This window comes from Manihot esculenta, chromosome 3 (genome assembly GCF_001659605.2).
Source record: "Manihot esculenta cultivar AM560-2 chromosome 3, M.esculenta_v8, whole genome shotgun sequence".
Lineage (NCBI taxonomy): Eukaryota > Viridiplantae > Streptophyta > Magnoliopsida > Malpighiales > Euphorbiaceae > Manihot > Manihot esculenta.
Genome location: NC_035163.2, coordinates 21,814,933 through 21,956,053, shown reverse-complemented (window position 1 = coordinate 21,956,053; position 141,121 = coordinate 21,814,933). Strand labels below are relative to the sequence as shown.

General features: G+C 36.9%; 8 protein-coding genes and 1 pseudogene across 9 annotated transcripts; 6 read left to right on the top strand and 3 right to left on the bottom strand.

Moving 5' to 3' along the window:
- Positions 1 to 36,059: 36,059 nt before the first annotated feature.
- Positions 36,060 to 39,128, top strand: LOC110611550 (receptor like protein 22). The gene has a single exon (XM_021751939.1). It carries the CDS (start codon positions 36,060 to 36,062, stop codon positions 39,126 to 39,128), a length of 3,069 nt encoding a protein of 1,022 aa, XP_021607631.1.
- Positions 39,129 to 40,474: 1,346 nt separating this feature from the next.
- On the top strand, positions 40,475 to 42,900 carry LOC110611551 (F-box protein At3g62230). Its single transcript, XM_021751940.1, has 3 exons — positions 40,475 to 41,395; positions 42,000 to 42,173; positions 42,601 to 42,900. The coding sequence occupies exons 1-3, from the start codon at positions 40,475 to 40,477 to the stop codon at positions 42,898 to 42,900; spliced, it is 1,395 nt and encodes a 464-aa protein (XP_021607632.1).
- A 7,281-nt stretch (positions 42,901 to 50,181) lies between these two features.
- LOC110611361 lies at positions 50,182 to 50,689 on the bottom strand (annotated as a pseudogene).
- A 2,250-nt stretch (positions 50,690 to 52,939) lies between these two features.
- LOC110611554 (F-box protein At3g62230) lies at positions 52,940 to 55,267 on the top strand. Its single transcript, XM_021751941.2, has 3 exons — positions 52,940 to 53,860; positions 54,456 to 54,629; positions 54,900 to 55,267. Exons 1-3 carry the CDS (start codon positions 52,940 to 52,942, stop codon positions 55,197 to 55,199), a joined length of 1,395 nt encoding a protein of 464 aa, XP_021607633.1. The 3' UTR covers positions 55,200 to 55,267.
- A 1,184-nt stretch (positions 55,268 to 56,451) lies between these two features.
- Positions 56,452 to 59,089, top strand: LOC110611360 (BES1/BZR1 homolog protein 4). Of its 2 annotated transcripts, none has more exons than XM_021751637.2 (2): positions 56,452 to 57,062; positions 58,084 to 59,089. In XM_021751637.2, exons 1-2 carry the CDS (start codon positions 56,847 to 56,849, stop codon positions 58,867 to 58,869), a joined length of 1,002 nt encoding a protein of 333 aa, XP_021607329.1. In that variant the 5' UTR covers positions 56,452 to 56,846; the 3' UTR covers positions 58,870 to 59,089. The 2 variants fall into 2 exon arrangements, with proteins under 2 accessions (XP_021607329.1, XP_021607330.1); XM_021751638.2 differs by lacking the exon at positions 56,452 to 57,062 and adding an exon at positions 57,085 to 57,730.
- A 20,975-nt stretch (positions 59,090 to 80,064) lies between these two features.
- On the top strand, positions 80,065 to 90,291 carry LOC110611357. The gene is made up of 7 exons (XM_021751635.2): positions 80,065 to 81,257; positions 83,452 to 83,691; positions 86,182 to 86,271; positions 86,732 to 86,881; positions 87,857 to 87,981; positions 89,184 to 89,313; positions 89,953 to 90,291. Exons 1-7 carry the CDS (start codon positions 80,700 to 80,702, stop codon positions 90,076 to 90,078), a joined length of 1,419 nt encoding a protein of 472 aa, XP_021607327.1. The 5' UTR covers positions 80,065 to 80,699; the 3' UTR covers positions 90,079 to 90,291.
- Positions 90,292 to 91,420: 1,129 nt separating this feature from the next.
- Positions 91,421 to 94,931, bottom strand: LOC110611358 (seipin-2). Its single transcript, XM_021751636.2, has 2 exons — positions 93,412 to 94,931; positions 91,421 to 92,622 (listed from the first exon to the last, which is right to left on the bottom strand). Exons 1-2 carry the CDS (start codon positions 94,378 to 94,380, stop codon positions 92,131 to 92,133), a joined length of 1,461 nt encoding a protein of 486 aa, XP_021607328.2. The 5' UTR covers positions 94,381 to 94,931; the 3' UTR covers positions 91,421 to 92,130.
- A 4,098-nt stretch (positions 94,932 to 99,029) lies between these two features.
- On the bottom strand, positions 99,030 to 106,826 carry LOC110611354 (probable LRR receptor-like serine/threonine-protein kinase At1g53430). Its single transcript, XM_021751630.2, has 24 exons — positions 106,422 to 106,826; positions 104,305 to 104,479; positions 104,151 to 104,222; positions 103,967 to 104,038; positions 103,800 to 103,871; positions 103,644 to 103,715; positions 103,479 to 103,550; positions 103,325 to 103,396; positions 103,170 to 103,241; positions 103,004 to 103,075; positions 102,830 to 102,901; positions 102,625 to 102,696; positions 102,469 to 102,534; positions 102,233 to 102,292; positions 102,107 to 102,145; positions 101,977 to 102,026; positions 101,508 to 101,875; positions 101,206 to 101,404; positions 100,991 to 101,131; positions 100,754 to 100,872; positions 100,427 to 100,637; positions 100,112 to 100,349; positions 99,870 to 100,020; positions 99,030 to 99,572 (listed from the first exon to the last, which is right to left on the bottom strand). Exons 1-24 carry the CDS (start codon positions 106,543 to 106,545, stop codon positions 99,147 to 99,149), a joined length of 3,087 nt encoding a protein of 1,028 aa, XP_021607322.1. The 5' UTR covers positions 106,546 to 106,826; the 3' UTR covers positions 99,030 to 99,146.
- Positions 106,827 to 112,001: 5,175 nt separating this feature from the next.
- On the top strand, positions 112,002 to 126,515 carry LOC110611355 (probable leucine-rich repeat receptor-like serine/threonine-protein kinase At3g14840). The gene is made up of 24 exons (XM_021751631.2): positions 112,002 to 112,352; positions 112,438 to 112,603; positions 114,344 to 114,415; positions 114,508 to 114,576; positions 114,659 to 114,730; positions 114,808 to 114,879; positions 118,929 to 119,000; positions 119,094 to 119,165; positions 119,254 to 119,325; positions 119,417 to 119,491; positions 119,574 to 119,645; positions 119,889 to 119,960; positions 120,537 to 120,602; positions 121,790 to 121,843; positions 121,947 to 121,982; positions 122,169 to 122,209; positions 122,844 to 123,220; positions 123,321 to 123,516; positions 124,104 to 124,250; positions 124,505 to 124,623; positions 124,695 to 124,905; positions 125,034 to 125,271; positions 125,523 to 125,679; positions 125,892 to 126,515. Exons 1-24 carry the CDS (start codon positions 112,244 to 112,246, stop codon positions 126,288 to 126,290), a joined length of 3,036 nt encoding a protein of 1,011 aa, XP_021607323.1. The 5' UTR covers positions 112,002 to 112,243; the 3' UTR covers positions 126,291 to 126,515.
- The last annotated feature ends 14,606 nt before the right edge of the window (positions 126,516 to 141,121 follow it).

The following is a 141,121-nucleotide window of genomic DNA, read 5'->3' as shown; positions in this document are numbered from 1 at the left end:
GGCAACCTGAGGAGAAATCCAATAGGCATGAGCAGATGACCCCAGCTTCAGCTCTTGTCAGAACAGAACTAAAAACAAGGAAGCCAATCCTGCTCATCACTTTTAAAGGTACATGATCTGACTTATTGTTATTAAGCAAAGGCTATGTGCCCGAGCTCATAGTAGCGAAGTAATAAAAGGAAATGAGAATGTCCTTACATGAATCATAAAAACTCATAAGTCAAGAGTTCAACCCACTGTTGAAAACAGAGCTCACATGTAATACCCGGCTAGACTCCGGTATCGGAATTCCTACCGTTCGGTGGAATCTCGGATATCGGTGACCTCTAGAAGGGTAGAATCATGTTTTATAAAAATGTTTTCATGTTTTAATGGTTTTAAGTATGAAATTAAATGAGTTTTTGCATGAAAAGTCCTTGGAGGAAAACCCAGGTTCGGCCGCCGAAAGACAAGTGCGGCCGCCGAACATGCATGCGTTTTGGAGGCACGTTAGGCCCCCGAAAGCATGAGTGAGGGAAGTCCAGGTTCGGCCGCCGAAAGTCAAGTTCGGCCGCCGAACATGGCATGCATGCGGAGGCACATTCGGCCCCCGAACGTGGTCTGGCCAGCCACTATAAAAGGGTCCCTTAGCCGAAAATGGGCGAGCTTTTTCCCCATTTTCGGCCAAGGTGAGTCTTCGCCGTCCCTCACCCATTTTCGATGTTCTTCCTCTAAATCTTTCAAGATTTTCACTTGTTTTCACTTGGTTTTGAAGATTCAAGCTTTTGAAACAAGTTTTGGAGCTTTGGGAACTCAGGAGCTCATTTTCGTGGATCTCCAAGTTTAGGTCGTCTCCCTCTCGATCTTCAAGAGGTAAGAGCCGATCTTAAGCTCCTTATGTGTTTTAAATAAGTTTTATGCAAGATCTATGGGTAGAAATGCATGTTAGGTTATATGTTGAGTTTATGGGTTATTTTGATGATTTGAACAATGTATGTTGATTTTTGTGTGTTTGAAGTGTTGTAGTTGGGGTATATGCTAGTTTGAGACCCCTAGGTGTAATGTATGATATGAATGCATGTTTTAGAACTAGTTTATGCTTGATTTGAGATTTTGGGAGGCAAGGGGTTCATGTGAACCAAGTTTCTGCCCTTCTGGCAGAAACCAGGTTCGGCCGCCGAAGGGAGTTTCGGCCGCCGAACCCCCTTTGTGGAGGCAGCATTCGGCTGCCGAAGTTGCCCCCGAAAAGAGACTTTCGTCTCTGTCTAGGACTTTCGGCCGCCGAAGGTGCCGCCGAAAGTGCCTGACTTTCGGATCTGTCCAGGACTTTCGGCCGCCGAAGGTGCCGCCGAAAGTGCCCTGTTCAGCCATTTCATGCATATCTCTATGTGATATTTTCAGGATGTTTTAGGGGGTTTTTGGGGAATATTTTAGAGTTATGTTCAAGTATGTTTGGTCCCTCATTTGAGTCCACCTGTGTAGGTTCGGACCCGAGGAACCGAGGACCCCAGCAGTGAGTTCAGCTGCTTTGGTGTTGTCAGAGTCAGCCAGAGGTGAGTGGAACTAAACTTAATCTTTTAAATTAAATGTTTTATCATGTTTCATGCATCATGATTATGCAATAGGGTGATTGCATTAGTTTCACGAATATGCCGCATTGCATCGATGGTTGTTGATGTGGGTGAAGGTTGGATGACCCAATTAGTCCATGACAGGAAGACCAGGACCCCATTCTACGGCCTGGCACGGAAATGAAAGACCAGGACCCCATTCTACGGCCTGGCACGATTGTGGACTCGAAGACCAAGAGCCCAGAGGAGGCCCTGGGATAATGGTAAGCAATGTATGTATGACAGGAAGACCAAGACCCCATGCTACGGCCTGGCACTATGTTAGCTTGGACTAATTGGTGACAAGTTCACCCAACCCTTATTTGAATTGTCTGTGTTATGATGCATTTCATAGAGCATAGTGTTAATGTGTTTTAATAGCTCTACTCACTGGGCTTTTAGCTCACCCCTCTCCCTTTACCCCCAGGCTTGCAGGTACAAGATATAGCAGGAGTCCGGATAGAGTAAAGAAGTCATGTTTATGTAATAGCTAGCAATGGACATGATCAAATTTCAATGTAATAGTGCAGTATAGTTATGTAATGAGTTTTATGGATGTTAGTGTGTGCTTGACCATAGATTGTTGTATCCCTTTTATACATGATCTTAGAGATTTATATGATGTTTATGTATACCAACTCAACAGATGTTATGTTGCCCATTGGGGGCACAGATGAGATCCCACGGAGGGATCAATGTTATGTTAATGTTATGCACAGGTTGAGTTTGGTTGATGTTCATAGAAAGAAAAGTTTTAATTATTATGCATGTTGTTGATCATGTATGGGATTATACAGGTTCACAGGTTTTATGTCAGGCTTGCTACGGGTCCCGGCGGCCTTAAGTCGACCAGGATCCTAGCGCCGGTAGCGGTCCGATTTTCGGGTCGTTACAGAATGGTATCAGAGCCCTAGGTTCATATGGTCGGACCTAGAGTGTCGGGCTCATAGAGGTTATAGAAGGTCAAGCACAATAGGAAAGATCATGTCCACTAGGATAGGATGTGGAGTCCTGTCTTGCATGATGATGTGAAATGCCATGACTTTATGCATGCGCATTAATGATATGTGATGTATGTGATGCGGGTTCATGTGTGCCCACATGAACCATATGTTGCTAATGTTTATGTGTTGTGCACCGTTTTTCAGAAAGCAGGATGAGAGGAACTCGTCGATCAGCCAGATTGACTGGAGTACCACCTGAGGATGAGGGCATGAGCGCCCGTCCTCCAGCATTGCCTAGGGCAATGTCTAGTAGGTCTAATCGAGAAAGAGCAGCAAGAGACCCTAGAAGGTCTTTGGATCTGGGTAGAAGCAGGTCAGTCAGAGGAACAGTTCAGGGAGGAGCGTCAGAAGATATGGGGGATGATATGGACGTAGAACAGAGGAGGGATGGCAGTTTGGGTGTAACAGCCCGCTTACCGGACCATCACCGGCACTAGGATCCAGATCGGCTTAAGGCCGCCGGGACCCGTAGTAAGCCTACTGTCAACTCTGTGTACCTGATAAATCCCATACATGATCATACTTAAGCTTAAAACTGTTACTTACTTTTTTTTTTGTTTTTTTCTTTGCTTGACTATCTTTTCTTTTCTTGAAACTTTTCTCATCAACTAAGCCTGGACTATGCATGCTCTGTCTGTATACACTCGAAGAGTGATACCTGCTATGGTACCATACAGTAACTACAGAGATAGAAAGACTACCATGCACCAAGCCTAGCGCATCATAACAACATTATCTCAATCATACAATGATCATGTGCAAAGGGATAAACATACACTAGGGCCAAGCACAATTCTATAACTCAATACATAACTTGCTATTACATCATTTCTATACATTACATAAACTCTGTACTGTACATCATGATCATGTCCACTATTCTATACTATTTTATATGCCTTTACCCTTGCTTTCTCTTTCTCTTTCTCTTCTCTGAGGCCCTGAAAAATGGGGTTAGGGAGAGGGATGAGCTGCTAAAGCCCAGTGAGCGGAATCTATAAACAAAAATCACATTTAAAACATGCTATCATATGATGCATCACTGCACAAACATTTCACATCTCGGATTGGACATGATCCCAAAACTCCCTCTGTCAGTGCCCGGCCCCCAAAGGAGCTCACACAGGTCTTTCACTAACTACTCATGGTGCCCGACCCTATAAGGGGTCTCACAGGACTCATCCAAGGTAAATGCCCGGCCCCAAAGGAGCTCACACAGGACATACAATAATGACAGACTTATGGGCTATTGAGATCGCCTCGGTCCAATCCACATATACAAGTAATAATGCAATGCATCAACTTGGTGAATACTAATGCAAAGCATCCTACATAAACATGGCATTAATGATGCATGAATCATGCTAAAACAGTTCTTAACTTTTAAAATAAAGTTCTGTTCCACTCACCTCTGTCAACTGCTGAGCAGTCTCTGTAACTCTAACTCTGTGGGCCTCCTTGGTCTCTCGGGTCCGCACCTACACAGGTGGACTCAAATGAGGACCAAACTTACTTAAACATAACTCCTACTATCTCCCCAAAACCCCTCTAAAACATCAGAGGCATGCATGGAAAAATGGGCAAAAGAAGGCTGGACTGGGCACTTTCGGCGGCACTTTCGGCGGTCGAAACCCCTCTCCAGAGACGAAACTCATGCACTTTCGGCGGCACCTTCGGCGGCCGAAAGTCTCGTCCAGAGACGAAACTCATGCACTTTCGGCGGCCGAACTCCCTCTTTCGGCGGCCGAAAGCCCCTTTCTCACCCAAAAGCCTAGCTTTCGGGGGCAAGGTTTGGCAGCCGAAACTGCCTCCACAAGGGGTTCGGCGGCCGAACCTTACTTCGGCGGCCGAACCTGGATTCTCCAGAAAGGCAGAATCCGAGCACAACTCATGCTCTCAGCCTCCAAATCCTATCAAACACCCATAACATGCATACCAACACTTCTCAACTAACATATAACATAACTCATGCATATAGAGGCCTAAAAACTAGTTCAAGCCCCAAAAACAACAACAAAACGCATATGATCAACATATGCTCAAACTCATGCTTATACCCCAAAACATGCCATAAACCTCTCCAAAACTTCTAAAACTTGCTTTAAACATAAGGGGAGGTGAGGATCCATGCTTACCTCTTGAAGAACTAGAGGATTGATGATCCAAGCTTGGAGATAGGAGAAAACTCAATCAAACTCTCCAAGTGCTCAACTTTGCTTCCTTTTGCTCAAATCTCTAAAACAAAGCTCAAATCAAGTTAAAACATGCAAGATTTGAGGAAAACATGAGAAATCACACCAAGGAGAGCTTGAACCTACCTTTGACCCAAAAACAGAGTGTTTAACACTCAATTCTTGGGCAAAGGGGCTTTTGTAGTGGCCAACCGACTCTTCCTTCGGCGGCTTAACGTGCATGCGAAACCATGCAACTTTCGGCGGCCGAACTTCACCTTCGGCGGCCGAACCTGGCTTTTGTCCCCTTGGCCTTTTCATGTCAAAACTCAATTTTCTTAACTCAAAACAGGCAAACATGATAAAAACACTTAAAAACATCTTAAACACCTTTCTTATACCCTTAGGGCAAGCTCCGACATCCTCGAATCCCGACTTCCAACGGAAAATCCGCCGGAACGTAGGAATTCCGATACCGGGGTCTAGCCGAGTATTACATTCTCCCCCCCTTAAGAACATTCGTCCCCGAATGTTCCTCTCTAACTCAAAACAGAGTAAAAACATAACATACAGCACATAAAGAACAAAAGAAGCTAACACTAACCTTAAAAGAGATGGGGGTACTGTTGGAGCATAGACTCCCGTGTCTCCCAGGTGCACTCTTCTATGTTATGGTGGTTCCAGAGGACTTTCACCATCGGGATCTCCTTGTTCCTTAGCTTTCTGATCTGGGTGTCAATGATCCGCACTGGTTGTTCTACATACGTGAGATCACCTAGGATCTCCACATCTGGTTCGCTGAGAACCTTATTCGGATCTGACACAAATTTTCTTAGCATCGAAACATGGAAGACTGGATGGATTCTTTCCATAGACATAGGCAAATCAAGCTTATACGACACATTTCCGACCTTCTGCACAATCTCAAAAGGTCCAATGTACCGCGGAGCCAGCTTACCTTTCCTCCCAAAACGAACCACCCCTTTCATTGGAGACACCTTCAACAAGACCAGATCCCCCTCCTCAAACTCTATGTGCTTTCTGCGAACGTCTGCATAGCTCTTCTGCCGACTAACAGCAGTCTTGAGCCTCTCTCTGATGATGGGCACCACCCTGTTCGTGATCTCTACTAACTCAGGCCCTGCTAGGGACCTTTCTCCAACCTCTTCCCAACAAACTGGTGACCTGCACTTCCTCCCATACAGAGCTTCATATGGGGCCATCCCTATGCTAGCATGATGGCTATTGTTGTAGGCAAACTCCACTAAGGGTAGATGCTGCCTCCAAGATCCGCCAAAATCTAGCACACACATTCGAAGCATATCTTCTATGGTCTGGATGGTCCTCTCTGACTGTCCGTCAGTCTGTGGATGGAAAGCAGTGCTGAAGTCTAATCTTGTGCCCATAGCCTCTTGCAGACTTCGCCAAAACCTGGAGGTAAACTGGGGTCCTCTGTCAGACACTATAGAAACAGGAGCCCCATGTAACCTCACAACTTCCTCAACATATACCTGCGCTAGCTTGTCCACAGAGTAGCCACTCCTGACAGGAATGAAGTGAGCAGATTTAGTCAGTCTATCCACAATCACCCATATGGAGTCTAGTCTGTTGGACGTCGCCGGTAACCCCACTACAAAATCCATGGCTATGTTCTCCCATTTCCATTCTGGAATCGGCAGTGGGTTAAGCATTCCAGCCGGCTTCTGATGCTCTAGCTTCACCCTTTGACATATCTCGCAGGCTGACACAAACTGTGCCACTTCTCTCTTCATTGCTGGCCACCAATACACTCTCTTCAGATCTTGATACATCTTGGTGGCTCCAGGGTGAATGCTATATCTCGCATTATGAGCTTCTCTCATAATGTCTCCTTTCAAACTGATGTCGTCTGGTACACATAGTCTATGCCCGTAGCGGAGAATCCCTTGGTTGTCGAATCTGAACTCTTCGCTCTTGCCTGACTGAACAGTCCTGGCAATCTTGACCAACTCTGGATCCTCGTATTGTTTCTGAGCCACCTGCTCCAGAAACACGGGTGTAACTTTCATCTGTGCTGTAATACCCGGCTAGACTCCGGTATCGGAATCCCTACCGTCCGGTGGGACCTCGGACGTCGGAAACCTCTAGAAGGGTAAAACTATGATTTTATGAAATGTTTTCATGTATTTCATGTTTTTAAGTAAGAAATTAAATGAGTTTTTGCATGAAAAGTCCTTGGAGGAAAACCCAGGTTCGGCCGCCGAAAGTCAAGTTCGGCCGCCGAACATGCATGCGTTTTTGGAGGCACGTTAGGCCCCCGAAAGCGTGAGTGAGGGAAGTCAAGGTTCGGCCGCCGAACCTCATGTTCGGCCGCCGAACATTTGCATGGATGCGGAGGCACATTCGGCCCCCGAACGTGGTCTGGCCAGCCACTATAAAAGGGTCCCTTAGCCGAAAATGGGCGAGCTTTTTCTCCCCATTTCGGCCAAGGTGAGCATTTCCGCCATCCTTCCCCAATCTTGAGTTTTTCCTTCCTTTTTCCCTGATCTTTACAAGTTTATAACTTTGTTTTTGAAGATCTTGGAGCTTAGAACGAGTTTTGGAGCTTGGAGACCAAAAGTTGGAACTTCCCCCATCTCCAAGTTTAGATCTCCTCAACCCTCGATCTTCAAGAGGTAAGAGCCGATCTTAAGCTCAATGTATGATTTAACCAAGTTTTATGAAGTTTTAAGGGGTAGAATGCATGTTAGGGTATATGTTAAACCTATGGGTTTTTTGATGACTTTTTGAACAATGTAGCTTGATTGTGTGTGATTGAAGTGTTGTAGATGGGGTATATGCATGTTTGAGGCCCCTAGGAACTTGTATGCATGCTTTGGTTGAACAATATGCATGTTTGGAAGGTTTGGAGGCGAAATGTGCTAAGGGAGCCAAGTTTCTGCCCTTTGGCAGAAACCAGGTTCGGCAGCCGAAGGTACTTTCGGCCGCCGAACATGGCTGGGGAGGCAGGCCTTTCGGCTGCCGAAGTTGCCCCCGAAAAGAGACTTTCGTCTCTGTCTGGCACTTTCGGCCGCCGAAGGTGCCGCCGAACCTACCTGAGTTTCGTCTCTGTCCAGGACTTTCGGCCGCCGAAGGTGCCGCCGAAAGTGCCCTGTTCAGCCATTTCTTGCATGTTTCATGTAATGTTTTCAGGATGTTTTAGGGGGTTTTTGGGGAGTATTTTAGAGTCACGTTCACGTATGTTTAGTGCCTCATTTGAGTCCACCTGTGTAGGTTCGGACCCGAGGAACCGAGACCCCCGGTTGTGAGTTAGTCGTTCAGAGTTCGTTGTTAAAGCTACAGTTACCATGTGAGTGGAACAACCTCTTAAGCTTTAAAATAAATGAATAAATGAATATTTATGAACATGATGTAATGAATGATTTGATGATGTATTGAGGATTATAGTAGTGCTTGACCTAGAGGTGTGTGAATCCCCATTTTGTACAGAGTGCTTAATGAGTACTGATGTTAATGACCATGATTATCCAAGCTGTTATGTATGATGATGATACCCCATTGGAGTATTTGATGAGGACTCCAGTGTGGGGTTTAAGTATGATTTTGTGCATGCACAGGTTTTGCTTGGATAAGAGAAAAGAAAATGTTTACAGATCATGTATATGTTGCTATGTATGGGATTCCACAGGTTTACAGGAGGTATGTAGGCTTGCTACGGGTCCCGGCGGCCTTAAGCCGATCTGGATCCTAGCGCCGGTAACGGGTCGGATTTCCGGGTCGTTACAGAGTGGTATCAGAGCCCTAGGTTCATATGGTCGGACCTAGAGTGTCGGGCTCATAGATGTTCTAGAAGGTCAAGCACACTAGGAAAATCATGTCCACTAAGATAGGATGTAGAGTCCTGTCTATATGATGATATGATATGCCATGATGATATGCATGTGCATAAATGCTATGATGTGATGCTATGTATGTGATGAGGGTTCATGTGTTTCCACATGAACCATATGATGCTAATGATTGCTTATACTATGTGCTGTTTTTCAGAAAATAGAATGAGAGGAACTCGTCGATCTGCACGATTGACTGGAGTGCCACCTCAGGACGAGGGCGCTGATGCCCGTCCTTCAGCTTTGCCTAGGGCAATGTCCAGTAGGTCCAACAGAGACAGAGTAGCTAGAGACCCTAGAAGGTCTTTGGATCTGGGTAGAAGCAGATCAGTAAGGGGAACAGTGCAGGGAGGAATGTCTGAGGATATGGAAGTAGATCAGAGGAGGGATGGCAGTCTCGGTGTGAGCATGCCGGAAGAGGGCATGGGAGAATCAGAAGGAGGCACTCAGGCCTCGAGTTATGTCCAGCCACATCACTACCCACCCTATTCACACCATCCAGGGTATTCGATGGGAGGTACATCGGATTACCCCAGTTTTAGCCCTTATCCTCCACATATGCCATACCCACCTTACTACCCACCATACTCTCAGTACCCCATGTACCCACCTCCACCTCCCTATACCAGTACAGCAAACCCTACCCCAGGGGATGTTGTACCTCCACCACCACCAGTATCTACTGTCCCGGAAACACAAGTACCCAAACCTACCTCATCTGGAGGGAGCAAGGTCAAGATGACCGATTATATGAAGCTGGGTGCTCCCCAGTTTGAAACCGGTGATGATCCGTTCGTGTATTTGGAGCGGGTCAAGGCAATTACAGATGAGATAGGGGCTGATGACAGTAGAGCCATTCAGATGGCCGGGTTCACGCTTAAGTGCAAGAAGGCACGGGAGTGGTTCAAGAATTATGTGAACCCGAGAGTGGACAGCATGAATTGGGAAGAGTTTTCAAACGAGTTTGCAGGATGGGCTTTCCCTGATAGTTCAAGGGAATTGAAGATGATAGAATTCGAGCAGTTGAGGCAAACTGATGACATGAGTATAGACGAGTACACAGACAGGTTCCTGGAGTTGTTGCCATATGCTGGGCTGAATTTGGACACAGATCAAAAGAAGTCAAGGAGATATATTATGAGGCTGCACTCCAGGTATTCCTCTTTGGTACAGTCAGCAGAGAGAGAGAGTTTCCATGCCATAGTGGATATGGCTAGGAGAATGGAGGCTAGTGCTATCGTTGAGGGGAAGGTAAAACAGTCAGTGGCACAGTCTTCTGGTTCCAAGACCCCAGGTGGGGAAAGGGTAGACTCTTCTTCTCTAAGTGCAGCAGTTGCAGGCAGTAAGAAGTGGGACAGAGGTCACAGAAAATCTAAGAAGAATAAGTTCTGGAACAAGATCAAGTCAGGTCTGGGTTTAGGCAGTGGCTCAAGCTCTGGCGCAGAGGTTCCAGCATGTATGAGATGTGGGAGACCACACAAGGGAGTATGTCTGGCAGGGACAAACACATGTTTCAGATGCGGACAGGCGGGTCATTTGGCTCGAGACTGTCCTAGAGGAGCCTTTACAGCACCGTCTCAGCAGACAACCTCCGGCAGTGTGGTGCAGCCAGTAGCTCCAGCCGCAACACAGGCCAGTGGCAGAGGCAGAGAGAGAGGGTCAGCCTCTTCATCAGTAGGATACAGAGGTGAAGGTCCATCAGCTCCGGCACGGATCTTCACTATGACTCAGCAGGAGGCCAACACATCCAACACCGTGGTGGCAGGTAATCTCATCATTGGTTGTTCTGATGTGTATGCCTTAATGGACCCGGGTGCATCTCATTCTTTTATTGCTCCGAGAGTCGTGGAGAGGGTAGGATTGATGGTCTCTGGGTTAGAGTGTCCCCTATGGGTCAGTGGACCCAAGTGTGACCCGTCAGTGGCAGAGGCAGTCTGCCAATGTAGTCCAGTTTTCATAGAGGGAAGATGCCTTTCCGCCGACCTTGTGGTTCTAGATTTGACAGATTTTGACGTCATTCTAGGGATGGATTGGTTATCGACCCATGGTGCTACCTTGGACTGTAGAGACAAGGTAGTCAGATTCAGAGATCAGGATGGGTCAGAGGTCGTCTTCAGAGGAGACAAGAGGGGTACACCTAGAGGTCTGATCTCAGCTCTTCAGGCTCATAAGTTGCTTAGGAGGGGATGTCAGGGGTTTCTAGCTCATGTGAGGGAGTTAGATAGTCATGTCAGAGAGCCCGCCTCAGTGCCTGTGGTAAGTGAGTTCTTAGATGTTTTCCCAGACGAGCTGCCAGGGTTACCACCTGCTAGGGAGATAGAGTTCGAGATTGAGTTAATGCCTGGTACCAGACCGATCTCTATCCCTCCCTACAGGATGGCACCAGCTGAATTGAAAGAACTGAAGGAACAGTTGCAAGAGCTGGTAGATAAGGGTTTCATCCGACCGAGTACTTCACCTTGGGGTGCTCCGGTTTTGTTTGTGAGGAAGAAGGATGGATCCCTCAGACTTTGTATCGACTACAGACAGTTGAACAAGGTCACTACCAAGAACAAGTACCCTTTGCCGAGGATCGACGATCTATTCGACCAGCTAGCAGGAGCAGGTTGTTTCTCCAAAATAGATCTGAGATCAGGGTACCATCAGTTGAGGATAAGGAATGAAGATGTACCGAAGACAGCTTTCAGGACCAGGTATGGGCACTATGAGTTCCTTGTGATGCCGTTTGGGCTGACCAACGCCCCTGCAGCATTCATGGACCTCATGAACAGAGTATTCAGTCAGTATCTGGATCACTTCGTTATTGTCTTCATAGATGATATCCTAGTGTATTCCAGGAATGCAGAGGAGCATGCCCATCACCTGAGGACAGTTTTGCAGACCTTGAGAGAGCATGGCTTGTATGCCAAGTTCTCCAAGTGTGAGTTTTGGCTTAGGAGCATTTCATTCTTCGGGCACGTTGTGTCAGAACAGGGTATTGAAGTAGACCCCAAGAAGGTAGAGGCTGTAGCTAACTGGCCTAGACCCACCACAGTGACCGAGATCAAAAGTTTTCTGGGTTTAGCAGGTTACTACAGGAGGTTCGTTCAGGACTTCTCAAAGATTGCTGCTCCTATGACCAAATTGACAAAGAAGAATCAGAAGTTCATATGGACCGATCAGTGTGAAGAAAGCTTTGAGGAGCTTAAGAGGAGGTTGACTTCAGCACCGGTGTTAGCTCTGCCAAAAAGTGATGATGACTTCTCGGTATATTGTGATGCGTCCCGTGTGGGACTGGGTTGTGTGCTAATGCAAAGTGAGAGGGTGATCGCTTATGCTTCTAGGCAGTTGAAGAAGCATGAGCTGAATTACCCCACACATGACCTAGAGATGGCAGCAGTGATCTTTGCACTCAAGATGTGGAGGCATTACCTTTATGGGGTAAAGTGTGAGATCTTCACAGATCATAAGAGCCTGCAATACATCCTGAGTCAGAGAGAACTGAACATGAGGCAGAGGAGATGGGTAGAGCTGTTGAGTGACTATGATTGCAAGATTCAGTACCATCCGGGTAAGGCGAATGTTGTGGCAGACGCCCTAAGCCGGAAATCACTCGGCAGTCTATCCCACATTTCAGCAGAGAGGAGGCCGGTGGTGAAGGAGTTCCACAGACTTATGAATGAGGGATTACAGTTGGAGTTGTCTGGCACAGGTGCCTTAGTGGCTCAGATGAGAGTGACACCCGTGTTTCTGGAGCAGGTAGCTCAGAAACAGCATGAGGATCCAGAGTTGGTCAGGATAGCCAGAACGGTCCAGTCAGGCCAGAGTAATGAGTTCAAGTTTGATGATAAGGGGATCCTCCGCTACGGGAACAGATTATGTGTGCCAGATGACATTGGTCTGAAGGGAGATATTATGGGGGAAGCCCATAATACCAGGTATAGTGTTCACCCTGGAGCCACCAAGATGTATCAGGATCTGAAGAGAGTGTATTGGTGGCCAGCTATGAAGAAGGACGTGGCACTGTTCGTGTCAGCCTGCGATGTGTGTCAGAGGGTGAAACTAGAGCATCAGAAGCCGACTGGAATGTTGAATCCACTACCGATTCCAGAGTGGAAATGGGAGAATATAGCTATGGACTTCGTAGTGGGGTTACCGGCGACGTCCAACAGATTGGACTCCATATGGGTGATTGTGGATAGACTCACCAAATCTGCTCACTTCATCCCTGTCAGGAGTGGTTACTCTGTGGACAAGTTGGCGCAGGTGTACGTAGATGAGATTGTCAGACTGCATGGGGTCCCGGTATCTATAGTGTCAGATAGAGGGCCCCAGTTCACCTCCAGGTTTTGGCGGAGTCTGCAGAACGCTATGGGTACCAGATTAGACTTCAGTACTGCCTTCCACCCACAGACAGACGGACAGTCAGAGAGGACCATCCAGACAATAGAGGATATGCTCAGAATGTGTGTGCTAGATTTTGGCGGTTCTTGGAGGCAGCATCTACCTTTGGTGGAGTTTGCCTACAATAACAGCTATCATGCTAGCATAGGGATGGCTCCATATGAAGCTTTGTATGGGAGGAAGTGCAGATCACCTATCTGCTGGGATGAGGTAGGAGAGAGGACCCTTGCGGGTCCGGAGTTAGTCGAGCTTACCAGCAGGGTAGTACCCATAATCAGAGAGAGGATCAAGACTGCTGCTAGTCGGCAGAAGAGTTATGCAGATATCCGCAGAAGACAGCTAGAGTTTCAGGAGGGGGATTTGGTTTTGCTCAAGGTGTCTCCTATGAAAGGAGTGGTTCGGTTCGGGAAGAAGGGTAAGTTAGCTCCACGGTACATCGGTCCTGTCGAGGTGCTTCAGAGGGTCGGTAATGTGTCGTACAAGCTAGACTTGCCTGCTTCGATGGAGAGAATCCATCCGGTTTTCCATGTTTCTCTGTTACGGAAGTACGTGTCAGATCCGAGCAAGGTTCTTAGTGAGCCTGATGTAGAGATCCAAGAGGATCTCACCTATGTAGAGCAGCCAGTACGGATTCTTGACACCCAGATCAGAAAGCTGAGGAACAAGGAAATCCCGATGGTAAAGGTCCTTTGGAACCACCACAACTTAGAGGAATGCACCTGGGAGACACGGGAGTCCATGCTCCAGCAATACCCCCATCTGTTTTGAGGTGAGTGTTAGTTGTTCTATGTGTTGCGTGTATGAGACATTGTATGCCATGTTGTATGCTATGATTGATGCCATGCTTTTTATGTTAGTTGAGGAACATTCGAGGACGAATGTTCTTAAGGGGGGGAGAATGTAATACCCGGCTAGACTCCGGTATCGGAATCCCTACCGTCCGGTGGGACCTCGGACGTCGGAAACCTCTAGAAGGGTAAAACTATGATTTTATGAAATGTTTTCATGTATTTCATGTTTTTAAGTAAGAAATTAAATGAGTTTTTGCATGAAAAGTCCTTGGAGGAAAACCCAGGTTCGGCCGCCGAAAGTCAAGTTCGGCCGCCGAACATGCATGCGTTTTTGGAGGCACGTTAGGCCCCCGAAAGCGTGAGTGAGGGAAGTCAAGGTTCGGCCGCCGAACCTCATGTTCGGCCGCCGAACATTTGCATGGATGCGGAGGCACATTCGGCCCCCGAACGTGGTCTGGCCAGCCACTATAAAAGGGTCCCTTAGCCGAAAATGGGCGAGCTTTTTCTCCCCATTTCGGCCAAGGTGAGCATTTCCGCCATCCTTCCCCAATCTTGAGTTTTTCCTTCCTTTTTCCCTGATCTTTACAAGTTTATAACTTTGTTTTTGAAGATCTTGGAGCTTAGAACGAGTTTTGGAGCTTGGAGACCAAAAGTTGGAACTTCCCCCATCTCCAAGTTTAGATCTCCTCAACCCTCGATCTTCAAGAGGTAAGAGCCGATCTTAAGCTCAATGTATGATTTAACCAAGTTTTATGAAGTTTTAAGGGGTAGAATGCATGTTAGGGTATATGTTAAACCTATGGGTTTTTTGATGACTTTTTGAACAATGTAGCTTGATTGTGTGTGATTGAAGTGTTGTAGATGGGGTATATGCATGTTTGAGGCCCCTAGGAACTTGTATGCATGCTTTGGTTGAACAATATGCATGTTTGGAAGGTTTGGAGGCGAAATGTGCTAAGGGAGCCAAGTTTCTGCCCTTTGGCAGAAACCAGGTTCGGCAGCCGAAGGTACTTTCGGCCGCCGAACATGGCTGGGGAGGCAGGCCTTTCGGCTGCCGAAGTTGCCCCCGAAAAGAGACTTTCGTCTCTGTCTGGCACTTTCGGCCGCCGAAGGTGCCGCCGAACCTACCTGAGTTTCGTCTCTGTCCAGGACTTTCGGCCGCCGAAGGTGCCGCCGAAAGTGCCCTGTTCAGCCATTTCTTGCATGTTTCATGTAATGTTTTCAGGATGTTTTAGGGGGTTTTTGGGGAGTATTTTAGAGTCACGTTCACGTATGTTTAGTGCCTCATTTGAGTCCACCTGTGTAGGTTCGGACCCGAGGAACCGAGACCCCCGGTTGTGAGTTAGTCGTTCAGAGTTCGTTGTTAAAGCTACAGTTACCATGTGAGTGGAACAACCTCTTAAGCTTTAAAATAAATGAATAAATGAATATTTATGAACATGATGTAATGAATGATTTGATGATGTATTGAGGATTATAGTAGTGCTTGACCTAGAGGTGTGTGAATCCCCATTTTGTACAGAGTGCTTAATGAGTACTGATGTTAATGACCATGATTATCCAAGCTGTTATGTATGATGATGATACCCCATTGGAGTATTTGATGAGGACTCCAGTGTGGGGTTTAAGTATGATTTTGTGCATGCACAGGTTTTGCTTGGATAAGAGAAAAGAAAATGTTTACAGATCATGTATATGTTGCTATGTATGGGATTCCACAGGTTTACAGGAGGTATGTAGGCTTGCTACGGGTCCCGGCGGCCTTAAGCCGATCTGGATCCTAGCGCCGGTAACGGGTCGGATTTCCGGGTCGTTACATGTGCAATCAAAGCACCTGTACCAGTTAACTCTAACTGTAGCCCTTCCTCAACTAACCTGTAGAAGTCCTTCACCACCGGCCTCCTTTCTGCTGTAATGTGAGATAAACTGCCTAGTGATTTCCGGCTTAAGGCATCGGCTACAACATTTGCCTTTCCCGGATGATACTGGATCTTGCAATCATAATCACTAAGCAATTCCACCCACCGTCTCTGCCTCAAGTTTAACTCTCTCTGACTCAGGATGTGCTGTAGGCTCTTATGATCTGTAAAGATCTCACATTTCACCCCATAGAGGTAATGCCTCCACATCTTGAGTGCAAAGATAACAGCTGCCATCTCAAGATCGTGTGTTGGATAGTTCAGCTCGTGCTTCTTCAGCTGTCTAGAAGCATAAGCTATTACTCTGTCATTCTGCATTAACACACAACCTAATCCCACTCGGGACGCATCACAGAATACTGTGAAGTCTTCATCACTAGTAGGCAGAGCTAACACCGGTGCTGAAGTTAATCTTCTCTTTAACTCTTCAAAGCTCTCTTCACATTGGTCCGACCATGTGAATCTCTGGTTCTTTCTGGTTAATCTGGTCATAGGAGCCGCTATCTTAGAGAAGTCCTGAACGAACCTCCTGTAGTAGCCTGCCAAACCCAAGAAACTCTTGACCTCTATCACTGTGGTGGGTCTAGGCCAATTGGCTACAGCTTCTATCTTCTTGGGGTCCACTGCTATACCTTGATCTGACACTACATGCCCCAAGAATGAAATGCTCCTTAGCCAGAACTCACACTTGGAGAACTTGGCATATAAACCATGCTCTCTCAAGGTCTGCAGGACTATCCTCAGATGATGGGCATGCTCCTCTGCATTCCTGGAATACACCAAGATATCATCTATGAAGACAATAACAAAGTGATCCAGGTACTCTCTGAAAACTCGATTCATGAGATCCATGAATGCTGCAGGGGCGTTAGTCAACCCGAACGGCATCACTAAGAACTCATAATGCCCATATCTGGTCCTGAAAGCTGTCTTAGGTACATCCTCTTCCCTGATTCTCAGCTGATGATAGCCCGATCTCAGATCTATCTTAGAAAAACAACCTGCTCCTGCTAGCTGGTCGAATAGATCATCGATCCTGGGGAGAGGATACTTATTCTTGGTAGTGACTTTGTTCAATTGTCTGTAGTCGATACAAAGTCTAAGGGATCCATCCTTTTTCTTGACAAACAACACTGGAGCACCCCAGGGTGAGGTACTTGGACGGATGAAACCCTTATCTACCAACTCCTGTAGCTGCTCTTTCAACTCTTTCAGCTCTACTGGTGCCATCTTGTAGGGAGGAATAGAGATCGGTCTGGTACCAGGCACTAACTCTATCTCGAACTCTATTTCCCTATCAGGTGGTAGTCCTGGAAGCTCATCTGGAAACACATCTGGGAACTCTCTGACTACGGGCACTGAACTGGGGTCCCTAACCTGACTGTCTAGCTCTCTCACATGAGCTAGATACCCCTGACATCCCCTCCTGAGCAACCTACGAGCCTGTAGGGCTGATATCAGACCTCTAGGCGTGCCCCTCCTGTCTCCTCTGAAGACAAACTCAGATCCATCCTCATCTCTGAACTTAACTACCTTGTCTCTACAGTCCAAGGCAGCACCATATGCAGATAGCCAATCCATCCCTAGAATGACGTCAAAATCTGTCAACTCTAGAACCACAAGGTCAGCTGGAAGGCATCTACCATCTATAAACACTGGACTATGTCGACAGACTGTCTCTGCCAACGATGGATCACACTTAGGGCCACTAACCCATAGGGGACACTCTAACCCAGACGTCATCAAATCCACTCTCTCTATGGCTCTGGGAGCAACAAAGGAATGTGAAGCACCAGGGTCTAACAAAGCATACACCTCAGAACACCCAATGAGAAGGTTACCTGACACCACGGTGTTAGAAGTGTTTGCCTCCTGCTGTGTCATCGTGAAAATCCGCGCCGGAGCTGACGGACCTCCACCTCGGGGACCCGCAGATGAAGAGGCTGACCCTCTCCCTCTGCCTCTGCCCTGTGTCATAACTGAAACTGGTGGCTGTGGCATGCTAGCTGGAGCTGTCTGCTGGGATGGTGCCGTGAAAGATGCCTGAGGGCACTCACGAGCCATGTGTCCCTCCTGGCTGCACCTGTAACATCCTGTCATCCCCAAACGACAAACTCCTCTGTGCGCCTTACCGCACCGACCACACACTGGAACCTCTGAGCCTGAACTCATGCCACTGCCTAATCCCAGACCTGCTTTAATCTTATTCCAGAACTTATTCTTCCTCGACTTCTGCGTGGAACCACTCCACTTCTTACCACTGGAAGTTGCTGCACCTTGTGAAGAGGGATCTGACTTACCCCTACCTGGGGTCTTAGAACCTGAAGACTGTGCCGGCTGCTGTTTCACTATACCCTGTATAATGGCACTAGCCTCCATCCTCCGTGCTAAATCCACCACAGTGTGGAAACTCTCCCTCTCGGCTGCATGGATCAAAGAGGAATACCTGGAATGCAGTTTCATAGCATACCTCCTAGCCTTTTTCTGTTCCGTGTCATAGGCCTATCCTGCATACCGCAGCAACTCCAGAAACCTGTCAGTAAACTCATCAATACTCATATCCTCTGTCTGCTTGAGCTGCTCAAACTCTATCATCTTTAGCTCTTTTGAACTATCTGGGAATGCCCATCCGGCAAACTCATTAGCAAACTCCTCCCAAGACATGTTATCCAACCTAGAGTCCACATAGACGCCAAACCATTCCTTCGCCTTCTTACATTTTAAAGTGAACCCTGCCATCTGAATGGCTCTGGTATCATCTGCCCCTAGCTCATCTGCTATCATCTTGACTGCTTTGATGTACTCAAACGGATCATCTCCTGATTGGTACTTAGGAGCATCTAACTTTAGGTAATCAGTCATCTTTACCTTGCTCCTCACAGATGGGCCAGGTTGAGGTGTTTGGATAACTGGGGCTTCTGGTTGTACCACTGGTGGTGGTGGAGGAGGTGCAGAACTTTCTGGTGTAGAGTATGCTGGACTGGGGTAAAAAGGTGAGGGTGGATACATGGGATATGGTGGATATGGGGGGTAATACGGTGGATAAGGCATATATGTGGGATATGGGTGAAAACTAGGATAATCCGATGTACCTCCCATCGAATATCCTGGGCCCTGTGGGTAGGGCTGATAGTGGGGTGGATAACCATACCCCGAGGCCTGACCGCCTCCCTGTGATGATCCCACATCCTCCTCTGTAGTGCCAACACCTAACCCTCCATCCCTTCTTGGATCCACATCCATCTCTTCCCTTGTATCACTAGATCTTCTTCTCTGTTCTGTCTCCCTCCTGCTTTCATCAAAAGACCGTCTAGGGTCCCTTGATGATCTTTCTCTGCCTGCCCTTTGGGACATAGCTCTTGGCAAAGCAGGGGGACGCCCTTCCATACCCTCATTCTCGGGCGGAGCTCCAGTCAATCTAGCTGATCGACGGGTTCCTCTCATCTTAGCTTCTGAAAACATAACATGAACGTTAGCATCATAGGATCCATGTAACAACATGAACCCTCAACTCATAGCATAACATATCATAGCATATCATTAAATGCACATGCATAAAATCATGGCATTACACATCAAGACAGGACTCAACATCCTATCCTAGTGGACATGATCTTCCTATTGTGCTTGCCCTCTAAAACAACCTCTTTCCGATGTGAGATATCTCTAATCCCTGAGCATCTTAGCTCAGCACACCGTACTCGAGAGGCCCTATGCTCTGATACCAATCTGTAACAGCCCGCTTACCGGACCATCACTGGCACTAGGATCCAGATCGGCTTAAGGCCGCCGGGACCCGTAGTAAGCCTACTGTCAACTCTGTGTACCTGATAAATCCCATACATGATCATACTTAAGCTTAAAACTGTTACTTACTTTTTTTTTTGTTTTTTTCTTTGCTTGACTATCTTTTCTTTTCTTGAAACTTTTCTCATCAACTAAGCCTGGACTATGCATGCTCTGTCTGTATGCACTCGAAGAGTGATACCTGCTATGGTACCATACAGTAACTACAGAGATAGAAAGACTACCATGCACCAAGCCTAGCGCATCATAACAACATTATCTCAATCATACAATGATCATGTGCAAAGGGATAAACATACACTAGGGCCAAGCACAATTCTATAACTCAATACATAACTTGCTATTACATCATTTCTATACATTACATAAACTCTGTACTGTACATCATGATCATGTCCACTATTCTATACTATTTTATATGCCTTTACCCTTGCTTTCTCTTTCTCTTTCTCTTCTCTGAGGCCCTGAAAAATGGGGTTAGGGAGAGGGATGAGCTGCTAAAGCCCAGTGAGCGGAATCTATAAACAAAAATCACATTTAAAACATGCTATCATATGATGCATCACTGCACAAACATTTCACATCTCGGATTGGACATGATCCCAAAACTCCCTCTGTCAGTGCCCGGCCCCCAAAGGAGCTCACACAGGTCTTTCACTAACTACTCATGGTGCCCGACCCTATAAGGGCTCTCACAGGACTCATCCAAGGTAAATGCCCGGCCCCAAAGGAGCTCACACAGGACATACAATAATGACAGACTTATGGGCTATTGAGATCGCCTCGGTCCAATCCATATATACAAGTAATAATGCAATGCATCAACTTGGTGAATACTAATGCAAAGCATCCTACATAAACATGGCATTAATGATGCATGAATCATGCTAAAACAGTTCTTAACTTTTAAAATAAAGTTCTGTTCCACTCACCTCTGTCAACTGCTGAGCAGTCTCTGTAACTCTAACTCTGTGGGCCTCCTTGGTCTCTCGGGTCCGCACCTACACAGGTGGACTCAAATGAGGACCAAACTTACTTAAACATAACTCCTACTATCTCCCCAAAACCCCTCTAAAACATCAGAGGCATGCATGGAAAAATGGGCAAAAGAAGGCTGGACTGGGCACTTTCGGCGGCCGAAACCCCTCTCCAGAGACGAAACTCATGCACTTTCGGCGGCCGAAAGTCTCGTCCAGAGACGAAACTCATGCACTTTCGGCGGCTGAACTCCCTCTTTCGGCGGCCGAACTCCCTCTTTCGGCGGCCGAAAGCCCCTTTCTCACCCAAAAGCCTAGCTTTCGGGGGCAAGGTTTGGCAGCCGAAACTGCCTCCACAAGGGGTTCGGCGGCCGAACCTTACTTCGGCGGCCGAACCTGGATTCTCCAGAAAGGCAGAATCCGAGCACAACTCATGCTCTCAGCCTCCAAATCCTATCAAACACCCATAACATGCATACCAACACTTCTCAACTAACATATAACATAACTCATGCATATAGAGGCCTAAAAACTAGTTCAAGCCCCAAAAACAACAACAAAACGCATATGATCAACATATGCTCAAACTCATGCTTATACCCCAAAACATGCCATAAACCTCTCCAAAACTTCTAAAACTTGCTTTAAACATAAGGGGAGGTGAGGATCCATGCTTACCTCTTGAAGAACTAGAGGATTGATGATCCAAGCTTGGAGATAGGAGAAAACTCAATCAAACTCTCCAAGTGCTCAACTTTGCTTCCTTTTGCTCAAATCTCTAAAACAAAGCTCAAATCAAGTTAAAACATGCAAGATTTGAGGAAAACATGAGAAATCACACCAAGGAGAGCTTGAACCTACCTTTGACCCAAAAACAGAGTGTTTAACACTCAATTCTCGGGCAAAGGGGCTTTTGTAGTGGCCAACCGACTCTTCCTTCGGCGGCCTAACGTGCATGCGAAACCATGCAACTTTCGGCGGCCGAACTTCACCTTCGGCGGCCGAACCTGGCTTTTGTCCCCTTGGCCTTTTCATGTCAAAACTCAATTTTCTTAACTCAAAACAGGCAAACATGATAAAAACACTTAAAAACATCTTAAACACCTTTCTTATACCCTTAGGGCAAGCTCCGACATCCTCGAATCCCGACTTCCAACGGAAAATCCGCCGGAACGTAGGAATTCCGATACCGGGGTCTAGCCGGGTATTACATTGGGAGTCAGTATGTCAGAAGAAGGAATGGGAGAGTCCCAAGGAGGCACTCAGGCCTCGGGATTTGTACAGCCACCTCACTACCCACACTTCTCACAACATCCCGGGTATTCGATGGGAGGTACATCGGATTACCCTAGTTTCACCCCTTATCCCACGCAGATGCCATACCCACCATACTACCCACCGTACTCTCAGTACCCAATGTATCCACCTCCACCCTACTATCCAAATCCAGTAAACCTTACCTCAGAAAATGTTGCACCACCTCCACCACCTGCAGAACCAGCAGCCCCAGTTGCTCAACCACCTAGACCTAGCTCAGCCAGTGGGAGCAAGGTTAAGATGACAGACTATATGAAGCTGGGTGCTCCCCAGTTTGAAACCGGTAATGATCCGTTCGTGTACTTGGAGCGGGTCAAGGCAATTACAGACGAGATAGGGGCGGATGACAGTAGAGCCATTCAAATGGCTGGGTTCACACTAAAGTGCAAGAAGGCACGGGAGTGGTTCAAGAATTATGTGAACCCGAGAGTGGACAGCATGACTTGGGAAGAGTTTGCAAACGAGTTTGCAGGATGGGCTTTCCCTGATAGTTCAAGGGAATTGAAGATGATAGAATTCGAGCAGTTGAGGCAAACTGATGACATGAGTGTAGACGAATATACTGACAGGTTTATGGAGTTGCTGCCATTTGCTGGGTAGGACCTTAGCACAGACCAGAAGAAGTCAAGGAGGTATATCATGAAGCTCCATCCCAGGTATTCCTCCTTGGTACAGTCAGCAGATAGAGAGAGTTTTCATGCCATAGTAGACATGGCTAGGAGAATGGAGGCTAGTGCCATCATTCAGGGGACAGTTAAGCAAACAGTGGCACAAGCTTCTGGTTCTAAAACTCCGGGTGGGGGAAGGTTAGATCCCTCTACCTTGAGTGCAGCAGCTTCAGGCAGTAAGAGATGGGTTAAGCCCAAGGGTAAGAAGAATAAGTTCTGGAACAAGGTCAAGTCCAGTCTGGGATTTGGAAGTGGCTCAAGCTCTGGTGCGGATAATGCAGTTTGTGCAAGGTGTGGCAGGCCACACAAGGGAGTATGTCGTTTTGGGACGAACGCTTGTTTCAAATGTGGTCAGGAGGGGCATATGGCTCGAGATTGTCCAAGAGCGGCCCCGATGGCTCAGTCCCAGCAGACAGCTTCAGGCAGTGTAGCGCAGCCAGCAGCTCCAGCCATGACTCAGGCCAGTGGCAGAGGCAGAGGGAGAAGGGCAGCCTCTTCTTCAGCGGGTTTCAGAGGTGAAGGTCCGTCAGCCCCAGCACGGATCTTCACAATGACACAGCAGGAGGCAGATGCATCCAACACCGTGGTGGCAGGTAATCTCGTCATTGGATGTTCGGATGTATATGCATTGATGGACCCTGGTGCATCTCATTCTTTTATTGCTCCGAGGGCCATAGAGAGGTTGGGATTGATGATCTCTGGGTTAGAGTGTCCTCTCTGGGTCAGTGGACCCAAGTGTGATCCATCAGTGGCAGAGTCAGTCTGTCAGTGTAGTCCAGTTTTTGTTGAGGGGAGATGCATGTCCGCCGACCTAGTGGTTCTAGATTTGACAGACTTTGACGTCATTCTAGGGATGGACTGGTTATCTACCCATGGTGCTACCTTGGACTGCAGGGACAAGGTAGTCAGGTTCAGAGGTCAGGATGGATCAGAAGTTGTCTTCAGAGGAGACAGGAGGGGTACACCTAGAGGTATGATCTCAGCTCTTCAGGCTCGTAGGTTGCTTAGGAGGGGATGTCAGGGGTATTTGGCTCATGTGAGAGAGCTTAATAGTCAGGTTAGAGAGCCCGCCTCGGTGCCAGTGGTTAGAGAGTTCTTAGATGTGTTCCCAGACGAACTGCCAGGTTTACCACCTGCTAGGGAGATAGAGTTTGAAATAGAACTGATGCCTGGAACTCGACCGATCTCTATCCCTCCCTACAGCATGGCGCCAGCAGAATTGAAAGAGTTGAAGGAGCAGTTGCAGGAGCTGGTAGACAAGGGCTTCATCCGACCGAGTACCTCACCCTGGGGTGCTCCAGTCTTGTTTGTGAGAAAGAAGGATGGATCCCTTAGACTTTGTATCGACTACAGGCAGTTGAACAAAGTCACTACAAAGAACAAATACCCATTGCCAAGGATCGACGATCTATTCGACCAGCTAGCAAGAGCGGGTTGTTTCTCCAAAATAGATCTGAGGTCCGGGTATCATCAGTTGAGGATCAGGGAAGAGGATGTACCAAAGACAGCTTTCAGGACTAGATATGGGCATTTTGAGTTCCTTGTGATGCCGTTCGGGTTAACTAACGCCCCTGCAGCATTCATGGATCTCATGAACAGAGTGTTTAGCCAGTACCTGGATCACTTCGTTATTGTCTTCATAGATGATATCCTAGTGTATTCCAGGAATGCAGAGGAGCATGCCCATCATCTGAGGTTGGTCCTACAGACCTTGAGGGAACATGACTTGTATGCCAAGTTCTCTAAGTGTGAGTTCTGGCTAAGGAGCATTTCGTTCTTGGGACATGTAGTGTCAGAGAATGGGATTGAGGTAGACCCCAAAAAGACAGAGACTGTGGCTAACTGGCCTAGACCCACTTCAGTAACAGAGATCAGGAGTTTCTTGGGTTTGGCAGGTTATTACAGGAGGTTCGTTCAGGACTTCTCAAAGATTGCAGCTCCTCTGACCAGACTAACCAGGAAGAATCAGAAGTTTCTGTGGATCGACCAGTGCGAGGAGAGTTTTGAAGAGCTCAAGAAGAGGTCGACTTCAGCACCAGTTTTAGCTCTGCCATCTAGTGGAGAGGACTTTACAGTCTTTTGCGATGCGTCCCGTGTGGGACTGGGTTGTGTGCTTATGCAGAATGAGAGAGTGATTGCTTATGCTTCTAGGTAGCTAAAGAAGCATGAGTTGAATTACCCCACACATGACCTTGAGATGGCAGCAGTAATCTTTGCACTCAAGATGTGGAGGCACTACATCTATGGGGTTAAATGCGAGATCTTTACAGATCATAAGAGCCTGCAATACATCCTGAGTCAAAGAGATTTGAACTTGAGACAGAGGAGATGGGTAGAGCTGCTGAGTGACTATGATTGCAAGATTCAGTATCATCCGGGTAAGGTGAATGTTGTGGCAGACGCCCTAAGCCGAAAGTCACTAGGCAGTCTATCCCACATCACGGCAGAGAGGAGACCAGTGGTGAAGGAGTTTTACAAGCTCATTAATGGAGGTCTACAGTTGGAGTTGTCTGGTACAGGTGCCTTGGTTGCTCAGATGAAAGTGACACCCGTGTTTCTGGAGCAGGTGGCTCAGAAACAGCATGAGGACCCAGAGTTAGTAAAGATTGCCAGGACTGTTCAGTCGGGCAAAGACAGCGAGTTCAGATTCGACAATAAGGGGATCCTCCGCTATGGGAGTCGACTTTGTGTACTAGATGACATAGGGCTAAAAGGAGACATTATGAGAGAGGCTCATAATGCAAGATACAGCGTTCACCCCGGAGCCACCAAGATGTATCAGGATCTAAAGAAAGTTTATTGGTGGCCAGCTATGAAGAAAGAAGTGGCACAGTTTGTGTCAGCCTGCGAAGTGTGTCAGAGGGTGAAGCTGGAACATCAGAAGCCGGCTGGAATGCTTAACCCGCTACCTATTCCAGAGTGGAAATGGGAGAACGTAGCTATGGATTTCGTAGTGGGGTTACCGGCGACGTCCAACAGATTGGACTCCATATGGGTGATTGTGGACAGACTCACCAAATCTGCTCACTTCATCCCTGTCAGGAGTGGCTATTCTGTGGACAAGTTGGCGCAGGTGTACGTTGATGAGATAGTCAGACTGCATGGGGTTCCTGTTTCTATAGTGTCGGATAGAGGACCCCAGTTCACCTCCAGGTTTTGGCAGAGTCTGCAGGATGCCATGGGTACTAGATTGGATTTCAGCACTGCCTTCCATCCACAGTCAGAGAGGACCATCCAGACCATAGAAGATATGCTCAGAATGTGTGCGCTGGACTTTGGCGGTTCTTGGAGGCATCATCTACCTTTGGTGGAGTTTGCCTACAATAACAGCCATCATGCTAGCATCGGGATGGCTCCATATGAAGCATTATATGGGAGGAAGTGCAGGTCACCTGTTTGCTGGGAAGAAGTTGGAGAAAAGGCCTTAGCAGGGCCTGAACTAGTAGAGATCACCAGCAGGGTGGTACCCTTAATTAGAGAAAGAATCAAGACTGCTGCAAGCAGACAGAAGAGTTATGCAGACATCCGCAGAAGACTAGTAGAGTTTCAGGAGGGGGATATGGTATTGCTAAAGGTGTCTCCAATGAAAGGAGTGGTTCGGTTCGGGAAGAAAGGTAAGCTGTCTCCGCGATACATCGGACCCTTCGAAGTCCTGCAAAGGATTGGGAATGTATCGTACAAGCTGGATTTACCTGCTTCTATGGCAAGAATCCATCCGGTTTTCCATGTTTCTATGTTGAGGAAATTCGTGTCAGATCCGGGCAAGGTTCTTAGTGAGCTTGATGTGGAGATCCAAGAGGATCTCACCTATGTTGAGCAGCCAGTACGGATCCTAGACACCCAGATCAGGAAGCTGAGAAACAAGGAAATCCCGATGGTGAAAGTCCTGTGGAACCACCACAATATGGAAGAATGCACTTGGGAGACACGGGAGTCTATGCTCCGGCAGTATCCCCATCTCTTTTAGAGGTTAGTATCTATGTGTTCTATGTGTTTAGTATGTATGTTACGTTTCATGATATGCATGTACTAGTTGAGGAACATTCGGGGACGAATGTTCTTAAGGGGGGGAGAATGTAATACCCGGCTAGACTCCGGTATCGGAATTCCTACCGTTCGGTGGAATCTCGGATATCGGTGACCTCTAGAAGGGTAGAATCATGTTTTATAAAAATGTTTTCATGTTTTAATGGTTTTAAGTATGAAATTAAATGAGTTTTTGCATGAAAAGTCCTTGGAGGAAAACCCAGGTTCGGCCGCCGAAAGACAAGTTCGGCCGCCGAACATGCATGCGTTTTGGAGGCACGTTAGGCCCCCGAAAGCATGAGTGAGGGAAGTCCAGGTTCGGCCGCCGAAAGTCAAGTTCGGCCGCCGAACATGGCATGCATGCGGAGGCACATTCGGCCCCCGAACGTGGTCTGGCCAGCCACTATAAAAGGGTCCCTTAGCCGAAAATGGGCGAGCTTTTTCCCCATTTTCGGCCAAGGTGAGTCTTCGCCGTCCCTCACCCATTTTCGATGTTCTTCCTCTAAATCTTTCAAGATTTTCACTTGTTTTCACTTGGTTTTGAAGATTCAAGCTTTTGAAACAAGTTTTGGAGCTTTGGGAACTCAGGAGCTCATTTTCGTGGATCTCCAAGTTTAGGTCGTCTCCCTCTCGATCTTCAAGAGGTAAGAGCCGATCTTAAGCTCCTTATGTGTTTTAAATAAGTTTTATGCAAGATCTATGGGTAGAAATGCATGTTAGGTTATATGTTGAGTTTATGGGTTATTTTGATGATTTGAACAATGTATGTTGATTTTTGTGTGTTTGAAGTGTTGTAGTTGGGGTATATGCTAGTTTGAGACCCCTAGGTGTAATGTATGATATGAATGCATGTTTTAGAACTAGTTTATGCTTGATTTGAGATTTTGGGAGGCAAGGGGTTCATGTGAACCAAGTTTCTGCCCTTCTGGCAGAAACCAGGTTCGGCCGCCGAAGGGAGTTTCGGCCGCCGAACCCCCTTTGTGGAGGCAGCATTCGGCTGCCGAAGTTGCCCCCGAAAAGAGACTTTCGTCTCTGTCTGGGACTTTCGGCCGCCGAAGGTGCCGCCGAAAGTGCCTGACTTTCGGATCTGTCCAGGACTTTCGGCCGCCGAAGGTGCCGCCGAAAGTGCCCTGTTCAGCCATTTCATGCATATCTCTATGTGATATTTTCAGGATGTTTTAGGGGGTTTTTGGGGAATATTTTAGAGTTATGTTCAAGTATGTTTGGTCCCTCATTTGAGTCCACCTGTGTAGGTTCGGACCCGAGGAACCGAGGACCCCAGCAGTGAGTTCAGCTGCTTTGGTGTTGTCAGAGTCAGCCAGAGGTGAGTGGAACTAAACTTAATCTTTTAAATTAAATGTTTTATCATGTTTCATGCATCATGATTATGCAATAGGGTGATTGCATTAGTTTCACGAATATGCCGCATTGCATCGATGGTTGTTGATGTGGGTGAAGGTTGGATGACCCAATTAGTCCATGACAGGAAGACCAGGACCCCATTCTACGGCCTGGCACGGAAATGAAAGACCAGGACCCCATTCTACGGCCTGGCACGATTGTGGACTCGAAGACCAAGAGCCCAGAGGAGGCCCTGGGATAATGGTAAGCAATGTATGTATGACAGGAAGACCAAGACCCCATGCTACGGCCTGGCACTATGTTAGCTTGGACTAATTGGTGACAAGTTCACCCAACCCTTATTTGAATTGTCTGTGTTATGATGCATTTCATAGAGCATAGTGTTAATGTGTTTTAATAGCTCTACTCACTGGGCTTTTAGCTCACCCCTCTCCCTTTACCCCCAGGCTTGCAGGTACAAGATATAGCAGGAGTCCGGATAGAGTAAAGAAGTCATGTTTATGTAATAGCTAGCAATGGACATGATCAAATTTCAATGTAATAGTGCAGTATAGTTATGTAATGAGTTTTATGGATGTTAGTGTGTGCTTGACCATAGATTGTTGTATCCCTTTTATACATGATCTTAGAGATTTATATGATGTTTATGTATACCAACTCAACAGATGTTATGTTGCCCATTGGGGGCACAGATGAGATCCCACAGAGGGATCAATGTTATGTTAATGTTATGCACAGGTTGAGTTTGGTTGATGTTCATAGAAAGAAAAGTTTTAATTATTATGCATGTTGTTGATCATGTATGGGATTATACAGGTTCACAGGTTTTATGTCAGGCTTGCTACGGGTCCCGGCGGCCTTAAGTCGACCCGGATCCTAGCACCGGTAGCGGTCCGATTTTCGGGTCGTTACATCACAGGTACGGCTGGTCCAGCTCGGAAAGAGCTTACAAACGAATGCCTTGGTAAAATAGATAAATTTATAAGTCAGAGACTAAGTCTCTTGCTAAGTTTTCAGCCCCGATTAACTGAGGAGCAAGAAATGAAAGGTAGTGTAGTTAATTCCTTATAAGATTCATTAAACACCTCCTAAGTGTTTTATTCGCCAATCTTTCAAATTAAACAAATTAGACTGTTTAGACAGAATAAGTAGCCCAATGAGGAGATAAAAACAGCTCAAGTATGAATAAAGCCAGAGAAATAGATAACAATTAAAATAATTCAAAATACCAAACACAAAAATCAAATATCATTAAAAGAAAAGTAAGTACAACCTACTTTGCAGTCTACTCTACTAAAGGAAAAACAGTCCTTAAAGGACTTACATGTCTAGGGGCATTAACATCTACATTACTTTCTGTACTATCTACATTTATATTATTTACATTACTATCTGTGGGAGGCCCAGCACCTTCTGGCTCGGACCCCCCAATGCCCACAAAGGCAAGACCTCCAGCCCCCGAGACCCAGCATCTCCATCTCCCAGCTCGGCGCCTGCCTCAGAAGGCCCAGTTGCAGTACGAGGACCCCCTTTGGGCAAAGGTCTGTCATCCTCCCCATAAAGCACCGCCTCGCCATCAGAGTCTTCCTCTGCAGCAGTTCAGCCAATGGGGTAGAGGGAGCGTATCTGGCTGTCCTTAGGCCCCGATTATACCCAGAGACGAACATGCGGAAGCCCTTATTCCATACGGCAGTCTTCATTTCCTTAGAGCCTTGAAATTCCACAAGTCGCCTCTCACAGGCCTCAACTATCTTGGCTTTAAATTCAGAAGAACTTTTATAGTCCTGGAGGTGAGCTTCACAAGCCTGCTGGATCTCCTTCTTCAGCTCGGGGGACTCCTTATACTCCCTTAAACACTTCTCGACCTCCAGCTGGACCCTGTCCTCAGCCAATTTAACCTCTTCAAGCAGAGTTGAGCACCTCGTCTCAAAGGATTCGACTTGTTGGCAGAGTTGCTAATTCTGAAGTTTGGACTCCTCTGCCACCAAAGTCAAGCCCTTAACACTATCAGCTTGCTTGCTCAGCTCCTGCTTCAGGACCACAACCCGAGCTACGGCTTCATTCTTTTGAGCCAGAACGACATCAAATTTTACCTTCAGCTGCTCGTACTGGCGCTGGACCTCCTCCTTCTGGCTCACAGCCTCGTCCCTCTCACGTAGAGCATCCACTGCGGAAGACAGCTGCTTTAGAACTTCCTCACAACGAACCTCTGCTGCAGCTGCCCTCTCGTCAGACTCTTTAAGAACCCTTCGGGCGTGAGATAACTCCGCCTCTAGGGACTTGGCGTGCTCATGGGCTGCGGTCAGATTACCCCGGGCGTCACTAGTGGCGGACAAATTTTCCTCTAAACGGGCCTCCTCAACCCGGCGATCCACAGACTTCCGGAGAGAGTGGTCGCGAGCGTCCACCTTCATGAAGAGGCCCATCATCTAGCGTAAAAAGAAAAAGTTGTCATAACAAAGAAACAAAGAAAATTAGAATACGAGCAGAAACCAGAACGAACGACTTACCATCAGGAGCATCTCCCTAATCGTATCTCCTAACTCCCCCCGAGGTCGAGACCGAAACGCTGCCTGCTCCCTGGTAGAACTAGCTAGAAGACCAGTGAGAGCAAGCAAGCGTGGATCTGAAGCCTCTGTGACGCCACCAAACATTCACTCCTTGATGATTTCAGCAACTACGCTCGCAGGAGACTGATGAGTGATGTCCTCCACGTTTAAAATGTCGTTGTCGGAAGCAGACATCAGGAGCACCGTGGGAACATCCTTTTTCTTCTCAAGAGGAGGGAGAGCTGGAGCCGACCCCTTGGAAGCCCTAGATTTCTTCCGAGCAGGAGCTGGGGCAGACATTTCGGGGGAGGCGAGGCGCTTGTCCCCAGCCTTCTCTATAACACCTCCATCACTAGCAAGGCCAGATCCAACCTCATCAGGAACAGGGGCATCTCAGGTAGGAGCCTCCTGAGCATCTTCGTCTATAAGAATAACCTCATTTCTTTGTCCTGGAGCCTCCTCTTCAGTAATGGAGACCTCAAGTCCTACAGTAGAAGCATCCACAGGAGGAAGAATGGGATCCGCCCTCGCCAGCCTGGTTTCCTCAGCCACTTCAGAAATAACCCCTGGAGCCTCTTCCATCCTCTCAGTAGAAGAGCGTCGAGGCCGGGGGGCTTCAGAAGATTGGTGGGTCGAGCTCGATCTGCTGCGGCTAGAGGGCCGAGACGACTTGCTACGTCGGGAACTCGGTCTGGGAGCCTGAGAAGATGCTAGGGGAGGAGGAGGTCGAGTAACCGACCTGGAAAAAATAACCTCGGCTACCCTTTGAGTAGCCTCCTTCACAGATTGCCCAGCCAAGAGAGCATCCAGAGCAGCGTCCATGCTCTCTCGGGACAGTATAAGGTTCTTCGGGGGCTTGATTTGGTCCATCTTCACTTCGGAAGCTGCAAAAGTCCACAATCAACACAAAGTAAGGTAACAAGCCACGCAGATTACAAAGGCAAAACGATACAGCTAAGTGGAGTAAAGTACCCGCGTCTCTAATATCACGAAGACTAGACACAAACATACAATTCTCGACATCATACTTCTTCTTAATAGAAGTCAGTTGAATATACCCGACCTGTTCAGTAAGGCTCAGCTGGGGCAGGTCATTGCAGTTCAGTGAAACATCCTCCCAGGATAGTTCTAGGACCTAGATGAGCCTGGACTCCTTCTTGAGCTCCACTACTGCAAAGCCCTCCATCTAGCCCTTTATTGAGTCTTTATGACCCGAAAAGATTGAAAGCCCCCCCAAGGGAAAAAAATAATAAAAACCCTGGTTTTCCCTAACTAATCGGAAGAAACAAACAAACAAATGCACCGTGGGTTTGAACCCCCAGCTCAGACATACGGATTCAAAGGAGGACATAAACAGAATGGAATTGGGAACTAGCATCCGAGGAGTTATCCTGAAGTACGGGAAGACCTCGGTAAAGAAAGGAGAAAAAGGGAAGGTTAGGCCAAACTTCCTCTGCTTAGCGAAAAAGACCAGGCTAAGATCCTTTTGGGGATCGATTAGGTCGGAGGGAGGAGGATCAGGAAGAACAATCCTCTCGTTCGGGTAGGGGGCTCGAATACGAAAGAGAGGGGTATCTAAATACTCCTTAGAGAAGAAATTTTTTAAGGAAGACGGAGTGACATTAGATTCTACTCTAAGAACGTTGGGAAGTCTCGGGCTATCTATGGAAGGACAAAGAGAAGAAGCATACCTTGAAAGTGGCTGGGGCAGAAGGGCGATGTAGGCAAATCGAGCAGAGGACGGAAGAGGGCAAAGGTTTCAAGAAGACAGAAAGAATTCGAAATTTGAAACAGTGATGAGACGAGGAGATGTTTTGAGTAGACTTGTCCTTTAGGCGGCGCGATCATTACTACTCTCGGTATTTACCCCCTCATCAGCCAGACAATAACTGACGAGAAGGTAAAGGGGAGGAAGACGGAGTGACATTAGATTCTACTCTAAGAACGTTGGGAAGTCTCGGGCTATCTATGGAAGGACAAAGAGAAGAAGCATACCTTGAAAGTGGCTGGGGCAGAAGGGCGATGTAGGCAAATCGAGCAGAGGACGGAAGAGGGCAAAGGTTTCAAGAAGACAGAAAGAATTCGAAATTTGAAACAGTGATGAGACGAGGAGATGTTTTGAGTAGACTTGTCCTTTAGGCGGCGCGATCATTACTACTCTCGGTATTTACCCCCTCATCAGCCAGACAATAACTGACGAGAAGGTAAAGGGGCAATTGATGACCGCTGAATTTCTCCACCCCGGTCTGGGGCCAGGCCCACGACACCAGCTCCTCTTCTAGGGGCCTTCAAGTCTCATCACATGCATCAAGTCCGGCCCACTCAGCCTGAAGGTCGGACTTCCATCAATCTCCTCAATCAGGTCGGCCTAGCCCTTTGGGCCCGATGAATAAAATCCTCTCCGAGTTCGGCCCATATCATATCATTCGGTCCGGCCCAGAATCAGGAAGAAGACCTACCCATCCTTCACTTGGGACCACCCGTACGCGCGTCCGGGAGAATCAGGGGCCGTTACGCATAGGGCAGCGATCTGATTTCCTCATACGTCCATATCAAAATAACAGGGACAGGTGGCGCAATAACACACATTCTATTGCACGTCACTGGCAGACAAAAGGAAACATATAAAAGGAGAAATACTCTCCTCTAGGTTTAAGTTTTTTCAGTTTTACAGAATTCTTATAAAACCCTATTTTCCGGATATTAGATCATCAATAGTTAATAATAAATTTTATTTATTTGTTTTTCTTAATATACTCATATTCATAATAAAACTTTTTCTTTCTTAGTCTTGTTGTAGCCATTTACTTCTAGTATGCATTTGCGTGACGTATAAATAGTTTTATTTTGAAAAAATTATTATTTAATTTTTATAATATAAAGAATTTACTAATTAATTTTTTAATTTTAAAAATACATTAATTAATCCTTTTATTAATTTTACTTTTAAATATTTTATTATTTAATTTTAAAATATTTATTAGTTAATTTTTTAAAAAATTTATTAATTAATTTTAAATTTTTTTATAATATTTAATAATTAAAATTAACGAAAACGCTTGTTAATATAATTTTTAAAATAGGAGAGCGGACTAAAGAGTATTTATCAAAACGACGACGTATATGTATATATTAGTTTTACCTTTTTCTCGCATTTGCTTCCCACTGTGTTATCTGTAGGTTTTGTTTCATAGCTTTGATATATATATATATATACGTAAAGGACTATTTTTGTTTTATTTCAGTAAAGAACATTCAATATCTCAATCTCTTTTTATTTTAAATTATTTCTTATTAATATTCAAACACAAAAACTCATTATTTTGAAGACGACTCTAACTAAAGTAAAATGTTGATGTTAATAAATTATATATAATGACTTAATTAGAAAGAATGTAAATATATTCTATTAGTTATACATAAATTTTTATTTATAATAAATATAAAATAAATAATGTGAACAAACGATTACAAGATTTTAACAATTACGAGATTTAAATGTATAATTAAGATTGTATTAGTATGATTATTTTCAGCCCAAAACAAATAATAAAATAAACATTTTAAATTTTCATTTACCATATGAAATTCAATTTTAATAAATATTTTACGCATGTAGAAAAAAATAATATAAATATTAAAAGGTGATAGAAATTAATATAAAAAAATAATAATATAAAAATTAATATTTTAAAAAATTGATAATTTTTTTTATATTAGAGTATAATATTCTATATAGTTATAAATTTTTATATATCTATAAATTATAAGTATCGTAATAATATTAAATTTATTAAATTAAAAAATACTATTTTCTTATTTAAAAATTAGTTATATTTTAGAGAGAGAGTCAAGTCATTCCATTTCCACCGTTTGTATATTCTAGATTTTGATATTTGATGTTAAAGCACTTTGAAGTCAACCGAAGTGGCCTTTGGGCGATGTTGAAACTTGGACTTCAAGTCAACCGAAGTGGTCTTTTAATGGACTTCATGATGATAAATTGAGCAACGGATTCCGAAATTTAAGTGGAGTGGTTAATTTTATTTTTTTAATAATATTTTTAATTTTATTTCATTTTTAATTTTTTTTTATTTAGACGTATATTAAAAGCAAAATGTTCAAATTTCAATTTAAGCTCAAGTAGAACAATCAAAATATTTATATAAATAAAAATTTACAAATTTAATTAAATTTACCCATATAAAAGGTTGAATATATAAAAATAACTTGAATAATTAGTCAATAGTTTATCATAAAAATATTTTGAAAAAAATTAGTAAAATAATTTAGAGTTGAAATCTTGAAAATTAAAAATAAATTTTATGGATTCCAAAAAAATTAATAGAGAGACATATAAATGATTGTTGAAAAAATAATATAGTAGTTAGATATTTTATTTATAAGAGAATTATTATTAAACTCTAAATTTTTATATTAAAATTATTTTATTAAATCATCTTTATATTTTTTTAAAATTGAATTATTTAATATATTTTAAAAAAATTAATTAACTTGTTTTAATTTTAATTATATAAATAAAACAGTATAAATATTTAAAATTATATAAACTAAATAATATAAATATTTAAAATAAATTAATAATTTTTTTAAATAGATAGAAAATTTAATTTTATAAAATAAAAAATCTCTTTAATTAGCTAATTTTCAAGCACGATGAACTAATAAATTTTTTAAAAAATTAAATAATAATTTTTTTAAATAAAGTTACATAAATGCCCCTAAAAAAGTTGAAAATTTTCAAGGACCTATGACTCCCGGCTCTTGAATAAATCTATCAGTGATAATAGGATTTATATAATATAAATTAAACTTATATAATTATAATTTAGAGTTATATATAACAATATTAATTAGATTCTTAAAGAGTAAAAATTTATTTTTTTAAAGTTATTTTTTACAATAATTGAATTTATTTTTTAATAGAAAAAATACATTAATCAGTTTTTTTTAATGTTTCAAATATTAAAAAATTTTAAAATATTTTTCATAAAATTAGTGGAACTTTAATAGGATAAAAAAAGTAATTTTGTGTAGTCTTTTTATCCAACCGAATAAAAGAATTTTAAAAACAACTAATTGAATTAGTTTTATAATGTTTTATAAAATTATTCCTTTTTTATCAAATTATTTATGTCAATTTTATATTATACAAAATAGTACTTTTAAATTTTAAATCTTAATAAAATCTTGAATAATTCTGTTTAATAATTAATTTTTCAAAGAATTTAATGAATATTGAGAATTTACAGGACACAACAATCATCCAATTTTTTTTTTTTTAAAAAAGAATAATCATATTTATATACATGTTGATTTATTATTAATTTATCATAAGATATCATGCATTGAATATCACCGCTTCGTTGCACCATTGATCGTAGATGAGAGTGGGAAAGACTTTACGAAGACTTGCTGTTGATTTTGTGCTCCATAAATAGTCATCTTCACTTCTCTCATTTCATATTCAATCTTTAGTTGGATATGAAACTTCCATGGCTTACCATCTTCAATCCCTCTCTTTCTTCTTCTTCTTCTTCTTTTTGCTGCATTTTCAGCTCCACTGTTCATCATCTTTAGCAAAAAGTTGTCATCCAAATGAAAGAATGGCCTTGCTTAGATTCAAGGATTCACTGTTCACTTATGATGATGATGCTGGTTATTCCTATTCCTCTTGTGGCGAGCTGCCCACTCTGAATGACGCTTGGGACGTGGAGGATACGGACTGCTGCTCTTGGGGTGGTGTCACCTGTGATCGGTTGACTGGTCATGTTATTGGCCTCGACCTTAGCTGCCATGATCTTTATGGCACCGTTGCTCCCAACAGCACCCTCTTCCTCCTTCCTCACCTACAGAAACTCAACCTAGCTCATCTTCGTTCTGATGGTTCTATCCCTTCTGGGTTTGGTTTATTTCCAAATTTGACGCACCTTAATCTCTCCAGCTGTTTGTTCTCAGGCTATATTCCACCTGAAATTTCTCGTTTGTCCAAATTGGTTTCACTTGATTTGTCTTTCAATTCTGACTCTGATGAAGTCTTGAAATTCCATAGTCATGTATTTGAAAATTTATCACGAAACCTCTCAAAATTGACCTTTCTGGATCTAAGTGAAGTGGACATGTCTTTGGTTTCACCTAAATCTTTGTTGAACCTTTCTTCTTCTCTGAAATCTCTTCATCTCTCAAGCTGTTTCTTGCAGGGGAATTTACCAGGAAACTTTTCGGGCTTTCAATCCCTGGAGGCGCTTGATATTGCATCCAACTTTGGTTTGATAATTAAAAGTTCAGAAGCTAAGTGGCCTGCTTCACTAAGGATCTTAGATATCCACGAGACAAGTTCATCAGGAGAGCTATCAGATTCGATGATCAATCTCATGTCGTTGGAGTACTTAGATCTCTCATTCAACAGTTTCTTTGGTTCAATTCCAGCATCTCTTGGCAATCTTGAGTTCTTGAAGCACTTGGATATTTCAAACAACAATTTCTTTAGCTCAATTCCAGTAGAACTGGGCAATCTCAGGTCCTTGGAGTACTTAGATCTTTCATTCAACAATTTCTTCAGCTTCATACCAACAACGCTTGGAAATCTCAAGTCCTTGAAGTACTTAGATTTCTCATTCACCAATTTTTCTGGGTCGATACCATCAGCACTTTGCAATCTCAAGTCCTTGAATTACCTAGACGTTTCATTCGCCAATTTTTCTGGGTCGATTCCAGCAGCACTTGGCAATCTCAAGTCTATGGAGTACTTGGATCTCTCCTTCAACAAATTCTCTGGCTGGATACCGCCATCACTTGGTAACATTGAGCAGCTCAAATACTTAGCTTTGAAGTCTAACCATTTTTCAGGGCAGATTCCTGATATTTTTGCTAAATCTAGCAAATCAGACTCGGTAAACCCATCTCCCTACAATTTCAGCAGTCAGTTGCAATTTTCGCTTGAGGATGTTGATTTTAGTGATAATGAGTTGCACGGGCCAATTCCAAGTTCCATTTTTGAACTTGTGAATCTTAAGAGTCTTTTTCTTTCTTCTAACAACCTTAGCGGCACGTTTGAGTGGAACTTGCTTAGAAAGCTCAAAAATCTTGTGCAACTTGATCTTTCATGGAACAGTGAGCTATCCTTGAGAAGTAGCAGCCATGTCAACTTTACTTTGCCCGATCTTCAATCATTAGCTCTTGCTTCTTGCAACATAACAAAATTCCCATATTTCTTGAAAACGTTGGAGAATTTGAGCTTTTTAGATCTCTCCCATAATAGAATTCATGGCAAGATCACCAAGCAGAAGTCATTCGGTTGGACAAGCTTAAGTACTTTAAGTCTCTCTCATAACTTTTTGACTGGAATCGAGCAATATCCATGGATCAACATTCGAACTCTGGACTTAAGTTTCAACTTGCTCCAAGGATCACTTCCAGTACCACCAAATTCCACCGAGATTTTCTTGATTTCCAACAATAGATTGGGTGGAGAGATCCCTTCATCAGTTTGCAATTTGACTTCTCTTGCGGCGCTTGATTTGTCTAACAATGATTTAGCAGGATTGCTTCCAAAATGTTTAGGAGACATTGTTGAATCTCTCTTTACCTTGAATTTGCAGGGCAACAACTTCCATGGTGGAATCCCAGAAATATTTGCACATGGTAGCTTGGTGTATCTGAATGCTAATGGCAACAAATTCAACGGTCCATTGCCAAGATCTCTAGCAAATTGCACGAGTCTGCAAGTTCTAGATTTGGGGAACAACAAGTTAAATGACACGTTCCCCCATTGGCTGGAACATCTCCTAGACCTGCAAATTCTTATCTTGAGATCCAATAGCTTCCATGGAATCATTGGAAATCCCATTACCACATCTCCTTTCCCCAAGTTGCAAATTCTTGATATCTCTCACAATGAATTCACTGGACTTCTACCTTCAAAATATCTACAGCATCTGAAATTTTTGATGAAGGTGGGTGAAGTTAAAGTTGAAGCAAAGTATGCAGGAGATAGTGCATACTATTTTCAAGATTCTTTGGCTGTGGATCTAATAATGAAGGGGGTGGAGCTTGAAATGAAGGAAATTCTAACCATTTTCACAGCCATTGATTTTTCAAGCAATATATTTCAAGGAGACATTCCTGAAGAAGTTAGTCTGTTGAAGTCTCTAGTGGTGCTCAACTTTTCTCACAATTATCTAACAGGTCACATCCCATCATGGCTTGGAAATTTGACAGAGCTTGAATCACTAGACCTCTCAGTTAACAGATTTGTTGGAGAAATTCCTCAGCAGTTAACAGTTCTAACATTTCTTGCTGTGTTGAATCTTTCATATAACCACCTCAATGGAATCATACCTCAAGGTAACCAATTCAATACATTTTCAAATGATTCTTACATAGGGAACATGGGTTTGTGTGGATTTCCACTGTCAAAGAATTGCAACAATGGTGAGGCATCCCAGTTACCTCCTCCAAGATTTGATGAAGGAGGAGATTCTGCAGAGTGCTGGTTTGATTGGAAAATTGCATTGATGGGCTATGGATGTGGACTAGTGTTTGGTTTGTCCATGGGATATATCATATTTGCAACAGGAAAACCAGAATGGTTTGTGAGAATCGTTGAAGCAAAACAATACAAATGGACGAGAAGATCAAAAAATTTTAGGGGCAAAGGGAGAAGAACTAAGTAAATGCAGATGCAAAGATCCATATTAGAATAATTGCGCTATGTTTCATACTCATCCGCAAGCTTTTGCAAAGTCTTTTTCTTTTTTTTTTTTTTAAGCAAGGAATTGGAGGAGTGAGAACTCAAACCTGTATCTACCAGCTGAATTATATATATTTTCACTAATGGATCAAATCAGGAAAGAAATACATATGCTTTTGGATCATTTTCAAATTTTAAGTGGAAAACACATTCAAATAAATTATTTTTGAAATGTGTAATGTTATATTGAGAATAATGTATGTCTAAGTCACATAGAAAATATATAAAAAAGAAAAAGAAAACTTAATATAAGAAATCCTACAGACCAACCTAAGATTTCTTGTGGAAATGAAGACTTTACGAAAAGACTCAAATTAATTACTCTTTCTATATCTATTTAACAGTTCTCATAAGCTTCGGTGACAACTCGGTTTATATTTCCAGTCATCTCTCATCATTACTCCCCTTTACAAGCTTTTAACTATTTTGGATTAAACATTTTATAAGAGTTTATTTTATTTTATTTTATTTTTATTAAATTTTTTATTTAAAATAAAAAAATTATTTCTTTTTAATGGGCTATGGGCTTCAGACAATGAGCTATGGTTTTTTTTATACATTAATTTATGAAATATTTTATATAAATACGAACATAATGAACATTTTATTGAAATTTTGCTTTCTTTAAACATTTGATCAGGTGATAAATTGAAACTATTATTCAATTTTTATTTCTCAATGCTTGATGTTAGAAATTAAAGAGAGTAAAAAAAGCTCTTTCTGAATATTGTAAATTTATAGATAAATGATTTAAAGGATTTGATGTGTTTTGCATAAGTTGGGTAAAGAAAATTTAATAAAATTGTATTAAAATAAAAGGAGAACTTTGCAAGGGCTTGTATTTAATATATATCCATAGTTTTTTTTAATATATATTTTATAGAAATAAATGCTAATATATATATATATATATATAATCAGAAAAAGAAAATAACAAAATCCAACTAGGCATCGAGGATAGCTTTCTTATCTTTCTTCTTTTTTATGGTAATAGCATTTATTGTCAAGGATTTTCTATACGAAAGCAATTGAATTTTACTCCAAAAATCTACACCAGGATAAATTAAATCTTGGTTATATGATTTTTTTTTTTTTTTGTTAAAAAACGTCTAGTCCAAATAATAATAATAAAAATAATAAAAGAGAGAATCTTTCTGGTCTGAACGAATTAGGTCCACCACCACAAATCAGCTCCAAACAAGAGTGTTTTCCTATATAAAGAGCCACTGCATGCACCTTCCTCTTCACCACCAACAAAGCCTTAAAACCATGGACGGTAGCCACCAAGACATGTTCACAACTCTCACAAATGATCTCCTCGTCCTTATCGTCGGTAATTTACCATTCAAAGAAGCAGCAAGAACAAGCATCCTCTCTAAGCAATGGTGCAATATTTGGCGAGAGACCGCCATCCTAGAGTTCAATGAGGACTTCTTTGTAAAATTTCAAGAAAATGAAGAAACCCAAATCATTCAAAGGATTGCTTTCTTTGATTTCGTCAGGGGTTTCATTGCAAACTACCCCCAAAGGGAAATTCAGAGTTTTGCATTGGCTTGTTCAAAGCCACAAGATTTCCTTGCAGACATTCAAGACTTCGTTATTTTCGCCGTCTCGCGAAATGTGAAGGAGCTGGAGCTAGATTTATCTGATCCTAGATGGAGTGAAGACGATCTTGATAATCATCTAGCAGTAGCTGAATTGCCTTTCCAGGCTTATCATCTTGTGGGTCTTGAATCACTGAAGTTGTTCTCATGCAGCATTGATGTGTCTAGGGTTTCCAATTTCACTACCCTCAAGGATGTCTCTTTAGGGTGGATAAAGATAAGTATAACTTTCATTAAATCCTTATTGGTGACTTGTCCATTGATAGAGAGTTTGAGTTTAAAGAAGTGTTGGAATGTGATTGAACAATTTGAGATTTCTTTACCAAACTTGAAGCTAAAGAATCTGATTCTTGAAAAGTGCAATTTTATTCATGACATGTTCTGGATTGACGGTCCAAATATAAAGTTCTTGAAATACTCAGGAAAAATTGGTCATTTTCACTTGTTGGATCAACGTAATCTGGCAGAGGTTGATCTTGACTTTGGAATGGAGAACGAATTTAAAGAAGTTGGTGCCTTTCTTTATGACTTCCTGCAAGAGCTTTATTCTGCTCGAGTTATGACTGTGTGCAGTGTCTTTCTTCAGGTACTAGCTAGTTTTCTCTCCCTATCAAATTGCTCATATATATAAATCTTTGTTTTCTCTGATTTTTAGGCAGATTTTATTATTTTTATTATGCTTTTTAACTTCAAACTCGTGGATCTTATTTAATCTTACTTCATGATTTAATTCTTCATTTAAGAGTAACAATTACTCATTTATAATTATATTTGACATGTGCATCACGGGTATAATTTAAATTTAAATTTAAAATATATAATATTCTATATATTCATAATTATTTTTTTAATTATCACGTGTTTATATTATTTTTTTTAAATTTAAAAAAATATGTACAATCATTTGTCGTTTTATAAAAAATTTAATAGAATACGATCTTTTTGTTATTTTATAAAATATTTTAATACTTCAATTAACGGTCTTTAATTACAATTATCCTACTCTTAAATTACTCAATTGAGCATCAATGCATATAGCAATACCAGAAATGACATTTTATTCACTTGTCATGCTCATTTTGATTAAAATTTCATAATATTTATATCAATCCACCTGTAATTAATCAGTGTTTTTGCAGTCACTACACATAGTTTGGAACTCAAACACTTGGTGGTTTTGGTACTTGCAGACTATAGCACAAGAAGCAGAACCATTAGGTTTACATGCTCCCATCAATGTCCGCCATCTGATCTTGAAAACTGCAATGCACTTCAATGAATTTCATGGGATCAGATTCATGTTAAGAAGCTGCCCACGTCTAGAGGTCCTTACTTTTGACATAGGCCCTCGAAAAATTTTCCCTGTGAGTACTTACTTTCCCTTCTATGAGGTGATTGATTCTTGCGGAAATTGAGTATATTTACTGGTTAGGTATCAAAGAGTATTGGTATTAGGCATTAAGTTTTAAGACAAAGATCACATCAGACACGGATGTAGTCTGGTCTGTGAGCACTGCAAGATGAGGAGACTGATAAATATTGTTAGAATAAGCACCCAAATCTAAGTTAAATACACAATCCCGTGGAATACAGTATTTTCGCAAAATATCTTACTTGGGTAACAATGAATTTCCAGGTCAAGTAAGAAATCAAACCCATGAAATCATATCCAAAATTTCAATCCACATCATGATATGCATATACATAATGATGAATCATTCTATTGTATATTGATATATAGGTTTGGAGTGTTGCATCAACTTAACTTGTGTTTTGGGTTGTTACTCTCAGGATTATGTCCCTCCCTTTGAATTAGATCCTCATGAATTCTGGTCAAAGGACATAAGGATTCACAGGTGTATCCGCCGCTCCCTTCTAGTGGTAAATGTCAAGGCTTTTAAAGGGACATTGAGTGAACTTTATGTCTTGAAATACATAATCTGCTATGGTCGCCAACTAGAACAGCTTAATCTCTACATCTCCAACGAAGAAGGCGAAAATGGCGAAAACAGGGACACATATATGGCAAGAGTTCAACAAATTAGGGAGTTCGAGAACTCCTCTCTTGACCTGCAAATATCTGTCTTCTAAATCTGTGTTTTCGTCTGATATATGTGAGTTTGTTCATGTTTAATTTGTATGCATGTTTGGCTTTATATATGAAACTTTCAATAAGCTATATGTATGTTGTGTCGAATGAAACTTGATTTTAAGGATGTTTTGAGTCTTTCTTTTTTTCGTGGAGCATTTTTCACCCGAATTTTATTGTAGTTATAACAAATTGATGTCGTTTAAATATTTTTTAAACTATGTGATTGTAATTTCCGTTATATCTTTAACCTTGATCGACCAATATGATATTAATCATGAACCCATAAAATTTAATTAACGAATTTTTATTAAATTTTAATTTTTAATTTAGTTTGGAATTAAAATACTTTTATTTGTTTTTTAAAAGCTATGTTTTTGGTACAATAGATTTTGAATTCAATACTTTTTAATCGGCACTAATATTAATAAATAAAAGCCCGCTAATAATAAAAAGTTAATTATTAAATAGAGTTGAATATTAAATAAAAAAATTATATCTCTGCTGAATATATGGATTTCAAATAATATATAAATTTTTTATATTTATTTTTAATTGTATCGGAATTTAAATTCCTACGTACTTCTTTAGTTTTTCTAAACAGAATACGTATGTCAAATCCAAATCTATGAATTCGACTTTATCAATTTGAAAAGAACACTGTGGTTTCTGGATTTGTTATATTAAAATTTGTATAGTGAGAAGCAACAAAATTTTAATTTTATATTGTAAGATTAAAATTGACTTAATAACACATCGATTTAATAGTAAAAAATTTCACAAACAAAAATACACATTATTATTATGTTATCATTTATAATATATACTTAAGAAAATTAGAATTGGAGAACATTAAAATGGTCTTAATTCTTGGTTGTATGATCTATTTTTTAGTTTCTTTCTTTTGTTAAAAAATGTTTGGTCTAAATAATAATTTAATAAAAAAAAGGTTTTTTTTATTTGGTTTTATGTCATTATTGTACTTTTTAAAATTATTATTTGTTTAATTAATATAATTTAATTAATCGTCGAATTAAATAAATGGTATATTATTATTTAAATTTATAATTATTTATAGATTTAATATTCGTGATAAATAATATTTTATTGTGTCTAATTTCATTAGTTATACTAGAGTGTTTGCTAAAGCTAAATCTTCATAATTTTTAATATTATTAGCAAATTAAATTTTATAAAGTTGATAATGTGATTTAATTAATTAGAAGCTAGTCAATGAATTGATTCTTGCAAGTCTAGCATTTAAAAAAAAATTGATCGTTAGACTATATCATTCATAAATTACATTATGATTCATTCTAAAAATTAATATCGAGATATTTTTAAAATTAGATATTTTTTAATTTAATAGTTATTTTAATTAGTTGCTATTAGCTTATTCCTTTATTCAATTAAATCTCTTTAATTCAAAACCTCTCATTTTTATATTTTATTTTAATATACTTTTATCAAAAAATAAAATTAATTATTATTTATGGATTTAACCTGGCACAATATTTATAATTTATATATATTAAAAAATATAATTTATTTTTAATAGATTTCACACTCATCATATTTTAAAATAAATATAATAATATTATAATTTTATTTGTAAAAATCAGAATTTAAATTTATATTAAAACTAAAATTAAAATTAAAATCGGAACGACAATCAAGCCATACCAAAATTGTTTATATCATACTAAAAATTATCAAAATTTAATTTCAAATATATATAGTTTCTAAAAATCAAAGAATCAGAGATTTATTTTCATTTCTAATTTTTAATAAGAACCATATTAAAATTAAAATCAAACATTCCTAATTTTTATTATTTAATTAAAAGGCTAAAACATGAATGCTCTAAAATAAATTTATGTATAAAAAATTTAATAATGTTAATAAAATCATTTAAATTTAGGAAAATAAACACAAATATATATTATAATTATATATATAAAAAAAAAAAACTGAAATGGCTGTCAATGAAAAGGAAAACTTTTCAAGGGGCTTATATTTAATGTTTACCCATAGTTTCTCCATAGTTTCTTAAAAAAATTCACACAATATATATATATATACATAGATATCACCAGAAAAAGGAAAATAACAAAATCCAACCAGGCTTCCTTTTCAGGTAATAGCATTTCTTGTCAAGGATTTTCTAAATGAAAGCAATTGAATTTTACTACAAAAATCTATACATTTGAGTACTTAAAAGTTGTGTATTTTGAATATTAATTTTGTATTGCTTTTATAACGTAGAGATATAAGATTGGCTGAAATCCGGGGTTATTGACCAGTAGATTCATAATTGTCTATTGATTTTATTAGTCACGAGCTTATTCGTAAGTTTATTCGCAAGTCTGCTCACGAGTTTGTTCGCGAGTCTACTCACGAGTCAGTTTTCGAGACTGTTCACAAGTCAGCTCGCGAGTTTGTTCATAAATTTAAAAATGAGCTGAGCTCGCAAGGCTAAACAAATTGAATACTACTAAGTTCAAACTCGACTCATTTATCTCCCTCATCTCATACTATGCAATAGCCTTTCACTCAAAATTTCTCTATGTCATTTTTAATCTATAAAACTTACTTCTGATCTTTAAAATTTGAACTTCAACTCTCCTACTCAAAATTTTCTAAATTCAAGATGAGTTATTCTCATTATTTAATTTATTTTTATATATTTTTTACTATTAACAATTAATATTTTTATTTATTTCACTTAACTGTTAATACACTTTTTTATAATTTTAAAAAGAAGAGAACTAATGGATTGTCGATTTTATCCTTATATTATTTAACAATTTACAATTAGTTTTAAATTTTAAAATAGATTATTATTTTATTATTTTATTATTTAAATAATTTTAGATATTTATCATTTAAAATTAATATATGTTTAAATTTTTTATTTATGAGTTTAATTAATTTTATTCGATAATTATATAGGATAATTATTAAAAATTAATAATTTTGATAATATTTAAATTAATTTTCTTAGATAAGATTATTAAAATAATAATTTTAAATATTAATTAAAAATATTAAAATAATTATATTAGATTTACATTTAAATATTAAATAATTATGCAAAATAATATAAAAGAAAAATTTTATTAATATTAAATTATTCAATAATAAATGGTTGTTCTAATTAGTAATAATTATTTCAAAATTGAAATTAAATACTAATTAATTATGAAAAATATAAAAATAATAATTTTGCTAATATAAAATTATTAGATAATGAGTTGATCTTTTAATTATAATAATTATATTTTATTTTTTAAGTAAAAATAATTGTTATTTTTAAAATTAGTAAATAAGTATCTAAATTTTAGAATATACATAAATGGTAAAAAATTCAAATTTTGATATTAGAAATTATAAAATAATAAATGATAATATAAATTGAATAACGATAAATTAATTTTTAATTAAAAATATTAAAATATTAAAATAATTATAGTAATATTAAATGATTTAATAATAAATCTAAATTTATAAAATTAAAATTATAAAATAATAATTAAACTAATTATAATAATTTTAAGAATCAACTATCAATTATGTATAAAAAAATCTAATAATTTTAATATAATCTAAAACTTTTTTATGTAATTATAAAATATTAATAATTTTAATTATATAAAACTATTGTATAATAAGTTGTTGCCTTAATTATTTATAATTATATTTAAAATTTAAAGCTAACAATAATTGTCACATTCCAACACCTACGGATAGAAATAGAGCAACTATTAGATTTAAGAGCATACATATGTGTGTAATAAACCATATTCAATCATAAGCATATTATTCAGCTATAAACATATTACTATTTCATCAAGAACATGTGTGTAAAGTTTTAGCCTATTAAGCTCGCACGTGCGTAAAGTATACATGTCAAGTTAGCACATGCGTAATTTGGCCACAAAGCTAGCATGTCAATCCCTTTTAGGTTAACCTTTACATTTAGGTTTATTTCTGCCTGAGATTATATCACATTTTTAGGTATCTTGTGGACATAATTAGACTCACATTTCTTCATGAACTTTATGTATTTATGTCTTAGCTTTCTAACAAGATAAATTACATCTAATTCTAACCTTCCTAACTTAAGTTATGAATTTTTCTTTACAACCTGCTCAATCAGGTTTTAACCAGTACAATTTTGGTATCTGTTTTTAATCTAACAAAACATATCATATGCATACATTTTCATACAGATTCAAGCTTAATTTTCTTGTACAAATTTTTAGGTATACTTCTTAGGGTTCATTTGGCACTGGTCTTAATTCATTTCATTGAGTAAATCATTGGTTATGGTCTAAGTGATACTGACTGTTCCGGATATACAATCCCCTGTGACTAGTTTAGGTTCACTAGCAATTTACATACAATTAACTACAGATTCTAAATTTGGTCACTCATGACAGTTTTAGCTTTTTATATTAGCTTTCATTTGGTATATGTTAGGCTTAATTTCAATGATTGTACAATAAGTTATGAGGTTTCCAACATAGACTGTCCTGTTGGAACCTATTCTGCCAGTTTTATGTTTTTAGCTCCCATATTGTATCTATGTGCTTTAAGCCTTCCAATCATCATTTCAACATTCATATTACATATCCATACAATCAAAAGAACATTTCCAGCAAACAAAATCAATCCTTAATTTTACATATTCATGAGAAAATCAAAGGAAAAACAGAAGTTCATACAATCACCAAATACAATCACCAAACCTTTTGCACAATTCTGTCCAAAAACTTTAGGTACACCTTAGTTACTCTTTTTCCTTGCCTTTCCTCTTTGATGTACCTTCCTCCTTTTGAGTTTGTTCTTTATAAAGAATAAAAAAACATGAGTTTTAATTCATTTAACAACATATAATTAATTAACAACATGAAAGAACATGTTTACCTAACCTAGTTTTCAATTTCTATCACTTACCACTTAAGCACCTAAACTTCTCTCCTTCTTCCTTTCTTCTCTATGGTTTCTTTGCTGGTTATTACACCTAGGAACAGATTTTGCATGGATGAAGACTTTATCTTTTTGGAGAAATATGATGGAGATGAAAGATAAGAAAGCAAAATAATTTTCTCTTTCTTTTTGGTGTAGGTACGACAATGATGGACCAAATAAAAGACAAAGTTTCCTTTCAAGCTTGGTCATCTCTTAATGTATGGCTAGGTGAGGTGACACATGGTAGGTTTAGGTGAAAATGTAGAAAAAGGTGGAGGCCAAACTTAAAATTTTACTTTTAAACTTTCCATATTCACACTTTAACCTACTAAACTTTTCCACATGTTTCAATTTAGTTTTTAAACTTTCAATATTCATAGATTGACCTACTAAACTTACATTTTTAACTTTTAGAAGTTCATTTCATTTAAGCAAGCACGTCGGTTTTAGTAAGCACCTCAAGCTAACATGTCGGGAAAACCCTTAAGCACCTCCCGATAGCAACTTGATTCCGACTTGCTTATCACATTAGATGCTTTATTTTAAAATATGTCTGTTTTCTCATTTGAGTTTTCTATGATTCAGTTATTACAGCTTAAAGATATTAAAATACTATTACTGGTCACTCGTATTGTAACTCTATCTTTGCATGTATAACTCTATATGAAATGCAAGTTGAACCTCTAAACACAACTTTTAGTGCTCTATCTATAAAAAAATTGTGTGTCAAACAACTATGGATAAGCTAGCACCTCCCCTATTTAGCTCGAGGTCAAGCTAGCACCTCCCCTGAAGCTAATTACTCTAACTTAAGGACTCTTTTTATTGATGTGCTTGCTTATGAAGATATAGTTCGACATATTTGCTTGTTTCGAGATGTTAAGTATCTAAATGAATAATTTTAATACCAATAAATATTGAACATGTAAATATATATTATTGGCCCTAGTAAACCTCAGTGGGAGTCATAGATAGCATAAGGGTATGGCATGCCATATACAGTTTAGCAGTATTGCGCCCTAATGGGCTACATGATATGATATTTTCGACACATTACGTGTCATACAGTTTTCCGGCTTTTTAGCCATACAGGCTCAGTATTCGATCCCCAGGCCATACAGTTTGGCACTTTGTGCTATACAGATACAATTTTCTCTTATCTAGCTAGTTGATCCTACGAAGAGTTTATAGGGGCTAAGATTTAATTATATGACTTGTTAATGTTTTGCTAGCATGCACACAAGATGGTTACCAGAATATGAATGACCTTACAGTTATAAAATTTTCTGACCTAATTTGTCCACTTTTCACCCACTAATACATAACATTTTTACTTGCTTTTTATAAAATGATTTCATTATATCTGTCATGAGTATTCCTATTATACTTGAATAAATATATATATTGTTATTCACTCACTAGGCATAAACTCAGCGCATTGGACTTTCCATGCGCAGGTATTAGATAGAGGACGCAACAGTTAGGAGGTCTGGTTCTGCATCAGTATAGAAGCATCAGCACAGAAACATCATCATAACCAGTTATTCACAAGATTTGTATAGAGGTTGTTTATGTTTGGCATGTATATTAGTAGTCTATCAAGAGTCTGTAAATGAGTGTTGAAAATAGTACGAATATAAATAAATGTGTTTACTATTTTAAGTTATTATGTTCTATTTATAGATTCAATAATGTGAAAGGAGCAAACATTGAGATTATATGACTATTTTTTTTCATAGGGATTATTGGTAATAAACAGGGAAGACTCTTGCAGTTTCACCATTTCAAATTATTTGGTGAATTAATATGTATTTAAACAAACCAAATAACAATTTATCATGTAAAAGCTAACTTAAGTCCACATATGTAATTGCATATAGTATAGTATGTGGCATCCTTTACTAAGCTATTTTTAGACGGGTATAAGGTGTTATAATAATTTTTTTTTTTTGAAATAGGGGGTGGGGGGAGTCGAACCTTTAACCTCACAAAGCTATAAGGATGCACTTTTCACCAGGCTAAGCCTCGGAGTGCGTGTTATAATAATTTTTATTATTTCAATTTATTTAAATTAATTAAATAGTATGTAAATTATGAGATATATATATGTATATATTAAAAATCAAAATTTTGATATAAAATTATCAAAATAACACATTTAAATATTGATAAATTCTGAAAAATAATAAAAAACTAACTCAAAATTATAAAAAATTATTATAGTGATAGATTATAATTTTAACAATCAACTTAATTTTAAATGATAATATTTTAATTTTTTTTTTTTTTTTTTTGAAAAGAGAGAATGCAGAGAAGTTATTACCATCATATTTCATTACCCAGGAAGAATTAAACTTACAAAGCATGCCACTACATTACATAACAGTTGGTGAACTTTACAACCCCAGTTTCAATACTGCAAGTTAATGATAGTGATCAACTGAGCTTGAAACAGTCGAGAGTCCCTAAACCATTAGGTCTACTTCAACATGCCAAATAGCATCTGCTTTGAATTATACATTGCTTTGCTTGCAAAGCTTTGTATCAAGTACTTGCTTACCACACATTGCACAAACCCCTTTGGTATAAGCACAGGTGTGGCAGTACTTGACATCTTGGTGTACTTGCTGCTTGCAATCATGCACTTTGTATTTCCATAAGGAGTCCATCTTTTCTTCTTAGAGAGGAGTTTGTTCTCGTTCATCTTACGACCACCGCCTTCGGTGGTATTGCTTATCTGCTACTATCACCTTCGATAACTTCTTCTCGCACTTCTCGCAAACCATTGTTTCTGTTCTGCAAAATAGAAACCCTAATTGGGACTCTTTTGAGTCTTAAAAACAAAAAGAATATTTTAATATTTTTTAAAAATTAATTGAATGCATATATCGTTAACTATAAAACATTTATTATGTTATAAGATAATAAATATTATATTGAAAATTTAAAGTGAATACTAATTTTATTATTTAAATTAATTTAAATTTAATAAATAATTATTTTAATTTTAAAACATATATAAATAACAAAATAGATATTTTGAGATAGTTTTTAAAATAAATTTAATTTTGATAATATTAAATTGATAGATAAGTGTTTTAATTTAAAACATTGATTATAGGGATAATTAAGTGATAATATATACTTATTAAAATGATAACGATAATTTTGTATTTATTTAAAAACATTAAAATAATAATTATAATATTAAATTATAAAATAAAAAGTTTAAATTTATAAGATAATAAAGTAAAATTTTAATATATATATATTCAATCAATTAATTTGGTAATATTAAGCTTATTTTTTTAGAAATAATAGAATAATTAAATAATAATATAATTAATTTTGTCTATATTTAATAGAGTCATAAAAAAATAGTTTATACCAGTATAAATTATTTTTAATGTGTTAAGTTAAGTTTTAAGATAATCAGGATAGTTTATTTATTATTTTTGTTACTTTTTGTATATTTCTTTATTTTAAAAAATTTTAATAATTTATAAATATTAATTATTTTCAATATGGTTTCATTTTATTTATATTATTATAATTGATTTGTAAATGACATTATTAATATAAAAATAATAATAATAATAATCAATGTATAAATTATTTTTATCGATAATTTACAATTTTGATAAAAAAAAATTAAATTATTAGATTTTATTTGTTGATTCAGTTACACAATTTAAAAATAAATTCAACTAGTTAAAAAAATAACATTAGTTAATTTTAAAAGAAATATTATATTTTTTATATATATTATATTTTATATTTGTTTCATTATTATAAATTTTATGACAATTTATTTTTTATAACAAATAAAAATAAAAATTATTATATTTAAATATTTGTCTGAAAAGAACAATTTTACTGTTTATTTTAATATTCATAAAAAGTTTAAATTAATTAAAATTTTATATTATATTATATTAATGCTTGTATTTTATCAATGATATTTTTTTATTATTTATAATATTAATAATTATTTAAAAATTATTTTATATAAAAAATATAATAGATATAAATATATAAAAAATTACGAATATATATAACGAATATGAATAAGATGCAAGTCATGTTAACCAATACTAGTTTAATTAAAAGTATAAGACATGAATGCTGTAAATAAATTTGTGTAAAAAGTTTAATAATGTTAATACAATCATTAAAATTTAGTAAATAAGCACAAATTAATTTTTATTAGGAAATATTTTATATTAATTATTTTTCTTAAATGCTTTAAAAATAATTAAAAAGTACAGAAAATACTTTTTTTTCTCGTTAATTATTCTTTCTTCATTAGGAGGTGGGATTTTGGGGAAGGAAATGAAAATTATGTTTTTGTTTTGCTTTAAGCATTTGATCATTCTATAATGTGAAACTATTCTTTAATTTTTGTTTCTCAATGCTCTATGTTACAAGTTAAAATTAAGAGGGGAAAAACTCTTTCCGAATACTTTGAATTTATAGATAAATGATTTAATGGATTTAATTTCTTTTATATAAAATGGGGTTTAAACATAAGAAAATTTAATTAAAATGTATTAAAATAAAAAAAATGATATTTGATCTTCTTAATTTTATGAATCATTCTTGTCAAAATATATATTATAAAAAAAAATAAATCGCACTTATAAACTTAATATGATAATAAATATATTTAAATAAATTTAAAAAATTGTAAATTTTAAATTTTAATTTTTAATTCTCATTTAAAAAAAATAAATAAATCGGATGAGCCATCCAGGATAACTGTCTTATCTTTCTTCTTTTTTATGGTAATAGCATTTATTGTCAGGATTTTCCAAATGAAAGCAATTGAATTTTACTCCAAAAATCTATACCAGGATAAATTAATTCTCGGTTGTAAGATTTATTTATTTTTGTTTTTTGTTAAAAACTTTTGTCCAAATAACAATATAATAATATAAGAGAGAGAGAGAGTTTTTCTTGTCTGAACGAATCAGGTCCACCACCACAAATCAGCTCCAAACAAGAGTGTTTTCCTATATAAAGAGCCACTGAACCTTCCTCTTCACCACCAACAAATCCTTGAAAACCATGGACAGTAGCAACCAAGACATGTTTGCAACTCTCACAAATGATCTCCTCGTCCTTATCGTCAGTAATTTACCATTCAAAGAAGCAGCAAGAACAAGCATCCTCTCTAAGCAATGGCGCAACGTTTGGCCAGAGACCACCACCCTAGAGTTCAATGAGAACTTCTTTGTAAAATTTCAAGAAAATGAAGAAACCCAAATCATTCAAAGGATTGTTTTCTTTGATTTCGTCTGGAGTTTCATTGCAAACTACCCACAAAGGGCAATTCAGAGTTTTGCATTGGCTTGTTCACAGCCACAAGATTTCCTTGCAGACATTCAAAACTTCGTGATTTTCGCCGTCTCGCTAAATGTGAAGGAGCTGGAGCTAGATTTCTCTGATCCTAGATGGAATGAAGACGATCTTGATAATCATCTAGCAGTAGCTGAATTGCCTTTCCAGGCTTATCACCATGTGGGTCTTGAATCACTGAAGATGTTCTCATGCAGCATTGATGTGTCTAGGGTTTCCAATTTCACCACCCTCAAGGATGTCTCTTTAGGGTGGATAAAGATAAGTATAACTTTCATTAAATCCTTTTTGGTGACTTGTCCATTGATAGAGAGTTTGAGTTTAAAGAAATGTTGGAATGTGATTGAGCACTTTGAGATTTCTTTACCAAACTTGAAGTTAAAGAATTTGATTCTTGATAAGTGCAATTTTATTCATGACATGGTCTGGATTGACGGACCAAAGATAAAGTTCTTGAAGTATTCAGGCAAAATTGGTTATTTTCACTTGTTGGATCAACGTGATATGGCAGAGGTTGATCTTGACTTTGGAATGGAGAATGAATTTGAAGAAGTTGGCGCCGTTCTTTATGACATCCTGCAAGAGCTTTATTCTGCTCGAATATTGACTGTGTGCAGTGTTTTTCTTCAGGTACTAACTAGTTTTCTCTCCCTATCAAATCTTTGCTTCCCTGATATTTAGGCCAATTTATTATCTTTATTATATTTTTTAGCTTCAATTCCTATATGGGTTTCCATTTTCTATTCCTAAGTAGATCTTGTTTTACCTCATTTCATGATTTAATTCTTCCTAATAACAATTATCTATTTATAATTATATTCTATATATACATCACAAACGTAATTTAAATTTAAAAATATGAGATTTTCTATACTTACAACTACTTTATTTATTATCACGTGTTTATATTAAATTTCTCAACATTTAAAAAGTAAATTCTTTTTTTGTCGTTTTATAAAATATTTAATAAGATAAAAAATCATATCGTAAAATATTTTAATAATTCAATTAATATAATTATAATTATCTTATTTGTAAATTACTCGATGAGCTAGTTTAGATTAAAAGCAAAAATACTAGAAATGACATTTTGTTCACTTGTCATGCTTATTTTGCTTCAAATTTCATAGTATTCATATCAACCCACCTGTAATTACTCAATGTTTTTACACTCACTAAACATATAGTTTGGAACTCAAAGACTTGGTGGTTTTGGTACTTGCAGACTGTAGCACAAGGAGCGGAACCATTAGGTTTACATGCTCCCATTGATGTCCGCCATCTGATCTTAAAAACTGCAATGCACTTGAATGAATTTCATGGGATCAGATTCATGTTATGTAGCTGCCCTCTTCTAGAGGTCCTTACTTTTGACATAGGCCCTCGGAAAATTTTCCCTGTGAGTACTTACTTTCCCTTCAGTGATCTTGATTGATTCTTGCAGAAATAAGCAGTCGAGATGTTGATCCTTAGTTATACCTTGCTTAATGCCTTACCACATCAGATTCGGATGTGGTCTGGTCTAAGACCACTGCAAGAAAATGAGGAGACTGATAAATATTGTTAGAAGTAATGGTTTTTATATATAATGAATCGTTCTATTGTACATTGATATATATGTTTGGAGTGTTGTATGAACTTAACTTGTGTTTTGGATTGTTAATCTCAGAATTATGTGCCTCCTTCTGAGCTAAATCCTCATGAATTCTGGTCAAATAACATAAGGGTTCAAGAGTGCATTCGCAGCTCCCTTCAAGTGGTGAATGTCAAGGGTTTCAAAGGGACATCGAGTGAACTCTATGTCTTGAAATACATAATCTGCTATGGCCGCCAACTTCAACAACTTAATCTCTACATCTCCAATGAGGAAGGCGAAAATAGTGAGAACAGAGAGACATACATGGAAAGAGTTGAACAACTTAGGCAGTCCAGGAACTCCTCCCCCAACCTCCAAATCTTCGTCTTCTAAATCTCTGTTTTCTTCTGATATATGTGAATTTGTTGAAGTGTCATTCGGCTGAAGCTATAATGGTCTTGTGTTGTATGCATGTCTGCTTTAGTTCTATAACTTTATGTCTGAAATTTTCGACCAGCTATTTCCATTTAGTATGGAATGAAGTTTGAATTTGAGGATGTTTTGTGCCTTTGTTTATTTGTGGAGATTTTTCAGCTTGCATCTGTTGTAGTTATACCATATGTATACCATTATCATTATTTGAGTAAGGATATGATCTTCAAGAACCTGTGGATTCTATTATGATTTTTACATTACAGATATAATTTTATATTTTTAACAAATAATGTATAACAAAAATATAATTTCATTAATATATATTTTATTTTAAAATTTTAATAGTCTTATTATTCTATTTTAAAATTAGAATATATAAGAAAATATATAAATATTTCATAAAAATATATTTTTACATTTAATTAATTATTCATATAATGAATTTTAATTAATTACGAAAAAAATTGAAAAAAATTAAAACTTTTAAATAATTTAGATTAAAAATTAAAGATGAATTAAATTAATTTCTCTTACAAATATTAAAATAGAGAGTTGGCATTTACACTTCTAATGAATATTTAAAAAATTAATAGATAGTGACAGTCCAAAGAGCGAGATTAGAAATTCGCTTTTTGCAATTTGATTCAAATACAGGTGTTGGACTTTTTATAAAAGGAAGGTCCAAACACGCGAACCCTTGACCAACTAGGACGTCGGCTGACCACGTGGCCATTGCAATTGCCTTGGTTTAGTAACGGCTAATAATTGATTATAATGTAATTTATTTAAAAATTATTCCTTTCGATCCACAAATTTTTAACTATTTTATTTTTTTAATATAAAATAATTTTTTATTAACTTTTTAATTATATTTATTTTAAATATATTAAATTTTATTATATATTATTAAATATTTAAATATTCATTTAAAAAAATAATAATTTATAAGAGATTATTTTAAAAATAAAATTAAATAAAATATAATAATTTATTAATATATTATTATAATATAAAAAAGTTAATAATAATTTTGAGATAAAAAAGATATTATGTTAGGAGGGAGTAACAAAAACTAAGAGGATAAAAAGCAGTAAATTTCTATCACGATAATGGCAAACTTGTAAAATTAGGCATGTATCAAGGGCAGATAGAATTCTCAAACATATTTAGCTGACCATCATCATCTATTTCATGTCCTTATTTGTTTTCAATTCATGATGCTTTTGATTTCCTGTCTCTTCCTTCCTTTTCCCGGGCTTAATCATAAATCACTCCCTGGTCTCACCCTCCAATGAACTCATCCATCTTAATGGATCTTATCACTTCTGCTTTACCACCATCACTTCAGTCTCTTTCAAACACACCAACCCATTTCTTTTCCCTGATCCAATGACCCCCAAAAAGCTGCTAATTTATCTTCTCAAACCTCCAAGTTTCTGGGTTTTTACCACTAGTTCTATAGGAAAACGAGAACCCTTTTCAGCCAATGAAGGTTTTATTGATTCCTGCTTGATCAGTCTTCAAGCAACAGCTAGCAGATGGTAGAGAGAGTTTATTGCTTGGAAGTAGGAGGTGTTGGTTCAATTCAGTAGCTGATCAGGCACTATGACTTCGGGTACGAGGCTACCAACATGGAAGGAAAGAGAGAACAACAAAAGGAGAGAAAGAAGAAGGAGAGCAATAGCTGCAAAGATCTTTGCAGGACTGAGGATTTATGGTAATTACAAGCTTCCTAAGCATTGTGACAACAACGAGGTCCTCAAAGCCCTCTGCAATGAGGCTGGTTGGACCGTCGAGCCCGATGGCACCACCTATCGTAAGGTACTCCTCAATTTTTTTTTTCCCTCTTTGTTTTCACTAGCATTTTGCTTCTGGGTATTGATTTTGGGAGCTGAAAATGAAAAATCACTGCAATTTTTGTATTTGGGTAATCACCAAAGCCAGTTCTTGGACTAGCTAACTGGTAACTGCCCCAACCTCCGGCGCATGCTAGCAGAGGCTAGCTACTATCTGTTAACATGTGCCGGTGGGGCTGCGCGAGGAGCGTTGCTTTACTGACATTTTTGTCTTTATGGGTATTGGTGGGGTTAGATGTGTGGTTTGTGTTTCTTTTGTTGGTCTACTTTTTGTATAATGAGCGTACTTTAGATCTGATGAGCGTTGTTTTTCTTTCTATCTGATGCTTTTTTTTTCTTTCCCTCTGTTGTTTTTGTGATGTCACCCCATTCTCGCGTGAACCATAAGAATCTTTCTTTGTTTGCTTCTTTTAATTCTTGTTGATCTCAGATTTTGGTGGTTTTGCTTTATTTATTGCAAAAGTAAAAGATACTTTTTCTTTTTTGCTTCAGAGTTACTGTTCACTTCCTTGTTTGGGATATACATTTTTGTTTGGTTTTGTTTGTGTTCATGTAGTTGAGTAACAATAAATGATGACACAGTTTCATGGAAATTCAATTATTTGGAGGACCAATAGTGTTCTTACCTTCCTGGTTAGTAAAACTACTTTTCAGAAAAGACTTGGTGAGTTTTAGCTGAATGTTACAGAGTTGGAGCTATATGGTGTCCGAGTTCCAACCCACTAGGAGCTAATTATACTTAAAAAAGGAAAAAAAAAAAAACTGTTTTGGATATAGAAACTTTTGTATTAAGATTATGCTTTGATCCAACTTGGGGATGAAATGCAGGAAGAGAAGGTTTTGTAACAGGGGTGTCAATGAATTTATGACTTCTTAAATGAACAACATATTCCTGTTTCATTTATACAGCATTACTTTTTGTTGAAGCTTTGCATATATTGATTAAATTCAAGAGTCATCCCTTCCTGAACATTCAACTTTTGTAGGGGTGCAAGCTTGTGGAGCGCATGGATATCATGGGTGGTTCTGCAACAGCAAGTCCATGCTCTTCTTACCACCCAAGCCCTTGTGCTTCCTACAACCCAAGTCCTGCATCGTCTTCCTTTCCAAGTCCAGCTTCATCCTCCTATGTTGCTAATACTAAAGCTGACAGCAATTCCCTCATCCCTTGGCTCAAACACTTATCATCTGCATCCTCATCAGCATCATCCTCTAGGTTTCCTAGTCTCTACATCCATGGTGGATCCATTAGTGCTCCTGTTACCCCTCCTTTAAGTTCTCCAACTGCCCGAACGCCTCGAATGAAAGCTGACTGGGATGACCAATCTGCTCGCCCAGGCTGGGGTGGGCAGCATTACTCCTTCCTACCATCTTCTACTCCACCAAGTCCTGGCCGGCAGATTGTTCCTGATCCTGAATGGTTTTCTGGAATTCGCATCCCTCAGGGTGGTCCAAATTCTCCCACATTCAGCCTTGTTTCCTCAAACCCATTTGGCTTCAAGGAACAGGCTTTAGCTGGTGGTGGATCCAATGGTGGCTCCCGTGGTGGATCTTGCATGTGGACTCCTGGTCAAAGTGGGACCTGTTCTCCTGCCATTGCAGCTGGCTTTGATCATACTGCTGATGTTCCAACGTCTGAGGCAATTTCGGATGAGTTTGCATTTGGTAGCAATACAATAGGACTGGTTAAGCCATGGGAAGGAGAGAGGATTCATGAAGAGTGTGGATCAGATGATCTGGAGCTTACTCTTGGCAGCTCAAGAACCAGGTGATCTATCATGTATAGATCAAATTGGATTCTTTTCTCAAACTCCTGTTGGGAAACAAAAGGTAGATTGCTCAAATGAAAAGTTCCATTGATCTCCTAAGACAAATGCTAGTTCTGTGTTGTACTTGCAGAAGAGAGAGAGTTTATATAGCACTTGCTCTCTTCTTACGAGTCATTTTCCTTTCTGTTTCAACATGCAGATGGTTTTCACAACCCTTTCATTAGGCTCTATGTATTTTCTGGAAACTGGCCGATTTCCGTGGGGTTGCTATTAAGTAGATTGAAATTAAAAAATATTTTATTTAACACCTATTAAGTGAATTAAGTTTAATAAATTAAAAATAAAGAAAACATAAAAAAAATTACACTTATGCCTATGTAGAAAATTTAAAAAAAAAATTAATATAAAAATTTCAAGTTGCTAAGAAATAAAAAATATTAAAATTTTCTTATAATAATTAATAAAGCCTAGATTTTTTTCATACTATTAATTAATTACGTACTTAATTAAATTAGACCATGACATTAGTCTCTTATATAATCTAATTTTTTCATGGAGTGGAGAATTTATAAGTACTATTTTTTTTTTTGTATTAGTTTATGCTCTATATAGTTATTGTTTTTTTTATTTTAATTTTATTAAAAATTTATTATGATGCTAAATTATATAAATTGTCAGTTTATAAATTATATATTATAAGATTATAGATAGAGTATAGATTATATTTTAGTTTTATTTTACATGATATATTATAATTCTACAAAAATCTAAAAGAAATTACAATTATATATATATATATATATATATATATATATATATATATATATATATATATATATATATATATATATATTTTACTCAATTTTTATAAAAATCAATTTAAAAATATCATTGCCTTCACATATATAAATTATAGACCATAAAAATAGATCAAAATAAAGACTAAAAATATAATTAAAAATATATTGAGTTTTATTATTAATTTTTTTATAATATTATCCACTTTTTAAATAATTAAGCATATTTTTGAAAATCATATTATTCTTTTTTTTTCACTTTTATGTATATTACAAATTATATATTAATTAATTATAAATTATAAATACTTATATGAATTGTAATATAGTAGTACAATCAATTAACGGAATAAGAATATTAATTAAGGTAATTAAAATATAAATTTGCAGTTAATTTGTTAATTTATAAATGACAAATCAAATTATTTTATTTTATTTATTAATATCTATAATAAAAAAAACTTTTAAAATGTCTTTTTTTTTATATTTTAGTTAATCCTCTCGTAAAAATATATCAATAATTCTTTAACATATGATTTTTCGTTTTTAATGTTTTAATGATAATTTTATTTAGGAAAGAAAATAGCAATTTTTAAAAAATAATTTATAGTTTTCAAATTTATTCTTTTTATAGAATCACATTTTTTATTATAATGATACTAAATTATCAATGGTATTATTCAATATTTAACACAAAAAATAATTTAACAAAAAATTACATAAAAAATAATTAAATTCCGAGTATATAAATAATAGACAATGGACATTATAATTTACTGATTCAATTAGAATATGTAGCACATGCTCTGAATGTTATCTTTTGACTATTAAACATAAGTTCAAATAAAATTATAACAAAAAATGTATTTTAAATTATTTTATTTTTTTCTAAAACTAATTAATTAGTCTATATAATTAATGAAAATAACTTATATGATATAATTTTCATCTAAAGTGTATAATGAGTTGTAACCCTATGACAGAGTCACCCGACAAGATTCTAATAAATTATGATATGCGGTTGCAGACTCGTACAAAAAAAAAAGGGGCATGATAACACTTGGTGTTCAGAACGCTAAGACTCGCTCTCTCCTCCTAAACATGTCGAATCTTCACATAAAAGTACAGTTAGCGATATAATCTAACAAATTTCTATTACACCTCCTATAATTGCAGGATTTCCTATCCATTGGCTGTCACCAATTACATTTTTACATTTTCAGAAATTGCGATAACTAACTCTATCATCTTATAGTATAAAAACTAATGATATATGCTTTTCTGACACAATTACCCTTGAATTCAAAGTATCTCATTACACTTATCATTGTTTTTAGTTTACTGACTTAAGTATTGGAGTAGTTGCCACAGGTGTCAAATTGACAAATCACAACAAGATTTTGTTTCAACTATATCACTAATTATTTAGTAATTATATTTTTAAAAACATATCCATTAAACAATATCTTTTAATATTAGTTATATAATGCTTCTATTTAAGCATCCACTACCATAAATGGGCAACTGAGCCTCTAAAACTCATTTGTTGACTCTTTCTCTCTCACTCACTCTCTTTCAACCTCTGTATTTTTGTGAGTGTACTTTGAACCTCTTTATTATTTTTTTTTTTGGAACAATGCAAAGAGATTGCATTTATTATGGTCAAACAGACAAGTGCAAATATATAGAATTATAGAAGATTTATCGAACTCAAAGTTCTTAAAATCATACCAATCACGACCAGCCCACATACTCAACCTAAAACCTACTACCCATATTACGCAACCCAAAACTCAAAAGAACACATACCATAACCCCCAACCAACCCAAATCCCAATTGATACATTGTTTTCATCGCCTAAGCTATCAAACCGACAAATTGACAACAACCAAATTAGGCACCATGATTAAGCATAGTAATAATAAGACAAGCAGCAAAACCACAGGAACAACAATGAATGTAATGGTAGAAAAAATAAGGTTGAGAAAATTCATAGTTGAACAATAACGGCTCCAAAAAAAATAGGCACAAAGGAGGAGGCGATCATCAGCATATGAAGGTGCACCCATCAAACATATTGGTATAGTCCTGAGGTGCAAACACTACATAGTCAGAAATCCTCCCAAACCATATGAGAGAGCCACCAACCTCAACTACATCTAGAAATGAATATTTTTGCCCTTAATCGCCATGGACTTGCAAAGAAAAATACAAAGAAAGAAAACACAAACTAAAAATTAACGTTAGCATCCATCCTTGGTGAGGAAAAACTAAGGATGGTGGCAAGTCTCCTAATCAAAAGTGATGATCTGAGATCCAATGGAATAGGGTTTTACAAGGGTTTTGTATTACTGAATAAGGCCTAAGTTTCCTGAGGAGGAGACTCCTCTTTTATACATTGTCTTGCTTACTGGTGACGTGTGAAGGTCTCTCCAGGATTGGGCCACGCGTCTCTGCCATGCGGATTTGGAGGTACTAGGGTATCAGCCGCCTGCTCCATGCGTAACGGCCTCTGATTTCCCTCGTGCGTACGTTCGAGCGGATCTGCTAGGCTGTCTGGTGAATATTATTCCGGATCCTGGGCTGGGCTGAAAGTTGGGCCGGATTCTTAAGCTTGAGTGGAGAGGGTCTGCTTTGTGCGTGCTGGGCCAGCTTGAGTGAGGAAGATGGGCCGAGCCCGGCCATGAAGGAAGAAGACGAGCCAGGCTTGTTATGCATATCAGGTGTGTGGACCCCTACATCGTGGGCCTTGGGCTGTGGTCAAGCCCCTGGTCCAGGGTGAAGGAATCCAGCGGTCATCAATTGCCCCTTCACCTTCTCGGCAGTTATTGCTCCAACTGCCGAGGGGGTGAATACCAAGAACTATTATGATCGCACCTGTTCGGGTTCAGGTGCCTTAATAACATCCTTTCATCTTTCAGTCGTTGCGCAGTTTCTGAATTCTATCTGCTCTTTCCTCTTTCTGTCTTTTCTCTATTTTACTTGTCCTCCGCCGCCTTTACTTTCTTGTCATCATTATCTGGACATCTCCTTTCTTTCCTTTTCTGTGAATATCCTTTTAAACATCTGACGCCATTAGCTTAGAGTCTAGTGTAGCTCCGTCCCGTGCTAAGTCTTCAGGCTCCGAGTATATATCAGCGCCAGCTTTTATTCATTCTTGAGCCTTCTTGTTGAAGCGAGAAATTCTCGTTTTATCTGTGGCAGGTTTATCCGACGCCTTCTTCAAACAGATTGCCTTGTGCCCCAGAGGTTTGCCTTGATTGTGCTCTCATCATCTCAAGGGAGAACTGTTTCTGACTTGTCCCTGTTTTGAAACTTTTTGCCGTTCCTGAGATAAATATGGGTCAGTTCAAAATTCTTGAAGATTTGATGTTACCTCTAAGGCATCTGAAGGGTGCATTGAAGGTCCTTCGGGTATGGCAGGCGAAAGGCAGGACCATCCAGCAAGCTGTTGAAACTGCTTTACCCAGGTCGTCCGGCCGGCCTCCTCCTCTGCTTGTTGTCCGGGCTCCAGAGAAGTTCTGGACTGTTGAGGGGTTGGATCTAACTTCGCCTCTTTCCGTAGAGAAACAGGGAATTTCCTCGATGCCCCTGTTGTCCTCTTTTGATATAAATGGGAGTGGCGCCGGCGCTCAGCTTGTTGTTCTTTTTGGTGTGAAGTACCAGTATTATTATGCCCTTTGGTGTGAAGTACCAGTATTACGTGGGACTGGGATCTGCTGCACTCAGTCAGGTCTCCAGCGATTTTTTCGAATGTGTACTTCGCGATCTCTTCGGGGTCATAGCCTCGAAGACTTATGTTTTTCATGTGTGGTGCACGGCCGGCATACCATATCTGAGCTTGTTCGAATGTACCGTGCATCACATTTGGGTAACCGGACGTTCGCCCGGGGGAACAGTGAGAAATGCTTATGGGAATCAACTTGTTCAGTTCCCCTGTAATAGCGAGACAGATCTTGGCCTTTTCTGAAAAACTCTCATTCCGAGCTACGAGAAGTCCTCCGAGCTGAAGACTAGAATAGTAGGGTAGGTGATAGTCGTAGATGAGGAAGTATCTGGATATGTAAATTCTTTAAGGATAGTCTTTCATCCCGTAGTGTAGGCCTTTGTAACGTGCTGTAATGTGCTTTTCTTTTAATGAAGCTCTTGTTCTGATCTAATGCTTAAGCTGTTCTTCTTTTATCATGTGTGAAATACTTTAGGTTGCTCGCCTTATAATTTTAACCGACTGGGCTCTGTCCTGCTTTTTCCCGAGCTAATTTAACCTATCTGCGAGCTCTGATGAGTTGAACTCCGGATCCACTTAGTCGACTGGGCTTTCCAGTTTTCGAACTGGACTGTCTGGCCGACCTGGGAGCTCGGTCTCTTCGATGGATTGAGCTTTGAGTTTCCTTCATCCGTCCGGGCTCTCAGGTCATGTTGTCCGAGCTGAATTGACCGACCTGAGAGTTCTGTCCTTGCTTAGTGAAATGAGCTCCGAGTTTCCTTTAGCTGGTCGAGCTCTCATGTCATGCTGTCTGAGCTGGACTAATCCGATCTCTGAGCTCGGCTTCTGATGAGTTGAACTTTAAGCTCTCAGCTTTGTATGACTCCGATGTGCTTTAGGCGCTCCTTTCCGATCTCCCACCCTTTGTTTAATAGCGGTAAATCAAATCTTATAACTTTTTAAGTGATACACAAGTCTGACCTTTATCTTGCTCCCATTTGCTTGTACTTTTGAATCTTTTCATAACTTGCCCCTCTGTTTCCTCGGCATTTACCATAGGGATGGTGAAGTAGTAGGCTAAGTTGCTCTGACTGATGAGTTGGGCCTGTATTATGTGGGTGGCGAATGGGCTTTTAAATGATGGACTGTCATCGTATACTTGGCCCTTGATAGATGTAGAGAAGCCTAGCGATCATCCTTTTGCCCCTTTACCGTCTCGCCGGTTATTCCCTAACCGTCGAGAGGGTAAATTTCGAGAACGATTAATGATCGCACCGCTCCAAGACAAAACTGTTCAGTATCAATGCTTTGCCTCATAATAGCCGTTCTTTCTTTCTTTTCGAATTCCTTCTGTCCTTTGAAGAACTAGCTCTTGGTTGCTCTCTGTCTTCCTGCAATTCCTTCTACGTCTCTTTTTCCATCCCATCGTGTTCTCAGGTACGCTTCCTTGTTCTTCTATGGCAAGTTTAAAGCTTCCTGATGTTTTTGACCTTGAGTCGCATATTACCCCTTCCAACATAACTAATCACATTTCCCGGAGGCTTTTAGATACTCCGTTGTATCTTATTCGAGCACCTCTTCTGAATGAGAGGATAGTTCTTCCTTACCCTCGCCCTCCTGGTTTAGTGGATCCTCAAGAGGTTCGTAGCATAGTGTTTTTCCTGAAGCAGAGAGAATTTGGTCTACCGCTTCCTTTTACCCCGTTCTTTGTTGAGGTTTTTGAATATTTTGGGGTAACTCCTCGAATGCTATCCCCAAATTCCATTTTATTCATGTCCTGTTTCGAGTCTATCTGTCTGGGTTGGGGTTTCGCCCCTACGGCCTGTCTGTTTGTCACTTTTTTCCGCCTGGTTAGGGCGAAACAAAACTTCTATTACTTTTCCCCCCGTAATGGGTTGTCTCTTCTTACGGGCTACAAGGATTCTATAAAGGGATGGGTAGAGAATTTCCTTGTGGCGGAGTTGAAATTAGGGTCCTGCCGATCGTGGGATGTGGACCTGAGGTGGGGGGAGATCTTTCCGGGCTGCAACGATCTGCCCGAATTGAGTCTTATTGAGCAGGTTGGGCTGCTTCGACTGACTTCCGTTGAGAGGAAGTATGATGTCGAGAAGTGTATGTTGGCGTCAAACCTTAGGGATATCCAGGACACGGGTATAGTGCTTTGTCCGGTTATTCTGTTTTTGTTTTTTCTTTACTTGTGATATCAGGAAGTGTGCTGACTCTGTATAACTTCTTGTTTTTTTGCAGCTTCTGAGGTTAGAATGGAGGGCATCAAATTCCCCAAAAATTTTGACCTGTCTCGGGAGAACATGCATGCAATTTTTGACGCCTTTGGGGATGGTCGCTCTGTAACTGAGATTGCTGCAGAGCTGGCTCAGGCCGCTTCTTCCAAGAAGATCAGCCGATCTCTTGTCAAAACCTCTGCTCGGACTTCCAAGCCGAGCTCTCGCAGCATTAAATCAGCTCGGACATCTGGCCAAGGTGGGTCGAGCTCAACCTCAGAGGTCGTGAGGGAAACTTCCCTAGCTGTTATGGAGCAGACCCAAGCTACTGAACAAGTGGGGCAGGGTGCCGTCCATTCTACTGAGGAGGTGTTAGGGGGGAAACTTAAGTCCCCTGTTGACGAGAAGGAGGCCTCTGGGACAGGGATGGAGATCATCCTCCTAGAGGATCAAAGCCCAGAGGTTTCTGGTGAAGGTGCCCCTGCCCCTGTGAGGACTGAGCCTGAGGGATCTGAGGGTGTCCCCTCAAAGACTGGGTGCAAGCGTCCGACCTCTTCTGGAACGCCTGTCCCATCTCCTGCTCGGAAAAAATCCCGGACTGCTGTGGGTCCTTCCCCACCTCTTCCTCCCATTGGGAAAGGGAAGGGTGTTTCTGCTGTTCCTTCGTCGTCCCCTACTGACAACATTCTGGACCTGTCAAGCATTTCCTCGGAGTCTCCGGCCTCCGCTGTTGCCGCACTTCTCCGGGAACGGATGTTCGGCGGGATAACAGAGGCTTCGGATCCTCGTCTGCTGGCCCTGACTGGTCAGTTGGCCAGTTCTACTAAGGAGCAGGTGTCCTTCCAATCTCGCTCTCGTGAGGAGCTCGGATCCACGATTGGAGAAATGCTGCTGATGGTAAGTTATGTTTTTACCTGTCTTTTGAGTTTGCTTTGTGTCTTTTCTTGACAATTGTTCTTCCGTCCTAGGTGTTAGGCCTGGTTATGGAGGTGGATGCCCGTGATCTCTCTCTCCGGGAGTCCGTGGACCGCCGGATCGAGGAAGCGCGTCGTGATGAGAACCTGACTGCCACCAGCGACGCGAGGGGCCACCTGGCAGCCGCCCGGGAGCAGATCCAAACTCTCCGAGTGGAGTTGCATTCTGCCCAGGAGGCCTCTAAAAGAGCTGAGGACAAAGCAATGGAGGCGGCGGAGCATAGCAAATCCCTGGAGTCAGAGTTGTCTCGTACTCGCAGAGTTCTTCAGGAGTCTGATGAGAGGGCGGCTGAAGTGGAGACTCGTTGTGTAGAGGTTGTAAAACAGCTGTCCTCTATGACGACGGCCCTTCAGGAGAGGGATGAGGCTGTAAGCCAAAGGGCTGAGGTCCAGCGCCAACATGAGGCCTTAAAGGCTGATTTTGAGGGGCTTCAAGCTCACCTGAGTGAGGTGAGGGCTCAGAAGGAGAGTGCCCTAGCCCGGGTGGAGGTCCTTGAGCAGGAATTGGGCACAAGTTCTGAACGTATCAAAGATCTGTCTTCATCGGCGGAAGAGTTCAACCTTCGCCAACAACAGCTGAAGAATGAAGTCAGGGCTTTGGAACATAAATGTTCAGCCCTGCTTGAGGTGGTAAAGTATGCGGAAGGGAAGGCTCAGCTGAAGCGTGAACAATATATAGCGGAGTATCAGGAGTCTGATGAGCTGAAGGTTAAAATTGATCAGGCCTGTGAAGCTCATCTTCAGGACTACAAAGACTCTTCTGAGTTTAAGGAATTTGTGGCTGAGGCTTGTGAAGAACACCTTGATGAGTATAAAGCTTCGGGTGAGATGAAAAAGGCTATCTTTGATAAGGCCTACCGCATGTATGTAACTGGCTACAATCGCGGTTTAAGAGAAGCTAGACAGGCTCCTGATGTTCCTTTGGCCGAGCTTCGTAGGCGCGAAGTGGACTCAGATGGCGAGTCAGTGCTATATGGGGAGGATGATTGTCCTTTGCCCCGAGGAGATTCTCGGAGGAACATAGACCGGCCATCTGAGTCTTCGTCAGAGGAATCCGAGGTTGGGTCGGAGGAAGATGATCTTGATTCTGAGAAAGACGGCCTCCACCCTAGGTCGGAGGTTGCCCCTACTAGCAATGTTGAGAGCTCGGGCCCCAGGGACACCGAGCTTCCTTCAGGGGTGGCAATAAATAGAGATAATGCAGGCGAGGATGTACTTACTGATATAAGTCCTTTAAGGACTGTTTATCCTTCGTCCTCACCAGAGAAATAAAATGTAATAGTCATTAATGCAATATTAGTTTCTTTCTTGTTTTTCATATTTCTTGACATTTTATCTCTACGCTTCGTATATGTGATGTAAACTATATATTTTCATTCAGAAACTCTGAATTACACTTAAGTTGTGAGCTCAGCTCTTAGCTGATGTTTTGGGAGATCAAGTCTCGTACCTTTGTAATGACAACTATCATGTCAGTTTTTGGCTTTTAGTCCTGCATTCTGCGCTGTGATTTTGTATATGTGTTTCAGATAAACTGATTTAGGCTTTGATTAGAGCCCGTTGTTATCCTTCTAAGGATATCTTCGTTTATGAGTCCTGCTATGAAGGGACTTCGGCCGTCTTCTTTGGCCTTCGTATCTGTATCCTTTAAGGATATAAGTCTATCTGAGTTGAGGGCTCGGTCTTGGGCCTTTGCCAATCATCAGTTCGAGCTGGGAGCTCGACCTTGAGTGTCGTAAGAATATAAGTCTGGTCGAGCTGGGAGCTCGGTCCCCCTTTTTTTTTTTTTTTTTTTTTTTTTTTTTAGATGCTGGGCTTTTCTCTTTCCGAGGTCGGAGTTGGATTTTTAGGCTCGGGGCCTCGCCAGTTGTTTTTGTTTCCAGGAGATCTTACGGGATCCTGTTTTGTCTTTGAATTTCCGGGACGACCTCGGGGCCTCGCCGGTTTTTTGTTTCCAGGAGATCTTACGGGATCCTGTTTTGTCTTTGAATTTCCGGGACGACCTCGGGGCCTCGCCGGTTTTTTTATTTCCAGGAGATCTTACGGGATCCTGTTTTTTCTTTGAATTTCCGGGACGACCTCAGGGCCTCGCCGGTTTTTTGTTTCCAGGAGATCTTACGGGATCCTGTTTTGTCTTTGAATTTCCGGGACGACCTCGGGGCCTCGCCGGTTTTTTTGTTTCCAGGAGATCTTACGGGATCCTGTTTTTTCTTTGAATTTCCGGGACGACCTCGGGGCCTCGCCGATTTTTTTGTTTCCAGGAGATCTTACGGGATCCTGTTTTTTCTTTGAATTTCCGGGACGACCTCGGGGCCTCGCCGGTTTTTTGTTTCCAGGAGATCTTACGGGATCCTGTTTTGTCTTTGATTTTCCGGGACGACCTCGGGGCCTCGCCGGTTTTTTGTTTCCAGGAGATCTTACGGGATCCTGTTTTGTCTTTGAATTTTCGGGACGACCTCGGGGCCTCGCCGGTTTTTTTGTACAAAATTCAGGCTCATTGGCCTTACTGTCGCTTCGTCATCTCAGCTGGTTTTTGTGCCTAACTGAGGCCTTGTTTGCGAGGGATCTTTCTGAGCCCTGTTCTTTTCTTTATCATGAAAAATGTTTTTTTCACAAAGATAATTACATTGTATAAACAATTTCCATTTATTCATATTTGTCAAAATACGATGTTTTTTCTTTACAAATATTTCAAGGAAAATACCTTTTTAAGTGCTGGATGTTCCAAGCATGGGGCTCGGGGTTTCCTTGCATATCTTCAATTCGGTATACCCCGGGCTTAACCACTTTCGTCACTTTGAATGGACCTTCCCAGGTCGGTGCTAGTTTGCCTGCAGCTGCTCTTTTTCCAGTAGCTTCCAGGTTTCTTAAAGTCAGGTCTCCCACCTTCAAGCTTCTTTCTCTGACCTTTTGATTGTAATATCTTGCTGCTCGTTGTTGGTAAGCGGCAGTTCGGACTTGGGCATCTTCCCTAACTTCTTCAAGAGCATCTAGGTTGCTCCTTAATTTGTCCCCATTAGCGTTCTCACTAACGAATTGAACTCGATGAGTGGGGATCTGCAATTCAACTGGGACTACAGCCTCTGTGCCATAAGCAAGTGCAAACGGGGTTTCTTGAGTGGGCGCTCTGGGAGTGGTCCGGAGTGCCCATAGAGTGCTATTGAGCTCTTCTGCCCAATTCTCCTTTGCGCCATTCAGCCGTTTCTTTAATCCTTGAAGGATAGCTCTATTAGTGACTTCCGTTTGGCCATTAGTCTGAGGATGAGCCACAGAGGAGAACTTATGCCATATGCCCATGTTCGTCGTGAAGGCTCTGAAAGTGCTGCAGTCAAATTGTCTGCCATTGTCTGAGATAAGTACTCTTGGTATGCCAAATCTGCAGATGATATGCCCCCATACGAAATCTATCATTTTGCGGGCTGTGATTGTGGCTATTGCTTCTGCCTCTGGCCATTTCGAAAAATATTCCACAGCCACCACTACGAATTTCCTTTGCCCCGTAGTCTTGGGGAAAGGTCCCAGGATGTCAATTCCCCATTGTGAGAAGGGCCATGGACTGGATATGCTTGCTTGAGGAGTGGCATGGGTCCTGATGGCATTAGCAAATCTCTGACATACGTCACACCTCCGGACAAACTCTTCTGCTTCTTTTTTAACAGTGGGCCAGTAGTATCCTTGCCTGAATATTTTGTTAGCTAATGTCCCTGCTCCCTCGTGAGCCCCACATAGGCCTCTATGTATTTCCTCCATTACCTTTGCAGCTTCTTCCGGACTCACACACCGGAGCCATGGGCTGGATTTCCCTTTTCTGTATAAAGTTCCCCTTATTACTTGGTAATTGGCAGCTCGAGCTGCTATCTTTTTGGCTTCGACTTTATCTTCAGGGAGTTCGCCCTTTTCCAAGTATCTCAAGTATGGAGTCATCCAAGTTGGGCTCTGTTCCACCTGTAGTACTGTGTTTATCTTCTTAAAAGCAGGTATGCTGACATGCTGTATGTAGACTTCATCAGGGAGCTGCTCTAACTCTTCTTTGGTCAGCCGACTAAGCAGGTCTGCCTCCTCATTTTCATTTCGAGGTATCCTCTGAAATCTCGTCAATATTCCTCTGCTCGTGAGGTCGGCTTCCACAGCTTTTACTTTATCAAGATAACTCTGCATGATGGGATCTCTGGCCTGATATATTCCCGTCACCTGGTTGATCACCAGCTGAGAGTCACTATTTACTTCGAGGTCACTATTTACTTCGAGGTCGGTTACCCCTATTTCCAGAGCTACCAACATTCCGTTCACCAAGGCTTCATATTCAGCCACATTATTAGAAGCTTTGAATTCTAGCCGTAAGGCATAACATACTTTGAAGCCCTCCGGCCCCTTAAGTATTATCCCAGCGCCACTGCCCTTAGAGCCTGATGCTCCGTCTACATATAGCTTCCAGCTGGACTCTTGGGAAAATCCTCCCTCTCCTTCTTTGCTTGGTATCTCCGAGGATGATCCTTCCTTTTCCTTGTTGAATGAGCATTCTGCTATGAAGTCAGCCAGCGCTTGAGATTTTATAGCTGTCCGAGGTCGGTACTCCAGACAGTAAGGGCTGATTTCCACGGACCATGCTAACATCCGTCCTGAAGTTTCCGGCCTTCGTAGGATCTTTTTTAACAGTTGATCTGTCATCACAACTCCTTGATGGCCTTCCAGATAAACTTTGAATTTCCGGACTGCTAACAACAAGGCATACGCCAATTTTTCAATGTTCGAGTATCTGACCTCAGTATCTCTGAGTACCTTGCTGACGTAGAAAACAGGTTTCTGCTCCCCGTCTTCCACTCTTACTAGTACTGCGCTAACTGCTTGCTCTGAGGCTGCCAAGTATATCAAGAGTTCTTCCCCTTTTGCGGGGCTGCTGAGCACGTGAGGCGAGCTGAGGTATTCCTTAAGCTCTGTGAAGGCTTTTTGGCAGTCTCCTGTCCATTCAAAATTCGGGACCTTCCTCAATTTTTTGAAGAATGGCAAACACTTTTCTGCCGATCTTGACATAAATCGATGAAGCGCCACTACTCTCCCGGTCAATCTCTGAACGTCCCTTACACAGGTCGGCTCTGGCATATTCAATATGGCTTCCACTTTCTCCGGATTGGGTTCAATGCCTTTTCCGCTCACCATGTACCCCAAGAATTTTCCTCCCCTGATAAAGAAAGCGCAGTTTGCTGGATTCAGCTTCATCCTGTATTGATCTAACACCCCAAATATGTAACAGCCCGCTTACCGGACCATCACCGGCACTAGGATCCAGATCGGCTTAAGGCCGCCGGGACCCGTAGTAAGCCTACTGTCAACTCTGTGTACCTGATAAATCCCATACATGATCATACTTAAGCTTAAAACTGTTACTTACTCTTTTTGTTTTTTTTTTTTCTGCTTGACTATCTTTTCTTTCTGTATAACTTCCACTAAGCCTGGACTATGCATGCTCTGTCTGTATGCACTCGAAGAGTGATACCTGCTATGGTACCATACAGTGACTACAGAGATAGAAAGACTACCATGCACCAAGCTTAGCTCATCATCATCACAACATTATCTCAATCATATATAACATAAAAGGATCATGTGCAAAGGGATAACAAGCACTAGGGCCAAGCACAATTCTATAACTCACTATCTAACTTACTATTACATCATTTCTATACATTACATAAATTATGTACTGTACATCATTATCATGTCCACTATTCTCGACTATACTATTACATATGCCTTTTACCCTTGCTATCTCTTTCTCTTTCTCTTCTCTGAGGCCCTGAAAAAATGGGGTTAGGGAGAGGGATGAGCTGCTAAAGCCCAGTGAGCGGAATCTATAAAAAATCACATTTAAAACATGCTATCATATGATGCATCACTGCACAAACATTTCACATCTCGGATTGGACATGATCCCAAAACTCCCTCTGTCAGTGCCCGGCCCCCAAAGGAGCTCACACAGGTCTTTCACTAACTACTCATGGTGCCCGACCCTATAAGGGCTCTCACAGGACTCATCCAAGGTAAATGCCCGGCCCCAAAGGAGCTCACACAGGACATACAATAATGACAGACTTATGGGCTATTGAGATCGCCTCGGTCCAATCCACATATACAAGTAATAATGCAATGCATCAACTTGGTGAATACTAATGCAAAGCATCCTACATAAACATGGCATTAATGATGCATGAATCATGCTAAAACAGTTCTTAACTTTTAAAATAAAGTTCTGTTCCACTCACCTCTGTCAACTGCTGAGCAGTCTCTGTAACTCTAACTCTGTGGGCCTCCTTGGTCTCTCGGGTCCGTACCTACACAGGTGGACTCAAATGAGGACCAAACTTACTTAAACATAACTCCTACTATCTCCCCAAAACCCCTCTAAAACATCATAGGCATGCATGGAAAAATGGGCAAAAGAAGGCTGGACTGGGCACTTTCGGCGGCTGGTTCGGCGGCCGAAACCTCCCTCCAGAGACGAAACTCATGCATGTTCGGCGGCACCTTCGGCGGCCGAAAGTCTCATCCAGAGACGAAACTCATGCACTTTCGGCGGCCGAACTCCCTCTTTCGGCGGCCGAAAGCCCCTTTCTCACCCAAAAGCCTAGCTTTCAGGGGCAAGGTTTGGCAGCCGAAACTGCCTCCACAAGGGGTTCGGCGGCCGAACCTTGCTTCGGCGGCCGAACCTGGATTCTCCAGAAAGGCAGAATCCGAGCACAACTCATGTTCTCAGCCTCCAAACTCCTATCAAACACCCATAACATGCATACCAACACTTCTCAACTACCATATAACATAACTCATGCATATAGAGGCCTAAAAACTAGTTCAAGCCCCAAAAACAACAACAAAACGCATATGAGCAACATATGCGCAAACTCATGCTTATACCCCAAAACATGCCATAAACCTCTCCAAAACTTCTAAAACTTGCTTTAAACATAAGGGGAGGTGAGGATCCATGCTTACCTCTTGAAGAACTAGAGGATTGATGATCCAAGCTTGGAGATAGGAGAAAACTCAATCAAACTCTCCAAGTGCTCAACTTTGCTTCCTTTTGCTCAAATCTCTAAAACAAAACTCAAATCAAGTTAAAACATGCAAGATTTGAGGAAAATATGAGAAATCACACCAAGGAGAGCTTGAACCTACCTTTGACCCAAAAACAGAGTGTTTAACACTCAAATCTCGGGCAAAGGGGCTTTTGTAGTGGCCAACCGACTCTTCCTTCGGCGGCCTAACGTGCATGCGAAACCATGCAACTTTCGGCGGCCGAACTTCACCTTCGGCGGCCGAACCTGGCTTTTTGTCCCCTTGGCCTTTTCATTGCAAAACTCAATTTTCTTAACTCAAAACATGCAAACATGATAAAAACACTTAAAAAACATCTTAAAAACCTTTCTTATACCCTTAGGGCAAGCTCCGACATCCTCGAATCCCGACTTCCAACAGAAAATCCGCCGGAACGTAGGAATTCCGATACCGGGGTCTAGCCGGGTATTACAAAATATCTCCCTTAAATCCGTTATATGTTGTTGAAAGGTTGAACTTTTAACCACCATGTCATCCACATACACTTCGACATTCCTGCCGATCTGGTTTTTAAAGATTTTATTCATTAGTCGTTGGTAAGTTGCCCCGGCGTTTCTTAATCCGAAAGGCATAGCTCTGTAGCAGTAAGTCCCGTCTTCGGTTATAAATGAGGTCTTCTCCTCATCCGTTTTTTCCATTGGGATTTGGTGGTAACCAGACATAGCATCCAAAGAAGACATATAATCAAAACCAGCCGTTGAGTCGACCATCTTATTAATATCGGGAAGGGGGTAACAATCTTTAGGGCAGGCCTTATTCAGGTCGGTAAAATCTATACACATCCTGTATTTGCCATTGGCTTTTTTGACTAACACAGGATTTGCCAGCCACTGTGGGTACATAACCTCCCTAATAAAGCCTGCCTCTTCTAGCTTCTGCACCTCTTCCTGGGTTGCCTGCTGCTTCTCTCTTCCCACTACTCTCTTCTTTTGCTTTACTGGTCTGGCCTCGGGGAGGACATTCAATTGGTGTGTCATTACTTTGGGGTCAATTCCCGGTATGTCTGAGGGCTTCCATGCGTAGGTCGGTGAGTGACTTCGGATCAGGGCCATGGCTTCACCTTTTTGTTCTTTGGTGAGGCCGGCATTGAGACTGAAGACCTTACTCGTTTCTTCTTCTGATAGGGAGAAAGTCTCCAGCTCTCCAACGGGCTCTGTCCGGGCTTCCTTTGTCTCATCCCTGACCTCCAAAACTTCCGAATCAAGCGCTTCTCCGGTTGAGTTCGGTTCCGTCACCGTGGCCAAGTATACTGCCCTTGCTTCCTCCTGGCTTCCCCGGACCATTCCCACTCCTCCTTCCGTTGGGAACTTGAGCGCCAGATACCTGATGCTAGTGACAGCCTCGAAACTGAACAACGCCGGCCTCCCCAAAATCGCATTGTAGCTCAGTGGGAGTTTGACCACCAAGAACACCTCATAATGGGTGCGAGCTTTGGGTGCTTCTCCCAAGGTGAGGGCCAGCTTCACCTTCCCTTCTACAAGTACCGGTGCTCCTCCGATCCCTTTGATGGGTGACTGGTCCCGAACCAGCTGTTCCTCTGGGATTCCCATCTGCTGGAAAACCTGGTATGGCAATAAGTTAACCTTACTTCCATCATCCACCAGAACCTTCTTCACCCGAAAATTATGAATGACTGCTTCAATGACAAGCGCGTCATCATGGGGCATCTGAATGCCCTGTGCATCCTCCGAAGAGAAAACGATGGTCATGGGAGAGTGTTCAACGATCTGCATGACCTCGCCATTGCTGGTCTCCCCTTCCCGGTTTCTCTTCTTTCCTCGACGGTTCATCCGTCCTCCAGTTCCTCCTACGATCATGTTAATAGTCCCACTGGACCCATCGTTCACTGGCCCCGTTCCAGTTCTCCTGGGCATCTGGGCTGCCGGACCGGGTTGAGGCCTCTGCCCCTCCGGTTTCTTCACAAAATTTTTGAGATGCCCCCTTTTTATCAATCTTTCAATCTCTGCAATTAACTGAAAACAGTTATTTGTGTCGTGGCTATGCGTTCGGTGATACTGACAATACTTATCAGGATTTCTCTGATCTGCTTCCGACTTCAAAGGTTGAGGCCACTGGAGAAACTCTTTATTTTGGACGGCCATGAGCACCTCGGCTCTAGACGCATTTAATGGAGTCGGTTTCTCCGGAACCCAAGGAGGGAGCGTTCTTGGTTCGAGAATCCGAGGAGGAGGAGGCCTGTGATCCCTTCTTTCCCAGGCCTGCTTGTACGGTTCAGGCCTCTTTCCATGCTTCTTCTCGTGCTTCTCCGACCTCCCTTCCTCCGGGGCTTTTTCTTTTCCTTCCGCCCTTTTGGCAAATCTACTCGTTACTAAGGCGTCATCCTGCCTTATATACTTTTCCGCCCTCTTCATCAACTCGGCCAGTGAGGTCGGAGGTTTCCTGCTTAGTGAACCGAAGAACTCGGCAGAGGTTGTTCCCTTCTGCATGGCCTCTACCGCCCTTCCTTCGTCAAGCTCGGGGATCTGCAGGGCCTCCGTATTGAAACGGGCGACGTACTCTCTGAGGGATTCACCAGCTTTTTGTCTCACTGTTTCCAGATAACTTGTCTTCCTATCTGCAGGCACCCCAGCTACGAACCGGCTAATGAAGCGAGTGGCCAGATCTCCGAAACTTTGAATGCTTCCGGCCTCCAGGCTGTTGAACCATGCCCTCGCTGGTCCCGAGAGCGTTGTTGGGAACACCTTGCACATCAGAGCATCTGACAGGGTTTGTAGCTCCATGAAGGTCTTATAGTTCATGACGTGCTCTCTCGGGTTACCAGCTCCATTATAGGCCGCCATCGGTGGCATCATAAACTTTTTGGGAACGGTCTCCTGCTGCATTAACTTTGAGAAGGGAGAAGAAGTAGGCAAGGAGGTTTGACTCTGATCTTTCTTACCTAGCTCGGCTAGGAGCTGCTCCTTCAACCTTTTCAGCTTTTGGTTCATTTTCTCGTCTTCCGGGTTGGATCTTTTGCCCAAACTGCATTCTTCCTCCTCTGTTTCAGTTCCCGTTTCTCTGGTTGTTTCGGCAGAATAGTCGTTCACCTCTTCATTTTCTATCAACTCTCTTGCCCTTCGCCCATGAATTCGGGCCTCCGGTTCTTCCTCTTCTCCGGTATCGTGGTTGTTAGTTCGGAGGCGGGCAGAGGTAGGTTGAGGTTCATCGGTTCTGGGTTCCTCCACTACTGGGAGTGTGTTTATTGGGGTGCTAAGTCCCCTTTGTTGCATTATCTGGCCCAACCAGTGAGCAGTGGTTTGCAGCTGGAGAGCCATGGTTTGAATGTCTTGGTTAGACAGGGTGGGAGTATTCCCTGCCAGGCTTGGCGAGGGATTAAGAGAAATAGGTGTTTGGTTATTCAACATTGTAGGACTAGAAAAGGAGAACTGCTGTCCATCTTGAGCAGAGCTCAGGTCATTTGGAATATTAAGGTTACTGTCTTGGTGGTTTGCCATCGTGGATCTCAGTGGGTTTTGAAAGTGAAAACTCCGGTGATGAAAAGATCTCCTTCGTTTCCCACAGACGGCGCCAATTGATGATCTGAGATCCAATGGAATAGGGTTTTACAAGGGTTTTGTATTACTGAATAAGGCCTAAGTTTCCTGAGGAGGAGACTCCTCTTTTATACATTGTCTTGCTTACTGGTGGCGTGTGAAGGTCTCTCCAGGATTGGGCCACGCGTCTCTGCCATGCGGATTTGGAGGTACTAGGGTATTAGCCGCCTGCTCCATGCGTAACGGCCTCTGATTTCCCTCGTGCGTACGTTCGAGCGGATCTGCTAGGCTGTCTGGTGAATATTATTCCGGATCCTGGGCTGGGCTGAAAGTTGGGCCGGATTCTTAAGCTTGAGTGGAGAGGGTCTGCTTTGTGCGTGCTGGGCCAGCTTGAGTGAGGAAGATGGGCTGAGCCCGGCCATGAAGGAAGAAGACGAGCCAGGCTTGTTATGCATATCAGGTGTGTGGACCCCTACATCGTGGGCCTTGGGCTGTGGTCAAGCCCCTGGTCCAGGGTGAAGGAATCCAGCGGTCATCAAAAAGTAGGAAGGACAAACTAAGCTCAGAGAAGAAAAAAAAAGTAGAAACAAAATCAAATGAAAGCCCAAAATAACACACAAGAAAAACAATAAAACACAAGCATAGAAAACTCAAAAAACCCCTTCCAATGCTTGCACACTGTTTAGCCACCGAACCTCACCGATTCATCTTCTAATCTCAACAATTCATCCTCCCCTTCTCTCCTCTCTTTAAGAGAAATTTCTCTCTCTTCTTTTAGAGAAATTTCTCTCTTCTATGTGTTTTCAACCTCTTTATTCACTTTCACATAATATTAAACTTTTAAATTTTTAAAGAAAAACTCTTAAAATATGACTCTAAATAATTTTCTTTTACCATATAAGGAAGCTTGTATTAACAAGGTTTAGTGGGCAAAAGGGATTAGGAGAAAAGCCAAAGGTCCAAAAAGAAATACAAATTCAGACCCATAAACACCCAAATTACACCACAAACAAACCACCCAAAACCACCGAAAAAACAAACCAAACTGCACAAACCAAATTAACCCAAAACAGACCCCCAAACAGTAAAGAAGAACAACCACTGCTTGAAATCTTCCACTATCAGAGCCGCCATCGAGAATAGTAACCGATTGACAAAAGCAAACCAATAGCAATTGATAACAGGAGCAACCAAACCACAAAACAAATATGCAACCAAGAAAAAATGAGCAACAAAAAATGGAACGGGCACTACTGAAGAAAAGCTCTACCATTGGAATAACCAAACACCAACCAACAAATAACCAAATCCACCAGAACCCACCACAACATGAACAAAAATAAAGAACAGATATGCAGTGCAACCCAGAAAAAACCCTTGGTGAGAAGAGCAGCGAACACACAGCTTGACAACTTGGAAGAGGACGCAGGAGAGGTGGTCACTAGGCATAACGATGCTATCTCAAAATGCGTACGTCTCACAGTCGAAATCTCCTCTAAATAGCAAAATCGAGCAAATCCCCATAGCAGTATCAAATAGAACTCTTCAGTGAAACTGACAAGGACATGCAAAATAAACACAAAACACAAAGAAAACAAAAACCAAACCCCACCGCGCCAACAAGATGAGAGATTCGAGCAGAAGTGAGAAGGACAAAACTGAGTAGCCTTCCCCTCCCTAAAGGCAGGGGAAAATTGAAACCAGCCTAACTTGAAACCACACAGAAGCAAATGCAAAAATGAATATGCAAAAGCACTAAACCCTGTCCTTGTCCAGCTACCGCTTCGACGGCGCTGATTCCTATACCTCGATTCTTCTTCTCTCCAAAGTGTTTCTATATGAATCAATTGAGTGTTAATGTATATACATATGACACTAAATAATTGATCGTGCTTAAATAACCATTTTGATTTTTCATAGGCGCTCAATGATGTATGTAGTCCCGGCCTTGGCAACGGCGCCGAAAACTTGATAGGCTCACAAGTGTACGAGATCGTCTCAAGTAATAAAGAGGGAGTAGAGTATTGTATTCACGGGGATTAAAAATTAAGTATTAAAATATTTATAGATCTAATTATTATTTAGACTACCAGTTATAAATGATGATTATAAACTTGAAATAAACTAAGGAATAAAATTAAACACTCAACAAGGCAGAATTCGTGAAACAATTAATATTAAGTACTATGATATTTTAATTTCACTTGAATCTGATTCAGTTAATTCATTTGGTTAACAATCTAATCTTAATTATCAAATCTAGAACAAGTAATACTAAGATAATTGATTATTTCTTCCGAGTAAAATCAAATTAATTAACTAAAAATTATCACATATCTCCCGATAAACTGATAATTGTCTAATTAATTTTACAAACTCTATTATTATTTTGTCAAAAACTCTACAAGTCAAATATTCATTTCACAATCCAATTAATATTCTTATAATATTTAATTAGCAAAATATGTGGTCTAATTCTCGTTTAGTAAAAAACATGAGTTATAAATGCAAAATACAGAGTAGAGATAGAGATAAAAATACGGAGTTATTCATATTTTTTTCTATTTCTTCAAAATCTCTCTAAATTTTATCATTTATCTCTAAAATGTCTTGTTTATTTTTTGAATCTATAAAAATATTAAAAATTAAATAAAATATCAAATAATTGACTAAAATTAAAGGTTATATAATTAAACATAAAAATTCAATAAAATTAAAAAAATTAATCAAAATAAATAATATAATATTAAAAATATATAAATAATTGTATCAAATTTAACCGCATTAAGTAAGCTTACGCTTAAAATAAATGGGTAAAAAATTAATATAAATATTTGGCTAGCCTAAAAAATTCTCTATCCAGAAAACCACATCAACGTGGCAGAAGACTAGGAAAGTAGAAATCTATGTGCGCATTACGCATCCCGTGCGCTTTGGAAACGTTCCTACTCCCAACTCCAACCCTACGCACATTTTCCACTGTCTCTATCTGTACAGGTACAGGTCCCTTCTTATTGCTAAAAGGAGAAAATCACTCCATCATCGACCTCCCACTCAAATCAAATCTTCTATCTTCTGCGCTCTTTTTCCCTTCCGATAATTATTCTCAGTTTCTGTTTCCTCCTTCAAATCAAACCCTAATTTCAATTTTATTCCTTTAATTTTTTTTTTTCTCATTGGCTTTAGACTATTCCCAGTATATTCGTTGTTTTTGTGCTATTGCTTTGCTTAAAGCAAAAGGAAAAATAAAGGACTGGACTAATTTATTTCTCTGCTTCTGATTTCAAATCCATAGGTTTTCGTTTGCTGGGGTTTTTGGATTTTCTTCTTTTGTAGCTTTTGGAAAAGCAATAACGTTAAAGTTCAGTTTTATCCTTACCCAAAATATTGAATCATTTACGTATTTCTCTCTACCTATCAGTTCAGCAACAGTATAAACTGTCAGCACCTAACCCGTAAAGACCTGATTTTCTGCTGTGGCCGACAATTCCTTTTGTGGTAATTTATGAGTTGTTGAATTATATAGCCAATGTCGGTGGAAAGATCTTTCGAAGCATGGGAGGAAGTACAGCGGCATGGCCAGGACCTTGCGGACCGGCTGGCGCAGGGATTTACGGGCCTTATTCAGTCCCATATGACAAACACGGCAGCTTTTCCCTGGCCCAACCCTCAGAAATCGAAGCTTTTCGATTTGGAATTCCCAGGCCACAATTTCAATAGAAGGGATTTTGGAGTATTAACTGATAATTCTGGGATAAATGGGGTTTCTGCGATTTTCGATTTTGGGAACAGAATTGGCCAAGCTGGGGCAGATTTTGGGGCGTGCTTGAATGGGTTAGTGCAGCAGTTCTTTAGGAGGTTGCCGGTGCCTTTTAAGCAGGAGGAGGCTGTTGGGATGGACGTGAGGATGGATGGTAAAAGGAGTAATCGGGTGGGTGTGGAGTGCGAGTTGGGACTGGTGAGTGAGAGGTTGAGGGATTATGGGTTTGTGGAGAATGATGTTACTGGCGGTAAGCTGGGCGGTTCGCCAGACGAAGAAACAGGTGGGTTTAATTTGAAATCCGTGGGCCATCTTGGTAAGCCACAGGTAATGACTATGGCCAACAGTTTTTTTTTCCCTCCAGTTTCTATGTTATGCATAGAAGTGTTTATGGCAGCACATGAATGGTGGTTTTTGTTTATTAAAGAGTTTCTTTTTTTTGGTGAATGCTATATAGAATGTTAGATTACTTTGTCTACCTATTTGATGCATCTAAGTTGAATTTTATCTATTAGAATCGGGGGCGTGATTTATTTTTTCTTTTTGGGTGAAGTTATTATTTCATAGAAAAATATATTAGATTGCCAGAAAAATTTTGATCACTTGCAAAAATTTGAGCATGTAGTTATATTTTTAATCTCTTAGATAGTTATATTTGATGAGCATATGATAAATATAATCTTTTTCATAAAATCAATGCAATGAAGTAGTATGATTTTTAATCTAACAACGATGAATAATGTCATTTGTATTGTTTTATTATTGAATATAAATATATTGATACATTTTTTATTGATATAAACTATAAAGTAATATTATTTTTATATTTATTTTATGGAAAATAAATGATTTTTATACTTTTTTTTTGTGTGAAGTATTGCTATTCTTCCGTTAATCTAATATGCTTTATGTGAAGTGATTGCTTTATGAAAAATAAGTTTTACTTCATTTAATATGTGAGGTAAAATATAACAATTTTCTAAAATTTGAATGCTTTGTGAAACAAATTATTTACTTTCTTTCAAAATAAGAAGCCCCTGAAATGATTGTATGTCTGCTTGATCTTTTTTGGGATTGAATTCTAACTCTTAAAACCGTTTGCAATTTAGATCTGAAGGGCCTTGCCATTGTTAATAATTGCAGAGATGGAACAATTGAAAAACAAAAGCTGAGCTTTTTTTTTTTGGATTACGTTCTCTACTCTTAGCAAATTTAAATTTAGGACCATCTGATTCCCTAATGGACTCTGTTGTATTTGTCCACTTCTTTTTCAGCTGTCTCTTGCAAATGTTGGTTTCTTGCTTCCTTTGGTGCTGAGTGCTCTCTTATTTAATTGTCTATATGCTGCTTAAGCTAGTGATTGAGGCTACTTAGGAAGCTTCAAAAAAAGAAAAGAAAAAAAAACCTATAAAGTCTCTTCTATGTAGACTATACAATTTTCTTTTGACATATGATTAATTATGAATGTAGAAATGATATCAGACATGGTTATGTAGGAAGGCCATTGTTGATAAAGTGTGGCAATTCATATGCAATTGAAAAAATTATAACTGAGCATCACAATAAGAACATCAAGCAAGATATCAAGAATAGAGATTGATAATAGAATTTAGAGATGAGAAAGAGAAGAAATTGAGATGAGAAGTAGAAGATTAGAGTGAGATGAGAGAAAGAATCATGTTAGATGAGAAGAGAATAGAATTGAGAGGGGGAGAGAGAGAGAAAGAAAAATAGGGAGAGAAGGAATTGTTGTTTTATTGAATTCTTCATTACTGAAATCAGTTGCTATATTCCCTATTTATACATGTATCTATATTCTCACAGCCCCTGTTCTTAGTATTATTGTAACACAAGACCTACAACATTTAAATTGAACATTTTGGTGTTCATTCTAGATGGTAGGAATAGCTTCATGTAAGTTTCTTTAATGCATTATTTTGAAAGTCACCCTCTGCAATTTCTAGAGATGATTGGAAGAAGAGTCATGAAAGAATAGATTAAATGTATTATTTAAAATTTAATAGAAATAAAATTGTTAGTTAATTTCATGGAAGTAGTTTGAGTTTTAGGAGAATGATTGATTTAAATCATGCCTACTTCTTGAATAAGGGCTGAGAGGTTGGTAGAGGTATTGTAAAAATTGTAATAATTAGTCATATGGAACTTTGTTCATTCAAAATCATTTTGCTTCTCTTTAGTCACTCATCTGCTTTTCCTTTCAAGTTTGCAGGGTTCATGATAAGCATATGTATTGCACATGCAAGTACTCAGCTTATATGTAAACTAACTTTTGTTAGTTTGGTGTAGTAATTTCTTCTAGCGAATTGAGAGGCATTTATAGTTAACGAGGAAATCATTAACATCTATAGTGACAACATTTTTCCCCTTGTTAGTAATTTAGTAGCTCTATATTTATAATTTCATTATCATTGCAGCTAAGGAACCACTATCAAGTGTCATGTGTTTTTTAGAATATTTCTTTTTTGCAGATTTTGAATGATTTATTTTTGACTGGGTGCAGGGGGCCATAAATATCACATCAACTTATGAGAGTAGAACTAACAACCTAGAGAGTTCTATGGTTGCAAGGGGAGATCTATGGAGAGTGGAGGCATCACATGGCAGTTCCACATCAGGAAATGACAATTCATCTCTCTTTCTTGTCCAGCTTGGACCAGTACTATTTGTTCGTGACTCAACACTTCTTCTACCTGTTCATCTGTCAAAGCAACACTTGCTTTGGTATGGTTATGATAGGAAGGTATGAATGATTCTTTGGTCAACCTGGTTATCAACTGAGATTGAATGTAATTGGAGATGAGTTCTGAAGAAGATAGGAAGGTTTTTGGTTATAGTTTTACTAGGGTGTAATCGAACTAAGCTATTCGTGAACTATTCAACACTCGGCTCGATAAAAACTCCGACTCGTTTTCTAAACGAGTCTAAGTCAAGCTCAATTTTTAAGCTCATTTAATAAATGAATCGAGCTTGAATTTGATAGTTTTCGACTCGTTAAGCCGAGTGAGCTCGACTTGTTTTTAAGTTCACGAACAAGCTCGTCAATCAAACTTATGAGTTGGCTTGTGAACAAGCATATTTGTAAGGCTCACAAATAGGATTCAATACTAGGCTCGTTCATAAACTCATTAAACATGTTCATTGGTTATATCATTTGTAGTTCACCTAAATATTTATGTTAGTTTTATATTTTATAAATGTATAGTTATATTTATCTTAGTGTTAATTTTTTTCTAAATATAATTTACTGTTGAAAATTATAGTATAATTATTAAAAAACTGAATAAAATATAATAATTTATAATTTAATTTTAAATTTGTCATATAGGAATAAATTTAATATATTAGATATAAATATATTTTTAATGTAAATAATAAATACTAGCTAATACATATTTCTAAAAAAAGTTAAGTAATATTATAAATACTCTTTGATAGAAAAAGTTATAAGTACTATAACAATGATGATATAAGTGATATTATCTTAAATCCACTCTTAATTTATAATATTCATTTATATTATTTTTCTCTTCTTAATTTTTAGACCCTTACAAGATTAAATAATATTAAACTTTATAATCATATATATTGTTACTTTATTTATCTCTCTCCCTCTGATTGAATAACTATATTATTTATTTATATATATCTCTCACTATATGTCTCTTTAAGTAGACACTCCCTTTGTACCTTCTAAAAGGTATATTTTTTTAAGTCTTTCTTAATCGGCTATTGTTAGTAATTAAAAGACAATATATTAACATCTCTTAGTAGTAGCAGCAAATCTACGTAGTTTTAATTTTAAAACTACATAATTTAAATATAACTCTCTCTCTCTCTCTCTCTCTCTCTCTCCCCCCCCCTTATTTAGATAGAACATTTGCATATAGATTTAAATGTCATTTTATATACTTTAATAAATTTTATATAAAACTTTGTAAATATTTGATCAAATGATTATTGAACTCATTATTATATAATATTGAACTTATTCTAGATGCATTTTATATAATTAATTAAAGGTTTTGTAAGTAGTATTAGGGTCAATGAGTTAAATATTAATAATAATAATAATAATAATAAGAAATAATAATGAAACTTTAAAATATTTAAATATTTAATTTATTATTATATAATAATTTTTTAGCTAATTAATAAGAAAATTAAAAAGAAAAAATTTTGAAAAATTTTTCATTGTTGAGAATCAAATCGAGGGTGAGAGAGCAATGCCTTGCTTGCTGCACCATTGCGCCAAGAGTCCAAATGTGAAACAAATTTCACGTAGCAATAAATATTGTGCAAGCGCCACTGCGCCAGGAGTCCAAATATGAAACAAATTTCACATAGCAATAAATATTGTGCAAGTGTGAGTGCTGAATAGCCTCCTGAATCCCACATCGAAAATTTATGGGAGAAGTGGAGTATAGCTTCTCTATAAAAACACAACCTCTTTTTAGAGTTCTATATGGTTCAAACCAAATTTTTAGTTTCAAGAGACTTTAATGAAATTTTAGAAATTAAATTTTATTTGAAGTCTCTTAGTTTTCCAATAGTTTAAAATTTATTTTAAATTTAAATAAGTTAAACTCAAGTGAAGTTTTGTTATAATTTTAACAAGCTTGAATTTGAGTTGGAATTATTTATTTAATGCAGCTTGAACTCGAGTTTTTGAGTATGCAAACAAGTTGAGCTCGATTTGGCTCGCTAAGGTGATAAACGAGCTCCTTATGAATCGAGCTCGAGATTAATAATTTTTTCATGAGTCGAGCTCTCAAATTTTTTTGCTAATCAAGCCTGAGCTTTTTAAAGCTTGGCTCGGTTCAATTACACCCCTAAGTTTTACCAACCTTTCCAAATATATTTTCTTGACCTTGGCTTTCATCTGAATTTTTTTTCTACAATTGGCCTCCAGATTTAATGGTTTTAAGTAATCACTGAATGTTAGTGGTTTGCTTGCTCATAATTGTTTGCGATATAATATACATTACCTCTATGTGCTGTATTGCGCATTTTTAATTTATTCACTTAATATTATAGCAATACTTCTGCTTTGTCACTTCTGGATTTTATATTAGTTTGATGGTGGTGCCCTTTGTTGCTATGCTTGGATTAGCATTGACATTTTTTACATCTAAGATGGTAATCTCTATATTGACATTATAGTATATCTAAATTTGGATCTAGATGTGCTTATTCTTTAGTGGTTCTTAAAGACTGACTTTTTTTTTTTCAGAATGGAATGCATTCTCTTTGTCCTGCTGTATGGTCAAAGCATAGAAGGTGGCTGTTGATGTCAATGCTCTGTCTCAATCCATTAGCTTGTGTACGTTATAACTTCTGAAATAAATATGATAGATTTCATTGGCTATTTTCTTGAATCCAGTTGTTGTATTCAAAAGGGAAACAAGATTATTATCAATATGGTAACTCCTTTTAGCTAAAAACTTAAAATCTTACTTCACATTAAATATAATAAGAAATAACCACTGAGCATGATTTTCTTGACGATGTTAAACAAAAAATATTGTGGGTGGGGGCTCTGCGATTGATATTAAATTTTTGACAAGGTTGCATTTATCACCCATGTGCATTCTTAAAGTTGAAGTGATATTTATTTCATGAATGAAAGAATAGTTTTTCTATCTTGTAACAGAAGTCTAATTATCAAGAAAAGTGCTGTTACAGCAATTTCTTTAATGCTTACCTTTACTCATTTCAGTTTCTTGAGATGAATTCTCAAATTTCTTATGCTTTCTCCTCTTACTGCTGTTTTCTACAAGCAGTCCTTCGTGGATTTGCAGTTTCCAAATGGTCAGTTTACCTATGTGTCAGGTGAGGGGCTGACTACAAGTGCTTTTCTGCCCTTTATGGGAGGACTTCTCCAAGCTCAGGGTCAATATCCTGGAGAAATGAGATTTAGCTTCTCTCACAAGGTCAGGTTCTGTATGAATAGATGGCTAGTTCTTGATTATTTTAAGACAATTTTTTTTTGCATTTGGATAGAGATATTTGAAATTTTACTATAAATTTGTCATTTAGTTGTTAGACGTCTAACAAAGATGTTAAAAGTATATTGTTAATCCATAGTGTTGGTATGCATTTGAAATTACATCTCTTTAATAGTTATTCATGGTCAAATAAGTTAAAGTTGTATTCAGAAATTTACTTTCTAATCAATGCATAGTTATTAAAGGTCAAGGAGCAAGGTGCACGCTTGAATGAGATGAGATGCAAAACTAAAATTTAATAAAAATTAAAAGAACTTAAGTAACATAGTTGTAGCTCTATTTAACCAAGCTTATCAAAATTACTAATTTATAAAGCATTAATAAGCATTAAAAAAATGTACAGGAAGAGGGATTAAAAGGACAGCAAGTATTGAAAATGGAAATATGGGAGGTTCATGATCATTGATATGGTGGTTTGAGGAGATTTTTAGGACTAGTTACCAGATACTCAGTATTGAATTCTGGTAGATTGGCAAATTTTTGGTTGAATGGTAGTATTTTTTAGCCAATGGAAGTGCTTGCGAAGGTGGAAATAATGAAGGCATGCCTTTCTACAGCCTTGTATGTGGCGTATGCTTAGACTCACAAGGCAAACTGCCTGATGAATCTCACCCGCCTTTCTCCTGTAGTGGTGCTAGGTTAGAGCCTAGCATGTCTTGAGCTTGAGGTGTGCCGTTAATAAGTATGAATCTATGAAATAATGAGACCACCTAACCAAGGGGGTGTGTATACTTGTGTGTATATGTGTGTATTATCAACTCTGAAACCAACTCATGTCAAACATTGACACCTTAATGAATTTTGTTGTTATTTAGTTTGGAAAGGACTTGAATGCAAAATAATAATTTGAATAAGTTCCTTTGATTTGTAAAAAAGTTCACTGCTTAAATGTCTTGCCAGAACAAGTGGGGTACACGCATCACTCCGATGGTACAGTGGCCTGACAAATCATTCACATTAGGTTTTTCACAAGCCTTAGCATGGCAGAGATCAGGTCTAATGGTGAGGCCTACAGTTCAGTTCAGGTAAACTTTTCAGGTTTCCTTTCATATTTATAATGTCCCATGATCATCTCATTACAATAGCACGAGGATGAGCTGAGCAGAATGATTGCATTGACCATGTCTTTTAAGACCTGCCATAATCTGTAAAAAATATAATTTATGAGATTAGTATTACTAGCTGTGCCATAACTTCTTTAATGGTCTAAAAGCCATTTTTGATCTCTGTTCAGAGTTGCCCTATGGTTCTTTTTGTCAGTGACATGGTTACTCCAATGCTACACTAGTGCCATGAGGATAAATGTTCACCTGATTGTTGGTATTTTCAAGCATGGAAGATAGATATTTTATTGAATAACATGATTTTTTTTTAGAAAAAGAAAGGTGAGCCAGTGAATGCTGAATGTTTTGCATTGCTTGTGATAAATCGTTAAAAATGGAAATGAAAAGGAAATGAAATAAAAGAAATATCTTTGGGATTAGTCTATCTTTGCTGCTTATTGGGTCAGTTTCAGCCCTATTGTGCTTTTGGCTTATAACGTACAGTACCTAGTTTATGTTGATTGAACATTTACAGCATTTTATTTTAGGGAACTAGAAATTTGGACAATAAGAACGTACCTTTGCTGCATTCTGTGATTCATCAATCAAATCTGATCTGTAGCAAAAATCCAAACTTTTCAAATGCGCTGTATGCATCTTTTACAGCAGAAATCTCCTCCTTTTTATGCATTGGAAATAGTTAGAGAGAGAAGGGACATTCGGGTTTTAAATTCTTGGCCTCCAACTCTATGAGATGGGCACTCAACCACTAAGTAGCTAGCCAACAGAATTTTCCTTTCAAGCGAAGCTATTGAAAGCCTCATCAAGGATCCTTGGAATCAGGCAGCCTCTTCTTGCATTGGCTTTCTCCTTTTCTTCATTTTCCCAGTTTTCCTTCTTGTCAAATTATCTCTATATAATTTACATTGTTCCACTGTGCAATTAACTAACTGTAGGATAACCATATTCTTCACCTGGTCTTATTCTTGTTCTTGGAGGAATTGATTAATATCGTTTGAGATTAATGCATGTGTGTGTGTGTGTATATTTCATGGCATACTGGCTATGGTATTCAATGGGAGCATGATTGTTTAGGAGTTGTATATTGCACCTCTTGTCTTTCATTTTGATCTTCCTTCTTTAGATCACTGTGATTTAATTTTGTTCCGTCTTTCACTTGCTAGTTTGTGCCCAACTTTTGGTGGAAGCAATCCTGGGTTGCGAGCAGAACTTATTCATTCAGTTAATGAACAACTAAATCTGATCTGCGGCTGTGCATTCACGACACACCCTTCCATATTTGCATCATTGTCTGTAAGTTGCTTTTATTATCTCTGCTTGCTTGTTGGCTTGCTTGCAGATCTTTATCTTCTTCCCTTCCCACAGTTCTCCTGATTTCTTCTTCTCAATATACTTGTTTAGCATAAAAGGAGAATTGTAAGATGATGAATCTAAAAAATATAGAGAAGAGGTGGAGAAGTAAAAGGAAATCCTCTCAGAACAATAACCAATGCAAAAGAATGAGTTTTTGGAAGGGTGTAGGAAAATTGAGGAAAACATTGTTGTTAGTGGAGAATTTTTTTTTTTTTTTTTCCTTTTCTCATTGAACATTTGTTGAGAATTAAAGAAAAGAACAGAAAAAAAAAAAAAAAGAAGAAAAGAAAAGTTCAAGGAAATGGAATCGATAAAAACAATAAGATTTAACTGACGCTTAATTGGTAAAGCTTTAATTGATGATTTGGCTTAAGAAATGGAAGATTTGTAGAAAGATAAAAAAAAAATGAAGATAGAAGATTGATAGAAATGTGAGAAACAGAAACCTAAACCCCTAGAAACTAGGAACAAAAGAATGAAATAAGTTATTGCCCTCATCTGAGTAGAGGTCCATGTGAACTTGTGATGGTAACTTTTTTTGGTCGATTTTTTTTTTTTTTAATGTACCCTTTAATGCAGATTGGGCGTTCTAAGTGGAACGGGAACGTGGGGAGTTCAGGGGTAGTTGTTAGAATTGATAGTCCAATCTCAGACGTTGGTCGACCATCGTTTTCTGTTCAGCTAAACAGCGGCTTTGAGCTTTGATACCATAACTTCAACCCAGTGTAAATAGTCTAACAGCATTTCAACGCACAAACTGGCCATCACCCAGACCACTTGTATCTATTTAATTATACGAGTAGCCATCGTTTTCTTTCTGTAATTACGAGGTTTTTGTTTGTGTGAATGTTTGATTGAAACCAAATGTCAACTTTTGAATTGGACTAGAATACAAAATTTGATTTTAGAAGTGAGAAATATATGTTTTCATCTCGGAGCTGAGGAAACAGCGGGATTGGACGCTTCAGCCTGATTTTTTAAAAAACATTTGAAAAACCCTACTACCATTTATCCACCAACGGTCATTTGCCCTACTCACCAACCGTAATTTGATCATTGTCCCCTTCAATCCAGCCGCGGTCGTTTGATGCTTGGCTGGCTGGATGTTTTCTTAATTTTTTCTAAATCAATGTAATTGCCAATTGAAATTTACAAAACTTTTTAAATAATAATAATTATAATGTTCAATATTTTCTATATTTATTTTATTAAAATTTCATGTAAATTTGAAAGTTAAATATAATAAATGTGGGAAAAATTTTAAATTTAAGATGGCTGGAACGTATAAGAAACACCTATGCTATGATATAATCATCCAACGAAAGTGGGTCTCAACCTTCAACAAAAGCAAATGAATAATTTTCTTTTCAGAAGTTCAGCTCGAAGTGTATGGTCTTACAAATGATTTCGAAAATCATCTTGCCTATACCAATATGGGTAAGTTTGAATCTCGTGAATGGAAAAAAAAAAAAAAACAAAAAAAACAAAAATCATCGCCGGGAGAATTTTTCCCATTTGAGTTCAACAGCAACTTCACTTCAGATTGGTAAGGCCATTTTCTTTTTCTATATCCTCAACTTAAAAGGTGTCTAGAGTTTAAATATATATATATATATATATATTTCACAAAAATTTGGTTTATTTTTTTATTTATTATTATTTTTTTTTGTCTGGGTTGGGTCATGGGATGTCTATTGTTGATGTTTGGCCAAGGGTTAATTGTAGGGAAGAGCATAAATCGAAAAATCGAATCGAACCGATTAATTTCGGTTTAATGGTTCAGTTAATCGAAATATTCAGTTCGGTTTGGTTAATATTTTCCAGCTTATTCAATTTTCAGTTCGATTTAGTTAAAACGTGTTAAATAACTGATAAACCGAATAATCGATTTTATACATGTGAAATATTAATTTTATACGTATTTTTTAATTTTATATGAATTTATATAAATTTTTTAAATATTATCATTATGTGTTCGGATAATATTTATTAGTAAATTTATGAAGAATATTTATTAAATTATTCTACTGAAATTAAAAATAAAAAATTAAAAAAGATTATAGATTTCAGTTTGAAATAACTAAACTGAATTTTACAATTCAGTTTTTAGTTTTTTCAGTTCGGTTCATTTCGAAATCGAACCAATTGATTGCACAGCCCTAGTTAATTGATTAAATACCTCCATGGGAATTACACTAAGCGCCCAGAACTGAAGAGTTTGACAGAGGGAAAGTAAAAAAAATAAATAAATAAATAAATAAATAAATAAATAAATAAAAAAAAACCCTTCTCTAAAAATGATACTGAATTCATCATCAAACAAATAAGGAATGCTTTAACATTTAATATCTCATCAAATATGAACTTAATAAGCTAGTCAACTGCAAATTTATTTCATTACATTAAACTAACATCTGAATATAATCTGCAAAGAAAAGAAAATTGTAATGATTTAAAACATCATTAAATTCTAATGAAAATTAATAAGAGCAAAATCATCAACGTTTTAGAATTGAGAGTTCCTAACATGCAGTTATGGTTTTTAAATAAATAAACAGAAGAAGCACAAGATGGTGGAAAAGAATTGGAAAATAAATATAACATTGAAGTTTCAGATGTGTACAGAATTTTTACTTTATCTTACATTCCCATAATTATTTTCCAATCCTTCAAACATAATTCCTCTTCCTTGTAATAAAATATTAATACCCATGCATCAACCTTGGAGATTGGAAGTCATCATCTGATCTGATCTGATCACCTGTTTCTATACCAGCAGATGATGTTACAACGAGCTTCTTTCTGATCATACGCTATTCGAGGCTTTCCTCTTGGAAGAATCACAGGTCTACAGAAGAGTAAAAAGAACATCAGCTCAACAAAAAACAAGACAATGCTTGTCCAAACAAAAATGGTTTTCCTCCAGTTCCAGATTAATCTTTTCAGTCGTGGGAGATCAGACTCAAGAGAGAGTGATGCTCCATAGATTTCAGGAATGCCAGCACCTGATTTGTATTCAGCTCGAGACTCTAGCATCACCTTCAGGTATGCAGTGGGCTCGAGTCCTTCGATGAATTGGTTCATTTCCACGTTGAGGGTCTGGGTTTCTGATTGGAAACCAGCAAGAAATGAAGGACTCTTCACGATAGTTTCGACAAAGCGGATGGGTTGGCTTTTGTATCGCAATATGCATGGATGGCTTGAGCTTGCAGTGACTTTTCCCCTTGCTGATAGGAATTCCACCTTCACCTTCACGAACAAAGAACAGCCAATGTGATTTTTTTTTTGAATTACAAGGAATAAGTCTGTCATTCTTTTAAAAAAAAGTGTAATGAAACTGGAAAATTGAATTTTGTATTCATATAATTATCAATTTTTTGAATGGAAAACTAGAAAAATTATTATCCTTGTTTAATTTCCAAACTCAGCTAAAATTTGGAAAATAGTTTGAATTTATTTTTTTTATAGAGTTTCTCAATTTTTTTGTTTATATAAAACGAAAACTACAGTTTACTTAAAATTAGAAAATGAAAAAAAAATATATTTTACATAAATAAATTAACACACTTGTCTCTTCAGAGCTCCAATTCTTTTATGTTAATATCCTTTCACCACTAAGAGATAAGTTTTCTAAAACTACATCATTTGTAATTTTAAATTTATTTATTATTTTTTAAATTTTAAATAATTTATTAATATATTTAAAAACATAATTAATAAATTCTAATAAAATAATTATAAATAAAAATGGATCTCATATATATGAATTGAATTTCTTAAAATTTATTAAATATTTTAATTTAATTATTTAAATATCTATCAACCAGAACTAAATCAAATTCCGTTGACCCATATGGGTTTGGATTGTTAAAAAAAGAAATAGAACTCCAAATTCACTGTTAACTGCAAAATTCCTACACCTAGACAATTTTTGAATATAAGTCTAACATGAAGCACAAACTACGTAGAAATTAATATTAATGCAAAAACATCCAAAGAAAAGCCAGAGAGAATAAGAAAAAAACACAAAAAGGTTACCTGGAAGATGCCAAGTTTGAGATTGTAGTCAGACTCGGGCACTGTCAATGAAATTATAAGCTGCAATTTCTGATTGTGAGGAATAACACGTTCTCCAACTTCCATGGCAGCTTTTAAATCATCCTTATCAACTAGGCCAGAAGGATCGCTCACGCCAGAGTATGGCATTACTGGCACAAATGCAACTGGACTAGTTTTTGTGTAGTCGAAGTTCAGTATCATTTCTCTGGCCTGAACAGGCTTATCTACTATGTTTCTCATCAATAGACCTCCAAATACAAACCCTGATGCTAGTAACCCTAAGAGCATGAAAAATACATAGCTTGACCAGAAGATTGCACACCCAAATCTCACTGCTATGTTTCCTATTGATTTTTGTGCTTTCTCAGTGACATTTCTGCCAGAAATACCCCAGAAATTCAACAGTTTCTTAATGAAATACCCTCTAATGTGTCTTAGAGTTCGGAATGGAAACATCATAAACATGAAGGAGAAGTACGATAACCAAATTGGAAATGTTAAAAAACTGACCATAAGACTGAACTGAAAACCTAAGAACTTTGTTAGTAGTGCTGCAAAGAAAGCAAGAAAGTCCAAGGAAAATTGATTGCAGCCTTCTGAAGGAGAATTCACTACCTGTGACACATCAGCATGTTCATGGTTCCATTCATTGGTAGCCCCGTATACGACGTGCTTATCTTTCTCGGCGCTAACCCTTTCATTTTCCTGCAAGGATTCACCATTTCTACGTTCTGCACAGTAATTTTGACAATCCTTTGAACTAGAGCCCAAGTCTTGCTGCTCAAAGCCATTGCTGAAAGCTTGCACTTTCAACCTGTTTCGATCCATGAAAAGCTTGTCATCTCCACCTATGGCAAGTTTGATTAGGCAACATTTTAATGCATCGTATAGACTCGGAGACTCTACGTGGGTTTGGCTACCAACTTCCTGATTTTTGGATTGTTCCATGAATTTTTTTGCAGGAATTGAACTTGTGGCTAATGAGTGTGCCAATTATGAAGTTAACAAAATGAATTCATGTGGTATGAGAAGTTACCAAGTGCAGAATGAATTTTATAGGTGGGAAAAGATAATTTGGCTGACATGATTGTGATTGATAATTTTCTCGGGATGCTAACCAATGAGATTGTTTTGAGGTCTGATCTCATGTATGATTTGAGTGATCAACCTTTTACACCAATCTTATTGGTCCAGGGATTAGGATAAGTTGCGGAGGAACACACACTTCAATACTGCTCCATACTTGTGAGCTCAAGCAGGATGAACCTTAGCTGGCAAACCTGTAAGAAGTTTCTAATTTGGTCTGCTATATTTATTGCTGATATTATTCTTTCTCTCTCTCAAATCTCAGCATGCATGGAGAAGTCAGTGATAGAATACTACAAAGGGCGTAAACGCTTAACCGAGTTGGAAGAGTTCAGTCTCAGCTCGTTAATTTTTCTTTAAGCCTAAGCTTGACTTGAGTTTAGATTTGGAAGTCAAGCTTTTACTGAACTCTAGTTATACTGCCATTTAATTAGTTTATCAATAATAACAAGGCTAATCAATGAGTAGCGGGATGAGAATTGGATACTATTTTTCATTAATTTAGGTTATATTCGTTAATACTAATTGTTATAATTATTAATTATTTCTTAGATTGATAGTAAGTACATCTGGATAAATTTGAGAGATTTCATATACTACTCTCTCAATGTTTTTATCCCAACTAAAAAAAATTATTAATTATTTAAATGGTATATAAAACGTTATATGAAATAATTTTTTGATAATATAAAAGCTCTTCCAAGAGCTCAAAAAAAAGATATAAGCCCATTCTAAATTTTTTTTTTTGAAATGGGATTGAGAAGTATAACGTGATTTTTAATATTTATTCAAATATACTTATCACCAAACTAAGTTTCTGAGTATTTTTTTTTAATAGAAAATAAAAGTGAAAATTTAATATTATATATATCCAGAAAAATAAAATTTAAATTTATTGAGAATAGATTTTAAATTATAAATTTATTATGTTTAAGAATTTATGATTAACAAATTTTGAAAATATAGTATAAGATTTTTTTTTTTTTAGTGGAAAATTGGAGATAAATGGATTCAAATCTGGGTTTGCCAAATGAGTGAATAAAACTTTAACCAAGTGAAATAGTTAAATTATTTTATTACAATAAACTTATAAATAATCCGTGCAACAAGCTATAAAAACCTATTAATAAATTTGAACAATGAGATTAAGATAGTAAGGGTGTGTTTGGTAACGCATTTCTGTTTTTTATTTTTTAAAAATTAAAAACAGTTAATAAAATATTTTTTAAATATAATATTTTCATAATAAAATAAAGATATGAGTAATTTTATAAATGCTTGAATGTAAAAAGAATAATAAATTATTTTTTATTATAATAAGAAAAATTAATATTTAATTCTATAATATAAATAAATTCATTAATTAGTATTTAGTTTAAAAATTATACTAAAATATCTTTAAAATTTTAAAAAAATTTACTTTATTAATTTTAACTATTAAATATTATAAAAATATAAAATTATTATTTAATTTTTATGATATACGAAAATTCATTGATTAGTCAATTGATTTAAAAAATATATTAAAATATCTCTAAAATTTTAAAAATAAACTAATTAATATTTTTATTAATTTTATCTATTAAGTGTTATAAAAAAATATTTTTAATATGAAAATATTAAATAATAAATATATTTATAAAATTAAAGAATTAATTAATAAATTTTCTAATAAAATACATAACGGTTAAAGTAATAGAATGATTAATTAATATATATTTTTTGAAATCAAGCTCCTAAATAATGAGTTTTCTAACATTATAGGATTATATAATAAATTTTTTTTAAAAAAATGAAGAATACACTAAAAACTGAGAAATAATTAGGAAATATTTTTATAAAAATAATTAACCAAGTAAGAAAGTGAATAGTGAAAAAATAAATTTAAATAATAAAAATAAAATCTTTAAATTGTTAATATTAAGTTGTAAAGAAAAATAATAATTTCATAGAATTTGTAATAAGAAAATTAATATTTATAGTTTTCGGTTTTTAATTTTTTTATTTTAAAAATATTTTTATAAATTATAAAATTAAAAATACAACAGTTACAAGTGAACAAATTTTTATTTTTTATCAAATAAAAAAAATTACAATCAAAACGAACGCATTCTAAATAATAATAATAATAATAATAATAATAATAATAATAATAATAAAATAATATATAAAGTTAAATTTTAAAATAAATTATGAATAAGTTGATAAATGATATATTTAAATTTATATGATTATATTAAGTTTTATGTTAAGCGGACAATAATATATTTTATTCTTATTTTTAAATTATATTTTTAAATTTAATAATATTATTAATTAATATATTTAAAATTTATTTTTTTATTATTATAATTTATATATAACTTTTTAATTTTTTATTACTGTGACTTTTAAATTTCCTAATATTACCATTCATACCTGATATTTTAATTTTTTTATAATTTTTTAATATAATATATTAATTACAATAAAATAAAATTTTACATATATTTTTTATTTTTATTTTTATTTTTAATAATACAAATACAAAAATTATAATCAATATTATTAATTAATTGATATAATATATTTTCATCTTTTATGTAATAAAAATAAATATGTTTTTCATCTCATATGAACAATAATAAATATATGAGAGATTGTCAAATGACAATTAACCCTATATAATTATATCATATATAAGCATAAATTTATAATTTTTATATATTTTTAATTTTATTTTTATATAAAATAATAATTAATATATATTAAATACAATTTATTATTTTTACTATTTTTTTTATATTCTATTTTAATATAATAAGTACAATTTATTATATTGATTCTTAGTAACCTTTTTATTTCCTATTACTTTTTAAGATAATATATTATTGATATTGTAATAAAATTTTTATTGCATTTTATTATTTAAAAATTATTATATTTTTTATTTTAATATTAAATATAATATTAAAAATATATTTATAAAAATTGGATAATTATCATATAAAAAAATATTTAAATAATTAAAATAAATTTATATATATGGAGAGATTGAGAAGTGGCATGTTTAAATTAATATAGTTATGTTAAGTGTCATTTTTAAATTTATATACATGTCAAGCTATACATTTAATATATTTTATTTTTATTTTTATTTTTAAACTATATTTTCATATTCAATAATATTTTTTTTGAAATGGACATATGTAGTAATGTTATTAATTAATATGTCCATAATAAATATTATCATTATTATTATAATTTATATTTAATTTTTTAATTTTTTATATTACTATTCGTGTTTGATTTTTTAAATTCTTATAATTTTTTTAATATAATATATTAATCACAATAAAATAAAAATTTTAATATATATATTTTCTTTTTCTTTTTACTAATAAATAAATTATAAAAAAATTATAATCAATATTATTAATTAATTGATGTTATATGTATTTCGATAAATAATAATAAATATAGGAGAGATTGCTACATGTACGGTTAACCTTACATAATTATATTATATGACATAAATTTATAATTTTTTATATATTTATAATTTTTTATTTATAAAATAATAATTAATATATATGTTAAATACAATTTATTATTTTTATCATCCTATTAATATATAACTTTTTAATTTTTTACTTTTTGATATAATAAATACAATTTATTATATTGACTGTTACTAATAAATATATTTATAAAAATTAAGTAATTATCATATAAAAAGATATTTAAATAATATATATATATATATATAATAGTATGTAAAAAGTTTTTAATAGTGTTAATTTATTAATTTGAAAATTTTTTAAAATCATATTTAATATAATCTAATTAACAAATTTTATATATTTTTATTCCTCTAATATAAATAATTATATAGAATAAATATATATTATTAATTAAAATTATTATAAAAATATTAATTATAATAAAGCATAAATAATTAAAGAATTAATTGTATTAATTGCATAAATATTATTAAATTAAAATTTTATTCAATCAAATAATTTATAAAAAAAATAAATAAATAAAAATAATTAAAATATAATACAAAATAAAATAATATTTTTAATACTCTAAATCAAGCCTTATAAACTTTAAATAACTAAATTATTAAATTTGAATTATTATAATTTGTGATAATTTTAATCTCTTCATTTTTTTAAAAAAGATATAATTTATATATGTCTATTTTATATAAAATTCATTGGCGTGATTTGGTTCGCACGACTCTATCTCTTTTATTTTTAATTGGCTCATATTTTGAAATTCTTTTCTTAGGAGTCAACTCAATCATTTTAAATAAATAGAAATTAGGATTAGAGTTATTTAAATGTTGAAATTCTTTTATTAAATAATTTTACTCCATTGCCACCACCACTAGTGCCTCAGCTATCTATAACTATTGAAACTGAGTAATAGTTGAAGTCTTTAAATTTCTTAATTATCTTCTTGAAAATAAATTGCATATAAAATATTTTTAATATCCGCGCACTAACAGTTTGACATAATTTAGAGAAAAAGGAAGAAGCTTTACACACTTGTATTATCATGGACACAAGAATCTAACACATCTTTCATAACTTAAAAATCAAAAAATAAAGAAACAAAGGGAAAACATGACCAACTGTAGTTTACTCCAAGTTAACATCATAAAGATCCTTAAGAAGCTTACTTGATGAATGCTCTTGTGAAGCATCGTGACTTGGGAGAGAAACTGAGGAATCTATCCAAGGTCCATCTATTGACATGCTTCTTTGATCATGGCTATCATGAGACAACTTGGAGATGTGAGTTTGGCTGTCATGTGACAAAATTTCAAAGGCTTTAAACCTTGCATCCTGATCTATTGAACCGCGCTTGATAATCGGAGCTTGGACTGGAATTTTGCCTTCCACCATACTCACTACAGAAGACATTGATGGCCTCAATGTGGGAGATGGGTTGGTGCACAACAGAGCCAGGTTAAGCACTCTCATTGCCTCTTGCTTTGAGTAGTTTGATCCAAGACTTGGATCCACAAGTTCCAGAAGGTTTCCTTGCTCTTGCAGCACATAAGCCTTCATTTATGTAACAGAAGAAAATGGTTTAGGTATCTAGCTTGTGTAGTATTTCCAAGCAACCACTGTATCACTAACTTTGCATGCAAGAAATTCATGGATGCAAATATGAATAAATAAATTTCCAGGATTCCTTTCCTTGTGCAAGTTAAAGACAATTGTTCGCTAGAGGAGATCAACAACTTTGTTTCGATTCTTTGTAAACATAATGAAGCTTAGTTCATTTGTTATAAATGCGTTTGAAACTTAGTAAGCAATAAATAATTGTATGAGTGGAAACTGCAATAAATATATTACCCAATCAAGAAGATAAACAAACTCCTCCTTTGGTCTGTAATTGGTGTTGCTCTTCCCACTTACAATCTCCAGAGCAACAACTCCGAAGCTGTAAACATCTGCTTTATCAGTCAAGTAACCTCTCATTGCATATTCTGGAGCCATATAACCTCTGCAGAAAATCAAATAGTTGCAGAATGTTAAAGTCTAATTCTTTTGCCATAACTGAAACAAATAGACCTAGAGTGATAACGAGAACTCACATTGTTCCGGCTATTCTTGTGCTGATATGGGTGTTCTCTTCTTCATCAAGTTTGGCTAAACCAAAATCTGATATCTTAGCATTTAAATCCTTATCCAGAAGCACATTGGTAGCCTTAATGTCTCTGTGTACAATTTTCAGCCTTGACTCCTCATGGAGATAAGCTAATCCCTTTGCAATACCCAACAGTATCTTCTTTCTTGTTGACCAGTCCAATTCGAGTCGTTGATCCTCACGACCTAATATCCGAAGAAGCTCAGTCATGTTCAAGAGAATTCAGAAAATGATGCACGGAAAATATTAGTCAAGCAATTACCAAAAAGTGCACGAGCAAGACTGTTATTTTCCAAGTATTCATAGACTAACAACAATTGGTTTCCTTCAATGCAGCAGCCAAACAGCCTCACAAGATTAGGATGTTGCAAGGCAGATATCATGCCTATCTCATTCACAAATTCACGGTTCCCCTGCTTCGATTTCGCTGAAAGCTGCTTAACAGCAATTATAGCACCATCTGACAGCACTCCCTGATATCAGAAAGTTAAAATAATGTCAAAATAAAATGTCTTAATAATGATGACATGCATAGTCTTAGATGTCATAACCAATTAAGCAAATAATAAATGCAGAAACTCATAATTACCTTGTACACTGGCCCAAATCCTCCCTCTCCAATCTTATTTGCTGCATCGAAATTGTTGGTAGCATGCTTAATTTGTCTTAGAGTGAAATAACCAGTTTGCAGATCTAGTCCACGTAGCTCTGTAGGAGGAGCAGAACTCGTTTCAGGCAAAAAAGACTATCAAAAAATTTCATAGCATGCACGATTATATGGAAAAAAAAAAATACAGCTAGAGAAGTATTATGCATTTTATGTTACCTTTATCTTCAAGGTCCTTCCCTCCTAAATAACCTTTCAATCGGAGGACAATCAAGATCAGCACAATAACCAGACATGAAGAAGCTACAATGCCGATAATAGCTCCAACTGATAACCCTCCTCCATCATCAACATTGAAATCTATAGGAAGAGAGAATACATAAATGACAAGTTCATGTGACAGGTGAATATCATTCAAGAAGAAATGAACTTACTTGGTGTCACTGTAATGGCTGATATGAGAGGTCCATAGACACCTCGGAATGGAATTGCATTAGTACCTTTACCCAACCAATATAAATGTATCACCAGTGTGCTATCATTAACAAAAATATTGTCAAATTCCTCATCATGACCAATACCAGCTCCTCCAGCTTTTTCCATAATATTGAAATCCTCCAAAACCACATTTCCCTGGGAAAACTAAGAAAGTTAGAGTATGCTAACCCCCATTGAGAACTTGGACAACATATAAAATCCTTAAATGAATGTTGATTATGAAAATCTTTAAACTCACTTGAATCGATACATCAAATATGCGTCTTCCAGTGCTGTTAAATGTGTCATCATTGGAAAACATAGTTTCAGCAAAGTGAAGCTTCACTTTATAGCTTCCCTGACGCATGCACAAGCCATAATACTTGAGTGATTGAGGAGCAAGGCGGGCAGATTCATACAAGCCTGCTCCAGTCGCATTTGGACCCAAACTCGTTCTTGATACAAAACTAGCAGAGTCATCGCCCACATAAAGTCCAGTACTGCTATAAGCCCATTTCTCCGCTACAGATATAAAGGCAGATGGCCCCACTGGAGATAAGTCTTCTTCATATTCATTATTCTCGGAGCTCATCTTTTGACCTCCACAATTTATAAACAATGAATGGTCTGCAGATACATTCAATTCATTGGTGAATGCCCCATAAGGAACTCAATTATTTATAAGGTTCAATGGGGAAAGAAACAGTTTACTATCTATCTACACTCACATTCAGGTTTCCCGGAGCAGGTAAGGTCCCTTCTCAAGCACCACGAAATGCTACAAGATGAAAGTCTTATTATCAATTATCCATATTTCAAATAGCTATTTAATTTGTTGAGGGTGAATTAGGAACTTACTCATTGCTCTCAGAAGGTGAAAAGCTAGAAACTAAGTTCCTGTTACATGTGAATAAAAGAAAAAGAAGTAATTAATATAGCAGATGTAAGAGAACATTAATAAATAACAAACAAAATGATGCTTACACTTGTGGCAGCTGGCAGCCAGGTGTAACTGACCCCGTAAAATTGTTGTAAGATACATCCCTGAGATGGTATGTAAAAATTAATGGAAGTTCTGATAGCAGAGCTAAAAGGAATTATAAGATTACAAGATAAAAGGTAAGAATTGACTGCATCTTCCTTGCAAAAAAGGAGAATAACGTTTAGGTGCATTCTATCAAATTATATAAAGGTCCATATCTTTATGACAGACTACTCACAAGTTCTGTTTGCTGCTCAATATCCAGTCAGGTAGTGCTCCAGTCAGCGAATTATTAGTCAGAAACCTAAATGGATTGAGATCACAGAGGTAGTCAGAAAAGAACAAAGTAAGAAATTTTGACTTTCAACGTTTTCTTTTTACTCATCTGACTTACATGTAATTTAGTTTATTCAAACTTGAAAATGTGACTGGAATTGGGCCTGTCAGCTTATTGAAGCTAAGGTCTCTGCAATAAATAAATGGATTAACAAATATATAAACAGCTAATTCATACCACAATACGTTAATGCAATCTAGTTCACGTAATATGGATCCTGCCCTTTTTGTTAGACTAACAGCCAAAGGTACTTGTAACTTACAGTAGTCTTAATTCTGTCATGTCCCCAATGTAGTCTGGGATTGTACCGGTGATTAAGCAATTTCGCAGTGCCCTAAATCACAAAAAAGAAGTAATCAATCACAATAATATAACAGAATCAGAAAGGAATAACACAGGTTTGAATAAAATATTTGAACATTCATAGTCAACTCACAATCTCTCCATTTTTGTCATAGCTCTAAGATTAGGGATATTTGAACTTGTTCCTTTCAAATCGGATATTCTCCTGACAAACAACATATGGCAGAAAAATAAGTTTTTCCATCCTCGTAGAGTAACAAAAGATTTTTTTTATTAAACTAAGAGGAAGTTTTGCTTACAGTTCAGTTAAGTTTGTCAAAAGCGATATGGTAGCTGGAATAGGCCCCTCCATGGATGTTCCTTGTAAATCTCTGTAAATGTAAATTAATTTCTGTTAGTTTGTTCAGATAATAAAATGACTGTGAGAGATGAATGGGATTAAGCAAATACTCACAATCTATCAAGGTTGGTCCAATTCCCAATAAATTCAGGTATTTTCCCTGAGAGTTCACTCCCATCTATCCTACTGCAAGAAGTATTTGAATTTCATGAGTGCTTTAACCCACAATGCCTAAATATGAGAGAATTCGTCACAGCACATGACTTACAAGTCAGTTAAGTTCTTTAACTTGCCAAATGAATCCGGTATAACTCCTGTGAAATTGTTTGAAGAAAGACAGCTGCAGGAGAAACAAGCAATCGAATGTTATGAGACATTGTCCATGTTAAGTTTAAGAATGAATTCAAGGAGAAGATGAAGAAAGCAGCCATACAGTCTCTTCAAGCTTCTCAAATTTCCAAGGTTTGAAGGAAGAGGTCCTCCAATAAGATTATCTTCCAAGATCCTGACATCAAGTTAAAGTTGTAAATGAGACATTGTAACAGAGTATTTGCTCACCTTGGCAAAAGAATTCTGTGTCAAAACTTACAATTCCTCCAGTGAAGGACTGTTGCCAATTTCCTCAGGAATTGGCCCAGTGAGACGGTTCCCCAGAAGAGACCTAATCAGCCAAAGCAATAATCAGCAATCACAAGCTGCTCAAATGCTTAAACTTGTACGAGGATGGCATTATAAAAATGCAAAAACAAGACTTACAATGTCCGCAAGTTAGGGAGCAAAGCAAAACTTTTAGGGATTGTTCCATTGATAGAGTTACGAGTGAGATCACTGTCCAATATCAAATCAAATTAAGATACTTCCTGAAAAGGGTCATTTGAATCAAATAAACCCTAAAATAACTTGCATACAAGTCAATGAGATAGCTGCAAGTGTTACTTACAGTTCAACTAGAAAACTAAGATTTCCAATTTCAGTGGGTAGAACTCCAGTCAAGTTATAACCCTTCACCAACCTGCAAATGAAAATACTCCATTGATGATCAGCTCACACTAGTTTGAAGAGAACAGTGAGAGGCAAAAGGAAGAAGTATATACATGTTTGTGACATGACAAACGCGGCCGTTTTCAAATGAACAGTTGCACGAAACATTACTTAGAATATCAATGGCGCCCTCTTGGATGATTCGTTTCCACTCTTCTTTGTCGCAAGAATCTTGGGTGACGTTCCATGGAATGTTCAATTTTGTTGATATTGTTCGAAGAACTTCCACTGTCAAAATAGATCATTTTTAGTCTATGATTGTATACTTGCTACGTACAAATTTTTAATAGATTTTCAGATTTTTTTTTTCTAATCTTCGTGGATATTTTATTTATTTGTTTCTATCCATAGGGTCGGAACATGGCAGGCCAGTGTCTGGAAAAGCCAGCAGCCACATAAAGGACAATATGAGTCAAAAGGGACAGCAGCTAGCAGGAAGAAAGAGAAGCGTGTGGGTCCAATTCACTACAGCCAATCAAATCTAATAACTAGCCAAATTATTAGGCAAAATTATTTGTAGATAAGATTAATAATATTTAATAAATTTTCTATAGTGTTCATAATTCAATATTATTATTTCTCTTTGGTAATATTAATTATTTTAATAAATATTAACCGTTTTAATAATTTATTACTGTTTTGATAATAATTAATTAAATATTTCATCAAAGTTGATTGATAAATTTTTTAAAAGGAAAAAAAAAAGTCAAGTTAACCAAATCATTAGTCTCCATGGAAATCCATTTCTTATTTATAAAGTTTGAATAAATTATTTTAATTATTATTAAGTTGTTAATTTTAGGTAGAATATAACCAATTACGTATAAAATAAAACCTTCTTGATATTAGAAAAACATTTTAAACATTTATTTCTTTTGTCATTAAGACTTTTTGTTTGCTTGATAAGATAAACGTTTTACCAAAAAAATGGCCAACTTTCTAACATTTCTTAAAAGGTGATATCATTTATTTTTATTTATTTATTTATTTACAAAAAATAGCATATGATTAAAATTCAAAAGCAGATTTGCGAAAAAGGAAGGTGTTGACTCTGCCGACGTTGAATTTACTATTTCCATCTTCTACAAATTTTCAAAAATATTATTAATTACTCCCTTTATCTATAATCAGCTAATTATTTAATCTGTTCAGTAAATATTAAAAATTAAATAATTGTAATTTGATTTTGAAATTTAAAGCGTTGAATAATTATATTTTAAATAGAGAAAAAAATATATTTTAATCACATAATATATCTAATAGTTTAAATTAAAAAAATAATTAAATAGTTAATAATTTTTAAAATAATAATTAACTTCTTAAGAATATTTAATTTTATTAAACTGCTGGATTAAGTAATATTTTAAAAGAAAAAACAAGAATGGAAAGTAATAAATGTTTATTCACTATAATTTCTCATTGTTTTTTTTTTTTTATCAATTTGTAATAATTGAAATTTTCTTTTTTATCAATTATAATTTGTTTAATAATTAATATCATACATTTAATATCGCTCAAAAAATATATTTAGTTTTTATGTAAAAAATAGCTGACCCGAAGAAGTAGCCTTGGTATAACTGATAAAAAAAATTAGAAAAAAAAAAAAAAAGAAAGAAAGAAAGAAAGAAAGAAACTGCTGTTTGGTTGCAGAGAAAGACGGACGAGGGAAAATAAAATAGAACTTTTAGGCAAGTTTTTCTGGGAAAATGAAATTCAAAATTGTTCTCCAGTTATAACTTTCGTCTTTTTTGTCTCATCGACACAAAATTTTGATAAATAAAACTGAAAGAAAGAGTAAAATGAAATTTATTCAGTTCAAATTCTCAGAAACCAATCAGAGCATCTCTACTTAAAACTGCAAAAACCAAACTGAAGACACTAGCAAAATGGTTGGTTATTTTAAGCAATCAACGTCTCAACTTAATCTTCAAAATTCGAAAGAGAAAAATGAATCTGGCAGAGTGACAGTGGTTAATCAAATAACAATTTCCAGTCATTTTCCCTCAAATTCTCAGCCACCAAACACAAGCAGAACTAGTTTCTTTGTCCATTAAAAAATAAGAACCAAACTGTTTCTCACAACAAACACTGAAGAAATAAAAGAAAACCAAACCCACAAAACAAAATCATTTTATATAGCAGAAAAAGAATCAGAAGTAAATATAAATACCTTCATCTGGAGGCAAGACTTGAGCCCGAGACACAAAACAGCAACCGAAAACCAAAACCCAGAAAAAATTTACAGAGAAAATCTTCAAGACAGTAGGAACAAACGCCATATGATTTCTCCTCATCTTCTTCTCTTTTTCTTGGAAAACAGAGAGAAGAGAGACTGCAAAAATGATCTTTAAAACAAGAGAAAAAGACGAGAATGAGAGCGAAACTAACAAAGCATGAATTAAATTAGAGAGGGAGAGTAGTTGGAGGATTAAAGATGACAAAAGGGTTTGGTTTTAATGACGAAGTCGAATATGGTGTTTCTACAGTTTCATTTGAATTGGTCAAATTAAGGATGAAAAAACAGATGACGGATAAGAAACTGCTGATTCCTAAGTACAAAAAGTGTCTTCAAGCGCCAATGAAGAACTAAGATGCTGTAATAATTGAAAAAGTTAAATCATAAGAACAAAAGCCGCCAACGAGGAATCTCATGGTTTCCGCGAAAAGATGGATATTATAGATATTACTCGGAATTTCAATTTTTAATTTTATTATTAACTTTCACGGTTAAAAGTTTAAAAATAATTATTTTAATGTAAAAAAATTTTATTGTCAAAATTGTATTGAATTTTTTATGTCAATAAATCTATTCTTTTCAAGAAAATTATTATTCCATGTGATTTATGAATTTTATGAGAAAATAATAAAAATTGACACATATTATATCATGTTAATATGAAAATATTTTTTATTTTAATTTTAAATTTAAATAAAATCGTAAATTATAAAGATATTTGAGGATTTAATCAGATGATGTAAAAATTAAAATTTTAAATTAAATCGTCAAAACTCATAAATATTTATGTTTTTTTCATGTCAATATCCTAAAATAATTAATATTATTTATTGTAATATATTTATTTTTATATTCAATTCCCATTTGACTCATTTTCTTAACAAACTATAGGTTGTGTAAAGGGAGGGAAGAGGAAATATTATTATTCATTGCTTTCAAACCAACGATTTTAATATTTTAAATATTGAATACCAACTAATTATTTTATACTTTATTTTAATTCATGTTGAAATTGGTAATATAATTAAAATTAATTAAGTAAATACATTTTTTACTCATAAGTTTAGTATGATATAAGTGCATTTAAGTAAATTTAAGAGATTTTAAATTTTATTTTCCAATCTTTATTTAAAAAAAACAGATGCTTTTTAATTTTATAAAGTATATTTTATACAAAAATAAAAATAATTACTGACTATACATATATCCATAAAAATATATACTCGTTATCTTTTTTTTAAAATAATATTTGATTAGTTAGAATAAAATACAAAAGTGAAATAAAAATCCCCATAGTTTATTATATTATGCATATATGTAATTAATTATTTACATATTATTAAATACATATTATTTTATTATATTATATTATGCACTTACGTGTAGTCTAATGATAAATATATTTAAATAAATATGAGAGTCTCAAATTCTATTCCTCCTATTCTCAAATCCTCATTTCAAAAAAAATATAAATAAAACATTAATAATATTGGATTATCTAAGACTACATTAATACATTAATATAAATTTTTCATAATGTGCTCGTAAAGATATGAATATAATAATTATGAATTTAATTTGATGATAAATATATTAAAATTAAAATATATAAATCTTAAATTTAACTTTTTCTAATTTTTAATCTCTCTAATAAAAAAATTCCTTATATATTAAATAATAATATAAAATAATATATATATAACTCAAACTAACAAGAAATATGTATAGGTTGGGAAAAAGGCTTTCTAGTCCAAGTAGAGGAGGAGAAGTAGGAGGAGAGTAGTATTTGGTTTAAATAAAAAAATTGATTAAATTGAAATAATTTATAAGTTTAGTTTGATTTTTTATTTATTTTAATTTAATTTTTAATTTTAAAAATTTTAATTATTTTAGTTCGGTTTGATTTTAATAAAAAATTAAAAAAATCAAACCAAATCGAACTGATTAGTAATAATATATTATTTTTAATAATATAGATAAATTAAAATAAGGTTGAAATATTTTAATTAAATTTTAAAATATTAAAAATAAGGTTTAAAAATAAAAATGTATTAAAAAGTTTAACCGACTAAACTAAATTAAACTGATTTGATTCAGTTTAATTTCTGCTTAAAATTAATTTCACTTAATTTTTATAAATATTAAAATTTTAATTTTTAATTTATTCGATTTAATTTTATTTTAAACTGAACCGATTGAATAATCACCCTGAAACGCAGATTAAATTCCGGAGCAACTGATGTATTCAATTCATAAAGTTAATATATATATGAAATATGTCATGTTATATAGGTATACATACGTAATGGGTTATAATAACTATTAATTTATTAAACTTAATGAAAAGTATTAATCTATATTAGGCTGAAATAATTGAGAGTTTAATAAATGAAGGGGGCAGAATTTTATTTTTAACTAAGGATAATAATAAAAACTATTTTTATTTATAATAGAAATTTCATAAAATCATAATAGAAAAGTCAAAATATGCATAATTTAAGTTCACATACATAAATAAAAGTCAATTGTACTATATAAAATTAAGGCAAATTGATTAAAATGTCCGTGTTTATATTATTTTATATTTTAATTTAAATATTTAAATTTTAAATAAATTAATTTAATATTTATATTTAAGTATAATTTTAATTAATTTTTAAAATTAAAATTAAAGATAATCAATTTAAAGTTTATTCTTTATAAATTTTATTTTATAATAATAATTATAAAAAACATGTTATTTAATTTAAAATAATAATATATATAAAAAAATTAAAAATAATATATCTGTTAAAATTTTTATAATTATTATTACAAAATAAAATCTAATATATTTAACGGATAAATTATTATTAATTTTAGAATTAAATATGTGAAATTAATTTATATTTAAAAAATAATAAAATATTTTATTTGATATTTTATTTGAATTCTTATATTTTAATTTTTAAAAATTTATTAAAAATACATTTAAATATAAACATTGAAATAATTTATCTAAAATTTAAATATTTAAATTAAAATATAAAATAATATAAATATCATGTTTTTTTCTCCAATTATTTAATCAAAATTAAACGTTGAATAATTATATTTCTTAAAAATTAAGTATTAATATCGATATTTTTTTTATATAAAAATCAAGGATAAAATAACGTATTTGAAAAAAAAAGGAAATTACTTGAAGAAATAGGCATATTAATGGGGTCATTGCTTGGTTTGTGTTTAATAAAACAATGGATTAGATGGCTTTATAGGGAATTTGAAAATTCCAATTCCAGCTGATTGAATTTTCTATTTTTGCTTTTTCCTGTTAATATAAAATAATATTTTGCGTATGAAAGCAATCTTGGTGAATAATCAAAGGACATGCATGTTTAATCAACCTAATTAATTCATTCATTCCGCATGTGTAAGTTATGCTATCTTGAAAATTTGGAGAAAAACTTTAATGCAAAGTATGGGAGGAAAGTGAGAAGAAATTGTGCTCGAGACTAATATAATTTTTAATTTTATATGAAAATAAATTTAGTAATATATAAAGTAATTCAAATATATATAATAAATATATTAATATAATATTTAAAATGCATTATAAATTATTGCCACACGATAAAATTACATAATAAAAATCTCAAAATAGTTTTTAGTGTAATGATATAATTGTAATTGTGTATCCGAACTTTGACAAAAAGAAGAAGATGGAGTGTTGAAGTTGAATATTGTGAGGAGGGAATGACAGACCTACCCTTAGAGTTTTCGTTATTTATAAGGTTCTCCTCCGCATGGAATTATGAGAGAACATGTCCTCGTTTAGGAAATGCTGGGCCTAATTGTATGTGTTGTGATGTGAATTTAAAAGAATGTCTGACTAGATGTAATTCAACGTGTTAAGATCTACGGTGTACATATAATAATTAAGAAAAAAATTACATAATTTGAAAAAATTTAGTAATTAATTATTTAATTTAAAAATTACATTAAATACATTTTAATATTTTAAAATTTATTAATTAATCTCTATATTATTTTTAATTTTTAAAAATTAAAAAAATATAAAATATGCACAATATAAAAAAATTAATTAATATTTTTTTATCCACTTTATTTTTTTATATATTAAGAAATATATTTTTTTATTAACTTTTTAATTATTTTTTAAAATATATTAAATTTTATTAAATATTTAGACATATTTTTAGAAATTTTTTAAAAATAAAATTATAATAGTAAAGTAAATAATAATTTTAAGATAATAAAAAAAGAATAAAAATTATGAGATGGAATAAATAAATTTTTAAAAAAATTTTAAAGACAGTTTAATATAATTTTTTAAAATTAAAAAATTAATTATTAAAATTTTTTTATATATATTATAAAAATTAAATAATAAATATTTAACTGTTAAAATTAATAAAATAATTAATTAATATTTTTAAAAAAATTTTAAACATATATTAATATATTTTCAAAATCATAAAATTGAGTTTTTTCATTAATTTTTTTTGATAAAAATTAATAAATTTTAGTTTTATTAAATAATAATTGTAATTCTATCTTAAATAATAAAAATAGCAAAAGGTCAACACTGCAAATATATCAAAAGTAAAATATCACAATTTTTTTCTCATTTTTCTTAAATATCATTTTATTTTATTTTATTTTCATTCACAACTACACCCATGGAGAATGTAACTTGTTTTATTTATTTATTTATAAAAAAAAACACCCTACTTAGCATTGTGGCTAGAGAAAATAATAGCAAAATATGACAGTTACAAATCCATTTTATTTTATTTTTCTATTAACTAAATAAATCATCTCATACCTTAAAATAAATCATTTTTCATGTTAAAAAAAATCCCCTTAATTTTAAAAAATATATTAAACCTTTTCTAAAATTTTAAAAATATATTAATGAATTTTTTTATTAATTTTAATAATTAAAAATTAATAAAAAATTTAAAATACCTTCAATTATTTAATCAATAAAGAGAATAATAATTTTGATAGTGAAATTTCTTTTTTTAGTGTTAAAAACCGCGGTATTAACTTAAAAATTTTATAGCAGAAACTATTTTTAAAATTTAAAAAAGATTTTAATGCTTTTTCTGCATACAATCCAGATTAAATAATAATTTTTTTTTAAAAAAATCTAAATAACTTTAACCTTCTTAAATTTTGGGTTTATTATAATTTGATTCTTATATTTTAAAAATCAAGTAATTACTTTCTTAACATTTAGATCCATTGACTGTCTGTCCACTCATTGTTTAAGCTTTGTCAGGCATTTAATTTATTTTGAAATATTTTTTTTATAAAATTATTTTTCCAAATAAACTATCTGAAAGAAAAATTTCAAAAAAAATGTTAAACAAATTTTAACGTTTCCATTTTAAATTAATCATTTTAGCCCAGCGTAGACTAGACAGAGAAGACAAAAACAACGCGTGATAACTGTTGAGTCATTAAAGTCTACACCTATCCCCATCCCCATAAGCAGCCCATTCTCTTCTCTTCTCTTCTCTCCATACTCCACCTTCCACAAACGAAACAAAACCTACAGAGTCACCTCACTCATTTCCATGAGCAGTTACTACTTAAAATTCCACGCACCAGTAAAAAAAAATAAAATGTTGACTTTTGGTCTCTTGTGTCTGCTTGTCTCTATAAGCAGCCCATTCTCTTCCCTTCTCTCTCCATTCTGTGACACACAAATACTCTCTATGGGCTTCTCTCCTACATTGAAATCATAAATGTCTTCAAAAATGTTGTTCATTTCTACGCCATTTCTTGCTGCTTCCCTCGCAGTCTTTTGCCTCACAGCTTCAGCTTTTGGAGCCACTCGATTGCCAGACGATGAAGGTATCTGTATGTTTAATGATCTTGGAGTTTTGTATATATGGGTTTCACATATAGAATTAAGTTGGGTTGTGGTTTGTTTCTGCAGTTGAAGCTCTGAGGGACATAGGGAACACACTTGGGAAGAAAGATTGGAACTTTAACGTTGATCCTTGCTCTGGAGAATCAGGATGGGCAGATCCAAATCCTGTGAAGGGCTCAGAAAATGCTGTTACCTGTAATTGTTCTATCTCCATCTGCCACATCACTAGCATGTAATTCTCTCCCTTTCTCTCTCTTTCTATATATCTGTTGATGCTTACGAACTATGATCAGTAGCTATGAACTCAAAAATTATAAACTCCACGCTATTACCAACTCAAGGGTGTTTGGGATTTGAATTTGGAGGCTCAGAAGGTGTTTTTTTGAAAAAAGATGCAGTTTTGAGAAACACTATTCTGACATTTTAGTATTGTATGATTAAGGGTGTAAGAGAGCAGAATTCGAATTCTAACACTTACCCTAGTTAGCTGGATTGACACAAACCTGAATTAATCGAATTATTAAATTTTAAGTGTGAAATAATTTATATTAAAATTATTTTATATATTTTTTAAATAATATTTTATTAAAAAAATATTTTTAACCGTAGTTTTAACAGTAATATCAAACAGAGTTTTACACGTCAATATCAAACAGAATTTTACACATTGAGTGAAGTTTCATTATTATTACTAGTAAAAATGAAATTTATTAATTAAGTTAATTCTAATTTATGAGAAATAAAATAAAGTCTGAATTTCAAGTAGTTATAATAATAAATAAAAAAAATTCAGCATGGCTTGTAAATTCAAATCACTTTGTTTAATTAAATGAAAGGAAATGAAAAAAAAAATTATATATGTAAGATACTGTAATTATTAAAAAAAACAGCTACACATGGTTGGTTCTGTCGTGGCCATAAATAATAATCCAAATGTTCTACTTGTGCAACTTGTTCTTATATAAATATCTTCAGAACCCAAGATTGCCAGCTATTTTCAAATTTGTTCTTATATTTAATAATTTATTTCTATAATAATTTATCTGTTTTTAATTAATATTTAAAAATTATTAAGACTTTATAATTTTAAAAATTATTCTGCTATTGATACTTCACATCGATTAATTTTTTGGTGTTTTTTTATTAAAAAAAAATTAAAAAAGTAGATCATCATTTAGTTTTTTTTTTCCCAAAAATCATCATTTTGTTAAGTACATGAATGTTGACTTTGATTAGATGATGTGATATCAAGTCAACTGCGTAGGGAGGTACCGCAAGTAATGCAATTTATTTATTTGATAATAATTATTAAAATAAATTATACTTTAATTTTTATATTTAATATAATTAATTGATCAATTTTTTATATTTTTAAAATAAATTTTGTAATTAATAGAGAAGATAACGCAAACCAACCTGCAATTTAACTGTTAAATTAATTCCGGATTAAGACTACTTTTTTTTTTCTAAAAAAGGTAAATTTATTTATTTTTCACATGCATTAAAAAATATAATTAATATAATTTAAAATAATAAATTGTATATTTATTTTTTTTCTTGAAATTAATAACTCGAAGTCAATTAATAAATTATTATCTAAAAAAAAGTGATTCATAATTTAAGAGATAAAAAAAATCTATTTTTACGGCACTGTGGAAGTATAATACTTCAAATTCTCATGTCTCAAAACTTTTTCAATTTAAAGATTTTATTAATTTAGATTTTATTTAATTTAAATATATTACTTTTTAAAAAATTACTTAATTAAATTAGAATAAGTAAATAATTTTTTAGGCAAGAAAAACTCTGACTATCAGTCGAGTGAAATAATTTTTTTATATTTTAATTAAAATTTTAAATAAATTAAAATGAATTCCGAAAGGATTACAATTTCATTTCAGATTTTATTTTTTTAAATTTTTTTATTAAGCTAATGCATTTCCTGAAAGGATTAATTTTGGTTGAAGCACAGAGTTCTGAAGTCCCTGGATCTCCAAGGTACCCTCCCAAAAGACTTGGGCAGGCTTCCTTTCCTCCAAGAAATGTAAGAATCAGCCTCCAAATTATTATTATTTTTTTTAAGTCACTGATAAATAAATATAATACAATCTCTTATTTTCTTTCTTCTTCCTGCAGTGACCTCACTCGTAACTACCTTAACGGTACAATCCCTCCACAATGGGGTTCCATGCCATTGGTCAACATGTATCCTCTCTTTCTCTATTACATATTTGATATTTCTTCTTCTTTTTCTTTGATCAAATTGAAAAATGGGTATGCTTTGTAGTTCTCTTCTGGGAAATCGGTTAACGGGTCCAATCCCAAAAGAATTCGGAAACATCAGCACACTTGAGAGTCTGTAAGTCCCCTTCTTGCTGCTTTTCCTTTTTCTCTTTTTGAAATCTGATCATTTATGTTAAGTTGATTGATACACAGAACTGTTGAGTTCAATCAACTTTCTGGAGAATTGCCTCGGGAGCTTGGAAAATTAAACCGCATCGAAAGAATGTAAGATATCTTTAAATTTTTTGTAATAAGTTTTTACAACATAGGATTTTGGGCAATTTCGGTATATTTCTCCATTAAAGTAAGTGTGTGTATATATACATATTACAAGGTCTTGTTAAGGCAACTCGTTAAAATACTCTATTAATCGATTAGCCTATTAGCATATGATCATATGATTATGTAATATTCTATGATTATGTATAGATTATGTTCATATTCTAACACTCCCCTCAAGTTGGACCATAGATGTTTATTGGACCATAGATGTTTATCATATCCAAATTGTTAGAAAGATATTCTACTCAAGGCCCATTTAAAGTTTTGGTAAGTAGATCACTCAGTTGTCTCCTATCTTCACATAACTGGTGGAGATTAAATTTTCTTAAATCTTCTCACGGATTAAATGACAATCAATTTCAATATGTTTAGTCCGTTTGTGATATACTGGATTGGAAGCAATGTGAAGAGCAGCTTGATTATCACACCAAAGTTTCGCGGTTGACACAACATCCATACCAACTTCCTTCAGCAGATGATTTATCCACAGAATCTCACAAGTAGATTGAGCTATGACTCTGTATTCTGACTCGGCACTGGATCTGGATACCACATTTTGCTTCTTACTTTTCCAAGACATTAGGTTTCCTCCAACAAATACACATTAACATGTAGTCGACCTTCTATCACTTTTGGATCCCACCAGTAAAAACATTCAAGTGCAGTATGCCCATGATCACTGTAGAGTATACTGAGTCCAGTAGTCGCTTTTAAATAACATAGAATTTGTTCTAGAGCGACCTAATGTTACACCGTAGGTGCAGACATGAATTTGCTTACAACGCTTATTGCAAAAGCAATGTCTGGCCGAGTAATCACCATAAGGTAATTCAGCTTTCCAACCAACCTCCTGTACCTCTTTGGATTATCATAAGGGTTTCTGTCATCCTTTGTAAGATATATATTAGGAATCATTGGTGTGTTACATGATTTAGCTCCCATCTTCCCAATTTCTACAAGTAAGTCAAGGACATACTTCCTTTGAGACAGAAAATTCCCCTTTTACTCCTCAAGACTTTGACTCTTAAGAAATACTTAAGCTCACCCAAGTCTTTGGTATGAAAACTCGCATGTAAGTAATTTTTGAGAGAAGAGATCCATGTACTATCATTTTCTGTAATGGCAATATCATCAACATATACAACAAGTAGAATAATACCAGTATCTGAATGGTCACACTTGCTTTTTTTCAATCCAAAATTTTGAACAACTTTATTGAATTTGCCAAATCATACACGAGGACTCTACTTTAAATCATACAAAGATTTCTTCAAATGACAGACTTTTCCATACTGCTCCTGAGCAACAAACCCTTGTGGTTGTTTCATATACACCTCCTCTTGGAGTTCACCATGTAAAAATGTATTCTTGATATCCAACTGGTGTAAAGGCCAATGATGAGAAGCAGCTAGAGAGATGAACAAGTGAACTGAGGTCATTTTTGCCACAGGAGAAAAAATGTCAGAAGAGTCAACCCATAGGTTTGGGCATAACCTTTGGCGACAAGATGGGCCTTAAGTCTCGCTATGGAATCATCTGGATTGACTTTGATAGCAAAAACTCATTTACAGCCATGGTTTCAAATCGCGGTCGCGGCCGCGTTCGCGGTCGCGGCCCGTGTAACGGAAACAGGCCTGTAACGGTCATAACGTTATGGTAACGGCCTGTCGCGGCACAAATTTTTTGAAAAAAATTGTAAAGTTTATGAAATTAAAATATATTGAAGGATATAATGAAAATTAAGTTATACAACTTAATAGTAAGTACAAATATATCAAATAAACATAAAATACATAAATTTTAAACATTATATATAGTAACTTACCTCAATTAATATTACCAGAATGATCGTTTAGGGTAGGTTTTTTAGTAGATATTTGAGTATATAAACAGCTATTAAAAAATTTAAGAGAAATATGGTAGTTTTTGGTTTGAAAAGTTGAAATGGAGGCTGGAAATAAGTATGGAAGAACGCTGGAGCCTAGAGCTGGACTTTGGACTTTGGAGAAGTGGAGAGAGTGCTGGATGGAGGACTGCTTGGCTTGCTGGTTGTGGCGAAGACACAAAGTAGTAAAGAGTAAAGAAAGACAAAAAGCTAAAGAGAAGAAGTAGAGAAATAAGTTTTTTCCCCCCTTCAATAATGCATACAAAGGCTGGTGCTTTCCTACTGGTAAGGAAAGTAGCGGCCGTTATGGCCGTTACATCACGGCCGATAACGGCCATTACCTTTGCATAACGGCCATAACGGCCGATACAGTAACAAAATTTTCCTGCCGTTATTTACAGGCCTTAACGGCCACGGCAGGCTCTAAAACCTATAAATAACGGCCTTTACGTAACGTAACGGCCTTTATTTAAAACCATGTTTACAGCCCTCAGCTTTCTTGCCAGAGAGTAAATCAACTAGTTCCCAAGTATGATTTTCATCTAGAGCCTTGATCTCCTCAAACATTGCACCACACCATTCAAAATGAGTCAGAGCCTCTTTAACTGTCTTAGGCAAAAAATAGAATCTAAAGAGACAATTAAGGAAGTAGAAGAAGGAGACAGGTGATTATAAGACATAAAGTTAGCAACAGAATAGATAGATTTACACTGTCGTTTACCTTTACAAAGACTAATGGGGAGGTCAATGTCTCTCGGTGGTAGATCTGATGGCGAAGAAGATTCTAGTGCAGGACATGTATCATCAGGTATTGGTCTCCGAGAGTAAATTTGAATAACTGACGGTTTAATAGGAGGCTGAGTACTAGGAGGAATGTTACCATCAGATTGTACAATATAAAACATACTCGAAGAGGTTCCATCATCAGATATGATTCTATAGATGAGCCACTCATCGTCCTCCTCTTGATCAGGAGAGGTTTATGCAACAGGATAAAAATGAATTTGCTCGGAAAAGACTACATCTATTGAGACCAGATATTTATTAAGATCTGCAGAGTAACACCGATACCCCTTCTAAAGGCGAGAATATCCCAAAAAAACATACTTCAAAGCTTTAGGATCAAATTTAGTTACATGAGGTCTGACATCCCGAACATAGCAAGTGTAGCCAAACATTCGTAGTTCGAGAGGAAATAATAGCTTCTTAGGAAAGAGGACGCTATAAGAAGTATTTCCGTTTAGGCATGCGATTAATGAGAAAGCATGCAGTAGGGACAGTATCGGCCTAAAATTGCTTAGGGACTTGCATTTGAAACAACAAAGCTCGAGCAGTCTCAAGGAGATGTCGATTCTTCCTTTTAGCTACCTCATTTTGAGTGAGTATATCAATACATGACGATTGGTGAAGAATTCCATGTTGAGTTATATAAGCTTGGAATTATTCTGACATATATTCTTTAGCACTGTGACTCCATAAAATTTGTACAAAAATATTAAATTGAGTTTTGATTTCAGTACAAAAAGCAGAAAAATGAGAAAACACTTCCGAATGATATTTCATAAAATAAATTCAAGTCATTCTAGAGTAAGCATCCACAAAAGTGATAAAATATCTAAATCCAGTCTTAGATCCAACCAGACATGGGCCCCAAACATCTGAATAAACTAATTTAAAAGCAGACTCAACTCGTTTATTGACTCTAGGACTTAAAAGAGATTCGATGATATTTTGCAAAATGACATGACTCACATTCCAATAAAGATACCTCATGAGATTGAGGGCATAGCTTCTTACTAGAATTTCAAATCTCTAAGGGAGAGACTCTGATACCATGTAAAAAGATAAGGAATATTTGGACAATTTCAGTATATTTCTCCATTGAAGTAAGTGTGTATAAATACAGATTATAAAGCCTTGTGAAGGCAACTCCTAAGAATCCTCTATCAATCAATTAGTCTATAATTATGTAATCACCTATGATTATGTATAGATTATGTTCACATTCTAACAGATTTCTTGCTAGAATTCTGGCCACCATTCTTCTCTAACATATTCAGATAGAATAATAGTTTGGATTATGTTTTTCTTCTTTGATGTTGTTTAGGCTTCTTACATCCAATAATTTTACTGGGGAATTGCCTGCCACATTTGCAAAGCTAACCTCATTGAAAGACTTGTAAGTTTCATATTTTAAAACATTTATTTATGTAAGATAGATCACAGCATATTTACATCTATAATATCTTTTTCTTTCTTTCTCATAATGCAGTCGAATTGGTGATAACAAGTTCACAGGCCCCATACCTGATTTTATTCAGAATTTGACTAATCTAGAAAAACTGTAAGGATTTTACCTATGCTTAAATTTCAATATTTCTCTACCATAATGTGTTTGATTATTTATCTGAAACAAAATTTCATGGTGGCAGAGTGATTCAAGGCAGCGGGTTAAGTGGGCCAATTCCATCTGGCATCGGTCTTTTAGAAAATATGACTGACCTGTGAGTCAAGCCTTGAGATTTAATTACTTACTCTCAGTATCAATGTAAATGATATTTTTGGTTCTTAATCAAGTATATTATTGGTTTGCAGGAGAATCAGTGACTTGACTAATGGAACTGAAACACCATTTCCACCATTAAGTAATATGAAAAGCCTGAAGATTCTGTGAGTTTGGAGACTCGCTTATCAAGTATGTTTGTTTTGCATCTGTGCCTTGTTATAATTGTAATTCATATTGGTGCTGCAGAATCCTAAGGAGTTGCAATATTGTTGGAAAGCTACCCGATTTTCTTGGAGGAATTAGTAAATTGAAAACCTTGTTAGTAAATACTAACTTTGCTTTCTCTATTTAAATCAAAATCTGTATGCTTCATTCCCATACAATTCAAAATGCTTCAGTCCTTAAATTATGTATTTGCGGAATTAATTTATCCTGTTGACAGGCATGAAGGTTTCATGGTGGCAAACTGATGTTTTGTACTGATTTGAACATTTCTCCTCTTGGAAACGATTAATTCCTTAATTTTTTTTTAAATATTGTTGCTTATTATTTCTCTTGCAGAGACCTCTGTTTTAACAAACTGACAGGAGACATTCCAACCAGCCTTTCTGGTGCAGTAAAAACAGATTACATGTAGGCAATTGATTTTAACTTCTTTTCTTCTTATGGTTAGTTTGAAGAGCACATTCTAGGTTGTCTTGCAAACCAAGTTTTTGAAAAATTCTTTTCCCTCTACTATTGATATGTAAAAAAACAAAAAAGAGATCCTTTCAGAGGGTGACTATTTGGCAAACAGTATGCTTAAAGAGGAATGTAAGAATATACATGAGCAAATGCATTTTTAGGACTCTAGAAGGTGGAAAGCTGCAAATGACATTTAGTTACCAATTTTCTTTCTTTTCACAATAGGAAGAAGATTCCTACTTTTAAATTAGAATGATATGTACTCACTTCTTTGATCTATTTATCAAAACAGTGTCAAGCCTGAAAAGAAAATGTGCAAGGAGACTGGACATGTATACCACTGAACAAAAGAAACATCTGGTGTCTTGGGATCACCTATAATTATACACACACAAAACACCTATAACCAAAATCCGACTTGCATAGGACATTTTTCTAAAACTCCTCATGTAAATTTCTTCTTGAACATTCTTTTGCCACAGTGCTATGAAGGACACATTCATTAATTTCATTGATTATTTTCAGATACTTGACTGGAAATCTACTAACTGGAACAGTGCCTGACTGGATACTTGAAAAAGGAGAAAATGTGTGAGTTACTTGTCTTGATTCTCTATGTTTATCATTACTTACGCAGTTCTCTGGATATGATAATGAACTCTACCTATTATTCTTGTGCGAAAGCGGAAAAAAAAAAGATTTGGTTTCGTCATACATATTTTTTGAATTCTATGGAGCTTTGTCGTGTCATAGCTTATCATTTTGCTATTTCATTTGACATTTTCTAGGCATGCTGTAAATGTTAATGGCTATTCTAATGCATTTACAGTGTGTCTAATAATAATCAAGAATTTGTATAGGAGATCCTGTGAGATGAAAATGTCATCCTTTTAGTTTTCAAAATAGCATAACTTAAGTTGTAGCTTTCCTTTTCAATTTCTCTTTCTATACATAAGAAGAGTACTACTTAGAATTCAATTTATTATGCCAACTATTGAGAATGGAAGAGTTTTGATTTGGTTGTAAACTTATAATCCATTCACATGCTTCATATGCACTCTGAAAGTGTCCATAATTAGCAAAAGATCTTAGAGAAGATGGGAAAATATGTAAGATAAATCTTACCGGTTGTCTTGCAAGACAAAAGTATGGTTGCAGCTAAAGGGTGGAAGCTCTTTGGCTAAAAAAAAAAAAAGAGAGAGAGAGAAAGAAGGGTGGAAGCTAAAATATGTACTCTGTTTTAACCTTGATAACGTTTTTCCCCAACCTAAAATATCATGAAACACACAGAAAATTTATAGGTGAGTTGTAAAGTACTTGCATGAGATGAGTCATTAGTGAATTCAAAGAGTAATGAAGGACTAGTTTCAGTAACCATTAGAGCATCATAATTCAAAACCAAACATGACATTTGAGATTATTATTGTATACTGAAAAAATAATATAGACATAAAAGATATTTGTTTCATAGCTCTGTTATATCTGGGATGAAAACATCAAAGATAATAATTATTTTTGTTCACTTTTTTATCGGTTCCAAGTTATGTATTGGGATTATAATTTCAAGCAGTACGATAAACTCAACCCATACCTGTCAGCAAATTCTGAACACTGCAGAAGGGTTGAAGTTCATTACTATTGTTAGCCAAATAGAAATCAGCATATCATTCTTTAGTGTGCATATTGAACACATTATGAACTCAGGACTCTAATGGGAAAACAAGATGCGTTTACTGTAAACAATGGTATGATTTCTCACTAGAAATATTATTCTGCAGTGACCTTTCCTATAATAATTTCACAATTGAAAGCTCATGTCAACAGCGGACAGTGTAAGAATTTATTTCTCTCTCTCTCTTTGACGCACAAACACACACATGGCTCTCTGCCAGTCTACCTTGCATACTAGCTAAATGTTTCACTTGCTTCATGCAGAAACTTATTTGGAAGCTCCTCAATGGGAAATGTTTCGTAAGTCTTTCATTTTTCCTTTTTTTTTTTCCTTAAATATGAAATTGTTTAATTCGCTTCATATGCTTAACTCCTTATCTATTTCCTAGCAATGTGTTTGATAACTGTCAGTTTAATCTTCCAATGTAACTCATTCTCTAATATGATACTAACTTGCTTTTACCTTGCATCTTTTGAAATCTGCAGCACCTCTGTTTCATGTTTAAGAAGCAACCAATGTCCAAAATGTAAGTCAAGTTAATGAATCGGTTACATAAAATTTGTTTGTTTTTTAAAGTTTTTTTATTGAACCTTCAATACATTATGAGCTAGTTCTAGAAGTAAGGGAGATAACATATAAAATGATCTTGGTGCTTTTAACATATAAAATGATCTTGGTGCTTTTCATTCTTTAACACCAGAGTGTAACATTCTAGAGATGAATGCTTTCACTATCACAAATGCTCTCAGCTTATATTTTAACTCTGTCTGTCATTAAGGCAACCACTCTTCCCTACAATTTTGTGGAATATCTAGAATCAACATAGCTTAATTTTGATGAAAATTTTAACTCGTGCATCTCACCAATAGTCCAGTAGTAATAAGAAAAGTGTTACAAAAGCATATATTGGAGGCCAGCCCGTAAACAAGTAGATGCAAGGGCAAGAACTCGCTGGCCTTGTTCAATTTAAAATGATTTATTCCAACTAGGCTAGGAGAATTATATATATACATATATATAAATAGATAGAGAGAGAGAGAGAGAGAGGGGGAGAGGAAGAAATATTGATTGATACTTTTAGCAGTATATTCAAAAAATATTATTGTTTTTTTGTGCCTCTTCGAATCCATGATGACTGATCCACTTTGCTCTGGTACCAGATTTCCATTCCTTAAATATAAATTGTGGAGGAAAGGAAGCTAAGATTAAGGGAATTACATATGAAGATGATGCAGACTCAGCTGGACCTTCAAGATTCTACCAAAGTAGAACTAACTGGGCATTCAGCAGCACTGGAAATTTCATGGATGATGACCGTCCAACAGATTCTTATACCTGGACAAACGCCACTAAACTTTCTGCTGGCTCTTCTGAACTATACATGGACGCACGCCTTTCTCCAATCTCTCTTACTTATTATGGTTTCTGCATGAGGAATGGGAACTACACCGTAGGCCTCCACTTTGCAGAGATAATATTTACTGATGACAACACATCTAGCAGCCTCGGAAGGCGCCTGTTTGATATTTACATTCAGGTAACTACTCGCATGATCATCTAGCGTAACATGGTTCAAATTGCAGTCGTCATTTCTTCTTGAACTTGACCCCTATTTAATTTTGTTGCCTGTAATACAGGGAAAGCTTGTGCACAATGACTTTAATATAGTGGATGAAGCAGGTGGGGTTGGTAAGGCTATTATAAAAAATTTTACAGCAAGTGTAACGAGTCATACATTGGAGATACGCTTTTATTGGGATGGAAAGGGGACAACTGGTATCCCTTATAGAGGAGTTTATGGTCCTCTAGTATCAGCAATTTCTGTCACTCCTGGTAAGTTGAAACACTTTTTGAGCTTCCGGTGCACGACTGTGTTTTACAAGCGCTCAGTCTTTAGATTTTATTCTTATATGATGCAGTGACTGCTGCCACATGCTCTAGTCTACTTTAATGATTATGCAACTTTCTAGTTTTTGAATTAACTGTTTTTTTTTTTTTTGCTTTTTCATTACTTGTTTTTCCCTTATCATACAATGGAGAAAGAGAGAGACGTAGAAAAGTGGGAAAGGGATATTTGTCATTTATATCGTGATTATTTTAATGTCAATTGTCACACCTAATGATTTTATTTTCTATTGAATTATGGCTGATGAATTTGGCAAGAAGTTTTGCATGAATATGAAATGCAAAGCTGTCAAGCTACCACTGAATGCATAAGAGTAGTCAGGACTATTCAAAAGGAATCAGAAATAGCTTTTTTCTTAAAAAAAAAAATTCTTAACCCATAAAAAGCACACAAATCAAGGAACGTGAAATTGTTCCTTTTTCTTGTTAATCTGAAGTTCCAGTATTTGTTGGATGATTATAGTTGTTGAACAAATTTCCCTAGCAATGTAACCTCCTTTTCTTTCTTCATGCAGATTTTGTACCTCCTTCAGAAGGTGGCAGTAGTACATCTGCAGGCACTATTGTTGGAATTGTGGTTGCTGTAGTAGCTGTCATCTTTCTGGTTCTTGGTGTCCTCTGGTGGAAAGGCTGTTTAAGACATAAAGACAAAATGGATCAAGGTACTTTTCTTTTAATTTCAACTTATTTGTTGCCATATCTGTGGATTTTTTTCTTTCCATTTCAGCTTTATGCAATGAATTGATGGTGTAAAATATGTTTGAAACTTGATACTGAAATAGTTAAACATAATTGTCTTAGGTTAAAGTCAAAGTTGTTATTCTTACAACAAAAGAAAAAATTATTATTTCTATGAAGGATATGATCATTTTTGTAATTCTGTCACATTTCTAAGAAAATTTTGCTTCTTCAACAGATCTGAGGGGACTAGATTTACAAACAGGCTCATTTGCACTGAAACAAATTAAAGCTGCTACTAACAACTTTGACCCTTCTAATAAAATTGGAGAAGGTGGTTTTGGTCCTGTTTACAAGGTATGCAACACAGTACTTATAATATTCTATTGATCATAGGAAAAATTTAAAACTTTTCTTCCTTAATGCAGGGCTTTCTTTCAGATGGCACCATAATTGCTGTGAAGCAGCTTTCCTCCAAATCTAAGCAGGGAAATCGCGAATTTGTGAATGAGATTGGCATGATTTCTGCTCTCCAACACCCTCATCTTGTAAAGCTCTATGGATGTTGTATTGAAGGAAATCAATTGTTGCTGGTGTATGAGTACATGGAAAATAACAGCCTTGCTCGTGCTTTGTTCGGTAAAAGCTGGAAAATATAATTATCTTAACTACTTTCAATATCACAAATGTCCATTTATATTATGCAAGTAATCTAAAAGAATTGCATATAGTATTTTTAGACTTACTGTAGATTTGATGTTCAAAAGATCCTGAAGGGTGCCAGTTGAATTTGGACTGGCCTACAAGACACAAGATAGCCATTGGCATAGCAAGAGGTTTGGCTTTTCTCCATGAAGAATCAAGGTTGAAGATTGTGCACAGAGATATCAAGGCCACCAATGTGCTGCTTGATAAGAATTTAAATCCCAAGATTTCTGATTTTGGTCTAGCCAAACTTGATGAAGAAGGGACTACCCACATAAGCACTCGAGTTGCAGGAACCTTGTAAGTTAACTTCCTCATATATTTTTTCCAATCCAGTGTCATAGAAGTGCAAGGAGGAAAAGCGATATAGCTTATCCATTTAAGTAAATCTAGACAGTTCCAAGCATTGTTTATATAATACTGTTGCAACTTGAATGGATAAACACTGCTGTTTATGCATATTGCCATTGAATACATCTCACTATTGTACACAGAAATCGTTCCTCTTTGCCGGTTATGGAATGTTTACGTGTTATTATTTTCATTTTTAGTGGATACATGGCACCTGAATATGCAATGCGGGGTCATTTGACCGATAAAGCAGATGTGTATAGCTATGGAATTGTTGCCTTGGAAATTGTTTGTGGAAGGAGCAACAGTAGTTACCGACAAAATCCAAAAGAGGAATGCTTTTATCTTCTTGATTGGGTAAAACTTCAATCCCTTGTTTTCTTGTCTTGCAGTTATTGTTCCCCAAGTACCTTTTAATGTCAAAAAACAAATCCTTGACAGGCAAAACAAAGAAGCTATTTTCTTTTCAATGATGATTCTACAAAATAGTATTAGAAATAGTTGTTCCTTCAACTGAAGTACTGTGATTCAAATTCCTCAATTTGATCTATCTACATCATGTTTTCCAGGCACTTGTTCTAAAAGAAAGGGAGAGATTATTGGAGCTTGTTGATCCAAGACTTGGGCAGAAGTACGACAAAGGACAGGTGATGACATTGATCAACGTGGCTCTGCTATGTGCCGACGTCTCTCCGGCAGTTAGGCCTACAATGTCTTCAGTGGTAAGTATGCTGGAAGGCAAGACATCTGTTGATGATTTGGTTTTGGATGCAAGTGTCTCAAAATCACATGATGAGATGAGAATTGAAGCAATGAGGAAGCATTTTCAGCAGAGCATTGAAACAGATACAAGTTGCACCATGACCAAAAGCATGTCACTTGATGGACCTTGGACTGCTTCTTCCTCTTCTACTCAGGATCTTTATCCACTTAAGCTGGATTCTGATTATTGGGAGAAGAGAAATTAGTTAAACAGTTAAAACTGTCAACTGTTTTTATGTCCTAAAGCAATAAAGCTTGTAATTTTCACTGCAATAACTTGCTTTAAATTCCTTTTTTTTTTTTTTAATATTGTGGAAATTCCAAAGTGTTAAAAGGATTCATGGCACTTGCGGAAAAATTGTTGCAGAAGTTTTGTGTATTGATAATTGTATATTCTGAAAGCGTTATAATAATAATCCTATATTTGAATATTTCGAGTTAAAAATTATAATTTTACTATTTTAAAAAATAATTCTCCTTCTAATACTTTACTCTTAATATCCAAATATACTCGTAAAAATTTTATTTTCTTTCTTAATTATTACCTTCTTTTATCATTATTTTAGCTGTAAATAGAGTTGTGGTATCATGAATTAGTAACTTTCATAAATATTTTTCTTAATTATTACGATTTTTTAAATGAGAACAGTTCAATAATATTTTAGAAAATTGACGGTAACTATTATGTCATAATTTACTTTTGGAAATATATTCAGCTTTATAACTTTAGAAACAATTAAATGTAATTTTGAAAATTATATTGAGAATCTTTATAAATTATACGCTACAATAAATTTAGACTTAATAACATTAATAAATATAACAAGATATTTTCCATTGAAATATGTGAATATATATATAGATTATAAGATCTTATTAAGATAACTCCTAATAATTTTCTATCAATCAATTAGCCTATAATTATATAATCTCTTATAATTATGTACAAATTATGTTCACACTCTAACACTCCCCTCAAATTGGATCATAGATATTTATCATGCCCAACTTATTAGAAAAATATTTTATTCGAGACCCATTTAAAGTTTTGGTAAGTAGATCATCTAATTGTTCTCATGTCTTCACATAACTGGTGGAGATTAAATTTTGTTAAATCTTCTCACGGATGAAATGATAATCAACTTCAATATGGTTAGTCCGTTCATGGTATACTGAATTGAAAGCAATGTGAAGTGTAGCTTAATTATCACACCAAAATTTTGTAGGTGACGCAACATGCATACCAACTTCCTTCAGGAGATGATTTATCCACAAAATCTTACAAGTGGATTGAGCCATGGCCCTTTATTCTGACTCGACACTGGATCTGAATACCACATTTTGCTTCTTACTTTTTCAATACACTAGGTTTCCTCCAACAAGTACACAATAGTCTGTAGTCAACCTTCTATTACTTTTAGATCCCGCCCAGCCAACATTAGAAAAATACTTAAGTACAGTATGCTCATGGTCTCTGTAGAATATACTGAGTCTAGGAATCCCTTTTAGATAACATAGAATTTATTCTAGGGCGGTCCAATGTTTCACCATAGGTGCATATATGAATTGACTTACAATGCTTACTGCAAAAGTAATATATAGCCGAGTCATCACCATAAGGTAATTTAGCTTTCCAACCAACTTCCTGTACCTCTCTGGATTATCATAAGGGTCTCCGTCATCTTTTGTAAGATATATATTAGGAATCATTGGTGTGCTACATGGTTTAGTTTCCACCTTCTTAGTTTCTACAAGTAAGTCAATGACATACTTCCTTTGAGACAAGAAAATTTTCCTTTCACTCCTCAAGACTTCGACTCCTAAGAAATACTTAAGCTGACCTAAGCCTTTGGTATGAAAACTCACATGCAAGTAGTTTTTGAGAGAAGAGATCCATATACTATCATTCCCTGTTATGACAATATCATCAACATATACAACAAGGAGAATAATATCAATATTTGAATTTCTATAGAAGACTGAATAGTCACACTTACTTTTTTTAACCCAAATTTTTGAATAACTTCACTGAACTTGCCAAATCATGCACGGAGACTCTGCTTCAAACCATACAAAGATTTCTTCAAATGGCAGACTTTCTCATACTCTCCCTGAGTAACAAACCTTGGTAGTTGCTCCATATACACCTCCTTTTGGAGGTCACCATGTAAAAATGCATTTTTAATATCTAATTGGTGTAAAGGCCAATGCTGAGAAGCAACTAGGGAGATGAACAAGCGAACTAAGGTCATTTTTTCCACAGGAGAAAAAGTGTCAGAATAGTCAACGCCATAGGTTTGGGCATAACTTTTGGCGACAAGATGGGCCTTAAGTCTCGCTATGGAGCCATCTAGATTGACTTTGATGGCAAAAACTCATTTACAGCCCACAGCCTTCTTGTTAGAGGGTAAATCAACTAGTTTCCAAGTATGATTTTCATCTAGAGCCTTGATCTCCTCAAACATTACATCACGCTATCCAAAATGAGTCAGGGCCTCTTTAACTGTCTTAGGTAAAGAAATAGAATCTAGAGAGACAATTAAAGAGGTAGAAGAAGGAGACAGGTGATCATAAAACAAAAAATTAGAAACAGACTAGATAGATTTACACTGTCATTTTCCTTTACAAAGACTAATGGGGAGGTCAAGGTCACTTGGTGGTGGATCTGATGGTGAAGAAGATTCTGGTGCAGGACATGTATCATCAGGTACTGGTCTCCGAGTGTGAACTTGAACAACTGATGGTTTGACATGAGACTGAGTATTAGGAAGAATGTTACCATCAGATTGTACAGCAGAAGGCATACTCAAAGAGGTTCTGCCATCAGATATGATTATATAGATGAGCCACTCATCATCATCCTCTTAATCAGAAGAGGTTTGTGCAACAGGATAAAAAGGAACTTGCTCGAAAAAGTGATACGGATGCAATAGGGCAAATTTCTAACAATGGTGTGGAGCAAACTTATGTCATTCAAATGGATCTAAAAGGAGTTCAAAATCATATTCATATGATCCATATATATTTGGGGCGTGTTTCAACTCATATGGAACAGATTTGGTGCAACACTTGCAATCATAGGCTTAGGGAGCCTATTCAAACCTATGGGCTAAAACTACACAAAGGGAAGCCTAAAGTGAAGATCAAGTAAGGCTTTTGTGAAGATTCAGCTTTGTTATGATGGGCTTGCTATATTTTTATTATTTAACACTTGTTTTATTTTAGCTTTGTTTGGGCTTGTATTTTGGCCATACTTTATCTTTTAAGTTTTAGAGTGTTGGGCCATGTTTTGGGCTTATGTTTTAATACTTATGTGTTATTTTAGTGTGTGATTGGGCTTGGACCTTATGTGTTTAAGTCAGGTCCAAGAAGAGTGTCTTAGGGTTTTATTTGTTTTTCTCCTTACTATATAAGGATAAGAAATAATTGTAAGAGGCAGCTTTTAATCAAAATTTCAGAATTCTTCTCATGCCTTTGGCGTGTATTGCTTTGAGTGAGAGTGAGAGTGAGAGTGAGGATTTGCTTTCATCAATTGCACCATGAATCTTGGCTTACTTATCAACTATTCGTTGTGGCGTTTGTCAGATTCTCATCTAAATCCTTCGATCATTGGTGTTTCAGCTTCTCTAAGTTTGGGGTGCCATAGGAGGTGGGTTTATCAAATCTTTGGATTTCATATCTACTTGTGCGTGTGGGTTTGAGGCTTGTGCCATAGGGTTCCGCATCAGTTGGTAACAGAGCCAAAGTGAGGTAAATTCTGATTTATCTTAGGATCTAGGGTTTTTGAGTTTTCATTTTCTTTCTTGTTGTTTTCGGTGAAAGCTTGTGTCCATGGCTGCACCTTCTTGATTATTAATCATCAAAAAAAAAATTCGAAATCCAAAAAAAAAAAAATATCGCCTTTGCCTTATTTACCTTGATCTGGCCGAAATTGTGATATGCTTCCTTTTTCATATATATTGCCTTACCTATCTCAATTAATTGCAGTAATTTATGGGAATCAATTTGAATTTTAAATTTTGAATTTGGTCGAATCCAGATTAGGAGATAAAAGAAATTCTGTCTATTTCCTAAAGTGCACATTTAGGGCAGTTGCATCTAAATTGATTTGATGTCAAATCCTTCTTTTCACACCAGAATTTTCATCCATGTTTTTTATCCGAGTGAAATTTACATTTTTCTTTTCTGGTTCTATTTGTGGGGTTTTGATACTTTCCTTTTTGGGTAGATTTATATAGATCCATATTTAATTTGCTTTGAAGTGAATTAAATTCAAACTTTTATTCAGGTTCATTTTTTTATTTGAATTCTAAGTTTCTTTTTTTGGTTTAAGCTTGCTTTTGCTTCCTTGATATTGCTGGAGTATTGTTTACTTGGGTCTATACTCTAGGTGATATTTTTCAAGTAACACAAAGCCTAGTTCGTGTGTTACTTTCCAAATTGTCAGTGTCTTCTTTCTAGTTTTTGCGCGCTTCCTTCTTTCTTTAGGTTTTCATCTTTTTTTCATTAAACGCACCTTGTGGTTGGTTGGTTGACCTTAGTTTCTGAAGTGCAATTAAAGAATCAGCAAAAGAATGGTAAGAGTGCAAACACTTGAGTATTTCTTTTAACACAATATTTGCTAGTTCTTTTTGTTCTTTGTTGATTTAAGGTAGGATGAGTAAAGACAAGAATGTGGTGGATCGTACTGATGGAAGTGAATCGAATATGGGTAATGATTATAAGCTCTTTAAGAAGTCAGTCAGTGGTGAGTTACAAAGGCTCAATAAGACTCTTGAGAGGTTGACTGAAACTATGGAGAGTTTGAATGTCTCACAAGCTTCCACTTCTATAAGAGTACCTCAAAAAACTCCTAATTGCAGTAATGACTGTGATGATTCGGATGTGTTGGTTAATAATGTGTTGGTTAATAATGTGTTGCTTGCTGCACATTATGAGATGCTTGTTGCTAGGCGTGCTCTGAATATACAGGTTAAGGAAGAAAGCCTAGAACAACGGGAAAACATATTTCACACTAGGTGTTTAGTTAATGGAAAAGTGTGCACTCTCATTATTGATGGAGGTAGTTGCACAAATGTTGCTAGTGTGTGTAATACCCGGCTAGAGTCCGGCATCGGAATGCTACTTTTCGATGGAATTTCGGATGTCGGAATCCACTAGAAGGGTAAGATTTATGTTTTTGTAAAGGATTTTCGTATGTTTTAAGGTCTTAAGTATAAAAGGAAATGAGTTTCTGAAAGAAAAGAGCCCAGGAAGAAATGCAAGGTTCGGCCGCTGAAGGTGAAGTTCGGCCGCCGAACATGCATGAGTTTTGGTTTCACGATAGGCCACCGAAGGTGGTCTGGCCAGCCACCTATAAAAGGCCATAGGTCGGTGAATGGATAAGATTTTCTTTCCATTCACAGCCAGAGGTGAGACCATGATCTTCCTTGGGTGATTTTCATGTTTTCTTCAAATCTTGCAAAGTTTTGATGGGTTTTATGTTGTTTTGAAGCTTTTGAGCAAATCAACCAAAAGTTTTGAAGTTGGAGACTTTGAGGGAGAGTTTCTCCATATCTCCACATTGGGATCTTTTATCTTCTTGTTTGTAAGAGGTAAGTGAAGATCCTGAACTTCTTTTCATGTTTTATGAAGGTTTTATGAAGTGTTTGGATAGAGATGCATGTTTAGGGTAAGTTGAGGTTTGGTTGGTTTGTGGTCAAAGCCTGCTTATGTGTTTAGTTGTGTTGTTTGTTGGGGTTTTAAGTTAGTTTTGGACCCCTTTGTGCCTATACTTGAGTATATGCAGGTTGTGGAATTGTGGTTTGCATGTTTGAGTGGAGATTGGGTACGTTTGCATAAAGCAGAACAAGTTTCTGCCTTACTGGAGAATCCAGTTTTGGCCGCCGAAAGAAGGTTCGGCCGCCGAACATGCTAAGGAGGTGGTTTCGGCTGCCTAAGCTTAGCCAAGCTTGCGCTCGAAAGTTTGGACTTTCGGCTCTGGAGGAGGGTTTCGGCCGCCGAAGGTGCCGCCGAAGGTTAGGGACTTTCGTCTCTGGAGAGGACTTTCGGCAGCCGAAGTGCCGCCGAAAGTGCTTGAGGTTCGGCTCTGGAAGGGACTTTCGGCCGCCGAACCTGCCGCCGAAAGTGCCATGTCCAGCCTTCTTTTGCATGTTTTATGTGATTCTTTTTGGATGTTTTAGGGGGATTTTGGGGAGTATTTTAGAGTTGTTCTTGAGTTAGTTTGGTCCCTCATTTGAGTCCATCTGTGTAGGAACGGACCAGAGGAACCAAAGAGGTCAGCAGTGAGCACTACTTCAGAGTCAGCTCAGAGTCAGCCAGAGGTGAGTGGAACTAAACTTAATGTTTTAAATTGAGAAATTAAATGCTTTGAGCATGTTCCATGCATCATGATATGTAATAGGTTGAGTGCACTAGAATACACTAATGTGACGCATTGCATCATTCTATGCTTGTACGGATCGGACATAGTTTTGGATTCACTAGCCCTCCGAGTAAAGTCCTGAGGAGCCCTGAGAGGGCCGGGCACAGAGCACCATAGGGTGCGTAGAGAAGTCCTGAGTAGCTCCTTCGCGGGCCGGGCACAGAACAGAGGGAATTTTGAATCTGTCCGTCTGAGATGGGTGATTTACTTGTGATGTGATGCATTCCATGTGAGCATATTTGATCATGTTTTTATTGTTCTACTCACTGGGCTAGTATAGCTCATCCCTCTCCTTTAACCCCAGTCTTGCAGGATCAGAGTTAGAGGGAAGTCAGCAGGGTACAGGAAGAGTAAATAATTTTGTAATAGCATAGTGTGGACATGTAATATTGGAAAGAAATGGTTTAGTATTGTATAGTGTAGAGTATTGTGCTTGACCCATGTTGTAAGTCCCTTTTTTATACATGGTCTATTTATGTGCTGTGAATGTTTTTATCAGTATGTGAAAAACCAGGCTTAACAGAGTATGAGTTGAATCCGTCTAGAGCAAGCTCTAAGAAGGGGTTTTATAGTACAGAGATAGTGCATGCACAGGTTGAGCCTTGGTTCAGAGAATCAGTTTGATGTTTTTCAAGAAAATGTATGATCATGTATGGGATTTTATAGGTACATAGAGAGTATAGCAGGCTTACTACGGGTCTTGGCGACCTTAAGTCGACCTGGATCCTAGCACCGGTAGCGGTCCGATTTTTGGGTCGTTACAGATTAGTATCAGAGCCCTAGGTTCATATGGTCGAACCTAGATAGAGAGTGTCGGGCTCATAGAGGTTAGAGGAGGTCAAGCACAATAGGAAAGCATGTCCACTAGGAGAGGATGTTGAGTCCTGTCTATTTGCTGAGGTGACATGTATGTGCATTGTTGTTATGTGATGTTTATATGCTGATGTGTGCTGTTATGTATTATTTTCCAGAAAGTTAAGATGAGAGGAACTCGTCGATCTGCACGATTGACTGGAGTCCCACCAGTGAATGAGGGCTCAGATGCTCATCCTCCTGCGTTGTCAAGGGCAAGGTCTCAGAGGTCTAGCAGGGAGGATATGTCAAGGGACCCTAGAAGGTCTGTTGACGAGAGCAGAAGAGGAACAGATAGAGGAGGAAGGTCAGAGGAAGTGAGGGAGGCTATGGATGTGGATCAGCAGCCAAGAGAGGAAAGTATGGGTATGGGCAGGTCTGAAAAGGGTATGGGAGAGTCTCAAGGAGGCACTCAGGCCTCAGGGTTTGGTTATCCACCCCATTATCCACCCTTTCCACAGGGCCCAGGGTATCCGATGGGGGGTACGTCGGATTACTCTAGCTTTACCCCATATCCTACCTACATGCCTTACATGCCTTATACTCCTTTTTACCCACCATATCCCATGTATCCACCCACACCTTTCCATCCCAGTATAGCATACCCATAGCCAAGTTCAGCACCTTCTGCTCCACCACCAGAACCAGAACCAGAACCAGGAGCCCTAGTTGTCCAAGCATCGCAACCTAGCTCAGCTGAGGGAAGCAAAGTGAAAATGACAGAGTACCTAAAGTTGGATGCTCCCAAATTCAATACGGGAGATGATCCATTTGAGTACTTCAGAACGGTTAAGATGATAACCGATGAGTTAGGAGCTGATGATAGTAGAGCCATTGCGATGGCAGGGTTCACACTCAAATGTAAGAAGGCTCGAGAGTGGTTTAAGAATTATGTGGATCCCAGGTTGGACAACATGTCATGGGGAGAGTTCGCCAATGAGTTTGTAGGGTGGGCTTTTCCTGACAGTTCCAGGGAGATGAAAGTTATAGAATTTGAGCAGCTAAGGCAGACTGAAGAGATGAGTGTAGAGGAATACACAAATAAGTTCCTGGATCTGTTACAGTATGTGGGTCAGGCTTATGACACTGACCAGAAGAAGGCAAGGAGATATACTATGAGACTTCATCCTAGGTATTCCTCCTTGATTCTTCCAGCAAAGAAAGAGAGTTTCCACTCTATAGTGGATGCCGCCAGGAAGATGGAGGCGAGTGCCATTATTCAGGGAACAGTAAAACAGCATGTAGCACAGTCTTCGGGTTCTAAGACCCCCAGTGTAGTAGCTTCTGGCAGTAAGAAGGGAGAGAAGTTTAAAGCTAAGAAGGGCAAGTTCTGGAATAAGATCAAGTCTAGTCTGGGAATGGGTAGTGGCTCAAGCTCTGGCACAGGCAGTATAGTATGCATGAGATGTGGGAGACAGCACAGAGGAGTTTGTCGGTTGGGATCTTCAGCCTGTTATAAATGTGGGCAGGAGGGCCATTTTGCTCGGGAATGTCCTCAGGCGACCTTTATGGCACCATCCCAGCAAATGAGCTCGGGCAGTGTAGCACAGCCAGCAGCTCCAGCCATACCTCAGAGCAGAGGCAGAGGGAGAGGGTCAGCCTCTTCTTCAGCAGCAGGTTCCCGAGGTGAAGGTCCGGTAGCCCCAGCACGGATCTTCACTGTGACTCAGGAGGAGGCGAACACGTCGAACACAGTGGTGTCAGGTAATCTCATCATTGGGTGTTCTGATATGTATGCTTTGATGGACCCCGGTGCTTCTCACTCTTTTCTTGCTTTGAGAGCCGTGGAGAGATTGGGTCTGATGATCTCTGAGTTAGAGTGTCCTCTCTGGGTCAGTGGACCCAAATGTGACCCATCAGTGGCAGTGTCAGTCTATCGCTTCAGTCCAGTGTTCATAGAGGGTAGATGCCTTCCAGCTGACCTAGTGGTTCTAGATTTGACGGATTTCGATGTCATTCTAGGGATGTATTGGCTATCTACATATGGAGCTACCTTGGACTGCAGAGATAAGGTAGTCAGTATTAGAGACCAGGATGGGTCAGAGTGTGTCTTCAGAGGAGACAGGAGGGGGACACCTAGAGGTTTGATCTCAGCCCTTCAGGCTCGTCATTTGCTTAGGAGGGGTTGTCAGGGGTTTCTAGCTCATGTAAGAGAGCTAGATAGTTCGGTTAGGGAACCAGCCTCAATTCCAGTAGTCCGAGAATTTCTAGACGTCTTCCCAAACGAGCTTCCAGGACTACCACCTGATAGGGAGATAGAGTTTGAAATCGAATTGCTGCCTGGTACCAGACCTATCTCTATTCCTCCCTACAGGATGGCGCCAGCAGAGTTAAAAGAGCTGAAAGAGCAGTTGCAGGAGTTGGTAGATAAGGGTTTCATCCGCTCTAGTACCTCACCTTGGGGTGCTCCAGTGCTTTTTGTCAGAAAGAAAGATGGATCCCTCAGACTTTGTATCGACTACAGGCAGTTGAACAAGGTCACTACCAAGAATAAGTATCCCCTGCCTAGGATCGACGATCTATTTGACCAGCTAGCTGGAGCAGGTTGTTTCTCTAAAATAGATCTGAGGTCCGGGTATCATCAGTTGAGAGTCAGAGAAGCAGATGTGCCAAAGACAGCTTTCAGGACCAGATATGGGCATTATGAGTTCTTAGTAATGTCGTTCGGGTTGACTAACGCCCCTACAGCATTCATGGATCTCATGAACAGAGTTTTCAGTGAGTATCTGGATCACTTTATTATTGTCTTCATCGATGATATCTTAGTGTACTCCAGAGATGCAGAGGAGCATGTCCAGCATCTGAGGACAGTTCTGTAGACACTGAGAGAGCATGATTTATATGCCAAGTTCTCTAAGAGTGAGTTTTGGTTGAGGAGCATTTCATTCTTGGGGCATGTTGTATCAGCAGAAGGTATTGAGGTAGACCCCAAGAAGATAGAAGCTGTAGCTAACTGGCCTAGACCCACCACAGTGACTGAGATTAAAAGCTTTCTGGGTTTGGCAGGTTACTACAGGAGGTTCGTTCAGGACTTCTCCAAGATAGCTGCTCCTATGACCAAACTGACTCAGAAAAATCAGAGGTTCGTGTGGTCGGACCAATGTGAAGAGAGCTTTGAAGAGTTAAAGAGCAGATTAACATCAGCACTAGTGTTAGCTCTGCCTGTCAGTAATGAGGACTTCACAGTGTTCTGTGATGCGTCCAGAGTGGGATTGGGTTGTGTTCTGATGCAGAATGACAGGGTGATTGCTTATGCTTCTAGACAGCTGAAGAAGCACGAGTTGAATTACCCCACCCATGACCTAGAAATGGCAGCAATTATCTTTGCCCTCAAGATGTGGAGGCATTACCTTTATGGGGTTAAATGCGAGATCTTCACAGATCACAAAAGTTTACAGTACATCTTGAGTCAGAAAGAGTTGAATTTGAGGCAGAGAAGGTGGGTAGAATTGCTCAGTGACTATGATTGCAAGATTCAGTATCATCGGGGTAAGGCAAATATTGTGGCAGACGCCCTAAGCCGGAAATCACTTGGCAGTTTGTCCCATATAGCAGCAGAGCAAAGACCAGTGGTGATGGAGTTTTATAAGCTCATCGATGAAGGGCTGCAACTAGAGTTGACTGGTATAGGTGCGTTGATAGCACAGATGAGAGTGACACCTGTGTTTCTGGAGCAGGTGGCTCAGAAACAGCATGAGGACCCTGAGTTAGTGAAAATTGCCAGGACTGTTCAGTCAGGCAACAGTGCAGAGTTCAGATTTGACAGCAAAGGGATCCTCCGCCATGGGAATCGACTATGTGTACCAGATGATAGACGTTTAAAGGGAGACATTATGAGGGAAGCTCATAATGCAAGGTACAGTGTCCATCCTGGAGCCACCAAAATGTATCAAGATCTGAAAAGGGTATATTGGTGGCCAGCTATGAAGAAAGAAGTGGCACAGTTTGTGTCCGCCTGTGAGGTTTGCCAGAGGGTGAAACTGGAACATTAGAAGCCGGCTAGAATGCTTAACCCACTGCCAATTCCAGAGTGGAAATGGGAGAACATAGCTATGGATTTTGTAGTGGGCTTACTGGCAGTGTCCAACAGGTTAGACTCCATATGGGTGATTGTGGACAGACTGACGAAATCTGCTCATTTCATCCCTGTGAGGAGTACTTATTTTGTGGACAAGTTAGCACAGGTTTATTTGGAGGAGATAGTAAGGTTGCATGGAGTCCCAGTGTCTATAGTGTCAGACAGAGGACCTCAGTTCACCTCCAGATTTTGGCGGAGTCTGCAGAGTGCTATGGGTACAAGGTTGGATTTCAGCACTGCTTTCCATCCACAGATTGATGGACAGTCAGAGAGGACCATCCAGACCATAGAGGATATGCTTCGAATGTGTGTGTTAGACTTTGGCGGTTCTTGGAGGCAGCATCTACCTTTGGTGGAGTTTGCCAACAACAACAGCCATCATGCGAGCATAGGGATGGCCCTTTATGAAGCTTTGTATGGGAGGAAGTGCAGATCACCTGTTTGCTGGGAAGAAGTAGGAGAGGCGGCTCTTGTAGGGCTGGAGTTAGTTGAGATCACCAGCAGAGTGGTGCCCATGATCAGAGAGAGAATCGGGATTGCTCAGAGCAGACAGAAAAGCTATACAGATATCCACAGGAAGCAGTTAGAGTTTCAGGAGGGTGATATGGTATTGCTGAAGGTGTCTCCAATGAAAGGAGTGGTTCGGTTTGGGAAAAAGGGTAAGCTAGCCCCACGATACATTGGACCCTTTGGGATCTTGCAGAAGATCGGGAATGTGTCGTACAAGCTGGATTTACCTGCTTCTATGGAGAGAATTCACCCGGTTTTCCATGTTTCTATGCTCCAAAAGTTCGTGTCAGATCCGAGTAAGGTTCTTAGTGAGCCTGATGTAGAGATCCTTGGAAATCTCACTTATATAGAGCAGCCAGTACGGATCCTAGACACGCAGATCAGAAAGCTTAGGAACAAGGAAATTCCAATGGTGAAAGTCCTTTGGAACCACCACAATCTAGAAGAGTGCACCTGGGAGACACGGGAGTCTATGCTCCAGCAATATCCATATCTGTTTTAAGGTTAGTTTCCTCCTTTTTATGTGTTTCATTGTTTGTGGAACATTCGGGGACGAATGTTCTTAAGGGGGGAGAATGTAATACCCGGCTAGAGTCCGGCATCGGAATGCTACTTTCCGGTGGAATCTCGGATGTTGAAATCCGCTAGAAGGGTAAGATTTATGTTTTTGTAAAGGATTTTCGTATATTTTAATGTCTTAAGTATAAAAGGAAATGAGTTTTTGAAAGAAAAGAGCCAAGGAAGAAATGCAAGGTTCGGCCGCCGAACATGCATGAGTTTTGGTTTTACGATAGGCCGCCGAAGCTGGTCTGGCCAGCCACCTATAAAAGGCCCTAGGTTTGTGAATGGATAAGATTTTCTTTCCATTCACAGTCAGAGGTGAGACCATGATCTTCCTTGGGTGATTTTCATGTTTTCTTCAAATCTTGCAAAGTTTTGATGGGTTTTATGTTGTTTTGAAGCTTTTGAGCAAATCAACCAAAAGTTTTGAAGTTGGAGACTTTGAGGGAGAGTTTCTCCATATCTCCACGTTGGGATCTTTTATCTTCTTGTTTGTAAGAGGTAAGTGAAGATCCTGAACTTCTTTTCATGTTTTATGAAGGTTTTATGAAGTGTTTGGGTAGAGATGCATGTTTAGGGTAAGTTGAGGTTTGGTTGTTTTGTGGTCAAAGCCTGCTTATGTATTTAGTTGTGTTGTTTGTTGGGGTTTTAAGTTAGTTTTGGACCCCTTTGTGCCTATACTTGAGTATATGCAGGTTGTGGAATTGTGGTTTGCATGTTTGAGTGGAGATTGGGTACGTTTGCATGAAGCAGAACAAGTTTCTGCCTTACTGGAGAATCCAGTTTCGGCCGCCGAAAGAAGGTTCGGCCGCCGAACATGCTAAGGAGGTGGTTTCGGCTGCCTAAGCTTGCCCCCAAAAGTTTGGACTTTCGGCTCTAGAGGAGGGTTTCGGCCGTCGAAGGTGCCGCTGAAGGTTAGGGACTTTCGTCTCTGGAGAGGACTTTCGACAGCCGAAGTGCTGCCGAAAGTGCTTGAGGTTCGGCTCTGGAAGGGACTTTCGGCCGCCGAACCTGTCGCCGAAAGTGCCCTGTCCAGCCTTCTTTTGTATGTTTTATGTGATTCTTTTCGGATGTTTTAGGGGGATTTTGGGGAGTATTTTAGAGTTGTTCTTGAGTTAGTTTGGTCCCTCATTTGAGTCCATCTGTGTAGGAACGGACCAGAGGAACCAAAGAGGTCAGCAGTGAGCACTGCTTCAGAGTCAGCTCAGAGTCAGCTAGAGGTGAGTGGAACTAAACTTAATGTTTTAAATTGAGAAATTAAATGCTTTGAGCATGTTCCATGCATCATGATATGTAATAGGTTGAGTGCACTAGAATACACTAATGTGACGCATTGCATTATTCTATGCTTGTACAGATCGGACATAGTTTTGGATTCACTAGCCCTCCGAGTAAAGTCCTGAGGAGCCCTGAGAGAGCCGGGCACAGAGCACCATAGGGTGCGTAGAGAAGTCCTGAGTAGCTCCTTCGCGGGCCGGGCACAGAATAGAGGGAATTTTGAATCTGTCCGTCTGAGATGGGTGATTTACTTGTGATGTGATGCATTCCATGTGAGCATGTTTGATCATGTTTTTATTGTTCTACTCACTGGGCTAGTATAGCTCATCCCTCTCCTTTAACCCCAGTCTTGCAGGATCAGAGTCAGAGGGAAGTCAGCAGGGTACAGGAAGAGTAAAGAATTTTGTAATAGCATAGTGTGGACATGTAATATTGGAAAGAAATGGTTTAGTATTGTATAGTGTAGAGTATTGTGCTTGACCCATGTTGTAAGTCCCTTTTTTATACATGGTCTATTTATGTGCTGTGAATGTTTTTATCAGTATGTGAAAAACCAGGCTTAACAGAGTATGAGTTGAACCCGTCTAGATCAAGCTCTAGTAAGGGGTTTTATAGTACAGAAATAGTGCATGCACAGGTTGAGCCTTGGTTCAGAGAATCAGTTTGATGTTTTTCAAGAAAATGTATGATCATGTATGGGATTTTACAAGTACACAGAGAGTATAGCAGGCTTGCTACGGGTTCTGGCGACCTTAAGTCGACATGGATCCTAGCACCAGTAGCGGTCCGATTTTCGAGTCGTTACAGTGTGTATATGGTGGAAAAATTGGGCTTGGCTTCTATTAAACACCCTAAGCCATATAGATTGCAATGGTTGAATGATTGTGGCGAGGTTAGGGTTACACACCAGGTGGTTATACCATTTTCTATTGGTAGGTACAAGAATGAGATCTTGTGTGATGTGGTACCTATGCAGGCAAGTCATATGTTGTTGGGTAGACCGTGGCAACATAATAGAAATGTGCAACATGATGGGTTCAATAACAAGTACTCCTTCACTCATGAAGGACAGAAGGTTATACTCGCTCCTTTATCACCTCAAGAGGTATATGTTGATCAAATAAAGATGCTAGAGAGGGAGAGGGAGGCTTCGGCCTTGGCCACAAGGGGAGTGAGAGCTTGAATTCTACAGAAAAGATGAGAGAAAAGAGTGAGTTTGAGGGTAAAGAGGCTGAAAAAGAATCAAGACTAGGTCAAGGAGGGAAGGTGGAGAAAGAAAAGGAGAAAGAAGAGGCTAAAGTTCCTATCTCAACTTCCATAGAGATTGAAATTGA

What these genes read in the sequence shown, in the direction of transcription:
- LOC110611550 (XM_021751939.1), top strand. Translation starts at nt 36,060, where the DNA reads ATGGCCTTGCTTAGATTCAAGGATTCACTGTTCACTTATGATGATGAT.
- LOC110611551 (XM_021751940.1), top strand. Translation starts at nt 40,475, where the DNA reads ATGGACGGTAGCCACCAAGACATGTTCACAACTCTCACAAATGATCTC. An exon ending in TGTGCAGTGTCTTTCTTCAG is followed by an intron (nt 41,396 to 41,999) that starts GTACTAGCTAGT and finishes TGGTACTTGCAG; the next exon opens with ACTATAGCACAAGAAGCAGA. An exon ending in GCCCTCGAAAAATTTTCCCT is followed by an intron (nt 42,174 to 42,600) that starts GTGAGTACTTAC and finishes TGTTACTCTCAG; the next exon opens with GATTATGTCCCTCCCTTTGA.
- LOC110611554 (XM_021751941.2), top strand. Translation starts at nt 52,940, where the DNA reads ATGGACAGTAGCAACCAAGACATGTTTGCAACTCTCACAAATGATCTC. An exon ending in TGTGCAGTGTTTTTCTTCAG is followed by an intron (nt 53,861 to 54,455) that starts GTACTAACTAGT and finishes TGGTACTTGCAG; the next exon opens with ACTGTAGCACAAGGAGCGGA. An exon ending in GCCCTCGGAAAATTTTCCCT is followed by an intron (nt 54,630 to 54,899) that starts GTGAGTACTTAC and finishes TGTTAATCTCAG; the next exon opens with AATTATGTGCCTCCTTCTGA.
- LOC110611360 (XM_021751637.2), top strand. Translation starts at nt 56,847, where the DNA reads ATGACTTCGGGTACGAGGCTACCAACATGGAAGGAAAGAGAGAACAAC. An exon ending in ATGGCACCACCTATCGTAAG is followed by an intron (nt 57,063 to 58,083) that starts GTACTCCTCAAT and finishes CAACTTTTGTAG; the next exon opens with GGGTGCAAGCTTGTGGAGCG.
- LOC110611357 (XM_021751635.2), top strand. Translation starts at nt 80,700, where the DNA reads ATGTCGGTGGAAAGATCTTTCGAAGCATGGGAGGAAGTACAGCGGCAT. An exon ending in GGTATGGTTATGATAGGAAG is followed by an intron (nt 83,692 to 86,181) that starts GTATGAATGATT and finishes TTTTTTTTTCAG; the next exon opens with AATGGAATGCATTCTCTTTG. An exon ending in CCATATTTGCATCATTGTCT is followed by an intron (nt 89,314 to 89,952) that starts GTAAGTTGCTTT and finishes CCTTTAATGCAG; the next exon opens with ATTGGGCGTTCTAAGTGGAA.
- LOC110611358 (XM_021751636.2), bottom strand. Translation starts at nt 94,380, where the DNA reads ATGGAACAATCCAAAAATCAGGAAGTTGGTAGCCAAACCCACGTAGAG. An exon ending in TCAAACTTGGCATCTTCCAG is followed by an intron (nt 92,623 to 93,411) that starts GTAACCTTTTTG and finishes TTGTTCGTGAAG; the next exon opens with GTGAAGGTGGAATTCCTATC.
- LOC110611354 (XM_021751630.2), bottom strand. Translation starts at nt 106,545, where the DNA reads ATGAGGAGAAATCATATGGCGTTTGTTCCTACTGTCTTGAAGATTTTC. An exon ending in ATGACAAAAATGGAGAGATT is followed by an intron (nt 102,902 to 103,003) that starts GTGAGTTGACTA and finishes TTTGTGATTTAG; the next exon opens with GGCACTGCGAAATTGCTTAA. An exon ending in TTGAATAAACTAAATTACAT is followed by an intron (nt 102,535 to 102,624) that starts GTAAGTCAGATG and finishes CAATCCATTTAG; the next exon opens with GTTTCTGACTAATAATTCGC.
- LOC110611355 (XM_021751631.2), top strand. Translation starts at nt 112,244, where the DNA reads ATGTCTTCAAAAATGTTGTTCATTTCTACGCCATTTCTTGCTGCTTCC. An exon ending in ATCAGCACACTTGAGAGTCT is followed by an intron (nt 114,731 to 114,807) that starts GTAAGTCCCCTT and finishes ATTGATACACAG; the next exon opens with AACTGTTGAGTTCAATCAAC. An exon ending in CCTTGCTCGTGCTTTGTTCG is followed by an intron (nt 124,906 to 125,033) that starts GTAAAAGCTGGA and finishes GATGTTCAAAAG; the next exon opens with ATCCTGAAGGGTGCCAGTTG.